The sequence below is a fragment of the Callospermophilus lateralis genome, chromosome 1, assembly GCF_048772815.1.
Source record: "Callospermophilus lateralis isolate mCalLat2 chromosome 1, mCalLat2.hap1, whole genome shotgun sequence".
Taxonomy (NCBI): Eukaryota; Metazoa; Chordata; class Mammalia; order Rodentia; family Sciuridae; genus Callospermophilus; species Callospermophilus lateralis.
Window position 1 is genome coordinate 104,875,586 of NC_135305.1, and position 127,190 is coordinate 105,002,775.

The following is a 127,190-nucleotide window of genomic DNA, read 5'->3' on the forward strand; positions in this document are numbered from 1 at the left end:
TTGTCCCCTGTTTCTTTTGAGATCACAGTAATCTTTACAACAAAATCCATCTTTGAACACTTTAAATAAGGTGAATTCTAACCTATCTTGGAGCCATTTTAAAATGGAGTAAGTTGAGAGGTAGAGCCTTATCTCAAGTAAGGTGGGGCTCTTGACAAATAACACAATATAACATTATAGCTGAAATATGAATCCAAAAAAGGCTAAGGGACTTTTTAACTTTCTTTATGTGGAAAAATCAGCAAAATGCTTCCATGTTTTATAATGTCATCTTTAAAAAGATTCGACCATTTATTTCTACAGTCCAGACAGCTTTTCTGGGATATTTTATCCCAGCTTAGGGCTAGTATCCATGACCCACAGTGACATGGTCTGTGGCTGGGTGGGGCCAGGCTGAGAAACAGTGCTGGGAGTGCCAGTACTGGGTTAAAAGGATTGAAATCTTTTAAAACCCTTTCTTTTGGTATCCTGCTATCCATGCACACCAGAAGCAATGTCTTTTAGCACCTTCAACTTAGTTCCTTATTGTTCAGACCCCTTATCATGTAACCACATAATGCCTCTATAAAAAGAATCTCTTTCATACATTTTACCACCGACAGACCAACTTTAACATCAAGACTGAATAATAATCCAGAAAAACCATCCAAAGGCCAATTTGCATTACAGTAAACCATCTTTCTCTAGACAGGCTTCTGCCTACAGGTGGCCCATTCAGCCAAGATCTCTCTGCTCAAGAGACTACTCTCGGCTCAAGATCAACTCAGCATGGCCCATGTCTTAAAGGGTTAGTTAACAGACACAAGAAACACAGACAAGAGAGTATCACCCAAAACCAGGGCTGACAGACAGGAACCTTTAAAACAGACAGACCTTCTGCATTCTCAACAAGTTCTCCAGCCACCTTGCATCCTCAGCATGCAGGCCTCAGCATGTCTTCCACTTACTTTACCTTTGACAGATCAACTCCAACTGCAAGATTACATAATAATCCAGAACGCTATTCAAAAACCAGTTACACTAAAACATTATCTTAAACAGGCTTATACCTCTAGGTGGCCCTTTCTTCAACTTGCCTTACCTCTGACAGAACAACTCCAATTGTAAGATTATACAAAAAAAGAAATGCAGACAGACAACCAGAGAGGAGTCCCAAAACCATGACCATCAGATGAGAACCTTTAAATTGACTAGCCAAGATCTTTCCCAAGAGACTACCTATAGTATTAATGCAGTGCTGGCCATGTCTTAAAAGGGGCAATAACAGATATAAACAAAAGTACAGACAGACAACCAGAGGGAATCCCCAAACCCAAGGCCAACAAAGAGATGACAACCTAGAACAGACTGGAAGGAAGTAAATATCTCTAGGTTCTTGATTCCTGCTTAACCACAACTCCTACACCAGTGGTGCCACAGATGTCCCCACAAAGAGGGACCAGATGTTCCCATGAAGAGGAACCAGATGTGTGGAATCAAGGGTCTTGGCATGCACACCAGGGGACTTACCAAATGGCCAAGGGTTTTGAGACTTTACAAAGTTCAGTTTCCTTTTACTCAAAGTGGACTATGATGGAGCAACTTGTACCATTCAAGGAAAGAAGATAGGAGTTCCCCAAAGCAAAAGGAGCTTCAGCAGCCGCTAAGACCGTCCCTCGGTGCCTCCCTTTACTGGACGAACTAGCTCCTCCAGTTCAACACAAGGCAAATTCACCCATCTCCTAACTCTCCTGCAGTTGTCTCTCAACAACTTCATTAGTCACCTTCCATCCTTAGCATGGAAGTGAAGTTCCTTGGAGAAACAAGCCTGTTCAAGAAATCTGGAGTGGGGTCTGTTCTCGGGTTCCACCTGGGGTACCAAATTTGTTACTCAAAGCTTGGTTCTTGTCCCTGATGCCAAACCAATAATGAGGACACTGTTTTGAGAAAAAGGAAAAGGAAGTTTTATTGCTTTGCTTACAAAGGAGAAACACAGAGAACTCCTGTCCCAGAAGTTGTGATTTTCTCTTTATTTGGTTTTTGGTATGGGGCTTGAAACCCAGGAATAATTTACCACTGAGCTATATCCCCCAGCCCTTTTTATTTTTTATTTAGCGACATGGCCTCAGCTAAGTTACTTAGAGCCTTGTTAAATTTCTGAGACTGACCTTGAACTTGCAATCCTCCTGACTCAGCCTCCCCAGTCACTAGGATTCTAGTTGTGCACCATCACACCTTTCTTTGCACTGCTTTTGAAATTTCTTATGTGTATAAAGTTTTTTTTTTTTTAAAAAAAGCATTTTTAAATGAGTAGGGTAGGATATATTTTAAGTATACTTAGGATTGTGGCTCAGTGGAAGCATGCTTGCCTAGCATGCGTGAGTCACTGGGTTTGATCCTCAGCACCATATAAAAAATAAACAAAATAAAAGGTATTGTGTTCACTTAAAGAATGTTTTAAAAATGTGAATAAGTGAGCAACCTTTTAATAAGCTCTAGAATCTCTTAAGTTTTTTTAGCAAATAGTCGCTATTGGAAAGTAAATGTGGAATTTATGAAGGCTAACTGTCTTTTACTACAAAAATATGCTTAGATGTGAACTGATGAATAGTGCAATGTGTTTGAATTTGGGGGCACCAACTTAAGTATGGAAGGGTTTACATTTTACCAGCTTTACTAGGTATCTAATAAGTTGATACATATAATTTTTTCCCAAATTTAGGAGCTTAAATTTGAAAACATTTATTATCTAACAGTTTCTGGAATTTAGGAACTCAGATATGGTTTAGCTGAGTTTTCAGGCTCAGGATGGTTGAGAAGGCTACAGAAGAGTTGAAAGTGCTGAGATCTTGTGTGAGTCACAACTAGAAGAAGATTCACTTTCAAACTCATTTAATGACTATCAGGTTCAGTTCCTCTCAAGCTGTTGGACCAAGAACCTCAATTCTTTCCTGGCTTTTGGCCAGAGTCTTCCTGCTGTTCTCTGCCATGTGGGCCTCTCCAAAGGACACTTTATAGTATGGCAGCTGGCTCTCATTTGGATGAGCATGAGCAGGTAAACAATCTAGAAGCCACAATATTTTGTAAACTAATCATGGAAGTAAGATTCTATCACTTTCTCTGTGTCCTGTTCATTAGAAGAAAGCCAACTCCCCCACACTCCCCAGATGAGGAGATTCCATAAAAAATGTGGATAGCAGAAGACAGGGTTCTTGTAAGCCACCTTATTCAATGGGGCTGAGTCCACCCTCTGGCCCCTCATGATTCATATCCCTGACATATGCAAAATAATTCACCTCTGAGGTACCCAGATGTCCCATTCCACTTAAAGTTCAACAAAAAGATCAAAGTCCTTTAATCCAAATCAATCCAAGTTCAGAAAGGACTCCCAGGGTGTAGTGCATTAAGTCAAGTCCCTGGGGTATGAAATGAAAAAACTGAGCTATCTGCCCCCATTACAGTTTGTACAATGGTAAGACAAGCAGAGAAGAGTATCCATACACATTCTCACTCAAAAAGGGGACATGGAAGGAGAAATAAGAAGTCAGTGGTCCACGTTCTGAAATCCAAGTAGGCAAATGCTGGGAGTTTCTTAAGTTTTGAGGCCTGAGAATAGCTTGTCTTCTGAATTTTTAATTCAACTCTCTGAATCATCTTTCAGTTTTCATAAAAAGAATTTGAAGGTGAGTAGTTTTATCCATCTGTTTCCTGCCAGTATAATTTGGGAGTGTGACAGCTACCTTTCATTTTTTTCTCTCTTGGTTCCCATTAGTCTGTGCTGTATATTTTGCAGAAAATGTTTTCTCAGAAATTCTACAGGCCTCCTGTGCATTTCAGTGGGTATACACGATTGGACACAAGTCACACCTAGACACCTTTATCCGGTAACTTCTTTTCCAGCTTAGTCCCCTTGTCATAGCTAAGAAACAGCAGCCATAACCTCCCCAAAGATCCTCTAGTTTGAGAAGGCCTGTGAAGCACAAGAGGGTCTTTTATATGATCATATATTCTGAACTTTCCATTCTTCTGAGATTTTGGCAAACGTTGTATAGTTACTCCTTTGCTTTTCCTCTAGAGCACATTTTCCTGACAATATATCCCTTAATTGCCACCTAGAGATGGCGGTTAAAGTATTCAATATCATCAAGTCCTGATTCTATCCTATGTAACAATTCTTCTTAAGCAAAAATCATAAGTCAGACAGCATCTTCAATACTTTGTGTGGAAACCCCTTTAAACTAGATGCCAAGTTAATCACCTAAAGCTCTGCTTTTTTCCCACTATTCTATCGTATAGTGGCTTTCGGCCACCATACGATAGAATTCCTCTTCTTCTGGTTTCTACTAACCATGTTCCTCCCTCCTTTAGAGGACTCTATGGCAATGCCAAAATCCACATAGCTAATAACAGTCTGTTGAAGTCTGTGTAAGCTTTATTTATTTTACTCCCAAATCTTTCTAGCCTCCCACTGTGGCCTGCTTCCAAAACCACTCCCACATTTGAAGGTCTTTGTGATGGCCACCATCTGCCTCCAGATACCAAAATCTGTGTTAGGTATCTAGTGTTGCAGAATAAATTACTACAATTTAAGCAGCTTAAAATAACAGAATGGCTATGCAGCCAGAGTCGAGACCTAACTGAGCTGTGTCCTCGGTTTCAGGATCTCACAAGACTGCAATCAAGGTGTCAGCTGAATTCTCCTCTGGAAGATCAACAGAAAAAGTGTCTACTTCAAGCTCAGTCAGGCAGTGGCAGAATTGATTTCCTTGTAGTTATATGACTGACACTTTAGATTTTTCTTGCCAATAGGCCAAATGCAGCCATCAGCTTCCAGAAGCCCCCTAAGCAGTTCACAACTTGGCTGCATGCTTCTTCAAGGTCAGCAAGAGACTGAGAACAAATCTTCCAGCAAGACTGAGTCTCAGATAATATAATCATGGCAATGATATCCCATCACTTTTGCCACATTCTACTGGCCAGAAGCAATCCACAAAGTACCACTCATATTCAAAGACAGGCATGGACACCATGAAGCAAGAGTCATGAAGGTCACATGAAAGTGTCCACTACTGATCTCATCAGAAAAGTTTTTAAATTGTTAGTGAGCTGCTCTGAATGACAAATGAAAGTTCCCTAAAACTCATATTTTTCTTTAAAAAGTTGAATTTGATTATCTGCAATAAATATTGTGAGTTATTTTCCTTGAAGTAACAGACTTGCTCCATTCACTTATAAAAAAAAAACATTTCCTGATTGTTAACACAGACAAGAGCAGTGGGAACATGAGGTTAAGGGGATAATTTTATAAACTGTGCCCATTGTGCTGAACCCCAAACAAACTTTCTTTTTAGAAGCAGTTTACCAGCAGCCCTGCCAGGCTTAATTTAATAAGATATGTTACATTCCTCAGCAAACAACCTGTTATCTGTAGAAGAAATGCAAGCCCCAAAGGCTCCTCTCTGCCAATAAGAAGAACACAAGTTACCCTGAAGGGGGGGACTTTGGTAACCTTTATGCAGACCTGGTTTCAGAACTCAGGGACATAAGGCAAAACCGCCTAACAATAAAATCTGTAAGAATAAGTACCAATTAGAACCAGGCAGTATGGACCAAAGTGAACCAGAGTTGCCTTGGATATTTAGAAAATCTCCCTTCCATGGTATAAGACCACGTGCAGTAGGGACTTGAAAGTCTGATATAATCCTGCTGTCAGTCAAAAGTAAAGAGGTGGACCTAGGCAAGACTCTCTAGGAACTTCCCTGGGACCCCTCCAATAAAACAGGAGGGCAGGAGGAGTACACCATTCCTTTCCTCTCCACTCTCTCCCTTGAGAGTACTTCTCTTTTCCTATCCCTTCTAATGAACATATGTCTGCTGCTCCAAACATGTCTGAAATCTTTCCAGCATGATCTCAAGAACCAGTAACTGAGGACCACCATGGCTGCTGGTCTCTGCAGTGGGCCACTGCTCTGTAACACAGTGCCAAATGCCCAAATCTGAATTACCATATTTCTCCTTTCAGTATCTCTGCCGCAGTCCGACTGGGCAAAATAACCAGGAGGTGACAAGCAACTTGTGAAGGTTGAAGCGGAAACTACTTTATTGCGGGACAGCAGAGGTATATATTCCTAACTGATTACACACAGCTTGACTCAATTAGCATCATCCAGATACAGCAGTCAGCCAATAAGGAATCCCCACCATCTTAATGGCTCCGTGGCGTTGCCTCACAAGCCACTCCTCCTGGCAAACTGCCAGGCGCCACCTTGACTTGATTGTGGCCCCCAACATATCTCCTGTAAAAAGGTGTTCCACAGAGAAAAGTGATTAGGTTAGCCCTCAGCTCAACAATTGGACAAGTGCTTTTCTTCCAGAAAACCAGTCCTTCAGTGACTGTAGGATCACTCTATGTGTACTTCCCATTTTGCCTCAACTACAACAAAAAAGAGGTACACTCAAGGGATGAGATATAATAAAACTAATAAATTTTACAGCTTCATCAGGGTGGTATTTTAAAAATGTGTATGAATGACAATTAGAATACAAGGGATATGAGAGCAATGTGAAACCACTGCCATGATTCAGCCTAGGTGCTCACACTTTACCCACCATCACACAGGGAGACAGCAAGTAATGTCTGAATCATGCCTGAGCCTTGACTTTGCACCTCCCCTGAAAGGAGATAGGGAATCAAAGAGGTCTGTAAACCCCACTCTGAAAACTACTGATATCAAAGAACACACAGATTGAAAACACACTGAAAACTAAACAGGAAAAAATTATTTAATACTTCTATAAAATTATTAAGCTACTATAAAAAATCAATCTACTGCCTCATATCATATTGAACACTAAGAATATCTAGACAAAAAGGTACATGAGAATTTAAATCTAACAGCTAATCAGAATAGTCCATCTCTAGCTAGAAAAAATACTTTCTAAACCAAATGCAATAGAAGTTATAAAACACAGATTTGAAGGTTTGACTTTTATTTAAAAAATCCATTTCCAAGATGATTACCTCTTCCATTTCAATCCAACTTTCCACTGAGATGTTCTGAACTTCAGTCCCATTTCTAATCTAGCCTGATATATTTGTGAACAATATTATGACATGAAATATTTTTAAAATGTTTCTCAAAGGTTGATGTTTACACCATTTAAAAATATTGGAATTTTCTGGATGGCATCATTTCCTCAGTTGCATTAATCAGAGCTTTTCAAAGTAACATGCATGCAAATTACTACCTGTTAAAATGCAGATTATTGATTCAGTGGGTCTGGGGTGGCTCCAGGTGATGAAGGTGCTGCTGAATCATGGAAAACATTCCCTAGTAATTAAGGTGCTGAAGAAATAAAACTGACAGCATTGTTAAGGTTATCGGCCTCTTACTTCTCTTCAACCTTTATAGTTCCCTGCTGTTCTTAAAAAATTTCTCAGAACAATCTAACATCTAACAAACTTGTTCTCTATACTAGTCAGACATTAGGGGATTGAATAAAGTATGGTAGAACTATTTAATGAGATACAGTTATCCCTGTATCTGCAAGAGATTGCTTCCTGGGCACCTGTGGATACCAAAATCTATGGATGCTTAATTACCTCATATAAAGTGGGATAGTATTTGCATGTAATCTACATGCATCCTCTTGTATACTTTAAATCATCTCTAGATTGCTTATAATACCTGATAGAATGTAAAAAACTAAGTACGTAGTTATTACACTATATTGTCTAGGGAGTGACAGGAACAATCTGTAAATGTTTGCACATATGCAAAATTTTTTTGTTTGAACATAGGTTCAATCTATGGTATATTAAATCCTGGGATACCAAGAACTAACTGACCTACACAACCCTAAACAGTTTTTAGAAAGGTGAGATTGTATATATAGTACATTATGTTTTAATGATGCCTATAATTACAGTATAATTTTAGCTATATAAAAATGTATCATACTGTGTTTGTGTATATACAGAGAGAATGACCCTTGAGAGAAATATACCAAAATATTGTGAGTTGTGAATTTTATTTTTTCCATTATACATTTTGTACTTTTCAAATTTTAGTCAATGAAAATGTTTTACAATAAATTCACTATATACATTAAAACATTTTTTACATCTAGGATTTCACCAGTTGTTAGGAGTGGGAAAATCTGTAGTGGAAATTTATTGCATGAATCATAAAGAGACATTTAACTGTAACTTCAAGGTGAGATTTTTATAAAGGTAAGTTTTCTGAATTTTAATTGTTCCTATTTAAAAAAAAAAAACATTAAACTACCTTATTTGACCAAATACTAATCAGGAAGCTTCAAACAATCTTGAACAAAACTACAGAGAAGAACGAAAGCAGAGTAGAAGGAATAAAAGTATTTTAATATATATTAAGCCTTTACCTGATATTTTCAAATTCATATTTCTTATTTACTTCTTATAGTAACCTTTAAAGTAGAGACCATTACCCTCACAAAAATTAAACCATAAGAAAAATCAAGAAGAGACAAGGAATAAAAAAGATTGTTAAATTCTAGTATCTTTTAGAGCTAGGTTGTTTTATTTTTTGACCTGTGTTCTATACATACTTTTTATGGTTACCTAAGAAATGCTGAGGTTTTTTTTTTTTTTCCTCATGCAGAATTAAGCCTTGCCTTACTTAAAACTGTTAACTAATCTTAGAAGACTTCAATTATCTTAAGCTGATAACATCATAGATCAAGTTTTCAGGAAGCTTGTTTCTATATATTTTTTGAATGTCATATTTTCTCTACAATCTTATAAAGTATTATGCTTTACAAAAAATGGCACATTTCATTCAATCAAAGAAATACTTTAATGAATTCTCCCATTTCTCAGAATCAATACCTGCGACTGATTTCTAAATAGTTAGTTAATAGATAGTTTTATGGGGTCCTTAAATAATAAAGGTTAACTCCCACCCCTTCTTAATCTATTGTATAGGCTGCAAGAAATATAAGTCTTTCTTAGTATTACTAATTAATAAATCAAAACTTACCAAGTTGGAAGGTATCAAGTCTTTTAAGGGTATCTGGATTGGACATCACTAATTGTTCTTTTGACTGGCAACAATGCCAAGCAGATCTCTTTGTTAGTTTTAGGCTTAGTGTTAGACTTAATACTGGATCTCTAGTGTTAGTCTCACTAACTTATTTTTTGCTAAATGAAATTACTGACTCTAGTATAAAGAGACTCACTTCATCAAAAGGAAATTGCGAACTCCATCCAGTGGTCAGCAACTTGATTGTCTAGGCAATTCTGAGACACAAATAACACACAATAGATCATGCCATGGAATTGAAAGTACAGCAAAGTCTTTGAAATTAATTATATACTAGGATTAAGTTTTTCCAAAGTACTAAAATGACTTAGGAAAAGCACCTTTTTTTCCATTTCTATGTGTACAATTTTACAGTAGATATTATGTGCATTTCTACTCTAATTTAGACCAGCTGAAAGGAATAAATAATGAAGTACTGACATATTTATTTTGCATCTACTAAGCTTATCCATTAAAATAGATTTATCTGCACCATTTCCCTCAAATTGCAATCATGCCCTCGTTTTAAAGCAATTTTCTATGTTTTGTGAAATTATGTCTCCAGAAGCTTATCATGCATTGGAGGTTGCATTGTTCCACTGGGTCGGAAGCATGTATATAGCTAGGCCATTTCTTCCAGATTTGAGAGCTCAACATTATCTCTATACCAAATGTTGATGAAATAGAATTTATCCACTTCTATAGTCACAGATGTAATGTTATGCATATATGTTGCTTGCTCAAAGATTCCTTTGTAAAATGGCTTTCTGAACATTCAGTTTCTTAAAATGCAGATGAAATCTGTATTTGCCTCACAGCTACTTTTTAAAGCAATTTTGATAGCTTTGCTCAATTTGGAGTTGGATGAATTATTATTTGCTATGGATTCTGATTCTGTTTACTTTAAAATACAATCTTATATATGTGCAAAACATGGAGGCATTCAGTCAGTATTTTAACGTTACATTTTTGTTTGGTTATCTTTTCAGTTGCATTTCCTATAAGTAATGCATAATGTTTTCTAAGAGGAATTTACAATAGGAGCTTTCAATTCTTACATCCTGCCTCTCTGTTACCTACTAACAAATCTAATGGCTCCGATTTTTAAATAATATTAATTATTTTTAAAAACCATGTTCAATCTTTTAAAAATACTGTTTTGTTGAGCTTTTACAATTTCAAAAAGTACATTAATGTTGTAAATTATCAAAACAACCATACTGTATATGTAAATTCAAATATGGAAATTCCCTTCCCTTTACCCAACTCCTGCCCACAGAGAGGTAAACCATCTTGTATATCCTTTTGAAGCTTTTTTTGCATTTTAACACTTATGTAAGTAAAATCATGCACTTAGTGATATATATGAATTATTGTGTAACTTGTTTTTTCATTGAACAATAGAACTTGGAGCTCTTCTCATATCAGTGCATGTACATCTACTTGACTTACTAAAACCATTATATAGAACCCCAAAGAATGAATTTTTTCATTCTCCATTAATGGATATTTAGGTTGCTTATTTTTATAAACTATTTCAATGAGTTAATTTATGAAGTATCAATTCCTAGAAGTGGAATCATTTTTGGTAGCTTTTACTAAACTGCCTTCCAAAAAGTCTAGACTTACATAGATTCTCTCCAACAATGCATGCCAGCACCTTACTCACCAAACCTTTACCAACACTAAATATTTTAATATTTTCATTTTTTGCTAGTATTTTTAAGAATTTTAAGTTTTACATTTTCACACTTCTAGCTGAATGTGCAATGGTTTGTGACTGTTATAAAAGGCAATCACACTTATCCAGCTAAAATATTCTTTTTCCAACTAACTAAATGCTTTTTGTCTTGATTTCTCTTTTATCCTTTTGTTATACTTTCCTATTATTTTCAGCGTTTGTTAAATTCTACAAATACATACATATATAATTAAGCCAGGTATAGTGACACATGCCTGTAATCCCAGCTGGCTGAGACAGGAGAATTCCAAGTTCAAAACCAGCCTTAGCAACTAGTTGAAGACTTAAGTAACTTAGCGAGATCCTGTCTCAAAATAAAGTGGCTCAATCAGTGGTTAAGTATCCCTGGGTTTAATTTCTCATATGCCTCCCCCCAAATCGTAATTGAACTTTGCTTTTTTACCTAATTTATGAGATTTTATTTATTAATCAACGAGTTCCTTGCACTTATTGTGAACTTTGGAATGTGTGATCTTTTTCCTGACATTTTATTTAAAATTTTATCTTCATTAAAATTTTATTAGTTTTTCTTCATATTTTAAAAATATTTTTCACTGAATTGTTTCATTTTTCCTTTTATGACTTAGGTTTCATTTTCTATTTCTGATATATGTTCTAATTTCATTTAACATTTTTACACCTACATTTTAGATAGATATATTTAAATATGCACATGCATGCACATGTGCACACACAAGTTTTGTTTTGCTCTTAGATACATATATTTACATATACATTTATTTACAAATTACATATATAATATCTAGTTATACATTTATTCAAGACTATTTGAATCATATTGTTTCAATTTAAAGGAAGGATTTCATGTGAAAACAGTTGACAATTCATTAATCAGTCACCTCACCCCAATATTAACTTACTGCTTTACAACAAATAACTTATCATAACTTACTTACAATATAAGTTAAAATGCAATGTTAGATACAAACTACTTTAAGAGTTCTAAATTCTAATCCAATAATTTTAGAGACATTTTTCAATAAAAATTTACATCATAGCATTATTTTTATCATTTTTATTTTTATATTTTATAGTCTTCTACTTTTCTCCAATGCATAGTACTTCTAAATTATTTATAAAATATTATTTTTTAAAGTTTTTCCACTGAAAATAATTTCTGTAGTACAATTCAAAAACCACATGATTTTGGATGACAGAATGAGCACAGATTACAACAAAATGCCTAACAATGAAGGCTGAGGGTTTTTAAAGACCAGCATTCAAATTTATAGCAACACTGAGGTAACAACAAGTCTGTTTCTGTGAGGCACACTAATTCTCAAAAACAGGTTCTCAATTTGTACGTTAAAGGTATAGAAATTATTTTCCAGTGCAAGAGGCTTTCTGCAAATATACAGCAGAGTTAAGAGAAACTGCCTCACTTAATTACATAGTTACTGCTGCTCAATATTCTAGACCAGCCCCATCCAATAAGGTGGCTCTGCTGGTTTCTCTGCTCTGGGTCAAGTAAAACTGAAATCAGTGTCAACCAGCTTGGGTTCTTGTCTGCAGTCCCCAAAGGGAGGCATCCAGGCTCATTGAAATTGTTGGCAAAATTTAATTTTATGTGTTGTAGCACTGAGGCCTCTCTTTCTTTGCTGGCTGTGTCCTAGATCCATGGTTAGTTCCTCAAGTCCTCTCTCCAGTCCTTGCACATAGGTTCCTACATCTCATAGTTGCAAAGATAGGTCAAATTTTTCTCACACTTGGAATCTCTAACTTCCATTTCTCCCTTCCCTTTCTTTACAGATAAAGAACATTCTTTTCTTGTAAGGGCTTACATAATTAGATTAGGTCTACATAAATAATCTAAGATAACCTCCCTATTTTAAGGTCTATAACTGTATTTTATCTGCCAAGTTCTTTCCTCAAAATATCTAAATTAATGTTTGATTAAATAACCAGGATACAGGAGTCTTGGAAGAACACCTAAGATTCAGCCTACCATAGTTCTGGTAATTAAACAAGAGTAAATCAGCTAGGATTTAGGCAGCCAGGATTTTAGGGAGAAGAGAAGGCCCCTGAAGTGAGATTGATACCCTGAGCCACCTTACTCCTTGAAGCTTTTGCTGAATTTTAAGCGGAAGAAATCAAGATTCTGAAAAACTGAGCAGAAAGCAGGAGCCATCCAAGAGGGCTATATGATAAAGACAGGTACATCTGGGTCTATCTATAAGAACTATTTTAATAAGTAAAAATTCCAGGTGACATTAAAACATGGATAAAAGACCATAGCAATAAAGCAAAAAAAAAAAAAAAAAAAAAAAAAAGGAAAATGAGATGTTCAGCTTTAAGTAGTGATTTTGGTTTTATTTTTATTTCAACAGAAATCTACTGGAGGATTTTTTCCTCCCACAGGGAAAGGAAACAAACTAATTTATACTTTAAATTGGTCAGTACAGTGAATGGGAAAACTTTCTTTCACAATTGTCTGTTATTTTTTTCAGCAAGGCCTTGGATGAGAAGGGGTGTGTTAACCAGGAAGTTGGCATGATCTTCTTTGTGTGCCCAAGTGTCTGCATGTATGTTAGTGGGAGGAACATAAAGAGGGGACCTCTCTTCAGAGGCTAACAGGAAAGGTGGTTGGTCCTAAAAAATGACTAAGTAGGTAACCATTTATACAATGAGATAGGGGTATGAAGGAAACTTTCAGTTTCATCAAATTCTTACACTTCTGTGTAATGCGACAATCTGAAGTTAACTGACATCTTGACACATTTCTTGGGCCACAGGGCCCATAAAAATAAGGATACTATAAATCATGCCTGACTTATGGAAGTCTGCTTCCCATTGGTTCCAATGTGAACAGAATAGGACATGAGTCCCCAGGATAGTCTCCACAATCCTTTCAAATACAGTCTGTTGGCTCACAGCCTGCTCTGCTGCCTGAATCAGGGAAGCCTGGGCACTGTGCTGAAGATCAATCAGCAGGCCTTCCCACAATGCTTTTAGACTGTAGGTTTCTTAGCTCTGAGATTCCAACAACCTACTCATCATTTGCCTTGTAACTCAGAAATACTTAAAATATCACATTTGAAAAGGCCATTCTTTCCTTCTTCTACTCTACTTTTGTCTTTTCGTTTCAATGAGAATTTTGCACACAAGGGTAGGAAAAGCGAATCTGTGGCTTAGTTTGTATCTTAAATAGTAATCTCCATACAACATCTTAATAAACTAGTATTTTATTTTTGAAAAAGGTGGGGTTTGTTGGGGAGCTGGCGTAGTTATAAATAAAAGCATTTTAAGGAAAGGCTAAGATGCACTTCTGCATATCTTGAATACAAAGGAACAAGTCTGACACCAAAAACTGGGACCACCCAAAAGGAAGGCTCTCTCTGGCACTACAAGTCTGAGTGACACCTGGAGATGGGAACTTGGGTCTGACAGTCCAGAGCATTTGGTAGGCATGAGAAAGCGGGAAGTGGGGATAAGGTTTTGCTCTGCATTGATTCTGCACCTGTTGTGCTATCAGGGAGCTGGCCCTGGCCATAAGAACCTGGGACCTGCCTGTTTTTCCCTAAATCATTTGTAAATTTCTGGGTATAAATATATAATGTATAAACCTGGGCTTCTCTAACCTGGGTAGACTCCATTTGTCAGAAGGCACTTTGCTGATAACAGACTCCTGGCTCAGCTACTGTCAAGCACCAATGTTTGTGGCATCCTTCAACCACAGCAGGCTACCTAAAATTCACCTTAAATGGACTTCATTTCTTTTCTCCCTTTGCTTAAATGGTTTATCTATTCAATAGCATGTTATATATGCTTGATTCATGTTTTCCCATTCCGTTTCTCTAATGAGCCAAAGTATTCCCCCCAAAAAAATCTTTGCACAGTAAAATAACCATTAGAATGAAGAAAAGACCTATGAAATGGGAGAAAATATTTGCAAACAAGAGGTCAACATCCAATAATACATGGAACAAAAACAACAGAAAAAAACAATAGGAAAAAAGACATTTTTCAAATACAAATGAGACATACAAATGAGTCACAGGTATATGTAAAACTGTTCAACACTAGTCTTTAGGAAAATGCAAATCAAAACAATGAGCTATCACCCCACTCCAGAAAGAAGGGCAAAAAACCAAGAAGACCATTTTCCTACTCCTTGATATTTATCCAAAAGAAATAAAATCAGCATACTATAGTGATATAGCCACATCAGTGTTCATAGCAGCATAATTCACAATAGCCAAATTATGGAACCATCCCAAATGCTATCAATAGATGAGTGGATGTGATATATACATATATGTGTGTATGTGTATATGTGTACATGTATGTATGTGTGTGTGTGTGTGTGTGTGTATATACACACACACATGCATACAATGGCATTTTATCCAGCCATAGAGAATGAAATTATAACATTGGTTGGTAAAGGGATGGAATTGAAAACATCATGCTAAGTGAAATAAGCCTAACTCAGAAAATCAAGGTTCGAATACTTGTTGTCATATGCAAAAGCTAGAGTAAAATGAGAAAAGGGGTGGTGGTGAGATATCATAAAAATGTAGTGAAGACAGTGAAGTAGGAGATGGAAAGGGAGGAAATGTGGAATAAACTTAACAAAATCACACTATGCGCATGTAAAAATATACCACAGTGAATTCCTTTATATGTATCTATAAAGTACCAATCAAAAATAAATAAATGAATGAAAGGAGACCAATAAGAGTAAGGAGAATAGAAGGGAGGAGGGAAGGGATGATGAGGGGCATTGGGGACTGAAATGGAGTAAATCAAATTACATTCATGTATGATTTTGTCCAAATGAACACAATTATTATGCACGAATAAAAAAATTATTCTCTGGAACTTCAGAGTAGAACAGAGGATATTAGAGGTGGCGGGGAAAGTGATGGATAAGGAGAGATGGATGGGGAAAGGTTTTCAATGGATACCAAGTTACCACTAAACATGAGTGAGACTCTCTGGTGCAGCATAGCATGGTAGAGTAACTATTGGATAACAATTATGTACAGTATATCTCAAAAAGCAAGAAAGAAATTGAATGTTTCCACCATGAAAACAATGAAAAATGTTTAGGGAGACAGACATGTTTAACCTGAATTAAACATTATATAATGTATGCATAAATGAAAAATCACATCAACATGTAATTATTTTTATCAGTTAAAAAATAGAAATTTAATGTGGGCTCAAATTAAGAAAAAAATTAGAATATAGAATGAACGATTATCTAAGCATAAAATAAAACCCAGAAATTAGCAAATAAATGGCTGATATTATAAAAATGGATAAACAACTATATTCCTACCAAAATTCTGAAGAATTAGTACCACCACCAGGGGACATGTTGGTAAAATGTGCATCTTTTTTTCAAAAATATTAACTTTCAAGGACATTTAGTCAGGTTAGCATTCATTTTTCTCAAACAATGGCTTAGAGATATAATGCCGACACTTGAGAGAAAATAATCCAAGACTACCATATCTTCACAATCTTGAGTGAAAGTTTCAGAAAAGTCCTTACTCAACTAACTGCCTCAGAAACAAAGTCAGAATTACAAAGGGATGAGAGAAAGAATGCTTCGATGTGACATTAGGTAGACAACCGTCACTATCCTAGCTCAAATTTTCTTTCCAGTTTTAAATTATCCTACTTGACCACTCATTTCAGGTTTAGATTCTTACTCAGTATACTTATTTTGGAAGGATCCATTTCACATGCTAAGGAGAGACATGATCTCTGCCTAATCCAAGATGAGGTGAAATTCTCTCTTGTACATAATCTAATCTCTGAATAGAGAAAGTAGCCCCATGGTTGGAGATCATAGGAACAGAAAGTCAGGATTGACATAAATTGTAGTTGAAAAAAACTATTAACACCAAGACTAAGTTGCAGAGTTAAATGAAATGCTAATACCTAGTGAGCAATTGTTGATAAATCCAAATAACTAGGGTGATTGAAAGACCCCAGAGGATGGAAGTCTTAATTATTTATTAAAGAGAATTAATAAATAACAGGAAAGAAAAACTACAGAGAATTTCTTCACTAAGAATATGCAAGAATCCAAGATTATATTATTTTTATATAAAAATGGGACAAAGTATTAAAATTTTTAAATGTTAGAAAATATAACTAAAAACTAAATATACAAAATTTAACATCCACATTCTGATAAAAGACAATCATATAGCAAAGGGGAAAACTAAAAGTTGCAACTATAAAGTTTTTAAAACAGTATAAAAAGGCAAACCCAGAGTAAATTTTTTTTAATGTTAATGGATCTTGATTTTATTTCTTTATATGCAGTGCTGAGAATCAAACCCAGCACCTTCCACATGCTAGGCAAGCACTTTACCACTGAGCCACGACCCCAGCCCCCAAATTTATTTATATTCTATAAAAATCCACAAACACACAAGGTCTAAATTCACCTATTAAAAATATTTCAAATTCCACCTCAAGTTTCAGCGTTTATTCGACATTAGAACTTGAATGTAAAACAAGCATACATGTCTGTATGGTTTAGTGATCTGTGTTCAGCACCTAGAACACTCCGGAATTCAATTTTTGAAGGAATGAACAGGAAAAGAATGCTAACAAAAAATTAAAACTGCCTTCTGCCCAGTGCTGCCACAGTGCAGATAAACAGTCCCTTTCACTTACTACATACGAAAATTCTAAACAGGCACTATTTTCCTATATGACAATTTAGACATGCCAAAAGATTTTAAAATATGCATATTCTTATTCCAAGAATTCTACTAAAAATTTATATATATAAATTTGTATATATATATATATATGTGTGTGTGTGTGTGTGTGTGTATACACACACACAAGATCACTAAATGTCAACATATTTTTGTTTATAATAAACAAAAGATACCCTAATATTTACCCTAAATGAACTCTAACAGAAGATCAAATCAATTATCCAGTCCATCCAATCAATGGACTCCCATGCAATCTTATAGACTATTGTAGACATTTGTTAACATGGAAAGTGATAATATACTTGAAAGAGCAGACTAGACTAATATAATCCGCACTTCTATATTTAAAAAATACCTAAAATAATTTCTGCTGAAATAATGTGTACCTCACACTTGTACATTGCTGGTGGGACTGTAAATTGGTGCGGCCATTTGGAAAGCAGTATGGAGATTCCTTGGAAAGCTGGGAATGGAACCACCATTTGACTCAGCTATTCCCCTTCTGGGACTATTCCCTAAAGACCTTAAAAGAGCATACTATAGGGATACTGCTACATCGATGTTCATAGCAGCACAATTCACAATAGCTAGTCTGTGGAACCAACCTAGATGCCCTTCAATAGATGAATGGATAAAAAAAAAAAAATGTGGCATTTATACACAATGGAGTATTACTCAGCACTAAAAAATGACAAAATCATGGCATTTGCAGGGAAATAGATGGCACTAGAACAGATTATGCTAAGTGAAGCTAGCCAATCCCTAAAATACAAATGTCAAATGTCTTCTTTGATATAAGGAGAGCAACTAAGAACAGAGTAGGGAGGAAGAGCATGAGAAGAAGATTAACATTAAACAGGGCTGAGAGGTGGGAGGGAAAAGGAGAGAAAAGGGAAATTGCATGGAAATGGAAGGAGACCCTCATTGTTATACAAAATTACATATAAGAGGAAGTGAGGGAAAAGGGAAAAAAAAGGGAGAGAAATGAATTACAGTAGATGGGATAGAGAGAGAAGATGGGAGGGGAGGGGATGAGGGATAGTAGAGGATAGGAAAGGCAGCAGAATACAACAGACACTAGTATGGCAGTATGTAAAAACGTAGATGTGTAACCGATGTGATTCTGCAATCTGTATACAGGGTGAAAATGGGAGTTCATAACCCACTTGAATCAAATGTATGAAATATGATATATCAAGAGCTATGTAATGTTTTAAACAACTAATTAAAAAAAAGAAATAATATGTATCCCAAAGTGGTAATATAAAAGTGATCAGTTTTATTTGTACATGAACATGTATTTATAAAAAATGGTCCATTTTAGAAATCTGAAAACATTTATTTTTTAAATAGAGCAATGCTACAGGCTGTGAAGTAATATCAGATAAAGTATTAATGATAAACATCCCCTGAAAAAATATATTATTATTCACTTTTTGGTTATGTGGATATGTCTCTGATACTAGATTATACCTTGCAATTTCTGAACATGTCTTTATTAGTTTGTTTTGGTAAGGAAAGAAAATCACAAAATAGGTTACAGACCAGCAGAAGAAAGTAAAAACTGGTACTTTCACTTTAATTTTTGGTGAGATTTTAAATCTATCTAAACAGTAAGCAATGTTGCTTTGAATGTAAACCTTTATACTAGCCAACATTAAAAATTATGGAGCTTTCAGACAGAACTTTCTTCAATAAAAAGTGAATAAAATCTGACATATCCTAAATGCAATCTTCATATTATTTGAGCTTACTATTCATATTATACATCTTCAATGACTTCACAGAAACTGAACAAAAATTTCATTCTCATTTTATTTATATAGGCTTACACATTCTTATTTGAGGTACAATTCAGATTTTTTTTAAAAAGCAATTAGTATACTCCCAGCATTCTATGCTAAAATCCAAAAAAGACTGTACTACAAAGAAGCCACCTTTTAATTTCAAGTGTCCCATTTACTTTCCACAACCAAATGTTTTGTTCCAATTTTCATAAAGCTCTAAATCTTTTGGAGACACACTAGGTCGCACAGTTCTAAAAGCATTTTCAAAATCAATATAAGCAATGGGTCGAACTTGATCTGGTGTTATGGTAGCAATGTCAGCAGTTTGTAAACTGCGAATAGGGCCAAGAGAAGCCTCTCTACAAAGCTGTGTCATGTCTGCTCCAGAGAATCCATCAGACTGCTGGACAACCCATTCAATTTCTTCTTCACTGAGGTGACACTGCTCCTTGGACATAAGATTAATTACTATCTGCTTCCTGCCTGAAGCTTCTGGGAGAGGAATATAAAGCCTTTTCACCAATCTTCTCCGGGCAGCCTCATCAATCTCTTGTGGCCGATTTGTTGCTCCCACCACTAGAATGCGGTCTTCAGAAGATGTCGTTGCTCCATCTAACTGAACTAAAAACTCAGTTTTTATTCTTCTAGAAGATTCATGTTCACCATCTCCTCGTTGAGATAATAGGGAATCAATTTCATCAATAAATATCACAGCTGGTTGCTGACACCTTGCAACAGCAAACAAAGCCCGTACCATTTTCTCCCCGTCACCTACCCATTTAGAAGTCAAGGATGAAGCAGAAATGCTAAAGAATGTTGCCCCAGACTGACTAGCAATGCACTTTCCAATTAGAGTTTTACCAGTCCCAGGAGGACCAAAGAGCAAAATTCCTTTCGGAGGTCCCCGTAACCCAGTGAAGATGTCTGGCCTCATCATGGGCCACACAACTATTTCCTTTATTGTGGCTTTTGCAAATTCCACTCCTGCAATATCTTCCCAATGTACTGGAGGCCCATGATCCATGATCTCATTCATAATAAGTTCAATCATCTTTGGCTCTAAGTTCTTCAGACGCTCATCAATGGGATGTACTGGTTCTGCAGTTCCTGCCCCATAAGGCTTACACTGCATTCCTCCATTATGTTCTCCCCCATCTTGCTTAGGTATAGGAGGAACAAATTTTCCAAATATCCCTCGAGATCTACCAGCTCCCAGAGACTTTTTAACACTACCATAGGAAGACCCTGATGCACGCTGGAGTTGGTGGCCCTTTTTTTGTTGATCTACCCATAATTGTTCTTTTGCAGTTTTAAAGGTGGGCAGATTGCTATCCTCCCTTTGGCCATTATCTTCCATTTTACTAAAACCCTTATTCAGTACTGGATTGGAAAGGGTATCAATGATGCCAGAATCATAAAAACCCTTCCTTTCCTGTGGATTTTCAGAGCCAGAAGGAAAACAAGACTGATTAGATGAGAACATATTTAGTCCTATGTTGGCTTTGGGAAAGCTGTGATTTTCCTTTTTGACATTTCCAAATAATGGTGCAGCATGTACTTTTGCAGTGGATGACTCACCTAAAGGCACTGAAGACATGCAACAAGTCTTAGTGGTGGTGTTAGTCACTACAGGTGGCTGGACAACCTGAGGGCACCTCAAAGGGTTGTTCCCTGGGTTGTCTTGGGCCCTATCTGTGTCATGAATTAAATTAGGTAATAGGTCACCCTCTCCAGGAGCTCCACGAACATTAAATTTAGGAAGATCAAAGGCAGCAACCTCCTTGTGGATTATTACTGATGCATCACCAGGTTCCAAAATAGAATCTTTAAATTTTTTGCCAGCTTGCATCATCTTCTGTACATTATCCATTTTGAAAACATTATTTATTGACAACCCAGACTGCCACTTTTCACTGTTAGTTTGAGATCTTGCCAAAGCTAAAATGTTTTCTGCATAGTTATTCAAGCCAGTTTCAACATTGTCAGAATCAACAATTGCAGAATATTTCTCTGCGTATCTTTTGAACAATTTGGTAGCACAGACCTGGGAGATCTCAGAGTTTGCCCATGCATACTGAATGCGTAGTATCTGTGCACGATATGCATCAGCCCTCTGTCCTGATGTACATATGTCAGATGTAATTGCAAAGTAATTCTTCTGCCATTCACTCAGATGTATAGACCTAGAGCTGGAGGTCTGCATGATCGAGTTTCTATAACAAATGGCAAAAATGAAAACAAATCAGTAGCAAGAAGAAAACAAACACAATGCAGCTTTAAAAAATCTCTGGTAAGAAAGGCCCACTGGAATATATATATATATATATATATATATATATATATATATATATATATAATAAATTTTTGATATAAAGATATATTAATATAATCTCAAAATTAAAGACTTTATAGTAATTTTTATGAGTAAAACTATTTTAATTATATAACAATTTCCCCCAAAAACAGAGAAAAGCATTTGTAAGGGTTAAATGGAAAAGATTTAAAACTAATCACCAAAAGAAAGGCAATAGGAAAGAACAAAGGAATGGCAGATACAGACAACAAACCAGAGTTTACATGTAGCCTCTTTAAAAATAAATAAATAAATAAATAAATAAAATAAGTGATAGACTGAGCAAGGCTTTTACTATCTCTGGGTTTCCTTATCTGTCAAGTGAAAGGAACCATTTTGACAACCAAGTCAGTAATGAATATGAAAATAGTCTGAAAACTACTAATGCTATTTCTATTGTAAAAATGTAGAAACTAAAGCTGAGAGGGTTAAGAAACTTACTGGAAATCACAGAGACAGTTATGAATCAAGCCACAATCAAATATACAGTTTCATTCTGGGTGCTTGTGCACTTTCCCACGTACTTAGTGTTCCTTGATGCTTCCAAATGTCACAGATTAAGCTGCACAGATCATAAATATGGAATAATTAATGTTTTAATGACTTATTAATAAATAAATCACATAAAAAAGTTGCAGAATCACAATTTCCCAATTTCACATAAAGTATTAACAATTGAAAGTGTTATGACACATGAATTATGAGAACAAGCCAAATCACCTACTACTAAAATGCTTTTACTTTAGATTTTTTTTCTCAGGTTATTTTCATAAACCTCTTCACATTTATACCTGAACAGAATCATAAATGAAAGTATCATGTTGTTGGACCTAAGAATTTACCTACAAAAACAAATTATGAGAAATCTTTTCAGTTTCCTAAGAGTACTTCAATAAATTAAAAATTAAGAATTTAAGTATTTTAAATTTCCCTCCTAAATTACCTGGAGGTATAGCTTAATTATCAATAAATTCTTTTTGTGCAAGAGCCATGTTCAATACAATTTTGCACATCCAACAATGTCTTGCAAACCATTTGTCACATTATAGATAGGTGTTCATAAATCTTTGTTTAAAAAAAAAGAGGAAACTTAACATCCATTGAGACTAATCTATTTAAAGCTTTAAAGCTTAATAAATTAGAATCAACACTATGCAAGCATTCCTCCTGAAAAGCAGCTCACCCTGCTTTCACCATACCATTCTGCTCTTATTTTAATCTCCTTTATACAATACTGGAGTCAAGAAATTGAAAGAAATAATTTGGAAAATATTTATCACAATTACTATAATAAATATTTCCACAACTTTTATAATAATCCTCTTCCTCTGCATGACTTCATTCCAGTTTATCATGTGCAATCCTGGAATAATTCCAACCTCTCAGAGTTCTAGTCACTATTCTCAGGAAACTCTCCTTTCTCCTTTCCGTTATCAACTTTTCTTCAATATCTCCCAAGTCTTACTTCTTCCTTTTAATTCAACTATCTATCCAACAATTATAAAGACAGTTAACCCAAAACTAGCCATCACTACTAAATGGCAGTTTTATCCTATTTACCATTTCTAAGTCAATTTAACTTTTATGGCCTTTCCTAGACTTAAAAATTATGGTTAATTAGCATTGACATAAGAACTGTTTCAAAATTCCTTTTATTTATAATTTTCTAATTATCTATTGAATATATTTGCCTTCCAAACTGGATAGTTAGCTTCTGCTAATAGGAACTAATTTTCTATCACATTTACATTCTCTCAAAACCTAGACTAAAATAATAGCAATAGAATACTGGTACAGCTCCTACCATATGGCAGACACTGTACAGGTCTTTTATAGAAAAGAACTATTTCCCAAAGGCAAAAATAGCACAGGAAATAAGAGCACAGGATCTGAATACTGGCTGACTATGTTCAGATACTGGCTCCATTATCATCCAGCACTGACCCTGGGTAGGTCTCTTAATGTGTGTGTCTGTCTTCACATATTAAAAAAAAAAAAAAAAATGCAACTAACTAGCTGACATGGTCTTTTAGTTCTGCAAAACACTTCTCAGCAATAGATAAAATGTGTCTTATTATTCTTCACAATGAGATATTAGCATTTCTTTCTCACCACAGAAGTTAACAGACTGTCTCAATCTATAGGAAATACATATGGTCAGGGACCAGCAGAAAGCAGCTCTGACTTACTGCAGGTTGCACATCCCTTATCCAAAATGCTTAAGACCAGAAGTGTTTATGATTTCTGAAAATAAAAAAAAATCGTGGCGTGGGTGTATATATAAGATGAACTATGTTAGGGAGAGACCTACGTATGTACCTTATAAGCACAGCCTGAAGGTTAACTTTATACAATATTAACAATTTTGTTAAGGAAAGTTTCATGGTGCAACGTTTTCCACGTGCAATGTCGTGTAAGGGCTCAAAAAGTTTCAGACTCTGCAGCAATACGGGTTTTCTGATGAAGGATGTTCTACCTGTACTACGAGTATTGCCGATAATGGTAGAAGATACTGAGACTCAGTACATTTACACAGTAAAGGCTCCAGCCCTCCCAGTCTTTGCTGAAGTTAGCGGTGGCAGATACAGCCCAAAAGCTGTCCTCAACCGCACCCAACCGCTCTCAGCCCGCCGCCAAGCCCACTCCGGTTTACCAATCGTCACCTCATCCTAACTTCCCAAGACCACCGTCCCGTACAACAAACGTGAAAGAATGGGGCACGGAAGATACAGCCCCAAAAGAAAATCCGCAGCCACCTGCTGGACTCTGACCTGTCACTGGCCTCCCACGGAGCCCCTGCTCGCGCCCCACAGGCCCACAGAGATTTTTCTGCAGACTACCTGCCAGGCGCCGAGTCTCCAACCCCGCGGGACTCACCACAGCCTACCTGCAGCTGGCCGAGTCGCTCTCAGCCTCCGAAAAGCGCGGGGTCCGACGTGCGCCTGCGTAGCGTGACGTGCTCGTGCCCGCGCCGTGCGTGCATGCGTGCGAGCGGGGGCGCGTGCGCGGGGGAGGCGGGGGCGCGCGCCAGGCCGCGGCTCTATAGGGGGCCGCGAGCGGGTTTTTTTTTTCTTCTTCTTCTTTTTCCTTTTCATTCATTCATCATGCATTCTTTCTTTCACTTTCTTTTTCTTGTCTTTTTGTTTATTTATTTATTTTTGCGGTGCTGGATGGTGACATTCTGATAAAGGAGACTTGTTGCAGATATTCTGCGAACGGAGACTTGCGATCTGTCCAGCCGGGGAGGATTTACCTTAAGTGATGTGGATGGATTTACCTTAAGTGTCTTCGTTTCAATGAGTCTAAGCATAAATTTTTAAAGTGCTCCAAAATAAAGAGAAGTAGTGATGAGAGCTGAATGAAATTTCGAAGGATTCCGATAGATAGAGATTTTCAGGACTCACCTGGGTGAGCAAACCGCCCGCCTTCTGCGCTAGAAGCAAAGAGGGGTTGGGGGCGTGGGGGGAGGAGTGACTGCGTTTAAGTTAGGAATTATTCAAGACGTCCTTAGGCTGAGTCCTGGGGCCTGCCAACCCCTTGCCTTCACTGTAGCCTGGGGATCTCGCTCCTCGCGGACCATTAATTAGCAGGTTCCCTATCTCCTCCTCTTTCAGACAGAAATAATCTGTGACTCAGAATGCTATTGTAAAGTCCACAATCAATTGGAGATATCAAAGCAGTAACTGGCACGTGGCAGACATTTAACAGAAGATGTGATCTTTTTTTTCTTTAATTTTTATTGTTACTAAAAATGCCATTACTGGGATTCAAAACCTTATGCTATACAAGACTTTTCCATCTTTTTAGAACCTGACATGTTGTAATAGCATCCTAATAATTTAACATAATATGAAAGCACTAGCTTGAGCTTTATAAATATTAGTCTTTCCTTCCAAGAACCCAGTGTAATAGACTCTTTTTTTCCCCCTCCTGGTTAGTAGTTAACCTTCAGGGAAGACGTTTCCACCTACTGCAGACAGAGTGCCAGTCCTTTTGGTGTGAGGGATTCTGGGAGCTATTTATTCATTTCCATATTCATGAATGCTGTAAACATGGTCTCTGGATAATGTGCCAGTGTTTGTTCAGTGAGCTCATTTGTTTTTGAACAGAGGGATAGTATGGCCCCAAATAATGTGCATCCTTTTCTGCCAGGAGATTTACTTTGTGAAAGTTTAGTGAGATGTGTTTGTAGGTGGGTTTGGGAGATAGGAAAGCAGATAAGACAAACAAATTTAAATCTAGTTCCTTTTCTGTGGGATTCCCTGAATGTAGCTAGATTCACAATGATAACCCAAACCTTTCAGCTTCCTAATTCTGTGGTGAGGAAGAAGGCAGAATGACGATTAAGAGACAGTATTTAGCCCTCCATTAAAGAAGACATGCTGCCCTGGAGTAGAGGAAATGCACAATTCTAGTGAGAGATTTTCATCAGCAGCACAGAAAATCATAAAGGGATATGAAGAGGCTATACCTGGCATCACCATCTTAAACAGAACCCGTGAGTTGGGAGGTGGTACCTTTCCCTATGTCAGAAGACAGAATGTCCACAAATTTAACGGAAGTTCTAACTAGCTTTTATTTGCAGTTCGTGAATTAGAGGCACGTTGAGTCTGAAAAATAGAATGAGTGCTTCCATTGGGCAAAAGCAGAAGGGTGGATTTTGTAAGGTCAGAATAGGGAAGCAGGATGATAGAAAAAGAACTGATGGGTTAACATCAGGTTATGTCAAGTTACTTTTCAAGTAAGGGTTATAGTAGAGGGACTTGCTTATTCTGCTGACTCGGGTAAACTGAGTTCTCTCCAGTTAGTTTCGGTAAATATCCTGTTTCCAGGAAGAACTGGTCTGTTTGGGGATCCTCTGCTTCTTTAAAGTTTCAGTTTGATTACAGGGCACTTGGCATGAGTGACTCCATTTTAGTTTGGTCTGGTCTGTTGGGGCTTAGTGAAGGAGCTCAGCCCAAAATAATGGTCTCCCATAATTTTTACTTAACACCTGATATGGGGCAGGGCGGAGTGGGAAGGAACAATCTGCTTTGGTTATTTTCCTCCAGAACCATGCTACCAACCTGAGTCTGTCCTCTTAGGTGCTTCTAGTTTGATGTGTTATGGGTTGAATTGTGTCCCCCACACAGTTATGTTGAAATCTTAACCCCTAATATCTGTATATCTGACCTTATTAGCAAATAGTGTCTTTAAAGAGTCTTAATCAAGTTAAAATGAGGTCATACTGGATTAGGGAAGGCAGTCATCCAATTGGTGTTCTTATAAACACAAGGAAGAGATACACAGAGGGAAGATGGCAGGCACAAGCAGATTGGAGTGATTCCTCAGAAGCCAGTGAATGTCTGGGGTTACCAGAAGTTGGACCTGGAGGTGACATGGCCTGGTGACACCTTGATTTGGGGCTTCTAGTCTCCAGAACTGTAAGAGAATAATTTTTTCTTGTTTAAAGACTCCAAGATTGTGGTACTTTGTTATTAGCTCCAGGAAACGAATACCTCTTCTTATAGCACCAGAGGAGTTGTAAAGGGACAGGATCATAGGGCCTGTGGGGTTGATTTTCCAGGGTTCAAGTGCCTACTCTGCAGCTCACCAGTCACTACCAAGTGTTGTTGGGAATAAACATAGTCAGTGCCTAAATAGCAGTTAGACCATTACCTGGGCCCCAGTTAGCACTGCCTATGTGTTGGGGTTGTTATTATATCGAAGCCATCCCTTTGTAACATGGAGATTGCCCTGATTAGAGGTTGGTACTGAAAACTAACCCACCTTGTTGTAGTTTTTCCACATTTTAAGCTCCTTAATCTTTCTATTTAATAATGTAGCCAAATTCTCTTTTATTTTCACAGAATATCAGAATTCAGCCATAAGAGAGGGCTTACATAGAAGGGCTTACTTTCTAGTCCAACTTCTGTCTCATGCAAGAATATTCTTTACCACTTCCCAAACCTTGATTTTCCCCATCTCAACTTGAGTCTCCACAATGGTGGAGAATTCTCTCCCCTATAAGAAAACATATTCCATTTGCTGATGGGTTGACTTTTAAGTTTTTCTTCATGTTTAATAGACCTGTCTTTTTATCGTCACTCTTTGAAGCTACAGAGAAGGCTTTCCAAATTAAAGTTTGAAGACAGCTAATCTCCTGCCTTCCATCTGTGCAATATCTCTAGTGCTACTTCTGCCTAGGCCCCTGTCTTGAATTTAGTTCTCAGCCATCTTCCCAAAGTACATTTATGATCCAGGCTGGATGGAGCTGCTGCAAAAATCTGAAGGCTAATAACAGGGACTAGTGGCTCATCTTAGAGTCTTATAGCCTTACAACTGAGCCATGTTCCCAGCTCTTTTTATTTTTTTATTTTGAGACAGGATCTTGCTAATATGTTTAGAGCCTTGCTAAATTGCTGGGACTGGTCTTGAACTTGTGATTCTCCTGCCTCAGCCTCCAGAGCCACTGGAATTATAGGTGTGTATCACTGTGCCAGGCTACAGCAATCTTGCCAGGCTACAATTATCTTAACACAAGGGCACACTCAGGTGCAAAAACATCTCATTGTAAAATTTAGGTGCTCCAGCCTCAACTCAATGATCTGAGGTCTCCACACCCACTGGTCCTACCACATATAACCCCAGTGGAGCCTAATGGACCATCCCATGTCCCCACCCCATGACAGAACTCAGATCTGATTCGCTGATGAACAAATATCCTCCCCAAATCAGATGGAGAACTACATAGCATCTGGTGAATTTCCAGATTTAGGAATAACAGATCATATCATTCAATCACATTTACATAGTTATCAGTTATTGTCTAGAGGATAATAACTAACCTTAGAATAACAACACATGTTTCTAAAAGAAAAATGGTTCCAAATAAAGATAGGAACTTATTTCAATAAATACTACATCCTTATTAGAATTTATGTTTCAATGGGTGCTCTTCCATTGCTTATTAGTCATGATACAATATAGCAGATGGATTCATCAGACAAGAAAGCCATGGCCCAGAAAGTCATATAACTCTTGAGCTCATTGTTTGAATCCAGGTTGTCTAGTGTTCTGAATTTATTTCCCTAGAAGTTGAAGTCATCTCCAAGTAAGATGTGCATTTGAATGCATCTAGAATAGTTTTTTTTTAAATGCATACAAGGCTCTCAATAACATATGTTTGAAAAAAATGAATGAATTTGACAATATCCAAGAATGCTGTTTTGGGCTAGTTGAAAGAGTAAGTTTATATCAAAAGATTCCATTGATATAATGTAGAACAAGATGATTACCCACCACAATTAGCATTTTACATCAACTGTTTATTAAGCATTTAGTCACATGACAGGATAATTTAGGAGCACAGGTATAATCTCTAGTTATGATCATAGACTGCCCTGGGAAATATTTCAATAAGCCTCTTTTGCCACACTGATTGATTCAAAAGCATGAAAACTTATGATTTTTAATCATGAAAAACCATAGTTAAATCATAAATGAAAACTGTAGTCACTGAGATAAACTTTCCATATAGTAAATATTTCTTCACTGATGAGACACTATGACAGGTCTTATTAACTTTGATTAATGTTAAAAGACATAATGACAGGTGTCTGGTTAACTTTGGAGCAGACATGGGAGGTCACATACAGACTCAGTTCCACAGAATCAGGATGATATTTATTTTCTTCTTATTTCAGTTTTCAGATATATGTCCTTTCAACTTTTCATCTCTATAGAAAAAAAAATACAATGAGCATATGGCTACATTAAGAAAATAAAGAATAAAAATTTGCATACTATTTCTCCAGTGAAGGAGGTCAATTGTAAATGTAAAATAGTTTGAATTGAAAGAAAGGAACTTTTATTAACAAACTGACAAATTTTATCAACATCAAATAGACTCTCTAATTTCCCACCCTCTGTAAAATATAAACAACTCCTACTTTCTCTTAGAACTGTGATTACCTAAAAATGATATGACAACATCAAGTAGTTACAAGTAAATCCAAGGTATTAAGATTTTCATTATTCCAATTAATCTGGTCAAAACAATATACATGCATTGTAATTTACTAAGGTATCCTCTATATATTTGTTAGAAAATTGAAGCTTATTTTTACCTTTTGAATCTGCAGCAAATAATGACACCACAGGAATTATGATTTCTATTGAAAATATGCCTGTGAGCTACAGTCTCCCCACATGTTATTTTCCAGAGCTATAGTCTCTCTGTGTATCATTTTGAGCATATGGGAATAAGATTCTGACATAATAGATACTTGTTAGATATCTGCAAATATAGGTTTGCAGAAAGGCTAATCAGTAGTACTTGCTTGTAGGGTTGCTTGTTTTGTGTATACTAACATATGCTTAGAGCAATGGAATACTATCAAGGTATGAGCTTCTCCCTGATACCTTCCAGAGATATTGGATGTATGATCAAGTTGTTCTAGGGAGGGAGGTCTCTTAATTTAGGTGTGGAGGAAGGCCCTTACCACACCAGGAAAAGGGCCTTGTATTACTGGGCATATTTCCAATGAGAAGGTGGTTTCTTTGGCCTCACCTTACTGAAATTGACCATCCATAGGCCATTCACTCATGTAATAAAATACAATTTTAAACTATTGGATTTTTTAAGCACTATATTTCAGGAATTCTCAATTAAAATTAGGAGCAAGGAAGATAAAGTTGCATGCAATTGGTCAAATAAATTACACTATACCCCTATGTTCTGCATCTCTGATGGGTTATGAATGAGGTCAATGGAGAAATGAAGAGGAGAGAGACAAAGACAAGCAGAGGTTAGGAGGGTCTACTACCCTTCCCCCAAATGGGGCAAAAAGAAAGAAATGACAGACACAGAAAAAAGTAGGAAATTCCAATTGAATGACATTCTTGGTGGGGAGGGCTGCTGTTGGGTGTGTTCTTGTTTTTTAAATTGGTGCATTAAAATCATATATAATAGTGGAATTCATTATGCCATATTTGTACATGCACATAACATAATTTGGTGGATTTCATTCTCCAGTACCTTCCCTTTCTGAATGATATTCTTAAAATAATCTAATGAAGTCGTTTAAGATTGTTTTAACTCCCACACATATAATTTTAAATAGTCTTCCTGTTGCCAGTGCTGCGTTTGCTTAAAACATTGTCCTTATGAGTTACCTGTGTGCTCTTTGCTGGGCTTAATTGATGTAGTTAAAACCCCTCATTATTACCAAGAAGCCCAGTCGTCTAAATAGGCTCTTTCTCTAAACCATCAAGACCTGGGTCCTTCCTGACAGTAAATTATCACTCACATGAAATTCCTGTTTTATTGTTTTCATTTATCTAAAGCTTGCCAGTTTGATATATAAGCTCATTATGATAGCAAGTTAGCTTAATAAACTGGGGAAATCTGAAGGGAAAGAATGATAGAAAACGATGTTCTCATTTAAAATAAATAACCAAAAATCTGTAGAGAATCATTACAGATAGCGCTCTTTCCACTCCTCTGGACCAAGCATGATAGAATTTTCTCTGACTTTACCAAAGAGAAAATTCGGTCCACAGCAGCGCTGAGGGGCAGAGCCAGAACTGAGCCAGTCGGGGATCCCCACTCTGACCCTGACTCCAGGAGGACAGGATGTTCCTGGCACAAGCGGCTTACCTGCAGCCGGCTCCACTTTCACTTCTTCTCTGCTCTCAGCACGTCTTCCCCCAGCTCTCTGATGTGCTCCCAGGCGAATTGCACGTGGGCAGATTCCACCATGCGAGAGCAGATGGCAAAACGCAGCACGAACTTGTCTCGGAGGTGACACGGAACCAAGTGGATTTTTTTGGCATTGTTGATTCTTTGCAGAAGAGCTTCGTTCAGTTGGTTGGAACCCTGGAGGGTGGGATTCAAAGGGAAAAAACTACGTTCACTCCTCTGAGGTCCCCAAAATTCAACTCATCTCATCGTTGGGTAACACCAAGTCTAGGATGCCTGGTGAAAAAGGACCTTCCCAATCCACCTTTCATTTACAGTGTTTAAAAGTTCCATAAAATAATAGTAACACAGGCTAAAAGACCATCTCCTCTCCTCACAAAATCATTCCTCCAAGTTCTAATGTACTGTCTAAAGATGACCCCACCCCCCCCCACCGGGCGGGGTGGCACATACCTGTAATCCCAGTGACTCAGGAGGCTGAGGCAGGAAGGTGTTGAGTTCAAAGCCAGCCTCAGCAAAAGGGAGGAGCTAAGCAACTCAGTGAGACCCTATCTCTAAATAATATATATATATAAATAGGGCTGGGGATGTGGTTCAGTGGCCCCTGAGTTAAATCCCCCGGTACCTCCCACCCCCCCAAAAAAGATGACCCTCATATGGTCCAAGTTTGTTTAAGAAAATTGAAGATCCCTAGAGATGTCATCTACAAATGAATGAGTTTTGCTTTTTTTAATCTGCATATATAATATAAAATTTTATTAAAATTAGTAAGCCCTATTCATTTTATAATTATTGTTTTTGACCTATATCTTTATTTTTTTTAAATTGATTTCAAATGAATGAGTTTAAACAACATGCCTGAGGATTCTGAATAGCACCAGAGTGGGAGTCTAAATTCGTACCGAAACACAGAGAAAATCTCAACAACAGAGAAAATGAAGCACAATAGTCAAGCTATTGTTCGAATCTGGGAAGATGTCCATGAACCACAGGATCGAGGGCTCATTGGTGGCCTCCACACAGCCCCTTAGGAAGAGAACAGCCAACCAGCTTGGGGGCCAGGGGCCACGTGCAGAGCTCCTGCTGACTAATCAGGGCTGAGAGGTCTGTATCAAACAGTATATGGGAAGTCAGTGCTTCCCCTACTAACCGCTGGTGCAGTCAGCCAGCCAGGCTTACGGCTCTTCTTTGCCCTTTCTAGTTTCTGCCTCTGTCTAGTTTTCACGTAGTGGCTTCCCTTCCTCTAAGTGGAAAATAGAAAGGGCTGGATGTAGAGCATTGCATCCTAGTCATATGACCCTTTTAGACTTGTGCTACTTCTTCTGGCCCTTTCTTCAAAGTCCAGAGAAAGAAGAAGAGGGAGGAGGGAAGTGCCCAGTCTACTTGGCAGTCCACTCTAGCTGAACACCTGCTCAATACTGGAAAATGGCTTTGGCCTTGGACAAATCCACCACGACTCTGGCTATGAGCTAGAATGTGGCTGCCTTCAGTGCCCAAGTGCACAGTGAAGGGGCCACAGACAGTAGAGAAATTGCTGCCTTGTATGCCAGGTAGACAAATTCAAGGTGGAGAACAAAAAGAAGGCAAGAAGGGAGGGAGGAAAGAAAGAAAAAAATTGGTACCAAGGGAATGGAATTTTATTAAAGAGACTAAGTATGAGTCTGAAATTTATATAGTGCAGAAAATGAAGGCAAATGATTTAGGGAAAAAAGTGCTTGCAATTTTCAAATGAATTGGACTAGATATGTGTAAGTAAAGGCAAGAAAGCAAACAGGAAAAATGGTCAGAGGTAAAAGAAAGACAAAAATAGCTGAATGAGACAGAGGAGGAGACTGACCAGGTAAAGATGAAGGGAAAGAGAATCAGTTACACAACATCACATGCTTCAGCTTAAATAAAGAGCCACAGTGTATGTTAAGGTAGTAAGTGATGTGGAGGACTTGAAACTCCTACTGGAGATGAATAGGATGAGGAGAAAATAATGAGAATATAATAGTTACAGTGGCAGAAAAATGAACCATAACGTTTAACTAACGTGCTTCTTCAAGAAGAAACCAGATTCATGGGATGGAAGCAGCTTGTTAACTGAAAACTTCCCTGGGTTTCCTGCATGTAAGAGCCACACACATTACAGTTCACTTGAGAAGAAAGGACTAAGGCACAGATAGGTTTGGCATAATTAGTAAATTATGCCACTAGAATGAAAGTCTTAACCTTGACAACATTATGCTAACTGAAAGAAGTCAGTGGCAAAGCCAACGTATATTTAAAAGTCCATTTATAGGAATGTCTGGAATAGGCAAATGTCTAGAGACAGAGATCAGATTAATCAACCTAAGCTGGGGAATGGAGGATGAGTGCTCATGGGTGAGAGGTTTGTTTTTTAGGGTGAAGATGCTCTAAAATTAGTGATGTCTGCACAGCCCTGTGAATACAGTAGAAATCACACAAATGGGCAATTTAAGTGAATTACATCTCAATAAATCATAAAAAGTTCCTGCAAGAATCCTGGCAATAAAACAATGCAACCACTTGGGGGCAGACAAGTCTGAGCAAAATGCCAGTCCCCAACTTTGATAGAACTGCCACATCATGTCATCTGCATAACCATGTTCTGACACCATCACCCAAGGCTTCTCTCTTGTTATAAGGCCCCTCTAGTCCTGCTGCCTCCCGACTTTTCCATACCTGGATCTCATCCTCACTGCAAAGCTCCAAGAATCAGGTGAGGGGAAGGAGACAATACATGGAGGGGCAGTGCCACACTTTGAGTGACAGTACCATGACAATGACACAACCCAGTCTGTTCCTGTTCCTGATTTCTGTCTGTGATTGGAAATAGGAGGCCTTATGGGAAGACCTCAAACCGATTCAGAAACTATAAGCCAGTAAAATGCGGTAGCATGTACCTCCCAATTACTTAGGAAGATTTCAAATTCCCCACCAGCTGGGAATCACAGCAAGACCCAAAGGGTAAGGGAGCTAGGGGTTTAGCTCAGTAATAGAGCATTTGTGTGTGTGTGTGTGTGTGTGTGTGTGTGTGTGCGCACGCGCGCGCCTGGGTTGGATCCCCAGCACTGAAACAGTGACAATAAAATCCTCTCATTGTATTAAAAGCCATCTCTGTAGATGTCCGAGAGTTGGTTGTTAATTCTCATCTGACTTCATTTACACCACAAAGATTAATGGGGTATGCATGCAGTACACCATAGGTCCTTTTGAGAAATATCATCAAGAATCTCAACAAGATGACTTTCATCTTGACTCCCCAGGGCCATTCACCTAATGAATGCACATGGAACACACAGCCTGGAATACCTCACCCTCCTGTGTGGGGTCTTGTTGAGATATGGAGTCAGGGTGGCTAGGTTGGGGAGATTTACTTTTCTAACCAGCTCCCAGATGGGGCCCATGCTATAGGTCCACAGAGAAGCTCAAGTTAGTGAGGCCACAGATGGGCGTCCCATAGAGAATTTCAGTGGTGGGAACAGAGTCTTGGGGATGGAAAAGATAGGGAGAAATCTAGGACTAAGGAGCAAGAAGTCTACAAGTACGTCTCCAAGAAAGCTGAACATCAACGGTCCGTGCAGGACAATCTGGGCAGGGCCTCCCAGGAAGCCAGATTTCCTCTGGGCTGTGGGCTAAATACCATGGTTTTCGTTCAGTGTTCCTGGGACGCTGATGAAGGCATCTGAGTGTGGAGGTCAGAATGGGACTTGCCTCTCGGTCCCATTCAAAGAAAATGATGAGGACGATGATAGACATAAACAAACCTTTAGCCGGAAGCAGACTAGTCCCAGAGTGACTTCTGCACAGATCTCAAAGCGGGAATCCTGGCGCACCAAAGACTCAAACTTATGAGCCAGCTGGACGTGCTTGAGAGAGAGAGAGGGGGAAAGGTGCTTGAGTTTCTCATCATCACTGAATTCAAAACTTAACCATCTAGAAAACCCTATTAAACTGCACATCCATAATTCATTTACATACTCTCTGCAATTTTCTTCAAGTGTTTGTGTTGTCCCCTCACCAGCTGTTCCCAAAGAAACTCATTCATTACTATGAAAAAAGGCTTAATGTCCTCAGAAAAAAATAACATCATTTTTTTTTCTGTTCATGGGGCTATTTCTACACCCTTGCCCCTGAAAAATCTGTCTTTTATAACAAAATTGCAAAGAGGTGCTGGAACACTGTAGAAGATATAAAGGCTAACGTTCATCTACCACTTCTTCCTCATGACAACTCACAACATAGTGATGGATACTGGTTTATATCCATTTTCCAGTTCAGGAAACAGGGTCAGAGAGTTAACATGCCCAATATCCTATTGCCATGCCTTCTGAGCTAGGATTCGAATGCAGCTAATATGAGACTTTCGGTTCTGCGGTTGGTGTGGCTCTAGTTCCATGGTGCTTGTCCCTGAGACACAGAAACCACACATACACCATCACATTCAAGAGCTGCCTTCCTGTCACTGAATAAGGTTGATGTCAACCTTATTTAACTCCTAGATGTTAAGAACTCAAAAACTGACTAGAATCATCTGTGATCCATGGAGAAAAACTCTCGCGGATTAGGAGTTCTGGTTCATTCAGAACCTTGAGCATCCAGCGCGCTTCTGGTCACCATCACGTGGTAAATGCACCAGAGGAGCTCTGCGAAAATTCTGGACCAAAGCTTGTTGGGAAATAAGCAATCCCTCTTATGACCACCAGAGGGCGCCAAAGACTTTGGACTCAGGTATCCCCAAAGCAGGCTCCTGCCTAGGGAGGAAGTTTTGGTCCAGTCCTTTCCCACATTCCTGCTAAGGTAGGACTGGGAATCCTTTCAAAAAGAGGCAGCATAATCACAGCTCATTGTCCTTAAGCTTATGGATGAAATCATTGTGGACCGATAAGCCACTTATGTTTTAGCCTTCTTTCTCCAAATAATTTGAATTCAATTCTCCTGCTACTTTTCTCAATTAAGAACATAAGATACATTATTTATAAATTCATACACATGTTCCTTTTCTAGTTTTTTTTTTAACCATATAGACTCTCATAGTGCTTGATGCCCCATAATTTTTCTTAGAATGAGCTTGAAGCAGACAGGTACCAGTTTGTGGCTTCAAGCATTTAGCAAATGCTTGAAAATAGATGCATGTCTGTATCTCTGTCACAGGGAGGAACCTAACATATCTGACCCCTGCCCTTAGCTGCACAGTTGGTGATGCAGCAGCAACAGGACTTAAAGTTAAGCATTGTCATATCATTAGGGTTAGAAACTACAGGCATGCCTTTCCTGTGAAGCCTGGGGACTTTTGACCATCAGGATGAGGCCTTGGCTTAGAAAGGATCAGAAGAAGGAAGGACCCAGCTTGAAGTCAGCATGCCTCCTGCATCTGGCAAACTGGGTGGGCCTTAGGCAAGTCCTGGTTCATATTCAGGCCTCGGTTTCCCCAGCTTGATGAACAAAAATGGTAGAGTAGTGGGACTTGAAGTAGATCAGTGGTTGTCAAATTTAAGTGCATATTATGTGACTAGACTGCTTGTTAAAGCAGGTTGCTGGGACCTGCCATAGGCCACTGGCACTGTAGGTCAGGCACTGTGTTTGAGAACAATTGGTGTAGATGGTATCTATTCCACACCAACTCTAAAATTCTCCTATTTTGGCAATCTTCTGAAGAAAAACACATTATATTCTCACTTTTGCTTCTTTGCTCACTGAAACTCACTGTGCCAAAAGTACAACCTACATAATGTTTTTACTTTGACCATTGTTATGTTTTGAATGTGAGATGTCCCCCAAAAGCTGATGTGTGAGACACGGCAAGAAGGTTTGGAGGAGAAATGATTGGGTTGTGAGAGCCTTAACCCAGTCAGTGAATTCATCACCTGATGGGATTAACTGAGTGTTCACTGAAGGCAGGTAGGGTATGGTTGGAGGAGGTGGGGCAATGGGCGTATGGTTTTAGGGTATATATTGTTTGTGTCTGATAAGATAGCTCTCTTTCTCTCTCCCCCTCCCTTTCTGATCATCATGTGAGCCGCTTCCCTCCATACTCTTTTACCATGATGTTCAGCATCACTTTGAGTCCTGAAGGAATAGAACTGGCTGTCTATGTTCTGAGCCCTCTGAAACCAACCATCAGCTCTCAAATAAACGTTTCCTCCTCTACAATTGTTCTGGTCAGGTCTTTTAGTCACAGCGGTATAAAGGCTAACTAAAACAATCATCATCCTGGAGTTGATAACCTGTAATCCTAATAGAGGTGTCCTCAAAGATCCATAATTGTGCATTCGACAACCCAAAGTACAGTTTGCATCCTTTACCATATACAGTCCCAATCTGTGTAGTGACATTTCAGTCAACAATGGACCACATGTGCCATGGTGGTCCCCATGGACTGTATCTTCCAACACGATTATAGTTATCCTAGTTTGTGCAAGTACATTCTATGATGTTGGCACAGTGACAAAACCACCTAATGATGCATTTCTCACAACCTATCCACGTTGTTAAGTGATGCGTGCTTGTATTTACTTACTAAGACATCTGAATTCATTTCTAAGTCCCCTAAGCCCTCCATAGTATTACTGAGATAAAGAATGAAGACAGTACCTTGCGGATATGAGCCTGCAGTCCTTTGACTCCATACATTCTAAAGACAAACCACAATTTCAAAGAGCGGAATCTTCGACCCAGTGGGATCTGCCAGTGCTGAAATAAAATATAATATGGGGCATCAGTGCTTCCTTTCTAACCCACTGGTTGGCTTGTTTCTCTTAAAGGCAACTAGTTCCCTGTGTCTACCCGACTCTGGCTGCACATTTTCCATCCTGGGGTATGAGCAGGGCCACAGAGGGAGGCTGCCTTTGCAAAGCTCCTCTGAGGGAAATGAGGACAGGGATTATTGACTTGGGAGGCATTGATGATTATTGTTTTCACTCAACAAATGTTTGCTGAGTTCACACCTGTTCTGGGAAAGAGGCTCCACAGCGAGCTAACAGGAAAGATGTGGCCCTGTTTCTAGGAAGCTTACCACCATTGGGGGCAAGCAGAGTTTTGCACTGGTGTCTCTGTCTGCAGGGATGGAGAGAGCTGAAACCCACATTTGTCTGCCATATGCTTCCCATGATGTCCTGGCACTGTTTTCCAGACCAATACTGATTCCTTTCTTATCTCAGTGACTGCAGGGGAGTGACCCCCAAGACCCCTCTACTGAAAGACATAGCATGTGTCCATGTGTTGGTCCTCAAAGAAGTGTTCCCTCTGCTTTCCCTTGAATTTCCAGACTTTCCTGGCTGACTGCACTTTGCATCCGGTGTGACTCTTGGAAGGTTGAAAATGTAACGAAGTAAGTTGGAAAAGGACAGGGAAGAGAAGGATGGGCCAATTCGTGAAGACCGTCTGGTAGCATATCATGGCTTTTTTTTTTTTTAAATGATAATATTCTATGAGAACTTAGCAAGATGCTGATGGCAACTCTTTTGTATCTTCTCTTCCTTGAGGAATGAGAGAGGGCCCCCTGCTGGGCGCAGGGTGTCATGGTAAGGTGAGGAAGGACCCCCAGACTCACTGGGACTGCCTGTCACCTGGGGCTCCAGAGACGCTCAGCCAAGCCCAGCACTGCTGCTGAGTGGAAGGGCATAGGTGTGTTTTAAATACAGTCACCCTCCACGCACTGGGGACACGTTCCAAAACCCCCAGTGGAGGTGTGAAACCACAGATAGTACTGAGCCCTACATATTCTGTTCTTTCCTGTACATGCGCACCTGTGATAGTTGAATTTAGAAATTAGCCTCAGAGAGAGACAGATTAACACAATGACTAAGAATAAAAACAGAACAATTGTAACAGTATACTGTAATAAAAAGTTATTTCAAACTTACGAATTGTTATTTCTGGAATTTTGTACTTAACAGTTTCAGATTGTCCTTTATCATGAGTAACTGAAACCATAGAAAGTGAAACTGTGGTTGAGGGGGAATGACTACAGAGTGTGTAAAATGAATGAAGAGCAGCCATGTCCAAACTGGGAGAGCTTCTCAAGTTGCAAAGAGAAACATGGACCCCATAGGTAGGCTCAGAAGTGATTACAGTGGTTTCCCTCTGATTTTATGCGGGACACTGTGCTAAGTGTATTCACACTTCATCACATTTCATCTTCCTAACAGTGCTCTGGAATAGGGGTTCAGATCTTCCCTTTATGGGATGGAAAGCAGGCACGGAGGATGACATGTCTAATGTCACCAACCTAGAATGTGGCAGAGCTGGAATCGTACCTGCGTACACACAGCTGTTTGTGATTTAACAATGTGTCTGCAAGCTGTTGGGAGGTTCAGGAAGAATTAGGCTAACTTACCTTTTTGGAAAATCTAAAAGAGGAACCTCTCACCACACAACTAACTAACAGCCAGTGAAGCAATGGCTCCCTGCCATTGTTCAGCATGGAGGTGGCGTTCCAAAACCATCCCTTGCCAAGTCAACCTCCTGACAATCGAAATGTGATTTAAGTCCAACGTTTGGAGGAAAAACAAGGCAAACGTAATTTTTATGACACTTGAGTGAAAATGCGCACAGTTTTATTGTTTGCTCATTCAAACGTGACTCCCTCATGCCTGTACTGCCTCTCTGAGCCTGACACAGGCCTGGATGAGATGCCCCCGCCCACCACTCCTTTTCTCCTGCATGAAACCAGAGTATAACTCATCAGGAGGGCTGTGATTTCCTGTGCAATCAGCCTCACCTCCTGCTAACAATGTAAGTTCTGGAGAAAAAGACTCTGTCTAGTTTGCTACTTTATTCCTGGCCCCAAGCCCAGCACCTGGTCTGACTCAGAGCAGCCCATCCTCACCTTAGGGAATATTGTTGACTTACATGCTGAAGCAATCAGCAAGAAAACCCCTTCTACCTTCCCACATGGGTCACCCAAAATGACTCCTGCATGTGGAAGTCAGTTTGTATTGTCTTTTAGGAGGTGGTGGGGATGGAACCCAGAGCCTTGTGCACAGTGGGCAAGTGCTCTACCACTGAGCTACACCTCTGGTGCTTCTATGTGAGTCTCCAGATATTAATCATCTATTTCTTGGGACATTCTTCCTCTGTGATCAAAAATTTAAAAACTAGTACACTGACCCACTCTTGGTAAGCTACCAACATGTACCAGCAGTTGCAGTTTCCTCATCCAAATAGTTTGGGGAAGGGTACAGCTCAATGGGATGAGCTGGTGACCTGGGTCCTACGTTTTTTCTTTCAATTCTCTAACTTTTTCGAACCTCTATCTCCTCACCTATGCAATGAGCATAAGGATACCCACTTTGCCCATAATCATGTAGATTTTGGGCAAATGATGCTATCCTTACCTTTTTGGTCTTCAGTTCATAACCAGAAAGAATGCAAAATGACTTTGCCAAACCATATGTCCTGAACAGCCACCTCTTAGATCTAACACTCTCTCCTCATGCCCTCATTCAGTGGTGGGTCCACAGACCTGCCTCACCCTGTTCACTTCTGTCATCCCTCACTTCCCTGACTAGCCCAGTGGGCAACATTCTGTCCTGGGAGTCCTCTCCCCTGCCTGGTGGCTCTGATGGTCTTCAGTTTGAATGATATCATCGTCTCTGAAAGAAACGAAACGACGATATCATTCATGTCCACATCTCCCTGTCATGCCCCTATTCTCATACACCCTGGTCTTTCTCCCTGGCATACACCTGGATGGTTCCTGGAAAACTTCACCAAAACTCTGTCCTAGGATAAACCATGATGGCTTGGGAAGGCTTCCTGGTCCCCTGCACTCCCAGCTTGTAGCTGCTACAGGAAAAGGAAGGAAAAGGTATGCCTTTGAGGCACAGCCCCTGCTAGCTTATCAGCTGGAGACATGCTGGCCCTGACAGTTCAGCCACATAACCTCTGTCAGGGCAGCTCAGCCCTTGCTTTGATGACATGTTAAGCCCACCACAAAAAGAATCAGCACAGATCACCTCTGTGTTGACACAAAAAGAATTTTGGGTACAAGTCATGAGGGGGAAGCAGCCAATACCTCTTTTCTCCTGAGTGTCCCCAGCTCCTACTTATGTGATAAGTCTTCGAGCTCTATTTATTGTTTCAAATACCTTTCCAGAGTAAGGCTAGGATAACCCGGTATTTTCAAAATATACTTTATGGAACACTGTGTCAAATAAAAAGAAGAGAGAAGCAAAGCAATTTGAGGCAAGGCTTTGAGATAACTGTCCTTCTGTCTGAGCACCTTTGCTGGTATCTGTATATTCTCTCACTCCTCAGGATGCCACCTCAGCAACATAACTGCAACAAAGAAAGGAGGGGCTGCATTGTCCCAGGAGAGAGAGCCTTCCTTCCAGAGGAATAGGGGTGCAGAAGTTCCTTCCCCCTGTCTAAGGGTGCATTCAAGGTTATTCTACCTAACCTAGAACCCCTGAGTAGTGAGCTCAGCAGATCCGCCCAGTGCCTGACAGAGCCCACCTGATTGGTCAGTTGAGACCCAATTAGAAGGTGCTCTGCAGAGGAATTCTGCTCAGGAGAGTGAGGGACAGCACACCATTCACATTTTGGATTATAATGGACCTAGTTTGATGAGACAAGTTGTCCACTTACCCTGTAGTCAGTGATAAGCCCTGAAGAAAAGAGAAAGAAAAAGAAACCATTAGACAAAAAAATGTTAACATACATAATCATTTTCATCTTCAAGGTGGATTTCTGTATCACAAACACAATCTTTTGAGGCAGATGAAAAACTGCCCGAGGGTTGACTGGGCCTGGGAGTTCCCTGTGGCACATCTCAAGGTAACACATTCCAAGGGAGTCCTCTGAAAGCACTATGTCCGGGATGCACATTGAAAATGCTGAATTATTAATGAAGCACCATTAGTTCTGTCTTCCGCAGTTGCATAAGAATGGAAAGCTGAGATTTCATCTAGTGCCCAGTAGTAAGTTACATTCAAATCATGTAAATCATTCATCATCCATTCATTCATGCCTGGGAAGGTGAATTGGTGATTCAAAGAGTGATAAAAATAATAAAGAAAAAAATGGAACCTGATGGGAGTATTCATCTCGGTATTCACAGATCTAGTTCAGCATCTGACGCACAGCAGATGCTCCATGAATATGTATCTATCGAGTCAGTTTCCTCATTCTGGATTCAGTGGCTCCACATTGGTTATAAAAAAAATGGATGTTTTGAACTTTAGTCTTCCCTCACACCTAAAGCAATACCTCCCAGGGAAAAGTACCCTGGGTGAGGACTCAGATGAGTTTCTACAAGTAACCCTGTCAAAGGATCAGGTAAGAGTTATAAGGATCTGCAGTAGTAGTTACACCGCTTGGTAGAGGAGTTACGAGCTATGGAAATCTTTTCCACCGACGCAGGCCAGGCAAGGCACATTGTAGGCATCCCCTATTTCCTGGGCAATATCGACTGCAGAGTGGTTGTAGCAGACCTTCACCATGTTCAGCCAGGACAAACAACCTAATAGAACCCACATCCACTACAAAGGAATGTCCACGCTGTATTTACAAGAAATCTGAAGTCCTTCCCTGACTGCATCTGGCTCCCTGGAAAGACCAGGTATTTTCTCAGCTAGGATAAGAATGGCAGTGTTGGAGAAAAATGTAGGACCATCAGTCTCAGTCCCTTATTTAATGATTTGGAAGACCCTGATATGGAAGCCCACAGTCACACAGCCTGTCTCAACTCCTGCCCAATTCTTTCATTCCTTTATACCCTGTGGTCCCTCATTAGTAACAGAGTTGTTAAATAAATATAACATCAATAGCAGAGTGGTCAGAAGGAAACTGACAGTTATTCACAGAGGCCACGGTACTTGGCATGTTGTAGGTACTCAGAGAACTTGTTAAATACCCAGATGACTTTCATAAATGAAAAATGAATAAATGAGTTTATATGACTATTCTATCTAATATGGTAGCCAATAGCCCACATGTGGCTATTGAAACTTTAGGTAGTTAAAACTATAGAAAAATTTAAAAAGTAGTTTTTCAGTGTGATGAACCACATTTCAAGGTTTCTCCTTCCACCCTTGTCTACCCTATTGGACAGTGCAAAATTATAGAATGTTTCCTTTACTGTAGAAAATTTTATTGGACAGTGCAACTCGTAGTTTCAAAGATAAGAATTCAGACACAGCAGCTAGTATAGCCAAACACCATTGATGAAAGATGGAATTGGCTTCTCAGTGAAATCTGCTTTCTTCTTTAAGGACTCCTTGAAGAACTGGCTCAACTTTGGAGCTTCCTTGAACAATCATTTACTGTAAACAATAATGAATTCCTCTAAACCATTAATTTCCCATGACAATGATCTTACTTACACTTACACTGTCTTAAGAGCTTAATGTGTCTTAATAGGTCTTATGTGCCTACTGTCATTTATTTATTTATTATCTTATTGGTTCTTTTTTAGCTAGACATGACAATAGAATTTATTTTTACATAATTATAAAAGCATGGAATATAATTGGTTCTAATTTGGTCCCCAGTACTTCCCCTTCCTTCCTCCCATTCCCTTTTTTCCTTCTCTCTACTCTACTGATCTTTCTGCTATTTACTTATAGTTATTTTTTGTTAAATTAGTGATTTGTGAATGTACATGATGGTGAGATTAAAACTTCATAAGATATATGTGGTGTGAGCAGCTTATAAATTTTAAATGATGTATAGATAAAACAGTAAAACTAAACAAGGCATAAAAGAAGACTTGTTGAGAAATACAACAATATATCAATAATGTTGGCATTTGAGTGGCTGGATTGTGAAATCTTCTGGCTTAGCATTGACTGTTTTCTGATTTCCAAATATAAACCTTTAATAATTAAGACTATCTGAAAAGCCTGTGTAACAGGAGTGACCACTTTCCCTTCTCACTAGAATTCTGACAGAACTTTCTGTTATAAAGAAAACTCTCATTTATTTTGACTCTAGCTCAATGTCTTCCACTAAGCATCTGTGGACACTGATTTGTTATCCAAGGGAAATTGTTCCCAGGACCTACCGTGGGAGTCAAAATCTAAGGATGCTTAAGTTTCTTACATAAAATGGCATAGTACTTGCATATAACCTGCATACATCACCTTGTAGACTTTAAATCATTTATAGATTACTTATATCAAATACAGTGTAAATGCATGTTAATATTTATACTGTATTTCATAGGGAATAATGTCAAGAAATAAGTCTGTAATTGCTTTGTTCAGGTGCAATTGTTTTTGTTTTTGAGTGTTTTTTTATTCACAGTTGGTTGGATTAGTGGAGCAAGACCTATGGCTATGTAAGGCCAACTCTACTGGCCAGGGTGAGCTGAGACCACGTGTGTGAAGTGCAGCCTTAACACAGGGGTTGAACATCATCCTGGTAACACCTGCTGCTGGGTGTGCTCCATTCACTCAGCTCCTGTTGGAGATGTGAACAGGATGGCAGGGCTCTTGCTTGCAGATGTAGTGTTCTGGTGGGCAAGATGAACAACAGACAAGAAACCAGGGAGCAATATGATTGCAGCTGGAGACAAGATCCAGGAAGAGCAGAGTGACCTGAGGCTGCTGAGATGAGGGCCCTGTGGACATGGGAAGGCCCAGAAAGACCTCATCAAGGAGAACACATCCATCCTGAGGACTCTGGAGAATACCCATGCAGGGACCCATTGAGGGTGTGGGTACAGAACAGGGACAGGCTTCCAGGGTCATGCAGAAACCCAGAGTGTGTTTTTTCCACAGAGCCTTGCAACGGAAGGAAGACCAGGCAATACATTATCATCTTTTCCTAAGGGCCAACCTGTTTGCTGGGAGGCAAAAGTCTTAGTTTGCTGCCATTTTGGCTGGCAGACATTGGCGCCTCTGCCTTCACTTCTGTTATACTGCTCAGTGCTCTACCCAGGGACCAAAATTACATCCTTTTCCAGTCCAGAGTTTATTTCCTCCCCCATAAATTGAAGTGGTGGGATCAAGTGTTCTGTAAGGTTTCTTCTCTCACGAATATTTTATGGACCTATATTCTGTGGACCCAAGAACGCTTGAAGATAATAGAAGTTCCCCAAGATGCGGCCTGTCATTCACTCACTAATTCACACTCTGTGCTGCATCAGGCCCCAAGATAGCCCACACACAGGCACCAAGCTGGCAGCAATGAGAGATTTCAAAAGGAATGAGAAAATTGATCTGCCATCAGGAGGTGCTGTGTCTCAGGGAGAGATACATATGCAACTACCCTCATAGGTCGATTAAAAGTAGCATAATAATTCGCTGGAGGGTGTTGGCTTAGGTTGCTCTTACACATTTTACTTGAACAGGATCTCAAATGATCCCCCCCCCAAAAAATAAAACTTACACTAAAAGATGTATTCCTTTAATGTGGTATAACAATGGCTGGATCCTTTTGAAAGTGCCCAGATAATAGAAGTGGTGATAATAAACACCCTTATTTCTGACCTCAAAAGAATGTTTTCATGGTAGTACAGCACTCAATGTGATGATGATATATGTATTACATTTCTTTAATTGGGGAAAGTATTATTTTTATTCCTCTTTGGGTAAGAAAATGCTTTGTTCAACAGTTAAGATAATAAATGTAGCAATTTTATATTTTTAATAAAGTTGTGTTCTTTTAGAAATCCTTAAAATTTCAATAGTTAGGCAACACAGGCATCAGGAAGGGTATTTCTGGCTGAAAGGAAGTTACAGAGAAAGGAAAAAAAGACAGTTTGGAGTGGTTGAAGACAATTGAGAAGAAATGTTAAAGGAGACCAGATGGGAATAATAGAAGGGGCATATGAGCCCTGGTGCACACGGAGCTGTACCAGGCAGGCTCAGTTAGGATGCATGGTTAAGGAAGGATGAACAAGAGCCACAACCAGCCAAGACCCAGGGATCCTGTTTCTGAGTGAGGGAGAGGAAACCAAAAGGAGGAGAAGACTGAAAATGACTAATGGTGAGCTGAGTCTCCTTGCTGTCAGGGGTCCACTGTGCATAGTGCCCTGAATTTAGGGATCATGCAGGTGGCTTTCTGTGCTGCATGCATGAGCCTTGACATTTAAGGATAATATTGCTAATGATTCTGTTTTTGAAAGCATAGAGAAAATTGAGAGCATTTACAAATAATTGCAGTATTTCGATGTGAGCACTGTGAACATTTTGAAATTTTCCCCTCCACACATTTTGGTGTTGCTGAGGTCATTCTCATCATTATCAGACTTTATCTTTGAACGGCACAGCCTTTCAGGGAAATTTGGATTTCCACACCCTGGGTGCCCCCTCAGAGCCCTGCTGTGCTAACTCGTGATTTGGCATTTGATTGTGGCCTATGAACAAGGGTAGTAATTGTATAGAACATGATGTTTTATGTTTTGTGGGAATTCTGCTGCCTTGTAGAAATGCTTTTTATGAGAAGGCATGGAGGCATCTCTGTTGTAGGAAAAGTTCTAACCCTAAACCACTGTAAAGGTCTCATAGGAATAATAATTCTCAAAGGTATGTAAAGCCTTTGTCCTCAGGTTAACACTGTAAGAAGGTGCTGTGGGCCTTTTAGAGGTGGAGACTCAAGGGAGTCCCTTAGGTTATTGGGGGTGTGCCCTCAAAGGGGAGTGTGGCATTCTGCCAGTCCTCTCTCTCTCTTTCCCTCTCTCTCTCTCTGCTTCCTGGCTTATGATGTGGGCACTCACTATACTGTGTGCTCATCACCTTCCTTGCTGGGTTATGCAGGCACTGGGTCTTGGTCACCACTTCTGTCACCAGTGTCTGGCACAGAGGGCCTACCATTAAACAAATGCCATGCATATTGGTGTACTGAACCTTCCCAGGGCTTTGTCATATTTTCTCTTTACTCTCCTCCCCTGCAGAATCTTCTTCATTTACTTTCTTCCCTCCTCTTGGTATTAGTGGAAGGTATGAAAATTATTTTTTGGAGAGCCATTAGAGCAGACATTTTTGTAAAGGTGTTTCCTTATTAACAGGAAGTATCTGTACCTATACTGAGGTCCCCTGGCTGCACCACTGGCTCCAGATGCTGCTTCTGCCCCAGTCCTGATCAGTGTTGGCTCCATGGATGGGTTAAGGGCTCTTGGGATTTCCCAGCACAAGAAAGAGCTGTAGGGGCAAGTACAGGTACACACAACACCCAACCACTCTGGGGTCTCCCCAGCCTTGAACGACCGACTCCTGGCTCTTAGATCCTTCGAATGCAGCTTTGATGAAAACATATGTGGGAACAGATTGTAGGAGCAAGCACCCAACTTACCTGAATCCTGATGGCTGTGCTTCAAGTAAACAGGGTCCAGTTTAAAGGCTCCTGTTAAGTCTGTTCTCTTTTTCACCCTGGGTTTAGAAAAAAGAAATGATAGGGCTCAAGATGTAGGATTTTGGATTGGTCCATGCTGTCTGCTCTCCCCTTTGTGGCTCTGCTTAGGCATCTGCCTCCAGGGCCCTGTCTGGACATACTTCTGTATACATGGCCTCCTCTGTCCCCAGTTCCCTGATCTCACTCCAGCACAGCATGCACCGCTCCCAGAAATAGGGAGAAGGGGATAGAAAAACAAATAAATAGTAGGTTTCGTTCCTGGTTCTTGGCACACAGCTCCTAAAAGTTTGGTGGTGATAAGAGTTTGGTGAGATGACTAATGGCTGGGGATCCTAGATAGTTTCAGATGGGGACTTCTGGCCAAAAAACTCACAGCATAAACTGACTCAGGTTGGAACTTTCAGGCCCCCTCTTCAGTCTCTGGGGAAGGAAGATGGACTGAAGACTGAGTTGGTCGTTTTAATCAATCATGCTAAGTAAGAAAAGCTCTGTGAAAAAGTCCTGAAAATCAGAGGCTTAAAAGTTTCTGGGTGGATTGGCATTTTGAGGTGCTCTCTTTTCAGAGACAATGTAGAAGTTCCAAACCCAGCCCTCTTCCCTGCCTGGCTCTACACTTTGTCCTGGGTCCTGTGCATTTCTTCATTGCCTGTTCATTTGTAACCTTTATAATAAACCTGTCAACATAAATAGAACATTTTGTTGAGTTCTGAGTTGTTCTAGCAATTTATCCAACTCAGAGTGGGGGATTATGAGAACCCCCAGCATCAAAGCTATGTTGGACAAAAGGGTACTACTCAGGGGGTCTGGTTTTTGAGACTGGTACTTGAAATTGTAGCCATCTTGTGGGGCTGAATTCCAAAACCTGTGGGGTCTGTTGCAAACAGAATAAGATTGATTTGTGAAACACCCCACTGATGTCTGCAGTGTTGGACAACTGGTGTCAGGACCAAAGAAAGCACTGCAGTTGTATTTATTCCTCTGTGGCTCCTGGGCCCAGTGCAACACTTGACTGTGCACTGGATGAACACTGAGAGATGCCTAGTGCTGTGCACATGGATCCCTGTCCACCTCTCTGCCTGTGGAGCGCTCACAGCAATCGCCATTCTGGATAACCTGGGTCCAACTCTCACCGGGACTTGGATTTGAAGGGCGATTATGCTAATTGCTGCTCCGCTTCATTTGGCAGTGGGGACATCATCTCAAAGCCATTTTATGGCAAATAAAGTATCCTAGGCACCAACTGGAGAAGAAATGTCAATCTGATTGTAGTTTGGGCTTGAAAACAAATACAGTGTGAGAGTCCCTGAGAGATCCAATCCAGTGAGCATGAAATAGGATGCCCAGATGAGGCTTAACAATGAGGGGATGGGAGAAAAAGAGGTGAGACTTATTTATGGAAGATAATGGAGGCTTTGTTTCTTTAAAGGGTTAAAAGACAGACCATGTCAGTGGGCAATCATAAGCTGTCTAGTGTATATTCTTTCTTTGGCCCACGGAAGAAAATCTATTGTACCAAACATTGTGTGTGTGCACATAGGCATTTTGCTACATCATGAGCCTTTTCTAAGCAGTCCCTGGAGGATTTTTCTTTGGGTCCCTCTGTATTAGGGGAAGCTCTGAGCCTAGTGTTAAAGAGCAGGGACAAAGAAAGAGAAGAAGGGGTATGAATACCTACAGCTCTCAGTAGAATTCCTTTTCCATGAAGACCAGAATTCTCCCTTAATGATTCCAGAAATGATGTTTGAACTCATTATTTTTTTTTTAGTTATTCATGGACCTTTATTTTATTTATTTATTTTTATGTGGTGCTAAGAATCGAACGCAGTGCCTCACACATGCTAGGCAAGCCCTCTAACACCGAGCCACAACTCCAGCCCTGAACTCATTATTTTTTAATTAAAAATATTATGCAGTCATATAAAAGGTAGAAAGAACAATTTCTCTGTCCCCTGATTACAAAATAAAACTTGCCTTTTAAGTAAAAGAAATTCTTCCTGTGTGTCCTTCCCCTCAGCCCCTTCCTCTCTGGAGTCCATGACAGAGGCCACAAACTTGAATTTAGGTTTACCATGCCTACGTCATTCTACAAAATCTTTTGCATAAATCCCCAAGTAATCTATAGTATGGTTTTGTTTCTAAATAGACTGTAACAACAACTTAAGGTGTTTAAATATGAATGTCATCCTTCTCTGTGTATTTTTGTACAACTTACTTTTCCTCATAAAAACAGACTGAATTTCACACTCATTCATACAAGTCACTTGCACTCATTCACTTTGGTTCTTTTTTTTTTTTTTCTTGGTACTGGGGATTGAACTCAGCCACTGAGCCACATCCCCAGCCCTATTTTGTATTTTATTTAGAGACAGGGTCTCACTGACTTGCTTAGCACCTCGCTTTTGCTGAGGCTGGCTTTGAACTCAACATCTTCCTGCCTCAGCCTCCCAAGCCATTGGGATTACAGGCATGTGTCACCGTACCCACCACATTCATTGACTTCTTTTTCCCTTTCTGTACTGGGGAATCAAACCCAGGGCCTCTCCTAGTCTCCTATGCTAGATAAGTTCTCTACCACTGAGCCTCAGCTTCTTTTTTTTTTTTTATTGTTGTTTTTTGAGACATGATCTCATTAAATTTCTCAGGCTGTCTTCAAACTTGTGATCCTCCTGCTTCAGCTTCCTAAGTAGCTGAGATTACAGGTGTGTATCTCCACACCTGTTGGTTCATTCTCTCTTATTACCTAATTGGAATTTCATTGTACAAACATATTACAACCCATTCATCCTTGTGTTGTTTCCCATTTGTTAGTAGACAAGATCTGCTTCTGTGGGCATTCCAGCACATCTCGACTGTGTTTGTAGAATATTCATCTCTTCACGGAAATGGCACAGGGTACTCTTAAGGTTGTACGAATATGTCTACAACCTTACTGGACAAATAGCACTAAAATAGTCTCCACAATGGTTGTGCAGTGTATAAGTTCCTCTGGTTCCATATCATGACCAAATATCATTTGGAGAGATTTCATTTCCAAAAACTCATAGTGCTTAATGGTGCTTAATTTGCATTGCTGATAATGAATGAGGTTGAGTAACTTTGCATTGACTAAGAAGCCATATCTAGAGTTTCCTATTTGGTGAGGAAAAGTTTGTTTACATTTCTGTGTGATTGCTTGTCTCTGTCATAATGGAATGTAATTAATAGGAATACTAATTTGCATATTTGGTTGGGCTGCTCCAGGTTCTCCTGTGGTCTAATCTCTCTGTCACACCTGTCCTATACAAGATCAGCTCAATCAGTTGCTTTACACGCACTGACACTTGATTAGGCAAAATCTCTACCATATTTTTCTTAATAATTCTCTTCATTATTCTTGGCCCATAAAAATATTATGGCAGTTGGGATATTTATTAAAATAAATATTAAGGCTTCCTACCCATGCATATAACACATCACTCTATGTAGTCAGAACTTCTTTAATGAATTAAAAAAAAATACAGAATTTTTTAAATAAAAGTTTGAATAGATTTTGATATATTTATACACAATAACCTCATATCTTTTCTTAGTATTATAAAAAGGATTTTTAAATTTCATGTGTTGTTAATTGTAGACACAAAAAAATGAACCTTAAAAGTTATTTTACTTAGAAATTTTTCTGTGTTCTCTTATTAACAACAAAGCCTTGAAGATTCTCTTTATTTCAGTCATTTCATTTGAGAATAATGAGAGTTTTGTATCTTCCATTCCAATTCCTATATTTGCACTTCTCTATCTTTTACTATGCATGTTAGGAATGCACAATGTTGAATAGAAGTGATGATGATAGGAACAATTTTTTTCCTGATCTTAAAAGAATGCTTCTAATATTTCACCATAAAGAATAGGTTTTACTATAGTTCTTCAGTAGATACATTTTATCAGTTTAAATTCTCTTCTGTTCCTGCTTTACTAAGACTTTTTGTCCTGCCTGGGTACTGAATTTTATGTATTTTTTGGGGGGGTGTCTGATGTGTTGATAACTTTGTTTCTCCTTCAGCATGACATTTACTAACCTAATATTAAACCACCCTGGCATATTTGGAATAAACACAATTTGGTCATGTAATACTATTTTTTAATCATTGGATTTTATTGCTGACATTTGACTTTGAATTTTAACTTTTGAGTTTGTTCTACAGTTTTTCTTTCTCTGCTTCTCACCTGATTTTAGAATCGATGCAAAACCCACTCTATGACATAAGTGACACTTGCTGTTCTCTGTGAATCAAATTTGAGATTGGATAGAAATCTCCCCTGACAGTTGAGTAGGATACTCACTGTTAAAAGAATATGGATATTTCTGCTGTAGGAAAATTTTATTGGAACTTTGTAAGATTGTTCAGGTTTTTGTTATTCTTGAGTCAGTTTTGATAAAAGTGTTTTTTGTAATTATGTGTATTTTGTGGGGAAATTTTTGGCAAGATGTTATTCATAAGTTCTCCCTTATGATTTTTTGAAATCTCTAAAGTACATACAGGTAAGGATGTATAGCTACATACTACAGTGAAGACCTTTTTTTTTTTTTCCTACAGCAGTTTATCAGTGATTTCTCCTTTTATTTTATTTTATTTCAAAGGGATTGAACCCAGGGCCTTGCACATGCTAGGCCACTGAGATCCATCCCCAGTCCTCTTTTTATTTCTGTTTGGTGTTTCCAGAGATCATTTATTTAATTGCCAGGTCAGGGAGCAATATTTGGCATTGTTGGCTCTCCCTACTGTGTCAATTTTACTACCTCTGTTAACTTTAACTGTTTTCCTCCATTTACTGTTTGAGGGTGTGATTATACACTGTCTCCTGGCTTCATTGTATCCTGAGCTCATGATTTTCTGGCTTTCTTCTTTTCTAGTTAATCTATTCTCTAAGTTGTGCAGCAGTTGCATGACACAAGTTTTGTTGCATCTTTAGTTTTTTCTTGGTTCTTGGTACTTCCAATTTCCCATTATATTTCATTCATTGACCCATTTCTAATGGGCCTATAGTGATCTCCTCTTCAATATTTAGGTGACAACTTTGCATTTCCTTGTAGCATTTAATGAATACCATAAAGAGAATAAATTTTATTTTAATAAATAAGTGTGTGGGGAGGCTCATATACCTCTACCTAAGAGATATACACACAGAGAAAGATTGCTTTGTGGCATCAGAGTCATCTCACATTGCATGGGCCCTTCTCTATCACCAGAAAATTCTTAAGGGCTGAAGAAATGGCCTTTGTTTTGGTTTGGAAGTCTAGCTTCTTTTCTTCTGACAATGGTGCACATCTGTAATCCCAGCAGGAGAATTGCAAGTTCAAGGTCATCCTCTGAGATTTAGCAAGGCACTAAGCAATTTAGTGAGACCCTGTCTCAAAAGAGCTGGGGATATAGCTCCATGGTAAAGTATCTTTGGGCTCAATCCCCAATTAACTCTCTCCCCCCTGCCCAAAAGTCTACAAAATTAGGCAAGGCAATCAAAAAAACATATAGAAAACCTTCCATTAGTGAAACAAGTTCAAGAATAAAGTCTTACCATAACTGAAGTGATTAAAACTGTAACTAGATTAGAAGGAGAAGGAGGAAGAGAAGATGAGGAGGAATCTCCTGTGTAATGTAGGTGTACAAAAACTATAAAACAATTTGTGATAAAATTTAATTTAGGGACTCATGCCTTTTAAAAACATAGGGATAATATATACCTTTGGGGTATGTGGATGTTGAGACTTTCTTTGAAAGATATTTGATACTAAAGGGATATTAAGCTCTGAGCAGAGCTGTTCACATTTACATATAAAAGATTCGAAATATCAAATGAACAGTAAAACACTTATGAACAGGATAATGAATTCATTAGGAAATGTATTTACTATGCTTATAATGATTGCCAATTTTAGAACTTCAATTATCTTGTCCATTTCAATATTTAAAGAATAGGACCAAAGTGTTTATGTTAAATTATGGACTAACCATTGGTAAAATTTCATTAAACAAAAGAAAGACACTCTTTATTTTTTAAAGAATACAAAAAAAAAAGCCAATGAAAGCAATAAAAAAGTCCATTTAAATTTGAGTTTGCTGTATTAGTGAAATCTTAAAAAAAAATCTGTAAAAAAATTGCCCTTCTCTGAATTCTGATTTTTACAAGCATCTTTATAATCTGTACTCTATTGTGTTATAGTAGTTCACATTACTGCAATAATTTCTGAAACTAGCAAAATATTTAGCTTTTATTCCATGTGTACTCAGTTCAGTGCAAGGGGCCTCTGAATAAATTCTCAGACTTCATTCTCCCCATTCCCTGTTGCCACCTTGCAAAAATGCCATCTGCCTTCATACCTTCTGCAGACAGGCAGTGGGGACCATCCTTGACTGAGCATGCTCAGTGGATCTGACTTCTCAGCTAGGTGGATGAAGAAAAAGGGATGATGTACATCTTTTGCCATTAGGCTGTACCTCCTGGGCTAAAATTGAGGGCTATTTTCAGAAAAATCAAAATCAATTAACAAATTGAGTAAAAGTGTAAATAGAAGGGGAACATGGTTTTGGTTCATTCACATAAGACAGCCCTTTTTCTTCAACTTATTTTGTATCCACAAGGAATGATCTCAACATCATCTGTGTGTTTGTAAAATAGGAATCCCTTTTCAGGCATGTACTTTTAGTTTAGTGGCTTACAAGAAATGACTAAAGCTTTAAGATAAATATCTATAGATTTATATCTAGAGATTTAAACCTGATTAATATCTAGAAATTTAAACCTCATGAGTTTAGCCTTGAGATACAGAATTCTATCTACTCTTCTTTCTAAAAATTAGATTATACAATGTTTTTCACTCCTGTTGCCATTAAACATTGCATCTGTGACTCCAGCTCTGACATGGGTAACCGCGTGCCCTTTGAGGATGGATTAAATTTTTTTGTTGTTGTTTTTTCTTTTTTGAAAAATGGTTCACTGTTGCCCAGGCTAATCTCAAACTCCTTGGCTCAAGTGAACCTCTGGCCTCAGACCCCAGCCCCACCCCAGTAGTTTGGACTGCAAGTATCATTATTTTCTGCTAGATTAAACATCTTGAATTCCAGTTTCTTCATCTATAAAGTAGGAATAATTATAATTGCTACCCCAAGGAAGCTGCTGAGAGGATTAGATGAGCTGATGCACCGGAAAAGGAAGTGCTACATAAAGAGCAGGTACTGTTCAGAAGGCACTATTGTTGCAATAAATGTCAGAATCAGGTTCCCTTCCTGGAGGGTTTAGGTGCATCACTTTGCCAAATGACAGGAAGGACCTGGAGGAGAGTAGGGGGATTCTCTCCAGAGAGCCTGAGAACTTAGGCTTGTATTCTGCTTCTTTGTAGAATCCTGATGCTGTAATTTAACTTGGCATAGCACTTCTTCAAAACAGAAGTATTTTGTGAGGAGCTGTCAATCTTCCAAGTGTGTTCTCCAGGAGCCTCACACTCAAATGTGTACAGGGAAAGGTTTTCAGCCTGTGTGTGGCAGGCCAGACAGGCTGTGCCAAATTAGAAAGCGGGTGCCCTGCCTAGGGCTGCTTTGCTCCAGATCACTGTAACTATGGAAATGACACTTTAAAGAGCCCTCTTTATTTATAGGGCTATTAAAAAGTTGTTTATTTAAAAAAATCAATTTTTTACATATGTGTAGCTTATTCAAAATAAATTTAAACCCATGTGGACCAAACAAAATGACCCATAAGTCTTTTAGCTGATATGAATTGAGTGTCATGTTCTCTGTGCCTCAGTGCCTTCGCACATTATGCACTCACTCCCTTTTGCTCTTTCCCCATGCAGCTCTCTGGTCAAATGCCCCTTCACCAAAGAAGCTTCTCCAGACTTCCCTATCACAAACAATCACTCAATGAATAATAGAGTTAACTCACTGTCTGTCCTATGGGTCCTTCCCTTATTTTCTACCTAAATCTCTCTCTTATCTTTCCAAGCCCCTCCCTTCCTGTCTTTCTAATCACCTGGCTCACCACCTGCATTGTCCTGTAATTTATTTTATTAGTTTCTTCATTTATTTCAGTTGTGTTTTATATTCTGGAAACTCCATCCCGTGGGTCAGGCTCCCAAAGTATAAAAATAATTGCTCCAGTTTTAATTCCATAATGATCAAAAATCAAATGCCCTTTCCACTAATTGGTGACTTTTCCCTCTAGCTATGCTTTGTGTCTGCCCAGAATTATATGTTGAAACCATCTCCCATAAGGTGATGATCTTAGGAGGGAGGGCCTTGGGAGGTGATTACCTCATGAGGATGGAGCCTTCATGAATGGGATTAGTGCCTGTTAAGGGTTAGATGGGAGGTGTTCCCCAAAACCTCGTGGGTGAGATAGGTGTGAGAATGTTCAGAGGTGAAATGATTAGATTAGGGGAGTTGTGAACTAATCTGTGGATCGATCCACTGATACAGATTAGCTGGGGGGTAACAAGAGGCAGGTAGGATATGATTGCTTTAGGGTTGACGTTTTGTCCTGGGTGAGTGGAGTGCTCTCTTTGCTTCCCGGAGGCCATGCCCTAAGCTGCTTTCCTCCTCCACTCCCTTCTGCCATGATGTTCTGCCTCACCTTAGGACTATGGAGTCCACCAAGCCCGGACTGAACCTCTGAAACATGAGCCAAAATAAACTTCCTCCTCTAAGATTTTTTTTTAAATATTTAGTTTTTAGTTGTAGTTGGACACAAGACCTTTATTTCACTTATTTATTTTTCTGTGGTGCTGAGGATCGAACCCAGGGTCTCACATGTGCAAGGCAAGCGCTCTACCGCTGAGTCACAATCCCAGCCCCTCTAAGATTTTTCTTGTCAAATATTTTAGTCACAGTCATGCTAAGCTGATCCCAAAATAGCGCCCTTAAAAAAGAGAACCCAGAAAACTTCCTCAACCCTTTCCCTAGGTGAGGAGACATCAAAAAAGGTTGTCATCTGTGAAGAAGTGGGCCCTCAACCAACACAAAATCTGCCAGAGCCTTGATCAAAGTCAAGCCTTTCTAGCTTCCAGAACTGTGAGAAATAAGTTTCTTTGTTTGTGAGTCAACTATCTATGGTATTTTATTATAGCGACCCAAATGGAATAAGATGCCTAGTATAGTTGAGATGTGTTTCCCAGATGCCCATTAACTCAGGTCCCCAGTCCTGGCAGTATTGGGAACTGATGAAACCTTTAAGAGATCGGGCCTAGTTGGAAATCTTCTGGTCACAAGAGAGTATGCCCTTAAAGGGGATGTGCATAGTCAGCCCCTTGTTATCGCTCATGTCCTAGCCATAAGATGAGTGGTTTACTCTACCACATGTTGCTTCACCACAGGCCCCAAAGCAACTGGACCAATCCATCTTGGACTGAAACTTGTGATACCATGAGCCAAAATAAACCTTTCTTCTTTTTAAATGGGTTATCTCATTTATTTGATTATAGTATTAGAAATCAGACTAAAACCACACACTGGGCTACTCCTAATTCAGATACTGCTTGTCCAGCTTCACCTGCAGTGTAATTCCTGGAGCAGGGTCTAGGCAGATGTTTGAAGGGCTACAGCACAAGCAACAATGCCATAGTAGTAATGGCAGCATGAAAAGTATTCACCATGAAAAGGAAAACACAATTTCTTTGGTGAAAAGAACAACGAGGAAAAAAATAAGAAATTGTATGTTTAGGTGTAAGTGAGACGAAAAGAAACATAAGTTTAGTAAGAATCAAATAAACAAAGCAGGGAGTAGTTGGCATAATTCAGATTATGGGATTTAAACTAAGCTAATCAGGTTTAAATCTCTAGATATTAATCTTAAAGCTTTAGTCATTTCTTCTAAGCACTGTTAAGGTCTGAATTGTGTACTCCCCAAATTCACCTGTTGAAACCCCAAGACCCAGGACTTCAAATTGTAATTGTATTTGGAAATAGGGCCTTTGGGAGTTAATTAAGCTAAAATGAGGCTATAGGGATGGGCAGTAATCCAATATGACAGGCGTCTTTACAAGGAAAAAAGATTAGGACCCAGACGCTCAGAGGGGCAACAATGTGGACACATAGGAAAAGGCATCATCTGCAAGCCCAGGAGAGAGGCCTCAGAGAAACCAGCCCTATGGACACCTTGATGTTGGAATTCCAGCCTCCAGGTCCCCAGAAGGAATCTCAGCCATGTAAACTGTATAGTCTGTGGGACTTTGTTATGACAGGTCTGGCAAACCAACCAAAACAAGCACAGTGTCCCAAATAGTAAATATTTAGCAATATTTATATTAACACACTATTCAAACTCAGATTCCATCAGTCAACATTCATGCGATTTTTGGTGTCATGAACAATATCGTGGGTTTGGGAGAGGCTGTTTTTTTGTTTTTGTTTTTGTTTTTTCCTAAGACTCTCACAAAAATTCTTGACAACCATTTTATCCAGAACCCGCCAGCTCAGAAAGAGCACATTTCCTATTATAATTTAAATACTACATTTTAGCCTTTAAAAATCCATGGGGAAGTAGGAAATTCATCACGTATTGAAACCACACCCCTCCCTGCAACCCCTCCCTTGGCTTTCCTCACCCCAAGGAGTGAGAGCCCACTCCATCAGCTTCTCTGAGGCAAGCTCTCGGACACCAGAGGCCACTTCTGTGTCTTGGGACTCCTGTTTGTTTGTTTCTACAAGTGATCCTACTCTCTTCCTTTCCTTCTCCAAATGACCTGGGCTCAGGATAACACATTTCCTGGGTCTCCTCCCTATGTCATCTCTACTTTATCCAATTTCTCTTTACAGATTGGTGTCTGAATGCTAGGTAGGGTCGGTCTGAGACATATGAAAACCCAGTTTCAGTTCTCCTAGCATCTGCTGCATAAAGACTGACATCCTGGGTCACATCAGCTCTGGGGACAAGCACACAGTGGCCTGGGGAAGGCTGAAATGTTTCTCACCACATCACTGATGCAGAGTGTTTTCCCAGCCTTATTGCATGTACTGCTTGTCCAGAACAAGAAGCAAGATACCCCATTTATTATAATCCTCCTTAGCAGATTCAGTAGGCCAAATATTTTTTGGTCCCCAATATTTTTGCTGCATGATAGCTTTAGTTTCCTCATCTGTAAAGGTGGGGCATGGTAATTTCCTGTCCTCCAAGGGCTGCTCAGGAGGTTCTATTGAGTTACCTAAGTACAGGATTTAGAATGAAGCCCACACCTGTTTGGTTCTTGCTGTACAACTACTGTGAAGTTTATTGGTTTATACAGGTTGTGATAAAACTCTTGTCACACCAAGAGTCCTTCCTCTGACCAACACTGCCAGGCAGATCTCCATCCCTTCCCCAACAGCCCTCACGCAGCAACTCCTGGCAGGATTTGTTTTTCTTCAGTGCTGGGAATTGAATCCTGGTCTCACACATGCTAAGCAAGTGCTCTATCTCTAAGCTGCATCCCTATCCTTTAAAAAGTTATTATTATTTTGTTTTGCTAAGTTGCCCATGCTGGCTTTGATCTTATAATCCTCCTGCCTCAACCTCCCAAGTAAGTGGGATTACAGGTGTGCTCCATGACACCCAGCTCAGAATGGTTTTGGGTCTTATTCTTCTGGAAGCCTCCCTCTCATCTAAGGATGCTCCCTGTACCTGTTCTAGTGAGTGAGCCCCTGTTGGCTCTCTGATAGAGTTCTCAAAACTCTAGTTCCTTACCAGCTTTCTAATGGACCAAATATCTCAGCGCCCCCCCCAAAAAATTAATTTCTACTAAAATTAAACTTGACAAAAGAGATTTTTGACACACTGTATGAGGGATCACCGCTGTGCTCTACTTTCAATAAAATGGAAGAACACATCCACACGAGTACAAAAGAGCACTCACATTCAAAAGAGCTGAAGATTTTACAAATCCTGATTAGTGTTTCAGACAAAACTAAATCTGAAATGCCCATGTGCCAATTAGTTTTTAAAAATCACATATCAAAAGTTTGGGGGGAAAGACTGTGACACAAAGAATTTGATGTGAACAAAAGAATTGTAAATGAGGTTTGCTTTTAGATAAACCAGTAAAAGAATAAACTATTCATTTGTTTAAATGAGAGACCTGACATGAGTTTGATTGTGTGAGAGCTATATTCCTCATCTTTTTAAGGTTAAAAAAATCATTCATTTGATTACATACTGAACAATTTTCCAAAGCAAAGCATAACTGGAAGTGCTGAAAATTTGCCATCTTGCATACTGTACAAAATTCATGCAAGACCCCTTGGTCCTATGATTGATAAATCAATTTTTTACTCTAAAAAAAATTGTAAGAACAAGTTTCTGTGTTTTATCTAGTGCCACTTCTAGTCATCATTATTTCTTTAAACACTATCTATTGTAGGACAATATCACTCACTTTAATTTTTGAGTTCTTTTTCTACTTCTAAATAAAACCAAAGTGATGTGGCACTGTTATTAAGAATTTCCAGGGAAATTTATTTCAGAGCACAGAATTGCTCTTGTTTTCTCTTAGCAAATGCTTCCAAGCATTTAGACTTGGATTGCTTAAACTTAGCATCAGACCAAGAATGATGATGAATCCAAGATTTAAAATGCAGAAGCAATCTAATTAAATGTATGCAATGAAATTTCCTTGGATTTGTTTTCTCTTCTGCTACATCAACCATATTTCAGACTGTCTCTCTTTGCCTTCTCTTTTCTCATGCCAATATGTTGCAACATGTTCTAGATGAAAGTTTACAGCCAGGGTTAGATTTAGTAAGAACTCCATCAATGGTTCAGAAACGAAAGCAGCAGTGAACTGAGCGACTAGGTGCGCCCCCTCAGCTGTCTCATCCTTCTCTGCCAGATTTCCCTCAGGTGGGCTATCATCTCTGCAGAGCAGGGGGTGCCTGTAACTGGTGTCCAGTGAAAGGGAACTTACCACATGGCGGAGCAGTCAAAATTCACCAAAAGCCACTTGTGGGGATTAAAATTAAATGAATCTGCAAACTGTCAAAGAATAAGAACAATAAAAAGTAAACTAGTTATAGATGTTTCAGTATAAAACAAGACCTTTAAAAGTTTACATTTTTTAAAAGTTTACATTTTTCAAAGGATAAAAAAAGTACAGTTAAAATATACTACAGGGAATCAAAATAAATAGAGTTTATATTCCAAATGAAAGCACTTTCAGATTTTACATAGTCTAAAGTCACATCAAAATTTTCCATATTTTGGGCTGGAATTGTAGCTCAGTGGTAGAACACTTATCCTGTACATGGGAGGCACTGGGTTCAATCTTCAGAACCACATAAAGATAAATAAATAGAATAAAGGCATTGTATCCATCTACAACTAAAAATACATTTTTAAAAAATGTATCTTTATTGTATTTCAAGGTACTAGGATATTTGGAATATTCAATTCACAAGTACTATGTCTAGAAATTGTACTTACTGTGCTCATGAAATATTTTTATGTCCACAGTTATTTCAACTCCATGATGTAGCAAGCAGAGTTCTTAGATTATATGTATCATCATGAACCAGGAGAAAGTGAAAATTTCATAACTAATTTATAGTAATTAGAAACTCATTTTTTTTCATGAAACTGATTAGTTCCTTTGCCAACATGCCGTAAGATTACAACTCTTCCCCTTTACTTAAGTATTTTTCTCTATTCTTAAAAACAATATCCAAGTTTATTGTATTCCTAAAAGTTATAGGTTCCATGGCTGGAAGATCATGTGTAGCAGCTACAAACAACCAAGCAGCAGCTTCATCCACCATATTTCCAAGGAGAAAATGAGAGATTTCAACTACCTCGAGTGGCTGCGGAGGGCACTGTTCATCCTCACTGAGCTGCCATACATGAGACTTTCTTCAATTTTTCAAAATACACCCTCTGGTTTACCATCTGATTGATAAATAGGAACTAAGTTCATCAGAAATGCAGGGGATTTGGACACATGTCTAAAGACAGTGAAGCAGAAATAGAGGGAGGTGCCATTGCGCAGCCAGTCTGGTCCCATCTTCTAACGGGAAAAAATTCTCAATCTGTCCAAGCCTTGACCCCTCTTCTCTATTTGGTTCCTGGGATGGGCACTGAGGAGGCAGCTAAGATTGAAGAGGCCAGGTCAGCATCAGCAGGGAGACATTTGGTCAGCAGATGGCAACCTTCCACATCGACCTACTCTGGAGGTACATATTCATTTCCTTCCAGGTTTCAAAAAAAGTAATTTTGAGAAAGAGACAGGAAATTACAGCAAGTTTCATTTGTTGATAAAAGGAAACAAAAGGTTAAAGAGGAGCTTTGTTTGCTAGGAATTTTATTAGTTCCCTCCTCTGAGGCTGATCTGTTTAAACTTCTTTCATTACCCAACAGTGATATTTTCCTCCCGCTGACAGAGAGAAAGGCTCTTATCTCCAAGGGTAGGGCCACCACAGGATATTGCAGCTCGCTTATCTGACCCACTGAGCAGCAAAGCCCTCAGCCAGGCGAGGAGAGAGTCCAGAACAATAATGGAGGAAAAATTGAAATGACTCCTTGTTGGGCACGAAACACTGTCTGCTGTCGATAGGATCTGGCGGGAGTGCTCATCTCGGAGGTGGTCTGACTGCTAGGCACCCTTCTATGAAAGGAAAAAACCTCAAGTTGTCAATCCATGGGCAAAAGAAAAGCAGGGATAGGAAAAGATCATGAAACTCCCAAACCTGACACCTGGAGTTAGATGGGAGCTTCTGGCCCAGGCCCTGCTCTGGAGAGAAGCACATAAATTCAAGAAGAACTTCCCTGAAGCTGTCCAGGGACAGTCTTTTCAAGCAATGAGTATTATCTCCATAATTAAAGGTATTTGCATGGCACAGGTTGAGTATCCTTTATCCAAAATGCTTGGGACCACGAGTGTTTCTGATTTCGGATTTCTTGCATTTCTGAATATTTGCATATACATAATGAGAGAGCTTGGTGAAGGGACCCAAGTCCAAATATGAAATTCAAATATGTTTCAAGATACGCTTTATACACATAGCCTGAAGGTAATTTTATACAATATTTTAAAAGTTTTGTGTGTGAAGCAAAGTTTCACAGTGTGAAAATTTCCATTTGTGATGTCGTGTCAGAGATCAAAAAGCTTCAGATCTTGGAGTCTGGATTTTTAGATTAGGAGTGCTCAATCTATACAGAAATTTATTCTTCATTGTCTGGCACTAAGCATCCACAAAACTAGCTATCAGCAATGAACTATAGAGGGGCTGGTATTCCCATCACATTATGAGAACATCTTGCAAGCTAACTCCCACTCCAGGACTTACATATGTTTCTGGAAGCTTCATTTATCCTCAGGGATCCCTCTAAGCCCTAGCATGTATGAAGCACTTGATAAGCAATTGGTGAATGAATAAATATGATGAGATATAAACAAGAATGACACTTTATTCATTAGTAATAAGGGGATTATTCTCTTCAAAGATGGGGCTTTTATATTCTATACCTCAGACATTCACTTTTCTGGTTTTACAGCACGATGAGAATTCAAACAGTAATTAGAAAATTGATTGGTAGGCCTGACCCCGACATGCAAGCAGAGAGAGGTTTTAAGGAAAATTCTACAAGCAATGGTGAAAAATAATAAAACCATCTAATGCATGCTCAGTACTTCCTGTGTGCCAGACTGTTCTTAAGCCTTTTAAATGTGATTGACTCATCTACTCGTTATGACAACCCCATAAAAGAAGCATCATTATGAAATACATTTTATGAGACATAGGGAGAATACCTAACTTGCCCAAGGGTGCACAGCTAGTTCTAAATGATCAAAACTGTAACAGAGTCCCAGTCTCCCCAGTATCCTGATTAATTTTTTTTTTTTTTTGGTGGCTGAAATTCCTTAAACTGAGGATGGAAACTGAGGAACTGGCCCCCAAATCTTGGTGGGTACCATCAAAGGTTGAAACACTGGAATCAGAGAGGCACTGTGGTATACGTCTATAATCCCAGAGGCTTGGGGAGCTGTAGCAGGAGAATTTTGAGTTCAAAGCCGGCTTCAGTAACGTAGCAAGGCCCTAAGCAACTTAGCAAGAACCTGCCTCTAAATAAAATAATATTTTAAAGGGTGGGGGCTGGCCATGTGGCTCAGTGGCTGAGTGCCCCTGGGTTTAATTCCTGAAATAAAAATTAAAAAAAAAAAGGAAAAGAAAAGCTGGAATCCTAACTCTAACTCCTAGAATCATAAATCCTAACATATTATTTGGCTAGCTGCTCAATTAAATCTACATATGCATACTTCCTATCTTGTCCACTGTATCCCATTCCTCTCATAAAAGCTGTTCATGCCTTTGAGCCCTCGAAAAATGGAGATTCGAAACAGAAGAGGTTTCTTCTATCTTCCCCAGCGCCAGTTTTGAATAAACTTGTTTTCCTTCATCAACCTCTGCCCTCTCAACTTTGGTTGAGCTACAAGAAGCAGAACCTGCAATTCTGGAAACAAAACCAGGGATTCTAATGGAAAAACCTGCACCATTCATCCTGATCACATGCAGGGGGAGAGCTCACCAAGCCTTCCACCCATAAGCAGAAAGCAATTATTTCCTGGTCAATACTACGACTCCCCTGATTCAGTATCTCCTTCCCTGGACACATTTCCAACAGCAGCTTCTTAGAACCCTTCATTGCTTTCTGGGGAGGAAGGCTTTGTACCCTGTGAGCTGTTTCAAGGACGAGTCTAAAATAACACGTCAGCACATCCACAGGTGCAAGTCTGTACCACTTCATGTTCCATAGTTCTCTGGAAAAGCAGAGAACTGATCAATAATTTTGATTGCTATTTCTCAAGTGAAGCAGGTATTTTACTTGGCTTTATGAGCCACATTTTATAATTTCCGGAAGGGTGCATGGGTACTTTAAAAGGTTTGGTAGCTGCTGATGTTGGTTAAAGTAACCATCATGCTCAGATGTAGGAGTAGAATGTGAATAACAAACTGAGCCAGATTGTAGATGATTCCAGGTTGGGACTTTAAATTATCTTGTGAATAAAATGCATTAAATTTTTATTTTGTTCCTAAATATTCTCCCATAATTTTGTAAGTTAAATGTAACCTATTAAGCATAACTCTGCCCAGGATGTCGTAGACTGAAAAATAGCTGTCAAAATCCAGAGGAGCTCAAAAAGACAGGCTGTATGACTTGTAGGACTGGAGAAAGTTCTCAGCCCTTAGCCTGAGGAAGCATAATTTCCAATAATCAGTGGAATTGATTGGAAAATGACTTGCTGAAACAAACCACAACAGTGAGAAATTGAGCGTCAGATCTTCATAAAGGATAAACATTGTGCTTAAAAAAAACAAAACAAAACAAAAAAAACTTGGTCTGGGAGGCATAGCTCAGTGGTATAGTGTTATCCAGCATGTGTAAGGCTCTGGGTTTGATTGCCAGCACCTCACACACATGTAAAACAAATAAACAAAAAGAAAATTCACCTTATTACACAGCAAAAATCTCACCCACCTCCACTCCGTTCAGAAGATGCCGGAACTCAGGGCAGATGAAGGCACTGCCTGCGTATGCAGCATCAATGTGCAGCCACATGTCCTCCTTCTTGCCTGAAGCCAGAAACAATTGTTGAGTTCTTACATGGTCACCCTGTCCACGTGTAGTCGGATAGATGACCTTGTCCTGCCCAGGATCCCTCTTGTAAATATAGCTCATCCATAGTATTTGTGGAATTAATGAATGGATCCACAAAGGGCCCCTGTCCTTAGAAGTAGTGAAGCTGAGAGCAGAGGTGTGTGCCGTTGGCCCTGGACACACGCCAGCTGCTCAGTGAGTGATTGGAAAGTAAGGGAGACAGAATCCATTGCCAAACCCTCACTGCTCAGTACAGTGCTTAGGAGCCAGGAAGCGCGACCTCTGCCTCCCTTTCTCACCCTTTCACTGTCTTCCAGGGACACCACCCTTTAGAGACCTCCCTCATCTCATCCACCCAGAATTTCCTCCCCTATCCTCTTTGCCAACCTATTCTCAAGTTCTCACGACATCCTCTGAGGAAAGGTCCGACACACGATCCACACGCTCTGCCCCACTCCGTCACCACCATGAAGTTAGTCATCTTACACAATCTTTAATCATGAAGTGGATTTCTGTTTTCCAATCATACCAGAAGAGCCTGGAAGCAGGGGCCATGCTTTTGTGGGGAGTGAGAGAGCCTCATGCACAGGGATGCTCCCCAAATTTGGACATATCTGGGTTCAGCTCCTGCTCCAATTGCTCAGGAGCTTTATGATTTTGTCTGCTTCCTCCAAGGTCCATTCTCCTCAAAGGCAAAATGGACATCCAAGTTGTACCTATAACTCTGAGCGATAAATTAAGTAATCTTCACAGCATGTCTATCACAACCCTCAGCACAAGGCTGGTGAGAAATAAATGCATTTTTCCATGACTAGTCTTTCCTTCATCCCAGGCACCAGTTAATCACAAGATAGGTGAGAATTGTGGAGCGGGTGGGAGGAAGCTGTGCCCTGTACAGATGAGGGTGCCAGATGTCAGAGTCTCTGCTGATCGGCAGAGCCACCCTTCACTTTTCCATATATGATGCTCATAAACCAGTGTACTTTGAGGAGAGATAAGTCACTCTGAACTCTGCTGATAAAAGATACAAAAGACATCTTAAATCTTTGACTCGGTTTGATCTTCAGGATTAAAACTCTCAGTTGGATCAAGATCAAATGTGTTGTAAGGGCACACGTCAGGGCACCATAGCCAAAGACGGTTGTGCAGAGGGTGACCTGAATGGCCTGAAGGAAGGCTTATTGGCCAAGATGTCTGGGTTCATCACCTCTCCAACAATCAGACCCAACTGGTGGTCACATGACCCCATGTGCATGAGGCAGGAGACAAAGCCCTAGCATAATATGGGGCTTCTTCCTGAAGAGTCATTCAGGAGATGACGTCAGGATGACCAGGACAGATATAGCTCAGATTGTGTGGGGTCAACAGAAACTTCACATTGCTTTATAAGAGAGGGCACAGAATTTCAAAGCATGCTATGGTCTGAATGCTTGTGTTCCTCCCAAACTCTATGTTGAAATCCTAACCCCAGAGGAGACGGTGTTAGGAGTGGGGCCCTTGGGAGGTAGTTAGCTCATCAGAGTGAACCTCTAAATATGGGATTAGCATTCTCATTAAAGAGACCCCAGAGAGCCCCATGCCTGCCATCATGTAAAGACACACAGATGGCACCATTTGTGAACCAGGAAATGGGTTCTCAGCAGACACAGAATCTGCCAGAGCATTGATCTTGAAATTTTAGCCACCAGGAATATGAGTAACAAGTTTCTGTTGTTTATAAGCCACCTGGTCTAAGGTATTTTGTTAAGCAGTCCAGATGGACTACAGGCAATTTTGATCTTCCCATGGGAGCTGCTCGGCCCACACACAGACTTTTAGTGATGGAATCTCCTTTACTCTCTGAGGCCCTCTGGTAGAATTTGATAGATGTCAATGTTTGTGTTCAGTTCAGGACTGTTGGATGAAGGCAGGAGGCAGAGCGAGACTCTGAGACTGAACAGGAAGATGGATGAACACACCAGACACAGGATGGGAGGAGAAAGGGACAGGATCCAGATGGAGTCAAGGAGCTTCTCTTTCTTTCTCACTCCTTGTTCTTCCTCCCATAGCCACCATCCGTAGGCATAGGTGGGTAACACAGAAGAATAGTGAAGAGAAAGAAAGGCACTCAGTCCCACAACCCCTCAGTTCACAGCATCTCCTCCAGAATGTCCAGAGGGGAGATAAGGTCCCGAACCCCAGGATGGGACCAAGAAGGATGTCAGCACCCAAGCCACTCCAGAATGAATCAGACACCTGGGGAGGGGGTGATGGGTAAGAAAAGACCAAGAGAACTGGTGAGAGAAGGGAAGGGGGCACCAGATAAAAGATATGCAATAAAGATGTAACTTACCACCCAAACACCTAGCCTTTGCCCTTGGCTCCTGGGAGATGGACCACTGCTTAATACAAGAATGTCCTGCTTGATACAAGTTCCTTTTTTGGCCTGGGCCTTTGGCCTCAGACAATCGCAATATGATTTATGATGGGGGCATTGGACTATGCCATATCAGTTCTGACCTTTTGAGAAATTGATTACTAAAGGTATTAGCTGGGCTTCCAAGAGGAACGGGAGACCAAAGGTCAGCCAAGCAGGCAGAGTATGCTCAAGGCCCTATGAGAACTGACAAGAGACCTAGGAACATGGCTCAGTGGTAGAACTCTTGCCTGGCATGAATGAGGCCGGGGGTTCAATCTCTAGCACCACAAAAATATATTTAAAAAAGAATAAAAGTAAATCCAACAGAAAGGAGTCTGATGAATTTGCATGCTAGAAAAACCTCCCTTCTCTATGCATATGGTTAGACACTGTGACCGAGAGAGTCCATGCCCTCATGACTCCATGGAAGAGGATCACCAGAAGCTCCATGTTCGCATACTCCTGGTCTCCGACCTGTGTGTCTCCTCCTTGGCTGATTTTAATCCCTGCCATAAACCATAACCAGGAGCATAGCTTTTACTGAATACTGTTAGTCTTTTAGCAGATGATCAAACCTGAAGGAATTGGTGGGGAAGCTTTGAACTCGGAATCGGTGAGGGCAGTCAGAGCAAGGTGGTCTTAGGGACCACCCTTTAAGATTGTGTTGACCCAAAATTCCAACAGAAGGGAACTCATAGACACGCCTTGTAAGTTCTTCCCATGTGGGCTTCTCTTGTGCCTGGGGAAGAAAAGCCTGGTTGATGCCACCTCTGTCATGTGCACCTTGTACGTGATTGGTTGACACACACAGTTCCTTCCCACATATGTGTGCCCATCTAGGAGCTGGGTGGACACAGGGTGGACACAGAGGATCCACAGCCAGAGCTAGGGGAGTTGCATGGGTCATACACCTAGCCCTGGAGCAAGGCCACCTGGGTAGAGAGGACAGGGGCTACCTCCACAGCCTCCTGCTACAGGCACCTGTTTTCTTACAAGGCCAGGCTGCCCCTCCAGCTTCATGCTCTCCTCCCAGCCATCCTGACCCTCAGGACAGAGTTTTGGCTGCCTCCCCTATACTGTTCTCCCTCCTCATTCTCTGAGACCACCTCACCTGTTCAGCCACGTCTCAGTCTCAGCTTCCACACTTGCACACCTGGCTTCTAACGGTCATCATCTATCTTCTTGTTGTATCTCATCATTTTTTTTTTCACTAGAACCTTCCTGGGCAACTACCTCGTCCAAGGGAACTAGTAGCGACCACTTTTTTTGGGAAATCATTTTCCAAGTGACTAAAAAGAAACTGTCTTTCCTAAGACAGAAATTTGAGGACAATCATCTTCTGCTTTGTTTCTTTGTCAAATGATGGTGGTTGAGAAACTTCCTTGAATTGTTTTAATAGATTATTTTAATCATACTCTAAGGTGAGGTCAGCTCAGGGTCTCAGAAAAGGCAGCTTGGGTTTGAAGAATGCTAACTCTTTGAGGATAGTCAAATGAGAGGTATTAGATGAGGAAAATTAGGTTAAAAAGGTACTGTCTGAATTGCTAAGGCAATACCAACCCAAAGTTAGTAATTTCATCTTCAAGTACAAAACTAAAGGTATTAGCTGGGCTTCCAAGAGGAACTGGAGACCAAAGGTCAGCCAAGCAGGCAGAGTATGCTCAAGGCCCTATGAGAACTGACAAGAGACCTAGGAACATGGCTCAGTGGTAGAACTCTTGCCTGGCATGAATGAGGCGGGGGGTTCAATCTCTAGCACCACAAAAATATATGTCTAACCAGCTCCCCAAGCATAACCCAGAAGAAACCTCTGGGCTTCAACTAAACACAAACAAAGGCCAAGCTCTACCCATAGCCTCTAGACCCTGCAAAGCAGAGGCAGCTCCAGGACAGCAGAACCGTGGAGATGCAATCACTGGGTCATCACAAATGGCAGATGTCACCTGCTGGTTATCATCACCTGCTTCCACTGGTGGACAGCACTCGGCTCAGGGGGCAGCAGCCACAGAAGACCTTGGCCCTTTAAATTTGATAGCCCTAGGGAATTACATCAGCCAGCTTTTGGCCAGGACATTCAGTTCTTAACCTGACATCTGAGTCAGAGGACTTCGAGTTGCTTGGCTGAGCCGGTGAAGGTTTGCAGTTAAGGAGGCCAATGCTACACGGAAACCCTGTGCCGGCCAGTTAGTTCTGTCTCTTCTTCTCCACCTGGTTGTGTTTGGCTGCCTTCAGCCATAGCTGATAACAGGGTGGAGCAAAATCCTGGATGAACCGGAAAGTGTGTACCCACCCCACTTCCCAGAGTACGTAACTAGCATTGCATTCCCTATAGCACAAGCAATACTGTCCACCTTTAACACATTGTCCCCCTGCATCAGCTCGTCCTCGGAACAATCCTGTGAAGGAAATTTTTTTTTCCAATGACAACTGATGATTTTCCCTCCAATTTTGAAATATGGAAAATGAAATTCAGAGTTTAAGGCACACAGCTGTAAGGGGCAGGCCTGGGCTGGATGGACCACAGCTTCTCTGTGGCCAGGGCCATGGTCTCCCACCATCACTGCAGAGTACCTAAAGCACCCACTTTCCCCAGACAGTAGCCCTGGGGAGGAGGATCCACTCCTGAGAACAGACCACAGGAGCAACCTGGGTTAGGAGATATGAGAAACGTACTTGATGTATGCAGACCGAGAATTGGGCCTAGTGCCAAGCAAGTGGCATGTTGCTTGGCACAAGCCATAGGCTTGATAGTCTGAGAGTCTGACATTTTTTGTTCTTTTATTTATTTATTTATTTATTTAATTTTGGTACCAGGGATTGAACCCAGAGGTTCAATAACCACTGAGCCACATCCCCCAGCCTTTTTTATTTTCTTATTTTGAGACAGAGTCTCACTGGGTTACTTAGGGGCGTGTTAAGTTGATGAGGCTGAGTTTGAATTTGCAGTCCTCCTGCTTCAGCCTCCTGAGCCCCAGGATTATAGGTGTACGACACCATGCTCAGCCTGAGAGCCTGACTTTGAGGCAGCTCTACCTGGAATGTTTATATCCGAGGGACAAAGAAAGGGAGAGTTTCATGGACCAGTGTCTCCTTGGTGCCCACAGAGAGTTTTCCCATCCTTAGAAAGAGCTCCAAGGCCTGTGGAGTTTCCAGAGTCTCCCATTGAAGTTGAAACTTTACAAACACAGCCACTTATTCATGTTGTGCCTTGGGAAGCAGAATCATAGTCTCCATGAGAAATCCAAAGTGCTTGAAGGGAGGAAGAGGTAGGCGTGAGTCAGCACATCATGTGAATCACAGAGTATTCTTTGGAGAAATCCAGTTTCAACCTATTGATTTGCTAAATTACTTTAAGCAATCTGCTTAAGTACATTCAGCACAGCCATGTGTTGTTGAATGATGGGCTAGGCCCTGAGAAATAAGTTGGTCATTAGGTGATTTTGTCACTGTGAGAATATCAAGGAGTCCTTACACAAACATAGATGGTCCAGGCTGCTGCACACCAAGGCTATGTGGCATATACCATCCTATACGTGGTCTGTTCCCAATAGAAATGTTATATAGTACATGATTGTAATGTTAAAATGGCGGGGGGTGGGGGTAATGCTAAAAAATATGTCACAAAACTCAAAAATGTAAGCGTGAGCAATATAGATGTCACATATATATAATGAACGCTCATATAATGATAGTTGCTTTAAGATGTTGAAGAATTTATTCTCCTCAACAGGGCCAGCATAGCCTGCAATTTTGTAACATTATGATATTGCTTGGAGCATTTTTTTTTCCATACAGATAGTATGTTGGTGTACTTAAGCTCAGCTCTTGTCCAACTATACCAAATTCTGAGTTTTTAGAATTCTAGTCAATGAGGTTGTAGTATTGGAAATGCAAGAAGAGTTCGAAAAATCATCACAATATGAAGTGAATGATAAGGAATAAAATCCAAAAAGAAAGGTTGGCTAAGGACAGTTTTCAAAAAGAATATGGAATTAGATACTTACAGATAGGGCCCACTTCTAAGAGATTGTCAAAAGAGCAGCAAGACGTGGTCCCCAGTGTAGCAACCACCTGGAGAGTAGAGAGACAACCTTTGAAACTCTCTTGTGTTAGTCATTCCTATAACTTCCACATGCACAACCATTGCCAGGGGCTAGCCCAGGATCCTAACTTGGTGCTCAGTGAATGGAAATCCAAAAATGCATGCTTAATGAGAGTATCCTTGCAGGTTAAGAGAAACAAACTTGCAGACAGAAACCTGAGAAGTAAAATTAGATAATAGGGAGCTTGGAAAAGATTTCCCATGTATGATGCCTTAGGATATGGATAGATAATCCTATATTCTATTTTTTAAACATATCTATTTAATATAAGAACATAGTTTCTACTATGATGAAAGTTTTTTCCTCAGGTGGGGTTAGGCAGGAGTGTGTGGGCAGAGCAGAGAACTACACATCAGAAATAATCCTTGTTCCAGCAAGGCTGGAATTGCCCAAGGCATCACTGAAATGATTCTTTTAGAAGAGCCTTTGGGATCAGTTAAGAACCACATCAGGGCATTGACCAAGAGTATCTGACACTAGCTTTTATCTGCCCCACTTCCCATCCTGATACTGTTCCCAAAAGATTAACTTCGACTGTCAGAAGATTCATGAGGTAACACGCTGATGTTGAAAATAATTATAAAAGCAGTGTTCTGAAAATGCACTGAGTGCTGTAGATCACATAACTAGAAAATGTGGTCCAGCATTCACTGGGCTCTGTCCTGTCCCCTGACCACCTTGAGCTGCTGTGACTACACCAGCACTACCTATGCTGTTCTCCTATGCCTCACTGTCTCTCTAGACCCATGATGCTCCTGAAACCACGGTCTGTGTCTTATTTCTTTGTAATGCTGGAAATTTGCTCTATGCATAACACAGAATAGATGCTTAAATATGTTTGCTGAGTTGAAATTCTCTCCAAATGAAAAAAAAAAAAATAACATTTCCAAAAGCAAAAAGTCTAATTGATTTATGGATGTCCTACACTGTCTGGACAATGAAGCTGTTCCTTATATATAACAATAGTGTAAAACTTAACACAATGTATGCAACCTTTATTAAGCCCCCACTAAGGTCTCAGCAACACCACGGGCCATAAGGATAAAGTTGGAAAGGTCAGGAATTCACATGTAAGAACCCCAAGCATAGATCTTCCTGGTTCCATCTCACCTATGACTACCTTCGATTGATCTGAGAGACAAATTCACTTCAGTGAATGGCATGGCATCTGCCTTTGGGTAGCTCATCCAGCTGGTCCTGTCTGGGCAAAATATGTCCGGGCACCAGAGTTCCCCTGCTGCCCAGTCATTCATAGGATGTTCAGGTGCTGTTTGGGCACAGTTCCCTTATCATTGAACTGTGCCCAAGCAGAGTCAACTCCACAAGAGGCTACCCACAGGCCCAGAAGAGGCAGGCTGTTGCAAAATGTGGGTTTTATAATTATTCAAGTTTGGTGAGCCCAGTAGATCAGGAGATGACTGCCAGTGAAGTTAGCTTGTCTTTCATGGTACCCAAGAGGGGGACCATGCCATGCCATGGGGGGCCACATAGGGACACATCAGGATTGGTCAAGAGATGGAAGAGTGAGGAGAAAATGTGAGCAAAAGCCTTTATTGTGGTTTTTGTGGAGAATTACAGATGAGGCAGGTTTAGCATTGGCTGCTTTGAACAATGTCACTGGGCTCTGGGGCACAGGGGGTGCCACCTGTTCTGTGGTACCTAGTTTGAGGCGATTAGAGTAGGTAGACAATGGCCCAGAGTTAGAGCTTCATAAATGCAGTGGGGGTGGAGGGAAGCAAGTCCTGAGCTCTGGATAGCTTAGTCTGCATATGAAAGGTCTAGCAAATCTTTGAATATCAATGGGAATTGGCCAGCCCAGGAGAGGCAGTCCCTCCTCAGTAAGTCCCAAAGATGTTAAAGCATCAGAAACACAGAAAATTAAAAAAGTAAGATTGATTCAAAATTAAGCCATGTATTTGGAACAAAAAGATCTGGGTTGGTGACTCAGCTCTGTGTTATATTGGCAGGCACCTTGCTGGGCTCCAGTCTTCCTAGCATACAGCACACGTGGGACCCACCCTTGAAAAAGGTGCCCATGGACTTAAAGTCCCATAGCTCCACTTTTCCTGGCAACCTCAAACCCCTTTGTCCGTCTTTCTATGTGCGCCTGTCTCATTGCAAGCATCCAACATTCTCCACACTTGTTCCACTTAGACAAGTTGGGGCATTTAGTGGGAATCAACTGAGTGTGTTATTTTTCTCTGATATTTGCAATTTCATCCTGATATTTAATTGAATGTTAAAATGCTTTAAGGCACCTGGTTAGCTCAGTTGGTAGAGATGATACTGTTAGAATGCTTTGTCTGTGTCATTAAAAGTGAAAATTATGTACTTGATAAAACCACAGAATGACTCAAGACATTAATATTGCTTGTTATTGTGTTTTCTCCATTTTACCAGTCTTTTGGAAATGATCTAACTGTAGTGTAGCAATTCTTTCAGTTTCAGCTAATGATTCTCTGCTAAATGCTAATTGGACTAAATGCAATAACTTCTGCTATTAAAATTGCATACATATTAAATATTCCCTTGTTAAAATTATTTTTATCTATTACTGTATGCATAGAAGAGTCTCTAGAATGATGTTCACTAATTATTATGACTGCTCATCTCCTGAGATGAGATTCAGGTTAACACACACCTTTTTTCTTACACTTTTATGTAATTATTGATTTATTTGTAATAAGCATGAAACATTTTTGTAGAAACCATAAAATTATGCCTCGTCCTTTGCTGTGGGTGACTGCGGGGGGGGGGGGGGCGCCCTGTGCATGAGCTAAGCATCCCCTCTCAATCTTGAGTAAAGGGATCGCATGCCAAGCGCTATGCGGGAAGCAAGTGGCTTTTACCTTCACTCAACAAAGAAGTGCTTCAGCTCTGGACTTCAGCATTACCCAACAGGATTGGGCAACCCCTTTGAAAACTTATCCTCTGCCTTATTTTGGGTAGAATATTCTACCAAATGTCTTTTCCCTATAAATAAAGGGGTTCCAGGTGCACTCGCTTTCTTGCCTTCCAGAATGGAAGAGGATCCTTGAGGTCGCAGAGCCAGCTGCAAAGCCCTCTTTGTGAAAAAACTACTTCCATGTCCCTGTGGTCTTTTTGCTGCCAGTGGGTACCAAGCAGAGTGATCCCGATTCCACACATCGCGTGTGGGCGATACTTTGCACTGGTCTCGTGCTTTTGAAGAATATATCTCATTTGACTCTTTAGGAAAGGCATGGTAAGTATTATGATTGTCCCTTGAGACCAGTAGAGACTGAAGTTCAAAAGATAAGTGATAGGCCCAAGGTCACGCAAGTAATATACAATACAACATGTTATGTAATTTTACAATTTTTCTTTCAGCAAATTAAAATATTTAAGATATGATTTGGCATCTTGGATTTTTTATTTCATTGTGATGATTTAGCCATATCATGAACTAATTTTTAAGAAAACATGATCTATTTTATGAATACACCTTACATTTTAAACCCCTTGCCTGTTGTTGAGCTCAGCCTCAGTTGAGATTAGAAATGGGTGACATTTTTTGAGTGCTTACTTGATGGCAGGCTGGGTGTCAGGAGCTTTTTCTAAATTATATTTCATCACCCCAGCAGCCTTAATGAATTAGATAGGATCAAAATTCCTACTTTACAGTCAATTTAAGTAGAGTCCCAGAGGTAGGTAATTGTCCAAGAAAACACATAAGCAGGAACAGACCAAAAGTGACATCAGGTTTAGTTAACCTTGTTGTCCCGTCACACCTAAAGACAGGATCCCTGGAGCATTGTCCCTGAGCTGCCAGTTAAAGAACTCAGTGTTTGGGGCAGCGCCAGATGCACTTCCAACAAGCCCCAGCATGTTGTAGCTGGAGAGGGAGGACAATGGGCAGGTGTTAGGGATCCAGGCTGCAGAAGCAGCAGGGGGCCGCATGGACAGTGTTCGAAATGACTCCTCCAATGTCCACGTGGCAAGGAGCTACAGGTCAGCTTGTCCTAATTCTCCGAAGCCACATTACAGCTAGCACCTGCTCTGCTGCGGGCTCTTATTACCTCAGTTCAGCCTTGCTCAGTGACACTAACCTGATTTCCGTCTGCTCTGGGAGACATAATCACATTTGAACAGGGGAGGGAGGGGCAAGAGATGGCACAAGTCTCCATCTCTGAGAGCCTGGGGCTTTCCTGCTGGTGGCAGACACTAGCGTGACCTCCCCCCCGCCCCCCGCCCCCCCCCCCCCACGCTGCTGTCCTGGCCCCATCCTCCAGCCTGGTCTCCTCACGTACTTGCCTCGCAGGCACTGCCTTTTGTCCGGGCCTGATGTTATTAAGTCAACTCGTGAGAGAAGCAAAACATCCTGAGTTAAATAGGAAAACTTTACCACATGACCCAAGTGAGTTCATGAAGGGGCAAAGATTTAGTTTGCCTGATTCAGACTCTGCCAAATAGACCCCTTGCTCTCAGTGGCAGGTCTTGAACTTGGAGAGGACTGTGACCCCTTTGAGAGTATTCTGAAGGCTATGCCTCTGCATTTCAAGAGGGTGCATGTGTTCATTATGCACACACACAGAGCTACAACCACCCCAGGACAAGTGGGCACCAAGACAAAGCCCAAGCTACCACCCCTTCCTTACCTGGGCCTGATAATATATATGAATTTCCACAGATGTTCACATCCATCATATAAAGTGTATAGTATTGGCAGATAACCCCTGTATATCTTCTGGTATATTTTAAATCACGCTTGATTACTTATAATACCTAATACAATGTAATTACTGTTAATAGTTGTTAGACTGTATTGTTTAAAAAATAACCACAAGAAAAAATTCTGTAAATGCTCAATACAAAAACAGTTTTGTTTTATTTATTTATTTATTTATTTTTTTTTAAAAGAATGCTTTCAATTCATGGTTTGCTAAATCTATGGCTGCAGAACCTACAGACACACAGGGTCAACTGTACAAATCTTACGTGTTGCTTCCTGTCTTAAAAGCCCTTCATTGACTGCCCATTGTACTTAGGTTAATGTTCACTTTGGTCCCTCCACAGTGTCCTCTACAGTATCACATATCCCTCCATTCACATTGTGCTCCAGGTGTGAAAACGTTAGCAGCTTCTCCAAATCTGTCTATCTGTATAACTCTCTTTTAACCTTATATTTCTCAGTCCATACATTTGAATTCCTTTCAAAGGATCACAAGAAACACTAAAAGCAAAGAAAGCTGTATAGCCTTTAGAGAAGAAAGATCATGAGTGAAGAGGGTGGTACTGTTCAGTGGACCCTGTGTTTTGGTTTGGTATTGTAAGATGCACAGAACAAATTGAAGATGGGTTCACATATGACTTTGATTAAAATATAAATTTTAATGTAAGTGAAAAATTAAGATTCTAATAAAAGAACACAAAATGGGCAAAAGGGAGCATGGGAAATTGGGAAGTCACTATTTCACAACTGTTTTAATAGCTTTTAATAAAGCATTTGGTGTGAATTGATACAATTTTTCTGAAAGTGCATACAGTTATGCATATCAAAAATCTTGGGGAAAAAACATCTCTCTGGTCAAGTAATTCCAGGGCTAGAAACAGTTCCCAAGGAAATGCTGACAGATGTAAGATGAGGAAACAAGTAAGTAAGTAAGTACAATATTTTGCACACACTAATTATTACAAGAAGCAATGTAAGATAAATGGTCTAAATGTTTAACAGAGGATGTTGCTATCCTGGGAATTCCTATGAAAAGAATAATATTTTATTTAAATATGCTATCCATATGTGAATGTGTGTGTGTGCACACATGGAGAAAGAGAAAATAGAAATATAATGGATTGCTGTAAAACTTTTAAACAGAATATCATTTTATATAATGTATAACAACCCGGGGAAATATTTAAAATGTATGAAATGAAGAAAGAAAATCACAAATTAGGGATGAGACAGATATATATTAGTATATCTTACAGAGAAAGGGGCCTAAAGATGTAAATCAAAATGTTAACGTGTTTTTCCTTTAGGTTTTATTTGACTTCTTATGCTTTCCTATGACTACAAAATTAAAAAAAAAATAAAACAAGATTTATAAATTGATTAACATTTAAAATCAGGAAAAATGTATAATGAAAATGGAAGATTTTTTCTTCATTAAGAATACACTTTTTAGGGCTGGGGTTGTGGCTCAGTGGTGGAGCGTTCACCTTGCATGTGTGAGGCCCTGGGTTTGATTCTCAGCACCACATAAAAATAAATAAATAAAATAAAGGTATTGTATACAACTACAACTAAAAAATAAATATATTTTTTAAATAATACACTTTTAGGCAGAATTAATATTATCAAAATGGCCATACTATCAAAAACATTATATAGATTTAATGCAATTCCTATTAAAATCCCAATGACATTCTTCATAGAATTAAAAAAAAGCAATCATGAAATTTATTTGAAAAAATAAGAAACAAAGAATAGCCAAAGCAATCCTTAGCAAGAAAAGTGAAGCAGTAGGCATTACAATACTAGACCTTAAACCATACTAACAGAGCTATAGTAGCAAAACAGCATGGTATTGGCACCAAAACAGACTTGTAGACAAATGGTACAGAATAGAGGACACAGAGACAAACCCACATAAATATGGTTATGTCATACTAGACAAAGGTGCCAAAAACATTCACTGGAGAAAAGATAGCCTATTCAATAAATGGTGCTGGCAAAACTGGAAATCCATGCGTAGCAAAATGAAATTAAACCTCTATTTCTCACCCTGCACAAAAATCAACTCAAAGTGAATCAAAGACTTAGGCCCTAGAACAGAGACACTGCACCTAATAGAAGAAACGGTAGGCCCAAATCTTCACATCAGCCTAGGATCTGACTTCCTTAACAAGACTCCTAAAGCTCAAGAAGTAAAATCAGGAATTAATAAATGGGAAGAGTTCAAATTAAAAAGGTTTTCTCAGCAAAGGAAAAAATAAAGTGAGCAGATAGCCTACAGATTGGGAGAAAATCTTTACCACATCCACTTCCAATAAATCATTGATCTCTAGAATACATAAAAAACTCAAAATACTTAACACCAAAAAAAAAAAAAAAAAAAAAAAAACCACACATACACACACACACACACACACACAAGTAACCCAATCAATAAATGGGATAAGGAACTGAACAGACACGTCACAGAAGAAGAAATTCAATTGATCAATAAATATATGAAAAGTGTTGAACATCTCTAATTAGAGAAATGCAAATCAAAACTACTCTAAGATTTCATCTCATTCCTGTCAGAATGGCAATCATCAAGAATACAGGCAACAATAAATGTTGGTGAGGATGTGGTGAAAAAGGTGCACTTATACATTGCTGGTGGGACTGAAATTGATGCAACCACTATGGAAAGCAGTATGGAAATTCCTCAGAAAATTGGGAATGGAACCACCATCTGACCAAGCTATCCCACTCCTTGATTATACCCAAAGGACTTAAAATCAGTATACTATAGTGACACAGCCACATCAATGTTTACAGCAGCTCAATTCACAATAGCTAAACTATGGACCCAACCTGGGTGTCCCTCAATAAATGAATGGATAAAGAAAATGTGGTATATATACTCAAGGGAATATTACTCAGCTTTAAAGAATAGTAAAGTTATGGAATTTGCCAGTAAATGATTAGAGTTGGAGAATATCATGCTAAGTGAAAGAAGCCAATCCCACAAAACCAGAGGCCAAATATTTTCTCTAATATGCAGATACTAATTCACAATAAGGCCTGGGGGGAACTAGGGAAGGATGGCGTTACCTTAGATTAGGTAGAGGGAAGTGCTAAGAGGGGAGGGGAGAGGATGTGGGGATAGGAAAGACATAGAATGAAACAGACATTATTACTGTATGTATATATGTGACTGCATGATCCATATGATTCTGCAACATGTACACTCAGAAAAATGAGAAATTGTATCCCATCTATGTATGAGATATCAAAGTGCATAAATGCATTCTACTGTCAGGTATAACTAACTAAAACAAATTAAAAAAAAAAAAAAATATATATATATATATATATATATATATATATATATATATATATATATAATTTAAAAAAGAAATACACTTTTGCTGAGGATATAGCTCAGTGGTGAAGGGCATGCCTAGCATGCATGAGTCGTTGGCTTGGATTCTTAGCACCAGAAGAGGAAGGATGGAGAGAAAAAAAGAGGAGGAGAGGAAGAGGAAAAGGAGGAAAGAAAAAGAAGGAGGAGAAAAAGAAGAAAGAAAGAATGGAGTGTTATGAGACTGGTTTATTTGCATTTCCAGATTAGCTTCTAGCTATGACATACTAGCTTGTAGCAAACTAGTAATTCTAGACAAGCTACTGAAGGGATGAGAATACAAGAGAAAGAAATACCTTATCTGCAGAGGAGCAAAGACGAGAATTGTGTCAGGTTCCTGTTTAGAAATGATGAAAGAAAGAAGGGAATGGAGTGGAACATTTAAAGTGTTAAAAGTGAAGAACCAACAACCTAGAATTCTGTGTTTAATAAAATTACCCTCCAAGGTGAAAAAGAAATACTTTTTCAGACAAACAAAAATTAAGGGAATTGGTAACTGGTAGGCCTGCCTTGCAATAAATATTAAAAGAAATTCTTCAGAAGGAAGAAAAATTATTTCTGTTAGACACGTGGACCTACATAAAGAAAGCAAGAGCATTCCAGGAGGATGTGAAGATAAAATAGAATCTCTATTTTTCTGGTTTCAGAGATAAGGAGGTTTTTTTTTTCAAAATAATAAGAGTGACAATGTATTCATTTATCCCAGCTTAGAGATACCTAAAATGATTGTTAACAATGTTTATGAGAAAATGGTGGGAGGGATGAATGGCAATACTCTTTTCCAAGGTATTTGTATTACCCATGAAGTAGAACAGGGTTATTAGATAGAGGACATAGATGAGTTGTAAATGTGTACTGCAAACTCAAGGGCAACTACTAAAAACATGTGAAAAGGAATTAAATTAGAAATCAATAATTAAAAATGTGGCTGGAATACCACCAAACTCAATATGGTTCTGAAGGTCCTACAAGAATTCTCAAGAGAAATTAAAATATACTTTGCCCTCAATGAAAATGACAATATAATTCATCAATATTGTGGATACAGTTGTTTAAAGAGAAATTTTTAGCATTAAACACATATGTTAGAAAAATAGGAAAAATCTAAAATCTATAAACTAAGCTTCCACTTTATAAATAATAAAGGAAATTTGTGCAAGAAGCAAATTAAATATAAAGTAAGCATAAGAAAAAATTAAAATATTCATCATTAAGGTAGAAATCCAAGAAATGGGAAACAGGAAATCAATAGAGAAAAAGTTGGTTCTCTGAAAAGATTAAATTTGATAAATCTCTAACTAGGTTAACTAAGAAAAAATAGAAAACACAATTACTAATATCAGAAATGAAAATGGAGCCATCTCTACTGATTTCCTAAACATTAAAAGGATAAGAAAGGAATATTATGGACTCTGCTCACAAATTTGAAAATGCAAATGAAAAGAACAAATTCCTTTGAAGATTTAATCTACCAAAACTCACAGAAAGAGAAAGATCGTCTCAATAGGGCTATATCTGTCAATCATTAATAACTTTCTAAAACAGAAAGCACCATGCCCAATTAGGTTCACTGGTAAGCACAGGAAGAAATCTCATCAATTCTCTACAATCTGTTATAGAAATAGAAGCAAAAAAGAATACTTTCTAACTCAACAAGGCTAGCATTACTCTAATACCAACACTAGACAAAGACATTGCAAAAAGAAATTATAGACCCGTAGTCTCAAGAAGACTATCAAATTGAGTCCAATACTTAAGAATATTATATGCCATTAAGTGGAATTTGATTGATTAAAGACCAATTCAATAGTTGAAAATAAATTAACATAGCTTATCATATCTACAGGCTAAATATTAAATATTAAATAAATAGAGGCACAAAAACCATTTGACAAAATCCAGCATCCATTCATGATTTACAACAAACAAATACACCAAAAAAAAAAAAAAATCTCTTAGCAAACTAGGATTATAGTGGAACTTACTTGATAACTGACATCAGAAAACAAAAGCAAAAACAACCACTGCTAACATACTTTAAAGATGAGAAACTACATGTTTTTTGTCTAAGATTAGAAATCAGGGAAGGATATTTGTTCTCAACACCTTTTTTAACATTATATATCTAGCTAGTGTGATATGACTAGACAATAAAAGATAGATCATTATGACACGGCTGTCAATGTAGAAATACCAAAGAATAAACCAAAGGCAAGTCCTCTGGGAACTAATGAGTAATTATAGGAAGATAAACATGCAATAGATAAAAATTAATTTATTTCTTATGTTTTAGCAAAAAAAAAAATGGAATTTGAGGGCTGAGTTATAGTTCAGTGGTAGAGTACGTGCCTAGCAAATGTAAGGAACTAGATTAGATCCTCAGCATCACATAAAAACAAACAAACAAACAAACAAACAAATAAAAGCAGTTTGTCCATCTACAACTAAAAAAATATTTTTAAAAACAGAATTTGAAGTTAAAAAATCATAATTCCCTTTACATTTAGCACAGAAAGGGGAAAAAGGAATACATATAAATCTACCAAAATATGTATACAATATTCATGAAGAACACTACAAACTCTGATGCAACTACTTTTTAAAAGAGATAAATAAATTCAGAAAGATTCTATGTACATGGACAAGAAGTCTCAATATCATGAAGATGTCAGCTCTTACAACTAGATCTATAGATTCATTGCAATCACATTTAATAATACAGTGAGTTATGTAGTACACATTGGCAAATTGATTCTAAATTTTCTATAAAAATTCAAAAGACTAAAAAAAACATAATATTGAACATAATATTGACTAATGACTGAGGTCATATCTGACTTTACCCAGCTTTAATATAAACCTTAAATAATCAAAACAGTGTGATCTTGGCATAGGAGATAAACTTATTAATGGAACAGAATTAGATCCACACATGAGGTCAACTAACATTTGACAAAGGAGCAAAAGCAATTTAGTGGAGGAAGAGTAGTCTTTCAACAGATTCTGGAACAGCTAGACATCCCAATGCAGAAAAAAGAGAAAAGAATTTAGACACAGACTTTACACCTTTCACAAAAATTAACTGAAAATACATAGTAGACTTAAATTATAGAATGCAAAATGTCTAGAAGATAGCACAGGAGAAAATCTAGATGATCTTTGGTTCAGCAGTTAAGTTTTTAGATATAACAATATAGGCATAATCCATGAAAGGATTTGATAAACTGAACATCAGTGAAATTGAAAATTTTTGACTGGCAAAAGACCATTGCTCGGAAAATGAAACCAAAAGCCACAGATTGAGAGGAAGTATTTGTAAAACATTTAAGTAAGTGCTGGAACTCTCTTTAATTATGCTTACTGTTCTAAAACTGTTCTAACATAAATCTGTTAATTTAAAAAAAATCAATCCATCATCCAATTGGAATGTGGACAAAGATATAGATTTATGTTTTACTAAAAAAGGATGTGTTAATGGTTAATAAGCAGATGAAAAAAATGTTCAACTTCATTAGTCTTTAGGAAAATGAAAATTATGAGTGTGATGAGATATTACTATACACCTATTAATTCAGGTAAGATGAAAAAATATAATGATAATACCAAACACGAGTGAAAATGAAAAAAAAATACGCTTGATTGTTTTAGGCACTGCTAGAAGAAATGTGAAATAGTACAGCCATTCCAGTAAAGATTTTATCAGTTTCTTTAAAACACATAACTACAAAATGATCCTTAATTGCACAATCTTGGGCATTCATCCCAGAGAAATGAACATGTATATCCATCCAGATAGCTAGATGTTAGTCTCTCCTAAGAATAGATAGTCATTTCTCAGGAGAAGATGACGATTCTAAATGTGCATATACCCCATCACTGACCTTCAGAATTTGTGTAAAGTTTAGAGATATAAAAGAAACTGACACCTCTGTAATCACAGTGTGGGATTGTCACATACCTCTCTCACTAATTAATTTGCATTTCTTTGATTATTGCATGATCAGAATTGGTTTTGTGTCTATATTTGTGTGTGTGTGTGTGTGTGTGTGTGTGTGTGTGTGTTTGAATGTGGAACTGATTTCTTATATATATTTTGCATGCTTATCATTGAAATGTTGCTTCCTTACTTATTGATATGTAAGCCTTCTTTTTATTTTAAGATTTACTTTATAATATGTCCTATCAGTAGTTCCTACCAACATTTGTCTTTTACTATAGTTATGAGCTTTGTAATTTTCATAAAATATTTTCATCATTTATGTGATGTATTCTCCATTGCTTTCATTCTTCAAATATGAAGGAGTATGTTTCAATATATATATTTTCCCTAGATATAAAATTTCAGTGACTTAAAATTGACACTACAGGTTTAAAAATATTTTACTTCATTTAAATAAAATCCTTCAAAAGTGCACTAAACTTGTAATTGGGATTTATTTATTTATTTATTTATTTGGGGTATCAGGTGTTGAATTCAGGGGCACTCAACCACTGAGCCACATCCCCAGCCCCCCCTTTTTTTTTTGTATTTTATTTAGTGACAGGGTCTCACTGAGTCACTTAGTGCCTCGCTGTTGCTAAGGCTGGCTTTGAACTTGGGATTCTCCTGTCTCAGCCTCCCAAGCTACTGGGATTACAGGTATGTGTCACCACACTCAGCTATAATTGGGATTTTTGGGGAGTGGAGTATGAGGGATTGAACTCAGGGCACTTGACCACTAAGCCACATCCCCAGTCCTGTTTTGTATTTTATTTCGAGGCAGGGTCTCACTGAGTTGCTTAGCCCCTTGCTTATTGCTGAGGCTGGCTTTGAACTTGAAATCCTCCTCCTTCAGTCTCCTGAGTGGCTGGGATTACAGGCATGCACCACTGTGCCCGGTTTATAATTGGGATTTTTAAAGATAATCTTTTCAAATCTTTCTATATTTGACAACTAGAGTTGACCCCCCATATCCATGGATTCCACAATCATGGATTCAACCAAACATGGTTCTAAAATGTGTTTTTGTTGTTGTTGTTTTTTGTTTTTTTAATGTACTGAATACACACTTTCTTTTCCTGTCATAGTTCCCTAAAAAACGATTTACATCATTTCCATTAGGTAGGACAAGTAATCTACTGATGATTTAAAGTATGTGGAAGGATGGGGCTGGGGTTGTGGCTCAGAGGGAGAGCCTAGCATGCATGGGCTGCTGGGTTCCATACTCAGCACCATATAAAAATGGAATAAAGGTATTGTGTCTACCTGCAACTAAAAAATAAATTTTTTTTTTTAAATAGTATGTGGGAGGATGTATATGGGTTATATGCAAATACTATGTCATTTTATATAAGGGACTTGAGCATCCAAGAGTTTGGGTATCTGTGATGGGTCCTAGAGCAGATGTCCTGTGTATACCAAGGAACAACTGTATTAATTGAATTTCTCCTGGTGTCAGTTCTGTACTATTCCTGCAGTGGAGATAAAGCAGTGATCAAAATGAACCCTCCCTTCGTGTACATTCTGTTGGGAAGAAGGCAGTAAATAAATGGGTATTGCAGGGAGTGATACATACAATGGGGAAAAATCAAGCAGGGTTAAGGGGACTGAGAAAGATGTCTGGGGCAAGGTGGAAGTTGAATCTGTACCCACAGTTTGATTTCTGTCTCCTTCAACTCACTTGATTGTCATTTCATTCTCTGGGCTACCTTTGAAACTTGCCAATTCTTCTACTATAAATATGTGTTTATGCTCCCGATTCTCCTGTGAGCTCCTTAGATTAGGACAGACTTATATTAAAATCATACCTTCTGTGACTTCCTCAGTACAGACGTGTGTTAGATATTCACCAAATGATTATTGATTTTAATTGGCAAAAAACGTTTCAGAGAATGGAAAGCATTTAAAAAGATTAATTCTCAAAAGAAAAGTGGTGGATGTTATTAATGTGTGGCCCATAAAACATCTATCCAACGTAGATTGCTCTAATGATTAAGAAATGAGGAGTATCCCGACACTGAGGAGTATCCCCATGAGCATGTTTCTAAAACCTATATGCTCATCAGAATCTCAATGTTGTAAAATTTTTTCCAATGCCTGCTTCCATCCCTAGAGATTCTGGCAAGATCAGTCAGGGGGAATTCCTGGGCATCAGATTTTTTAGTAACTTACCAGGTGACTCTAATGTGTGGCCAGGTTGAATGCCCAAGTATGGCCATACTCACGACATTTTGATTGCATCACACAAGATGTATCAGTCCCGTGTATGACATATTGCTGGGACCATGCCAGGAATGTGACAATTCCCACAATTCAGTTTCAATACTAAGTAACTCTTCCCCATTGGAAAATGCATATCTGGGAGCAAGAGAACCAGCCTGTCATTTGGTTAATTAGATATTTTATCTGGGATTAGTCACTGCCTGCTTGCAACAAACCTTTTACAGATGACACATCTTATTAACTACTCTGAACCACTAATGTACGAAGCAAAGCCTGTTTTTTTATTTTCAGTTTGGTTCACTCATCATACTGCTTAGAGCATCTACCATGGCACAAAGGGCTGTTAAAGGATAGCTGTCCCTTTGGACAACAAACAGAAACTATACTCCTTGGCTTAGTACAATCCTCCAAATTGGGATGTTGTAGTAACTTGTTTTGAGATTAAAGCATGTGGAAAGAAAAAAAAAAAAAAACAAGTGGAGTTTCTAGCTTTCCTCAAGGAGATAACAAAATTCATGCCTGGCCTGTGACTATCACAGCAGCCTAGAAAATGACCCTGGCATACACACTACATACACACACCGCACCCCCCACCCCACCACCACACACACACACACACACACACACACACGCCCTAGGCAGCGGGGAGAGGTTCCCATGGTACTATCTGCAACATGTACTGATAGACTTACTAAGAATGGAATCAGGCCAGCTGCCTTGTCTCGTTCCAGGGCCTCCTGCAGGGCAGAAGCACGCATGGCAAATTTGCCATCAGAAGGGATTGCTTTCATTTGCACTCCACCAATTAATCCAGCTCTTTCCACAGAGGAGTGTGCCTAGAAAGAAAGATTAGAGTTAGATCGGTGCAGGTTTGCTCACACAGGCAAAGTTCCTGGTTCTGCAGTGGGTACCTGACACCTGACACCACAGTGGCACCTCTTTTTCCTGGAGTTGTTATTCTATTTATGTGGAACCTTGCTCTTTAAGTTTTGTTTTAGTTACTTTTTTTCTTTGCTGTGACCAAAATACCTCACAAGAACAAATGAAAGTAGAAGAAGTTTATTTTGGTTCATGGTTTCAGAGGTTCAGTCCATGGTTGGCTGACTCCATAGCTCTGAAACTAAAGTGAGGCAGAACATCATGGAGCAAAAGCATGCCAGAGGGAAACAGCTCAGGATGTGGTGATAAAGAAGAAGAGAGAGAGCTCCACTCACAAGGACAAAAGATAAACTCCAAAGTCACACCCCAGTGACCTACTTCCTTCTAGTCACAACTTACCTGCCTATAGTTACCACCCAGTTGATTCTTATCAGTAGATTAATTCACCAATTAGGTTATACCTCTTATAATCTAATCATTTCACATCTGAATGTTCTTGCATTGTCTCTCATGTGAGGTTTCAGAGGACACCTCAGATCTAAACCACAAATATAATGAATTAAGCACTTAGAACCATAAAGTGATGAGTTCATTCATTTGTTTGAACTCAAGAGTTAGCAGTGAGATCCTGGAAAGCACGCTCATGGGTGGACTTAGAAATCCCGGGTTCAGATTCAAACCCTGCCTTTCCCTGTGGAGACTTTCGCAGCTTGGTGGCTAAGCTCAGTCAATAGATGCTACAGTCATTCATTGGCATCCATGAGAAACTGGCTCCAGGGCTTCTGTGGATACAAAAATCCACAGAAGCCCAAGTCCTTATATAAAATGGCAATGGTGTAGTATCTACATATGATCAATTTATATCTTCCCATATATTTTAAATCATCTCTGGATTACTTATAATACCTAATTCAATACAAATGCTATGCTATATAAATAGTTGTCATACTGTATCATTTAGGGAGTAATAACAAGAAAAAAGTCCATAAATGTTCAATATAGAGACAATTTTTTAAAAATATTTTTGATCTGTGGTTGTTGAATCCATGGACATGGAATCTTCTGAGATGAATGGCAAATGATGTGGCACTGTCACTGGATGGTGGGTCCACCCTTCTCAGAGACTCCCAGGAAAGTGGAATCTTACTGAAGCTGCCTCCTTCTGCCCTGAAGCCCCCATTGTCTCTAACTTTGATCCTCTGTGGGGCCTGCTGCTCCCCGGCTGTTCTTTGAACATCTCTTCTAGCAGAGGAGCTCCAGAAGATAATGTTCAGCTTCTGAGCCCCTGGGGCTCCCAGCTCCAGACCTTTCTGGTGGGACCCTTGCCAGGTTACTCTGCACAGTGACCCTCTGTGATCTTGTGGAAACAATGAGAAACAGAAAATACCCACTTCAAAGTATAGTTGTGAACAACAACAACAAGGTGTGTCAGGCAGGTTTCTTGCATAGAAAAATTAAACTAAGATTCTTCTTCTTTTACTAGGCGTGAAAAATCACCTGAGAAACTTGTGACACATTAGGAAGTGGTACTTTTCATAATCTTTGTGCATCATTCTACCCTTTAGAGGATGAGGGAGGTGATGAATTTATTAACTTATGACAAAACCTTGACCCCAAGCTTTCTGGAGTGTGTGCTGGCCTGCAATGCAGACTAAACTCAGGAGGAGACAATGGGAGGCAGGCAGTCCCAGAAGGATGTGTGGGCAGTGGAGAGGAGTATGACAACAGGAGTTTAAGTTGTCCCTAAGAGAGAGTTCTTTGCATGTGCTCCTGTCTCCTGTGTGATGCTCCAGGATCCCCTTGACAAAGCTGTGCATGCCAAGCTGCAGTGGATGTTGGCTGATCAGCTGTCCTCTCTTTGGGAGAGCCACCTCTCCTCACAGGGTGAGCTTGCCACAAACCCACTGCAGGACAAGTTGTACAATGCACAAAAAGTCGGTACTTGACCAGGGAGGGAACAGTTCTGTGCCCCAAAAGGGAACAGTTCACATTCTACGGCATTTCCTATGCACAAGGCTGATCTAGAGTTTCCCAGAGACCATGTCCTTGTTTTCTCCTCTCCCTACTTGACTTCGTTTCTCTAGGTCCTCACTCCAGTGAGTAGTCCCTCAGTAAATGGTGGACATATAAGAAATGGGTATCATAAGATATTATAGAAAAAAGATTCTTAAAAAATAGTGATACAACATATCAAAGTCTCTGGGACAGCGTGAAGACAGTTCTAAGAGGAAAGTTTACAGCACTGAGTTTCTACATTAAAAAAATAGAAAGATACCAAATGAATAATCTAGTTAGACCTCAAGGTCCTGGAAAATAACAAACTATCACCCAAATTGGTAGAAGATAAAAAATAAGTACAATCAGAGCTGAAATCAATAAAATGAAGAATAAAAAAAATTATACAGGATCAATGAAACAGAATGCTGATTATTTTGAAAGGATAAACAAGATTGATAGACTTAACTAACCAAAAGAAAGAGAAGACTCCAATTAACAAAATTATATAAAAAGGGAAATATCACCTGAAATCCAGAGAATCATTAAAAATTATTTTGAAAAATTATACTCCAATAAGCTAGAAAAATCTGGAAGTATTGACAAATTCCTAGAGACACAGACACATGACCTACCCAAATTGTACCATGAGAATATAGAAAACTTAAGCAGACCAATATTATGTATTGAAATTGAGACCGCTCTTAAAAGTTTTCCAACAAAGTAAAGCCCAGAACCCAACAAATTCTCAGCCAAGTTCTACCTAATCTTTAAAGAAGAACTAATACCAATCCTTCTCAAATTATTCCATGAAACAGAAAAGGAGAGAAAACTGCCAAATTCATTTTATGTAGCCAGTGTCATCCTGATACCAAAACCAAACAAAGATGCATTGAGGAAAGAAAACTACAGGCTAATATACTTTGAACATAGATGCAAAAATTCTTATTAATATTTGCAAACCACATACAAAAACACATTGAAAAGACAGTGCACCATTATCAAGTGGGTTTCATCACAGGGATTTTCATGGTTGGTTCAACATGAGAAAATCAATAAATGAAGTTAAGGACACCACATAAATGAAGTTAAGGACAATAATCACATGGTTATTTCAAAGATTCAGAAAAAGCATTTGACAAAGTCTAGCATCCATTTATATTTAAAACACTAGAGAAACTAGGGATAAAATGAATTTACCTCAACATTGTAAAGGCTATATATGACAAACCCAAGGCCAACTTCATACCAGATGGAGAAAAACCAGAAAATATTTCCTCTAAATATAGGAACAAGACAAGGGTACACACTCTCACATCTCCTACTTAACAGAGTCCTTGAAACTCTAGCCAGAGCCATCATGCAAAAGAAGGAAATTAAATGAACACACATAGGAAAAGATGAGGTCAAATTTTCTTCTTGCTGATGACATAATCTTATATTTAGAATATTTTAAAAACTCCAGCAGAAAATTTCTAGAGCTGATAAAAAATTTAGTAAAGTAGCAGGATACAAGATCAACATACAAAAATCAATTGTTTTCCTATATTCCAGTGAATCTGGTGAAAAACAAATTAGGAAAACTGTACCTCAAAAAATAAAGTACTTGGGAATTAATCTAACAAAGAAGTGAAAGACCTCTACAATGAAAACTAGAATACTGAAGACATAAACCGAAGAACACCTTAGAATATGAAAACATCATCTATGTTCTTGGATAGACAAAATTAATTTTGTCAAAGTGGACATATTACCAAGATTGAGTGCAACCTCCATCAAAATGCCAATGACATTCTTTGCAGAACTAGAAAAAACAGTTCTAAAATTCAGTTGAAAGAATAAAAGAGTATAACCAAAGCAATCCTGAGCAAGAAGAGTAATGCTGGAGGCATCATAATATACCATACCTTAAATTACACTACAGGGCTATAGTAACAAAAACAACATGCTATTGGCACCCAAACAGACAGGAAGACTAATGGAAAATAATAGAAGACACAGTGAAAAACCCATATAAATATGGTTATCTCATACTACACTAAAATGCCAAAAATATACTCTGAGAAAAGATAGCCTTTAAAAAAATTGTACTAGGAAAACAGTATATCCATATGTAGAAGAATAAAACTGGATCCATATCTCTCACCCTGCACAAAAGCCAACTCAAAAGTGGATCAAAGACCTAGAAATTAGACAAGAAATTCTGCAATTGATAGAAGAAAATGTAGGTCAACGCTCCAACATATTGGCACAGGCATCAACTTCCTTAATAAAACTTCTAAAGCATAAGAAATAAAATAAAAATTCAGTGGCATTAAACTAAAAAGCTTCTGCACAACAAAGAGTGTGAAGAGGAGGCCCACAGAATGAGACAACTTTGCCACTTGCTCTTCAAATAGGATATTCATATCCAGAAAATATAAAGAACTCAAAAAACTTAGAACCAAAAAACCAAATAGCCCAGTGAATAAATTTCAAAAGAAGAAATACAAATGGCCAGTAAATATATTAAAAAAAATGTTCAACATCTCTGGCAATCAGGGAAATGCAAATTAAAAGTATATTGAGAGGGGTGGGGATGTGGCTCAAGCGGTAGTGTGCTCGCCTGGCATGCGTGCAGCCTGGGTTCGATCCTCAGCACCACATACAAATAAAGATATTGTGTCCGCCGAAAACTAAAAAAATAAATATTAAAATTCTCTCTCTCTCTCTTTAAAAATTAAAAAAAATTATATTGAGATTTCATCTCACTCCAGTCAGAATGGCAATTATCAAGAATACAAATAATATAAATGTTGGGGAGGACATGGAGAAAGAGTGCACTCATACATTGTTGGTGGGACTAAAAATTAGTGCAACCTCTCTGGAAAGCAGTATGGAGACTCTTCAAAAAACTAGGACTGAAACCACCATATGACCTAGCTAGCTACTCCACTCCTGAGATCTCAAATCAGCATACTATAGGGACACAGACACATCAATGCATATAGCAGCACAGTTCACATTAGCCAAGCTATGGAACCAAACTAGGAATCCATCAACAGATGAATGGAGAAAGAAAATGTGTTGTATATACATAATGAAATATGACTCAGACATAAATAAGAACACAATTATGCCATTTGCTGGTAAATGGGTGGAACTGGAGAGACCATAATGCTGAGTGAAATAAACCAGACCCAGAAGGTCAAAGGTTGAATGCAGAAGCTAGGTGGGGAGAGGGAGTGTCAGTCAAATAGAATAGAGATCAGTGGAGTAGAGAAAGGGGTTGGGGGTAGGGAGAAGGAATGAATAAGGGAAGAACTGTGAATCTGACCTAAGTTTCCTATGTACATATATGAATACACCACAATGAATCTCACCTTATGTATATCTACAAGGCACTAGTTTAAAACAAAACTATAAATAAATAGCAGAAAGATCAGTAGCATAGAGAAAGGGAAGGCAGGGGGAGAGAGGTGGGATGAGGAAGGGGAATTACTGCATACTGAATTAGAGCAAATTATATTTCATGCTTGTATAATTATATCAAAATAAACCCTAATATTATGTAAAACTAAAGTGAATTTTAAAAAAAGGGGGGAAGACAAGGCCACAGATGACTATATGCCTGCTTCACGTGCAGCCCAGTTTTTGCAGAAGATGTACACCAGCTTGGTCCAAGCAGTACCTCCACACAAGCAGGAACTTTCTGCTGAGGGCATTGATACAACAACATATGCTGCTACAGAGTGCATTCCTACAGCTGACTTGTGATCATTGGGTCCCCCAAACTCATAATAATCCTGATTCGTATTCTTTCTTTTTCTCGGGGAACAAAGTAGATCTCAGCCCACAGCTTTCCATTTATTTGAACTAAAGTTTAGGTCTCTCATTTGTTTTATTACTTTCATTCCTAATTTAGATCTTAATGATGAATGTACCCATGAGATACTGCAGCACAGAATAGAGAAGGGAATTCTCCATGAACCACCATGTTTGCATTGTGTTCTAACTCCCCTTTCAGCTACTCAATTAAAGTTAGCTTTTATGGATATGAATACTGCCATTTCCTTCTAAAAATCATTGTCATTCTGGCTTCTTTGTTCTGTTTTCTTAATTCAGCTGGCCTCGTACTTAAAATGTGATGGTGACTTAATTTACACAGAATTACAAAATGTCAAAATGGAAAATGAGAATAAAAACAGTGAAAAGAAAAAAAAATTGACACAAGCCCTGTATAGTTCCTGGGGAACCTAACAGAGATCCATAGAAAGATGCCATAGCGTCCTTGGCATCCTGAGCTGCTGGGCATCTGGAATGATGCTAGTTCTGTCTCGCCCAGCCACTTCCTGGTGAGATAAGCTCCTTCACAGAAGCCCCGCTGGACAGGCTAAACCCTAACATCATAGCACTGGATATCAGTATATACTTATTGAGTGCCTATGTGTTAATTTTTTTTAAGTCTTCTGGGAAACAAGGGAGTCCTAAGTACAAATGAACAATTTTCTTCATATGTAAGTAGAATCTTAATGGATGGAATTAGGATACAAAGATATAATCCTCCTAATTAGGTCTGAAATATGGGTATTGTATTTATTTCAGGTTAAGTACTTCCTAGAAAAAAATGGTTATAGTTCAAATGTGTGGCTTAAGGAATTCACCGAAAATAAAAATATTGACAAACCTAAGTCGGCAATTCCCTGTGCAATCTAATTTCTTGAAGGTGGCACAGTTTTTATTCTTTTTGTGCCCTCTTGATCATAGTTACTCTAATAGAGTTATTCTCTTCATGCTGATCAATTCTCTTTCCACTTGCTCCTTTCCCCATAATTCTGGGCTTTGTTTTGTTGCTGTTGTTTACCATTTTCAAATGGGTTGACCAATAGAATCAGATTAGATATTTCTATTTGCAGAGTTTTCTAAACCTTACAAAATTCTTTAAATCTTTCCCCTTATGCTCAGCCACAAGCTGAGCTGAGCAGCTATACCAAGGATGGATGCTTTGATCCCTGTTTGATAGGAGAAAAAGAGAGGCTCTCAGAATTTACGTGATTTGCCTGAGATCACAAAGCTTAAAAAAGCAGAACTGGGATTTGTGATTAGGTTGTTGAGTCTAACACCCAATTACTACACAATGCTGCTCTGAAGGTGGGCCAGATGAGTGTAATCTAGTCCATGCTGCTACATATGGTAACAAGTCAGCCATGGGGAGTTCTCAGTACATATATTTTCTTTTCAACTTGATCTCTCAAGTTCCCACCTGAGAATTAGTATAAGTCTGTCCTAATGATCTGTGAGGAACTGTTCTTGGATTTGAAACGTTAGTGAAGTTTGTTTGGATTCAGACCTTGAATGTCTGTGGGGCTATAGCCCAATAACTCCCAACACTCGCACTTACTCACCTGATCAGAGAAGTAGGCTACCAGCTTTTCCATGATGGCGGCCTGCGTCAACTCTGGAGATGCTGCCTGGAGCCGCCGGGTCACTTTTGTCCGAGCAGCCAGCAGGGCAACCAGAGTGGCTTCACTGGCACTCCCCTAAATCCAGGAGAAAGGTCCAAATGAAATTCAAAATGCAGTCAAAGAATCAGTGTCTGAACAAGACACAGCAAGACATACTTTTTATCCATTGTTTTCTTAAAAGATAAACCTGAAATTGCAAAGCTCACTCTTTTTTTTTTTTTTTTGGAAAGGAACAATCTAACACAATCTAACACCTGTGGAGGCCTCTTTAGTTCGTATAGTGAGTTTATCATTGCTTTGTCTATCCCCCGTATCAGCAGTAGCCAACAGTTGCAAACACTAAGCTTGTGCCACACATTGCATTGTTAAACTGGCTGTGCAGGCATTCTCCTGTGGGCACCTCAAGCCTGGCCAGGGATGTACTGTTCATATCTCCAGCAAAAGAGACTGGTCCAAGGCACCTATGTATTCATATACCCTCAGACAGAGCAATTTGTATATGAAATACAGGTACATTTTTCTTGATATGCTGAGATGGCCTTATAGTACTTATTTTAATCCTGAATGTTACATGCTGAATTTGTGCCCTGCCCCCAAATTCATATGTTGAAGCCCTAAACCTCAATATCTCAAAATGTAACTATTTAGAAATAGGATCTTTAATAGGATCTAGGTTAAAAGGCGGTCTTTAGTGTGGACCCTAGTCTAAATTGACTGGTATCTCAATAAGAGGAAGAAATTAGCCACCAGATTCATGCACACATATACAGGAAAAACCATGTGAACACTGCGAGGAGGCAGCCAGGTGCAAGCCAAGGAGAGGCCTCAGCAGAAATAGAACCTGTTAATGCCTTGATCTTGGACTTTCAGCCTCCAGAACTCTGAGACAATGAATTTCTGTGTTTTTTTTTTTTTTTAAGGCAGTCCTGACAAACTAATACAACTAATTTCAACAACTTATTTTAGCAAAAAGTAGTAAAGAACTATTCAAAATTCCTCCTTTGAAGTTAACAGTGGTGCATGATATGGATTCAGTGTCTATGACGTTATCCCATTTAATTTGCAAAAGCTCATTTTTACACGTTGGTATGTACAGACGGAGAAACTGATGCTCAGAGACATTACACAACTTCCCTCAAATCGGTAGCTAGGGAGTGGCATGGTCAACAGTGAACACACATCTGGCCTTTCAGGGATGGCTCCAGCCTCCCTGCATTTGTGTGCACTTTCCTCTTCAGCCAGTCCCACAAGACACCCACCCACTGGCCAGTACTAACATTAGAAATGACAAATAAAAGAAGGTAGTTTTTTTTTTTTTTTTTTTTTTTCTGACTATGAAGGAGGTTTACAAAGTTACAGCGTTATACAGAGAAAAATACAATGGAATAATTAGATAGATCTCCACATCTCTTATTAACACTTTATCCTCCTTTCATGGAGCCTGGTTTTCCATTTTGGTTTTCCCATTCCACTGCTTTTACTTATTCTTTGAACCAAGTTATATCCCTTAGAGAGATGGATAAGATTTGAAGATAAATTCATTTATTCATGTTTCTGTAGCTCCAATGCTTGAGCTCAAATATACAGAAGAGAATCCTCTTAATTCAACATCTAAAATGGGTCTTCAAGCTGTATTTTGATGAGAAATTATTTTAAACATGGTTTTAGAACATATGAAAGAAATGCACCTGAGGAAGATGAAACGGCTGGCCCAGGAAATCCAGTTTCCCTTAAACTGAGCTATGATTGCAACTTTCTTATCTAAATTCTACCATGCTTGAAGCTTTGGATTCCAAATGTTCATTCTCTGATCTAATGAAAGGCTTTGAGTCACCATGCCGATTCATCATGGGCTGGGAGGGGGGTACTTTCCATGTCCTGAGAAAAAATTCTCCTCCTTTAGGTAACAAAAAACAACAACAACACTCAATGAAACCAATTGTTGGTATGGCATCCAGACCACAACAGGTCCAGTGCAACCAGCAGGTTTTGGCAAATTTGAGCAGGAAGGCAAGTGGATCTCTGTCTTTTGCTGGAAGCAGAGCTTTGCTGAGTTAAGAGTAGGGAGGGCGACTGTTCTTTGGTAAGAGAGCAGTGAGGGTGCCTGATGGCTTTGCTTCCGGTAGACCACGGTTGCCATGGTGAGCCTGCTCAGGATACAGGAGGGAATGGTGGCGAGAGCTGATGCTAGGGCTGCTGATGTCATGAGCAGAACTGCCTTTTCATCTTCTGCTTTTTTTCAAGTGTCGCCCCATACGGGGCAAGAAATTGGGAGCTTTTCTTCCATGAGAGCTTTTAAGCTAATTTGGAGACCATTCTTCCAGGTGACATTTGTTCAGCTTCACAATGATGATTTGCCACTTGGCTCAGAAGCCCATCACTGTGCAGATGCCCAGTAGCTGTGATTATAGCTCTTAGGGAATCGATGCGGCAGGCTGGCTCACCGGCTGTTACCCAAAGCCTCGGTGCTCTTTGGGGTCTTGCAAATTACAGTCAATCAGCCTTGTCATCTGGGAAAGGCAAGCTTCCTGCCACAAACACGGGTCTGGCAGTCTGCTTTTTTCCAGCAAAACTGAGTGGGATGGGCACAAGGGGATTGTGTTGAAGCCTGAGCTGAGATACCAGGACTATTCCTACCACATGTTAGGATCTCTCCCCCTTTTTTGGCTTCAAAAAGGGGATCATCTTTAATAAAAAGATATTTTAACCCATGTTAGCATGTACACCTCTGGTTACTAACCCTAACAAATGATAATAGCTTTGTCTTTAAATAGCTTTTGCTCTTGGAACATGCATACTACACTACCACTGTGGGCCTCAATTTCCTCAATTATGCAAAAGATTCTTGATAATGCAATCAATCCACTAATTATTTTGAGGATAAAAAGTGATAACATAAAGTATAAGAAATAGGCTAAAACATAGCCAAGTTTGTAGCTGGTGTTCAATAAATGTAGCTATTATTATAGTAGACACACTTCAGATTATGGGGTATTTTTAACTTCTTTGAGATGTATCAGATCATAAGACTTATCTTGGGGCACTGGAAAAGATATAAACATAAAAGTGTTTTTTATTATAAGATCCATTGAGAAGCTGGGGATGTAGCTCAGTGGTAAAGCACTTATCTAGTATATGCAAGGCCCTGGGTTCAATTGCCAACACCACAAAAAAATTAAAAATAAACAACAACAAGAACAGGATACAATGGCCCAGAAAAGTTCTCTTGTTGTTGGAGTAGTGCTCTTTTAAGTTTGGGAACAGCATGAATGTTTCACATGGACCACAACTAGGAGCCTCCAAGAGGAAACCAATAAGACTATCATTCCTCACCCTATAGGATATCATTTGAAATGTTATTTTTAAGAATAAAAATTAAAATAAATATATATATAAGGTATTAGTTATATAAATTTTGTCACATCATAGGAAATCATGCATAAAAACATTCTTAGAGAATATTTAAAAAATGGAAAACGCTCACAATTAATATAAAATGGAACACCATACAGAAAGCATATTTGTATTGTATTACCTCAATTTTGTTGCAAATGTATGTTTGTGTGTGTGTGTGTGTGTGTGTGTAGCTATGTAGGTATTAAAAAAACACTAATAACTCTGAGGGGAATCATGCCCCAAAATGGTTACCATATTCATTTATTTTTACAATGAATGTCTAATTTCCCCCTTTTTAAGTAGAAAGGGGACAATAATTTTTTAAAATGAAATAATAGATCCAAGATAGGCAAAATCTTGGTGGTGTGGAAAACTGAATGATGTAGAGAAAACCATCAGAAATTCTCCCTAAAATATACAGAAGAAAATGACAAAAACAAAGGAAATTATTTAAAGACAGAAATTATGGAAGAGGCATTTTCCCCTATGTAGAAATTGAAGCATGTGAAAAACAGAGTAGAAGTGACTTAAAACATTAACTAAGATACATTAGAAGAAAAATCTTCTAATGTAAGTTGAGTCTTGGATTAGTAGGAGTTACCAAATGCTAAGGGGCCCAAGTGAATGAACTAATGGAAAAGTAGATCTTGGCAAAATGTATGGGAATACAATAAAAAGTGAGTCTGCCTCCAGCATCAGGCCTGTTGTGAAGGGTGAGACCAGCTTGGGATTGAGTCAACTAGAGCCAAACCCAGGGCCCCTGTGGGCAGTTCCTCTGCACCACTCCCATCCTGATCGTAGCTGCCTTTTTTTCTGCCTCTGAACACTCAGGTTTGCTCTTTATTGACAAAGAGGACAACAGCATCCTCTGGAGAATCAGGACTCAAATACCAGAAATGAGAAACCTGTCTGCACTTCACCCCGGAGAAATGAAACTGACCAGCCATTGTGGGGGACAGGAGCAGCAGCCTGCCCACAAGACCAAAGGGTACCTGTGACATGATGTCTTTTATTATCATTTTTTAAATATTTTTTTAGTTGTCAATGGACCTTTATTTTATCAATATATATGCAGGGCTGAGAATTGAACCCAGTGCCTCACATATGCTAGGCAAGCGCTGTACTGAATCACTGAGCCACATCCCCAGCCCATACATAGTGTCTTTTCTTTGACCTTGACCAGAGAGTATGGGAGTGGCCTCATTATCTCTGATAAGAAGAAACCTGTCTTGGGGAGCTGAGGTATTTTGAATTTGCAAGCATGTTGTCACTGTTGTATTTAAAAGTGGGGTTCACACCATCCTATCAAAGCTTACAATATAGCTAATATTTCATTTTCATCAGCTTCCCATTCAGAATGACTTATATATGCTAGAGTGAGATAACCAGAGAATGCGTGGGGTGAGATGAGCTCACAGAGGGAACAGTTTTGAGCGTGTCCATGGTCAGGCGGTCACAGAGAAGTTAGCCATCCATCACTGGTGTGACCTGCTCATTTTGCATCAGAAGGAATTAGAATTCACAGGGCTGCACCCATCAAAGACCTGTTGAATAGTCCAGAAAACTGCTATGTACACACGTTCTCCCATAGCTCATGCTGGCTACTGAGATAATGTATCTCCCATCCCCAAAGATTTCAGGTGTCAGTCCCCCAAACCTGTGACTATTTGCCTCACAGGAAAAAGTGACTTTGCTGATGTGATTAAGTTAAGAACCTTGACTTGGGGAGATTATCTTAGATTACTGAGTGGACCCAATCCAATCACATGGGTGTTTTGACCCACTTTCTCATTTGTGGTGAGAAAAAGTGACCATGAAAGAAAGGTTAGAGAGCAGTAGCGTAGTGGCTTTGCAGATGGAGGTGTGGGCATGGGACAAGGATTTCCAGAAGTCTCTCAAAGATGGGAAAGGTGAGAAAATGGATTCTTCCCTTGGACCTCCGAAGTGTCAACCTTGATTTTAACCTATAAGACCCAGGTCAGACTTCTGAGTAGCAGAACTGTAAGATAATAATAAATTTGTTTGAATTCACTAACATGTGTTATGGGGGTGGTAATGTGTTAGGCAGCAATAGAAACCTAATAGATGTGGGTTTGAAACCCCTAGTCCTGTTGAGTAGTCTCAGTACTGGAGATTGCCTCCTAGTTTAGTTAGGATACATATTAAGTGAAGAGAATGAATTAAATGTATGCATAGAAACAGCAGCATCTTTAGGTGAAAAATTGGTTCATAGATAAGTGACATTTATCTTCATTGAAATGCAGCCACAGCTATCACTTAAGGTGGGAACAGGGTCCTGTGGTGGTGGTGGTGAGATTACAGTCTCTGTGTCACAAAGATATGGCCTATAAATTACCACCTGGAGCGAAAGGGAAGTTAACTGATGTTCTGTGCCTCAGTTTCGTCTTCTGTAAAATAGGGCTCCCTAATTCATTGTGCTGTTATGAAAATTAAAGGATTATTAACACTGAACATATATCTGTTGGGAATGACTATGTGATAGAGCTTACATTGCCGGGATCTAGGCAATGGAAAAACCAACATAAATTTGGTTGTTTCTATTTCTGTGCACCTGCTCTGCTATGCTATGTATCAGCCACTATGCTACCAACCATGACTGGGAGCCTGGGGAAGTCAGTGTCCTGCCTAAAGCTAGTGACAGACAGCTTGGGATCCAAATCCAGATCCTGCCTTCTCCAAGACCTGGATTTTCCTCAGAGCTCAGCTTTGTTTATTCTCTGGAAGAAATAAAGAGGACACAGCAGAAAGCTGCGCACGCGCCCCCTTTTCCACCCACATTTGTGGCCATTGTGGAACCCATGAATCCCATCAAGCTGTCCTCCCCACCTTACCCTGTCTTACCTGGATCACTCCTCCCCCTTCTCCATCTTTTCCAGCCAAAAACTCCTCTGGCAGCTGCAGCATCTTTCCAAGCCAGTCCATCATCACTGTCTCCAGTTCTGTGCATGCTGGACTCGCTGCCTGTGGGTGAGAGAGAAGGGATAAACCAAGGGCAGCTGCCCTCTGCTTCTTGTCTGCTTGGAATACAAGGGAAAGACAAAGGATAACTTATTTCTATCTATTTTCTTTTTCTTTCTTTCTTTCTTTTCTTTTTTTTTTTTTTTTTTTTTTTTGTGATGCTGGGGATTGAACCCAGGGCCTTGTGCATGCAAGGCAAACACTCTACCAACTGAGCTATATCCCCAGCCCTATTTTTAAAAAAAGTTTTAAAATTATTTAAAACATCCACTCCTGGGTAGGAATTAATCATAATGCTCGCTATGATCTGAATATGTTTCCCCAAATTGCATAAAATGGAACTCCCTATGTGAGAATATCAAGAGTTGGGGCCTTTAAGAGTGATGAGGTCATGGGGCATAACCCTCATGAATGAGTTAGGCTGCTATTACAGGAGTGCATTAGTTACAAAAGGGAGGAGTGTAGCCGGATGTCCTGTCTGTCTCAGGCATGCTCATTTGCTCCTCCACCATGTTATGATGCAGCAACAAGGCCAGATACCACACCAAGTTCTTGGACTTCCCAGCCTACAGAACTCTAAGCCAAATGAATTTCAGTTGTCTACAAATTACCCAGTCTCTGACATTCTGCTATAGTATCAGAAAATGGACAAAGACAAGGGTATGCTCTCCCTTCTTAGTTTCAGAGAACCAGCAGCATACTTACAGTACCCTACTCCATGGGAGGGCTGGCAGTAGGGTTCCACGATTCTCCCAGACTAATACATAACTAAAGGACTATTCTGAGCAACCGTGCTGAGACCTTCATAAAGGGGAGTTTGCCTCCCTGTCCTTCACTTGGAAAAATTCCTAGATCTGCCACTAGAAGTTATGTGCTTCCTATGTGCAAGTCTCTGCATGTCTCAGGGGCCCTTCCTGACATGGTGAACTCACCATCCTTATCATTTCTCCATCACAGACTTGGGTCACATGAGGTGATCCCTGAACTGTGCCTAGAGATGTCACCTCGAACACACCCCCCCGCACACACACACACACACACACACACACACACACAGTCATGGATTGTCTAGGGGCCAGTGCCAGAGCAAGGAGGCCAGATGCCACATAATTTTGGGAGGAGCAGAAGGAATTAAACACCTGCTGAACCCTAGATAAAAATCACCCAATCTCAGATATCATTAAATAGCTGAAACAAGTCTCAAATATGTGCTACTTAACTAAGAACCATGCAAGGCTGGGAAAAAGTGCATGGGTACCACCGTGAACCTTACTCCAGTGTGCTTCACTCCATGGGCACTGCACACTTGCTCAGTATTCACTACTTATAGAAGGATCTAGAAAGACCCACTGGTGGGCCGTCCTCCAGGGTCACAAGAGAATGGAAAGAGTTTAGGATGGAGTTAAGGAAGTGGGTGCTGGGCTGCTTTTATCCACTGGACATCCCTGGATAAGCCATTGATCTTGTATTTTAAGCTCCCGATGACCTGGGCCTATGGACTCTCCCTTATTGGGAGAGGAGGTGGCAGGTGGGCCTTGTTCCCACCCAAAGATGGATTAAGCCTCCATCTTCATCTAAGGCTCCACGTAAAGGACCCAAACGTGGCGCTAAGGGTGTTCTCACGTCTCCCTGTGTACATCAGCATGATGATGCGTTGCAGAAAAAGAAGTGAGGTCCTTCTCCCTGCTGGTCAGGTCAGCTCCATCCTGGTAGGTTGTACCCCATCCTGACTTAATTTAGATTCAGGCACAGGAAGATGTACTCCCTGCTAGGAACCATAGCTTTCAGGCAACACAGCCTCCAAGACAGGGATGTACCCCTTCCAAGGCCCAAGAGAATCAGACTATCCTAGAAAGAACAGATATAATTGGAGATTGATGTGCCAAGTCGCCCTGGAGGAACAGAAAGCTTGGGACTAGCAGAAGCACACAAAACTTGCTACACTATCTAATGAAAAGAAAATGTTCTTTCAAAGAGGCTGTGCCAGGCCTGGTTACACTGCTAGTGCCCGGGGCCAGCTATGACTCACAAGGAAGGCAGCCCGGGTTCTCAACAGAGGAGCAAGCAGTCAGCTGTGGTAGGAACTGGATGAACCTCATCAGCCCTTCCTGTTGGCCCAGCACCTGCTGACCCAGCACCAGCACCTGCTGACCCAGCACCAGCACCTGCTGACCTCCAGTCGAAAGAACAATTGGTGCTGAGTAGATAAAGCCACCAGCTGGGCTGAGCCCTGCTTCTTGGTGCTATGAATTGAAGAAAAAAAAAATCAGCCTCTCCTTTCAGTATCTCAGGCCCTCAACGTGAGTTAATATTCAGAAGGCCATCCACTCCCAGGTACAGATCAGGAGAACACTCTAGACTTAGAAGGTCCGAGATAGACTCCAAGTTTGGTAGAACTCCTCACAGCATGGGCATCCCCGGGCCCAGTGATGGTCAGCAGGAATTTTCGCTTCTGACCTCTCTGAATTTTGAAAGGAATCTTCCCTGAAGCTCTGTGCTGGTGCAGAGAAGCACAGGAAGAGCCAGGCTTACTGCTTTCTGAGCAAGGAACTTTCTAAGCATCTTATGCCAGATAGGATGAGACTAGTGGCCATCATGCAGGCAATGGGCCCATTTCCAGACACCCGCACACTGCACGCTGGGCCCATCTGCTGGGCTGGGGCCTTTCCTGGGGCAGTAGCCCTGGGAAGAGGCAGATGGAATGAGACAGGGGCAGTATCGGTCTCAAACGTTGGAATGTATAGCAATCCTCTTGTCTGTTTTAGGGAAATGCAGATTCCCAGCCTTGGGCTGTGGTTTTAATTTAAACTAAATGCTTACAAAAAACATCAGTGTGTAGGATTGACCTCAGATTGTGGAGACCTTTCCATAAAGCACTCTTGCTTCTCTGTCAACTTCTCCCCACTGGAAATCTCCCTCCTTTAAAGGCACCCTCTTGGAGCTAATTCTTTCCTCCTCCCTGCAAAATGACCTGCAGCCCACAGGCAGCACAGCCATCTGCTCATGTCCTGTGTATACAGAGGCCATCTCCCTACACAGGGACTGCCCCCCAAGGATCACCAGGACACTCACCCAAGAGAAGCCTATGCAGCCGACGGCTCCACACAGCATGTCTGCGAGCAAGGATGGGTACGAGCTGGCCGTGGGGAAGTAGGCGAAGAAATAGGGGCTGTGCCAGTGGGTCACCTGTGGAAAGGCGGAGCAGTTACTCAGCGGAGAGGGGAAGCAGGCCGCACCAGGAGCAGGGACTCAGGTGCCCTCTGTGCTCCTGGCTGGTGGAGCATCTGACCTTGGCTTGGATGCATGTCTTCAATTTCAGTCATCCTAAGACCTTCCTCCAAACATTTTGTAGCATCTACATTTCACCTGATACTATAGTAAAGGAACTATTTTTATTTTATATTTGTATATATTTGCTAGGTAAGAAGGAAATTCTATATCCTTAAAGTAAAAATGGAACATCATTATCACTGGTTAAAATGAACCAGCCATAACAAGTGAAGTCTCTAGAAATGGCATTGTGTTTTAAGTTCTTAGCAGGGTGTCTGGTCAGAGAAGGCACTGTCCTCTTGAGGGCTCTGAAAAATCAAATCTAAATCTCTCTCTCTCTCTTTTTTTTTTTTTTTAATTCCTGATTTTTCAGGTTTCTTCGGTCAGATCCCAAACACACATCTTGTCTCACGGCCGCCTCCTAACTCTCCTGTACAAACCAGTCCCTCCTGCCAAGCATCCCTCTGGCATACTCCCTGCCCGCTCTGTCCCTCAGACTGGCCACGATCCCCCAGCCCCCTGGCCCTGACTGTGAGCTGCCTGCCTTCCTCCATCCCAGTCCAAGGAAACACCTGCTCTGTGCCACACCTGAATTAGGCACAGAGGAAAAGCTCAATCTGGACAAGAGGAGGAGGTCCATAAATGGACAGTCACCGTTCTGTGACCTAGCTAGTACCCTTAGGGGCCCAGGGGTGCTGGGAGCCAGAGTAGCAGGGAAGCCACCTCAAGCTAACATTGGTGGCCATGGATTGAATGTTTGTGCCCCCTCCCCCTCCCACCAAATTCACAGGTTGAAACTCCAACCCATCAAAAGATGGCAGTGGAGTCCTCCTGACAGGATTAGGGCTTTTCTGAGAAGAGACCAGAGAGCTAGCTCTCTTCCTCCATGTGAGAATATCTGAAGTCTGCTGTTCCCCAGGAAGAGGGTCTCCCAGAAACTAACACCTTGATCTCAGGCTTCCAGCCTCTAGAGCTGTGACAAATTAATGTCGTTGAAGCCACCTAAGTAGGCACAGCCTTTGTTCTGACCCCCTGCTAGAGTTTGGTTCTTAAGTTTTCCCCAAAGGCTCCTGTGTTAGCAGCTCACTCCCACGGTGGTGCTATTGGGAGGTGGTGGAGCCCTTAGGAGGAAGGGCCTAGAGGGAAGTCTTTAGGTCATTGAAGTTATGCCCATGAAGGGGAGTGTGGGACCTTGGTCCCTTCCTGTTTTTCTCTGTCAGCCATGAGATGAGTGGTTTTTTGCTCCACCATGTGCTCCCCCACATGATGTGCTACTTCACCACAGACCTAAAGCAATAGGACCGACTGACCGTGAATTGAAACATATGAGGCTGTGATGTAAAACAAACCTTTTCTCTTTATAAAAATGATTATCTCAGGCGTTTGTTATAGTGACAGAAACCTGACTGAGACATCATTTCATACCGTCTGGACAAAGATGCAGGTATTAATTTTCTCCATGAAACTAGTTATTAAGTATATAATGTCCAAGATGTGGCATGAGAAGTCTTGATTGGGAAGGTAGTTGACTAAGAAAGCTCACCAAGAGCTGAGAGTGTTCCGTAGGTCCCACTGAAACTATGGACGCTTCCAAGTCAGCCAGGACTAGGGATCCATGAAGGGAGAGAGGGAGAGGAAGATGCTTAGTGCATTTGGGCTGAGGTTCTAATGTGGAAGGTGACAGTGACTCTCAGAGCCATGAGGAGCTGCACAGGTGAAATGCTGCATTCATTGCAGTGACTGGGGGTCCACAAAAGATTTAGGGGCCAGGACATGCTTTCTTTTAAGATCAGAAAAAAAAATGTGAACTTGCTAGTCAAAGGGGGAAAAAAAGTACCTATAACACTAATATATTCAGCTTAATTTTGCATATTTCTATGAAGAAAGGAGCCTAAAAAGGTACAAGTGCCCAGGGCCCATGACAGTAAGACTGTGGCCTGGGGTCTTAGCCTCCCTTCAGGGAACCAGAAGCCCCACACTGCTTCCAGCTCTGTTCTCCCCCTACCTGCTTCTGGAAACCTGGGGAAGGCAAGAGTCGTTCCTGAATGGGACATATACGTTTTTGCTTCACTCTCTGCTAAGAATCACAACCACATTGGGCTGATGGTCCCAATCTCACTCTCTACTTAGAGCAGGGCACTCACCTACTTTCCCTGCAACCACAGACCTGCAACAGGTAGGCCTGGACTACCCCCAGGGACCCAGCCCCACAGCCATGTGTTTCCCAGCTTTGCTCTGAGCAGTAAATACTCCTGTCTTGTCCAGCAGGAGGACTTTAATGTCCCCCTCCCGTACTCCTCTGTATGGGTTTTATGTATTATGAAAGGAGGGTGCCATAAGAAGTGCCCTGGAATCGAGGAACTGTCTCTGAAGTTGAGGACCTAAGTCTCAGCCCCCAGACCCTGGACCTGGGTCCACCGAAGGGCCTCTGCATTCTGTCTGAAAATGAGGGACTGAATCTCAATGATCCTAGACTTCTCCTGCTCGGTGTCTAATACATTTGCTTTTTATTGATCTTACAACCACAGAAGTGCAGAGGGTGGGGATCAATCTGCCAACGCCACCAATGCCAGGCTGGGACTTTGCATATTGTTTGTGGAAATTAAAGTAGCCACACAGGATGACAGGTTTGACAATCCTCATCCATGTGCCAGGGGGAGGCCGGCCTGTTCAGAGAGCCACAGTAATTCAAGGGCTTTGAGATGAATTCCTTGATGGGGAAAATCATACTGTAGGAACACAGATCTGAAATGCGGTCTCATGCCAACCCTCTGCTCCTCTCACTGGGTATCAGGGATGGCAACGGGTCCTGCTTCTTTGGGGCTGGGCTGATCTACACTCTCTGGGGTGAAGCAGTGTCATGTTGCCCACTCAAACAAAATGAACAAAATTTTTTCTCTATACATATGATCTATCATTTGGTGAGCACAACAATGATAGGAGTATGCTTTGTTTGGGGCAATTATTTAGTTGCAATCAGTAATCAGGGACTTGTTTCCTCTTACCAGCACATGATAACACACTGCAGGTACCAAGTGTCTTGCGGCAGGGACTGAGCCTCAAAAGACAGCCCACTTGTTACACTTGGAGTCTGCATGATCTGCATTGGCACCCAAGCTCCATCATTTACTAGATGTGTGAACTTAAGTGGAGCACCTAATCTCTTGAGATTCAGTTGCCTCTGACATAAGATAAAAATGATAGAAATTTCTCTCTAACCTGTTCTGAGAATTCTTGGAAATAATATATGTGAATTGCACGGTGTCCAGTAGGTGCTACATTAGCACTAGCTTTCCTCTTCTCTGACTTTGGATATACACTTACCCCTGGCATGATTATCTTTTCAAGGTCATTGATAACGTCCTCAAATGCTTCTGGCTCCTGGGGAGCCTCAGTAGGGATCAGGGGCCGCAGGTAGCCAGGCTCCACATTAGGGTAGACGGGGCGCCCCTCGATGCCTTCCAAGTAGTCAGCCACATAATCCACCATCTCTTTCCCTCTCCTCCGGAATTCACTTGCATCCATGGTGACTGAGCTCTGTCAGAGGTGGAACTGCAAAGAGAGAGAAGAAATCAGCTGACAAAACATAACAGCCTCTGGGCTGGAGGAGGGCAATTCCAAGTCAGCTGTTAGAAGTACACGGGCAGTGACCCGATACTCTGGAGGCCACCCAAGTACAGAGTCAGTCCTCCTTTCCTTTTGTGAGTGGATGAGGCGGACAGGACATAGGCTTTGGGTCCTGTAGCTCATTCTATTCTTTGCCAGCTACTCAACAGAAGACAGCACAACATCTCTTTATTTAATTTTCTACACTGATAAAATGCACTAGAAGCACGCATTTATACTCATGGTCCATTCCAACGTCAATGACAAACACTGGTCCAAGTTCTGCCTGGTCACTTGACAGAGACAAGTTCCACCCCTGAGCCTCACTTCCCAGCTGAGGGATGACTGTAACAGCTCCGACCTCTGAGGAAGGCTGAGATTGAACAGTCTACCTAGGCTCAGTCCACAACCATCTTCTTTCCTCTGGATTCCATCTTCAGGTGGACCTGTGCCGCTACATGTTACGGTTCAGATGTGAGATGTCCCCCAAAAGGTCACATGTGAGACAATGCAAGAAGGTTCAGAGGAGAAATGATTGGATTGTGAGAGTCTTAACCCAATCAGTGAATTAATCCTTGATGGGATTAACTGGGTGGGGCTGGAGGCAGGTGGGGTGTGGCTGGAGGAAGTGGTTCAAGGCAGGCATGGCTATGGGGTATATATTTTGTATCTGGAGAGTGGAGTCTGTCTCTTTCTGCTTCCCTCAGCCACACTCCCACAATGATGTTCAGCCTCATCTCAAGCCCAGAGAAATGCAGCCAGACTTCTATGGGCTAAGACTTCCCAAAACAAGAGCCCTTAAATAAACTTTTCCTCCTTCCACAATTGTTCTGGTTGGGTCCTTAAATCACAGCAGCCAAAAAGCTGACTAAAACAACATACAACCTGATTTTCAGAAATAATGCACTTTTATTACATAAGTAGTATACAGGCAATTCTAATGATTAATTATGTCCTAAAAAAATTGCCATGAATTCTGAATTAGTGAACACTATACCAGACCTCATAGGGAAAACACAGGGCTAGGTTCCTGGAGAGTAATCAAGAGTATATATTTTTTTCAATACATGACCATTTTGTGTGTTGTTTTAAAAGACACCTTATGTAATATGTATTGAGTGATTAATATGTATTTAATGTTAATCATTAAATCTACAGCCACTCACACTATAATTCATGCCCAAAGGAAGCTTGCGTAACACATATTTCTACATGAGGCACATCACAGTCTGCTTGTGCTTAGGAACCCTAAACAGCACTTCTGCACTACATTTTTGGAGATCATTTTAAATGGAAAAACACCAAGAAAAAGCACAGAATTGTAACGAATGTCACACTAAATATATGGAAAACAGGATACTTGCTATTAGTATGAGAGCTGAAACCAGAGGGCAGATTATCGCCTTGTTCAACCTCAGCTGTGAACTTGCACATCTGATGACTCAAATTTTTTTCCCTTGCTGCATATGTGGTCACAAAGCATTGATTACAAGGATCAATACATTTTAGCTAGTAGGAGAATTTGCATGTATGGAATCTTCAGATAGCAAGAACAGATTGCATTGTCAAAACAGGTATCTAGAAAGGCACCGCCAAAAATTCTGGCACATCTTCTTTCAGATTATTTCCTATATTTGTGTTAGAAAATCATATGGTAAGCAAGGGATGCAGTTCTGATTCCTTCCATAGTCCAAAACCTCATAATTCAAGGCGAATTTCCCTGTGAAGAGTTCAGGGGTGAATCAACACCTACTGTAATTAGCAATAGGGATGACCTTGACATTAAATTCTCAGCATTTTTCCATGTTCTCCATTGTCCATTCTGGGATTTTTGACATTCTTTTTTTGTGATGTTAAGGTGTTGAAAATCTATTTACCAAGAACTTGTTAAAAGTACTAAGACAGATTTTATTGAAGATTATTGCAATAGGGGAGAGACTATTGAACTTAACTTTCAATACAACAGCCAAGGGGCAGATGAGAGAGTTAGTGGATAGAAAATTAGCAGGAGTAATGTGGTTAGTCTCAAGGGTGAAGAGGAAGCAGAGCTTGATTAGACGCCAGGGGTGAAAGTAGATGAACTTGATTGGATATACAGGATGGGGCCTTGTTACCAAACTGGCTTATCAGGATTTCCTGCTAAAATTAGTGTCAGCAGTCTAGAGAAAACCAAACAAGAAGAGGAATCAGGGAGACTGGCTGAAGGACTGAGCCTTTGTCCAAGGTGAACCTGCTGGAAGATGGTTTTTCTTCTCTCAGCAATCTTTATAAGCATCCTTCTTCAGAATGATCTCTGATAAATGAACAATGTATAGCATTTTGTAGGTTACTTCAAGGTCTGCCATTAGATCCAATCCCATTTTAAAGTTATTATTTGGGTGCACATTTTTCAGTGAGTGAGAAGCAGTGATTGGGACTTAAGATAAGACTCTAAATTATAGCAACAGCTAATACCAAACTAACAGCATGAGAAAAACCACATTGACAGTTTGAATTTGCATTGCATCTTTGCACTTCATAAACTAAGGGCTGTGTATGGTTCCACTCCTCAGCTAAAATATCATAGCCATGTGGTAAAACTTCTGGTTCACAATTCTTAGTGTCTTATAGCTTTCAAAATTAATTTTTTTTATTTGAAGTGACTCAGCTTATTTCAAAGTTTGCAAACAGAGTGAAACTGTTTTCACCTTAAGTGAAAGGGACTTGAAAGTGAGATTCTTAGAATTCAACCAAAATGTCTCACACCAAAACTCTTTTGGCAAGTTCAGGTTCTCATTATATAATTACTGAGTCCCTTTTCAACCGTAATACACTTTTTTCTGTCACGTGATTTCTAATGATGTTCACAATGTGTGCCTCTATTGCTGAACATTTGGATGATTTTCAGTTTCCACTTATATTAGTGGGAAAAGTACATAGATCTTAGGGGCCAACTCTTCAGGATCGAGAGCTGAAGGACTCAGAGTCACATCCTGACTCTTGTATTTATTAGATGTGAGAAGGCCAGACAGGGTGATATGTGTGTAATTCTAGCTACTGGGGAGGCTGTTGAAGGGGGATCACAAGTTGGAGGCCAGCAAGAGTAACTTAGGGAGAAACTGTCTCAAAAAATAAAAAGGACTGGAGATGTAGTTCAGTTGCAAAAACACCTCTGGATTCAATCCCCAAAAGAAAAGACATGGGACAAGTGAATAAGTGGGGTCCTAGGGGCTGACTTGCTAGGATCTAGAGCTGACAGACTCAAGAATGAGACCCTGACTCATATTTATCCTGGATAAATTGCCAACATGTTAAATCTTATTTTCCTAAACTGACAACATAAATCACGATAACAGTAGTAGTATCTTGAGGAATTTTTGTGATCATTAAGGAAGTGCTTAGAAAAAGTTTAGAACATTGGTATAAAGTAACCTCTCAATAAATATCAGTAGTCCCCACTTTTCTGCAATTTCAATTTCTAAAGTTTCAGTTACTCCCAGTCAACTCTGGTCCAAAAATATTGAATGGAAAATTATAGAAATAAGTAGTTAATTGGTTTCAAACTGTGTACCATTTTGAGTAGCATGATGAAAGCTTTGTTCCATCTCCTTCAGGACAGGAAACATTGTCCCTTTGTCCAGCATGCTCACACTGTATAGGATACCTGCCCGTTAGTTACTTGGTGGCTGCCTTAGTTTTTAGATCAATTGTCATGATATTCTAGTGCTTGATTTTTAAGTAACCTTTATTTTATTTAATGCAGGAATTGTTTTATTTTACTCATTCATTATTATTAATATCTTACTGTGTCTAATTAATAAGTTAAACCTTATCATAGAGACAGGTATGCATGTATAGGGAAAACACATTTATGTATTTCAGTACTACTCTTGGTTTCAAGCATCCACTGAGTGTCTTGGAATATATCACCTTGAGAATAAGGAGGGGTTACTGCATTTGTATTTCTTTATAAAATTAAAAACATCGCTAGCAATTGGAGAGATGAAAATCAAAACTATTCTATTAAGATTTCATCTAACTCCAGTCAGAATGGCAATTATCAAGAATACAAGCAACAATAAATGTTGCCAAGGATGTGCAGGAAAAGGCACACTCTTAAATTGTTGGTGGGACTGCAAATTGGTGCAACCAAATGGAAAGCAGTATGGAGATTCCTCAGAAAACTTGGAATGGAACTACCATTTGACCCAGTTATCGCACTCCTCATTTTTATCCAAAGTACTTAAAAATCAGCATACTACAGTGAATGTTGCCACATCAATGTTGATAGCAGCTCAATTCATAATAGCCAAACTACGGGACCAACCTAGGTGGACTTTAACAGATGAATGGATAAAGAAAATGTAGTATATCTACACAATGCAATATTACTCAACCTTAAAAAAGAATGAAATTTTGATATTTGAAGGTACATGGGTGGAGCGGGCAATCCCCAAAACAAAGGACTAATTTTTTCTCTGATATATGGACGCCAATTCATAATGGTGGTGTGGTGCTAGGGAAAAATAGAGGTACTTTGGAGTAGACAGTGGGGAGTGAAAGGAGAGGAGGGGCTATGGAGGTAGGAAGGAGAGTGGAATAAATCAGACATTATTACCCTATGTGCATATATGACTACATAACCATTGTCATTCCACATCATGTACAACCAAAAGAAAAGTTATACTCCTTTGATGTACAATGTGCCAAAATGTATTCTGATATCATGTACAACTAATTAAAATGATTTTTTAAAAAATACCCCCTCTTATTTCCATCTTTACACACTTGTTTTGCATAAAAAATTCCTAAAAAGGAGAACATTTATCTTACAATTCCTTTAGGATAGATTTTTTTCTAAATATAAATATTTTTAGTGTTTTAAAATTACATTGCAAAATTTCTCCCTGGAACATTGTTTCACCAAATTTTATTCTTAATAGGGAGACTGTAAGAATGCTCATTTTGCTATATAATCACTGGATTTGCGTGTTAATTTTAATCTATTCCAATGACATTGAACAGTTGTCTCATGTTTCTTTGCTATTTTTATGTATACTTTTATGACTTACTTGCTCAGTGTGTACTCTTCTACTAGGGTACTAGCTATTTCTTATTTAATTGCAAGAGTCCTAATACATTAACACTGCCACCCACTATTACATCTCTAGCATATTTTACATTTTCTTCATTTTTTGACTTAATTTTGATTATGATTTTTCTCCCAACCTAAAAGAATTTTAATTTCAATGTAGCAAAATCTTATAATCTTTTCTTTATGGTTTGGACTGTGTGTATGGCTATGAGAAATGCCTTTTAAAATGTGTATCCTAATAGTCTCTATTTACCCAACTGAGAAGAATCACATACAATTCAATAAACTGAAGACTCGGAAGGAGATGTGTGAAATTAAGAAAGATGCTTGGCTTCTCAGAGATCAATTGCCTCTTTCTAACAGTAATAGACTATAACATAGCCCAAAATGAAAGGCTTTAGGAAATAAACAAACAAACACATACGAATTTTCCACCAAAAGAAATATTACCAGTCAAATTGTAGGATAGGACCTGGTTATTCTTTTTTAAATCATCCTCTGTCATTTATTCACAGATTATTTTTCACCAAGACCTTTTCAGAAGGCTGTTAGTGCAAAGCCACAGAGAATCTTATGCTCATTCTGAAGCTGTTTGATATTTCATGCCCCCAAGCTTGGCAAATATTAGCTGGAAGATGTAGACTATGATAACAGCGATGGCTTATGCCTCTCCAGGCCCTTGAAAGAGCTTCTGTTGACATAATCTGATGTGTGTCTGCAGCAGCTGCACTCCACACTATTTTACATGCAGCCCCTGTTGTGTGCTGTGCATGCATAGTGAGTCAGTTACTTCCCTAGATTTCTGGCTCAGTACTTTATTTCAGTGATAGAGTCCAACTCTAACCCCATGTGCTTCAGGAAGATATGAACTCCCTCAGATCTCCTGATCAACCTTCAATCATGAGATTTTTATATGTACATATATATATTTTTTTTCCCCAAAGATATTGTTTGCTAACCATAGGATTCTCCAAGCAGGGTCCTCAGCTCATGTATTTTTTTATTCTCAGGGTCAATCACAGGCTACGGGACATAGGAAGCACTGTGGAGGTCTGCTGAATGATGAATGAATGAATGAATGAATGAATGAATGAATGAAAGTTGGTCCTCTATTTTATTTCTGGTTATATGCTATATTTGACCCTACTTTCTAAATTTTAGACACCCCACACCAGCAGCCTATCACATCTCTGGCACAAGAGTCCCGGAGACATTAATGACTTGGGAACGGCAGTCCTCTTCCACTATGGAATCCTGACCCATTTCTACCACCCAACACCTCTGACTCAACTCTCGGGCACTGGAATTTCACTCCTTAGACTCCTCTGCCGCAGCCACTTGCCCAGAACATGACCCAGCCCTCTGGATGATGTTTGTACAGACCACGGATGTGAAGTGGGAATTCTGCCTCCATGGGACGTACCGTTGCCGGGGATTACAAACCTGAATCTCACAGGACCAACCAAGCCCCACTGCTGTGTCTATGAGCCAGTCACTTTCTTGCATGCTGAGGGATAGGACAGCCACAAAGTGCTTTGTATCTGTCCATGGTCCTGCCTATTATTTCACACAGGACAGTTTACTTCAAACCGTGTGACCCTGGAGACTGCATTTAACCCCTCTAGATTTTCATTTCCTATCTTGGTGAAAAGAATATTGTTAACATTTTTATACTATTTTCCAGGAAACAATTTGAACCATAATTTATATTTCAAAAACACTGATCCCTTTGGAACTGGGAGAGTCTCTCTCTCTCTCTCTCTTTCCACCCCGCCCTCCGCTTGAGCATATATGTATAAATCTAATTTGGGGCCTGTACCACTATGGCCATTGCTGCTGCCTCTGATTCCACTGCTGCCAGCCTGAGATCTCCTGGAGGTCTTCTTTCTGGGTGCTGCTGCCACAGAAGAAACTGTTGCCCCAGCTGCAACTGAAGCTGACACTGCTATTGACCCCTGGAGATTGCCTGGTCAAGCTGCTCCCATAGCTGCAGTTTCAGATGCCCCTGAAGCTGCTGCTGCTGCTGACCCTCTGCCTGCTGCCAACAACCATCGCTACTTCCTCTGTTGCCATGGCCTAGAGGACTGCTTTGGGGGAGACTCCAGGTTTCGTTGTACATGGCTGCACCCATTTTGGGATACCAGCCAGGGCCTGGAGCCTGGGTGCCAACAGGTTTACCACCACAAGGGCCTCTGTCTGGGGACTCCAGCTGGGACCTGCAGGTCCAGTGTGGGGGTGCCTGTGGGTTTGGAGGAGCCTGGAGTCTTCCTGCTGAGAGTGCTGGTGGCCCTTCTTGCTGCTGCATCTCAGAGTTGCTCCTTTGTATGAGTATATCCCTGGTGGTCTCTCTGCAACCAGGAGCAGCATTGACATCTTGGGACTGCAGTGTGGCCAAGCCTGAGGTATCTGAAGCCCAGATGGGTGGGATAGAGACTGGGTTTGTGAGGGCTGATCTGGGTTTGGTGATCCCAGGAGATGTCAGAGACAGGGCTGAGAAACTGTCGAACATTGACAGACAGTTTGACTTTGCAGCAAGATTTATTTTGTTTTATTTTATTTTTTGATTCACTAATCTTCCTACCATATTTGGAACAGAATGTTTTTTATGCATCAGTGTGTGGAGGACAATGATATATGAAAGGTGGTTTGCATTTTTGTTGTATTCTATGTCTTTAGTTTTTTCTCTTTGCTTGTATTCTTCCTGTCTCATCTATTTTCTTTCCAGTTTTTCTCCAACCAATAGCCAATCTCTGTCAGCTCCTCTTCCACTCTTCCTGTGAATTTTACTTATAGTTTCTTTCTTCCTCCCTCGTGAATATTGCATACTATATTACCACCATTCTCTCATCCACTATTTAAAATTCTAAATCATTTTAACAAATATTCTATTTGTACTATAGATAGTTGTTGAACTCATCATTTTGGTTTAATGTGAGAAAGCAGTAGATGCCTTAGTGGGAGCTATTAGGCTTAAGGCTATAAATGTGTATGCTGGGTGTGGTTGATATTGGTCTCACAAGTAAAGGTGAAGTGCTGGAAAAGGGACACTAAAATTAATCTACAGCATAGAATTTATCCTGCCTTCGATCCATACTTTTAGATGTAAAAACACACTAACAACTACAAGGGAATAAAGTGCCCCAAACAAACCAAGATGCTTCAAAAACAGAAGCTACTGATAACTCAGTAGAAGAAATGTCCAAGAAGGAGTTCAGATTGTACATCGTTAACATTAATATGTAAACTAAAGGATAGTATGAGGAGTGAAATCAAATAAAAACTACAAGAAGTGAAAGACCACTCTAATAAAGAGTTAGAGATCGTGAAAAAAAAAAAAACACAAGCAGAAATCCTCAAAATGAATGAATCAGTAAACCAAACTATAAATTCAATAAAAACATCACCAACAGACTAGACCACTTGGAAGACAGAACCTCAGAAAGAACCTCTAATCTTGAGAGTAGAGTTGAGCATTTGGAGAAGATGGTAAGAAAGCATGAACAGAACATCCAAGAATTATGGGATAACATGAAAAGACAAAATTTAAGAGTTATTGGAATAGATGAAGGAGCAGAGACACAAATCAAAGGAATGCACAATCTTTTCAGTTATATAATAGCAAAAAATTTCCCAAATCAAAAGAAAAATCAAATACAAGAGGCTTACAGGATCCCCAATGTACAAAATTACAGCAGACCCATGCCAAAACATTTATAATGAGAATGACTAACACAGAGAATAAATATAAAATCTTAGGCTGTGAGAGGAAAAAAAATCAAATTACTTGTAGGGGGAAACCAATTTGGATCTCAGCTGATTTCTCAACCCAGACTCTCAAGCTAGGAGGTTCTGGAATAATATCTTTCAAGCTCTAAAAGAAAACTGATGCCAACCAAGAATTTTATATCCAGCAAAATTAAGTTTCAGATTTAAAGATGAAATTAAAACTTTCCATGATAAGCAAAAATTAAAGAATTCACAACTAGAAAGTCTACACTACAGAGCATTCTCAACAAAATATTCCATGAGGATGAGGTGAAAAAAAAAGGGATATTCAACCAAATGGGAAATTAAGACAAATCAAAAGTCAGAAATAAATCAAAATGACAGGGAATACAAATCATATCTCAATAGTAACCTTGAATGTTGATGGCCTAAACTCATCAATAAAAAGACATAGACTGGAAAATTGGATTCAAAGGCAAGAGCCAACAATGTTCTGTCTTCAAGAGACTCACCTCATGGGCAAAGACATCCATAGGCTGAAGGTGAAAGTATGGGAAAAAGCTTATCACTCATATGAATTGCTTAAACAAGCAGGAATTTCCATTCTCATTTCAGATAAAGTAGACTTCAAACCAAGTTAATCAGAAGAGACAAAGAAAAACATTTTATACTTCTTAAGGGAAGTATATATAAGCAGGACATAACAATTATAAATATTTATGCCCCAAGCAATAGAGCATCTATGTACATCAAACAAACCTTTCTCAATTTCAAGAGTCAAATAGACAACAATACAATAAAACTGGGTGACTTTAACACACCTCTCTCATTACTGGACAGATCTCCCAAACAAAAACTAAATAAGGAAATTATGGAACTAAAAAACAAAATCAATAATTAATACTTTATATATATATATATATATATATACAAATATATATATATATATATATATATATATATATATACAAATATATATATACATACAAACATACAGACAGAATATTTCATCCATTTCTTCTCAGCAGCACATGGCTCCTTCTCTAAAGTAGACCATATCTTATGCCATATCTTATGCAACTCTTAGTAAATAAATTTAGAATCTCTCATGGCTAGAAACTTCTTCATGGTCTTGGTTGGAAACATTTCTCCCATGAAGAAGTTTCTAGCCATGAGAGACTGTGAATTGGAAGAATGACTCTGATACCTTGCATTTAAAAAAAATCCTCCAATCCTCTAATTACTTTTGAACTCTTAATACACTTATTAAATATGTTATTAAGCAGCTTTAGGTGAACATTTTTGCCAGGAACCACAAAGGGCATGAATAATCCAATCAGTTCACAAGAGTGAAATGGGGTACTCCATGAAGTGTCAGGCAGACCTGAGGTCAAGGGGCACCTCAAGTTCCGTTACTGTTTGTCCTTCAATCTCCAACCTTTCCAGGGCTTTCTGAAAACCTCTGCAAAGATGGGCAGGCATGAAAATACCTTCCATGGAGCACTGCTGGGACATGTGCACAAAGTGGTGCGTTAGGTACCCAGGCACAGCCCATGCTCAGTAAAAACTTTTCCTAGCAACAGAGGAAGTGCTGTGTAGGGGAAGAGATGATATAGGGAAATACTCTGTACTTCTGCTCAATTTTCCTGCAAACCAGAAACAGCTCTAAACATCTTTTTTTTTTTTTTCTTAAGTGAAAACCCAAACCTGTGGGAAGCCATCGGTGAAATGCATGAGGACATTTTCTCGGCATCACAGCCAGGGAGGGAATAGGTCTGGCATTTGGAATTTTCTGTGGCTCTCCCACAGACAAAAATCACCCAATGCATGTGACCCCACCCCCACCCAACCACTCGCTGTGCTAGAAAGGTCCCACACAGCACTGGAGATGGGGTGACCTGCTGTAGTCACACAGCCTCTCTGAGATGGGTATGACCTGCCTAGATGCCAATCAACCTGTGACTGCAAGACACCCCCAAGCAAGCCTCCACCCTTGAAACCCTACCTCTGCCTTTCATGGACCCCCTTAAATAAACCACAGGAGCCATTTTCCAATTGTCCCGGCTCCAGCTCCTGTGTGGACTGGACCTGTCAGGGGCTCCCAACTTTGAAACTATTCTTTCTAACTCTTTGTCTTTTGTTCTTTACTAATTATTCTAGACTTTAATTCCTCAAGAGGTTTATTCCTCCTAGCAGGCAAGAATTCCCAGGCGAGGTGCTGGCCACCCCATGATATTTTGGAGCCCAGAACATGCACTACTCAAGAGGAATTTCAAGACAAGGAAAAATTTTCTTGCAAACCAGAAACAGCTCTGAATATCTTGATTTTTTTTTAAAAGTAAAACCCCAAAGCAAACAGATATTAACGGAGGAAGAGAACCCCACTTTCTGACTTTAGATGATTTGGGAGCTCCTTTCTTTTTCCTCTAGGAATCATGATTTCATGTGCAATTCTCTTCCCTGTCTCACAAATCCATCTGTTTACAATGTGGAAATCACTATTCTGAAACTATTCTGAAATCACTATTCTGGTTTTTTAGTTTTCTTTCTTTTTCTGGAGACTCAATGCTGTTTAGTCAGATTATTTAATAAGTGTGAGGGTGGGAGCGGAGTACAGCTCAGGGGTACAGATCTTGTCTAGATGTGCCAGGCCCTTGGTTCCATCCACAGCACCAAATAGCACCCCAAAACAAGGTCGGGGAACCGGGGCAAGAGCTTAGCTCTCAGGTCTTGTCCCACATCTAAACGTAATCTCACTCAGGTCCTCAGCATAGTGATCTTTAACGACTGCAGAGGGACGGCCACCGGGCGGAGAGTGGACTCCGGGGATCCAGAGTTCTCAGTTTGGGTCTTATCTTATCACGGCTTATCAACTAGTTACCTCTGGTAACCTGTGAAACTTATTAACCTCTTGGAGCTTCGGTGCCTCACCGCACCCCCCAACCCCACCCCGGCTCCAGACTAGAGGGCACTGCTCCTGGAGCCAGGGCTCAGACCTTAAAAGGCAATAGCAAAATGGTCCCAGATATCAGGGGTGCTGGAACCTGAGAGACGATCTTTGAGGGTCAGGAGGGCAGAGACAGGACTATATCTGTAAGCAGAGACCTGAGAGGAGAAGATAGTTTTAATTTGTCGATGCGGTGTTCCGCAGGCACAATCACTTTCCTCATTTTACAGGGGAGGAATCTGAAATCCAGAGACGTGATGCTGGTTGGTAGCAAAGATAAGGCAGAACTCAAGGTTTCCTTTGTCCTTTATGCCGAATTTCCTCTATTAGAATTCAAAAAATTAAGCCAGTGTGCATCATACCAAATACACACATGCACTCACGCACACTTGTCACTTTCTTGTACTCATACAATTGCTTTTATATGAATCACAGAGTTCTTTAAGCCCTCTCACTGATCTAGAAATTAGTTAATGTTTATATGAACAAGATGTGCCAACCACTAATTGCAGGACGTCCCAAAGCAAGACTCCACCCTTGAAACCTTACCCAGGCCTTTGATAAACCACAGGAGCCATTTTCTAGTTGTCCAGCTCCAGCTCCTGTGTGGACTGGAACTCCTCTAGAGGGGACTGGGAAATTAACGTCCTTGAGGGACAGATTCGGTGGGTGTCCCCTGCATCACGGTGCTGTGATGCACAACCCTCTTAACACAGGCGGTGCTGTTCATCACAGTAAGTGCCTGCAGACACACCGGAGGGTGTGGACAACCACTATGTTAAGGTCTTTGCTTATAATCTTCACAATGGAACGACTCTTCCAGATTCTTATCCTCTCTAACAGATGGTAAGTTTGAGGCACAGAATGGCTAAGCAACTAGACCAAGACCCCAGAGCTGGCAAAGTCAGGTCACAGCTGAACTGGGGCAGTTTCTGTAGGCACTTGCTCAAGTGAAGACTCTGGACTCAGAGAGCATGCCTAACAGATTTGGCAAACACCTGTGTGTTGATAAACCCTGCAGAAAGACAACTTCAGGATGAGAGGTTTAAAAACCCAGCTTCTCCCAGAGCCCAATTGCTAATGAGTTCCTAGAGGACACAGCAGGGGGGCTCTATGGTTGAGGGATTGGCAAAAGGATCATGTTTATTGCAAAAGGAAAAGCAAAGCATAAAGGGTTGGGTTTGGACAGCTCTTTGCTGGAGGTGTGACCATAACCAAGCCCATTGAGCTCTCTGGTCTGCTCCTTTAGTCCATCAGGCTGCTATACAAAGTACCACAGACCGGGTGGCTTAGAAACCACAAATATTCATTTTGCAACGTCCCGGGGGGAGGGGGGCATTGGGGTCTAAGATCATGAACAGGTTCTTGTGATGTCTCCTCCTAGACAGTGAACTGCTGACTCCTCCCCATGCCTTCATATAAAATGAGGGATAAGGACTCACTTCAGTGTCTCCTCTACAGGGGGACCTGCACTTTACAGTATTGTACTTTTCAATATCACAGTTCTCTATGACAGCATTCTTTCTCTCCATGGCCACAGGGAATAGAAACAGCAGTAGATTTGCGTTAAGAGGAAACCTTCCTCGAGTCCAGCTCTGGTGTAGGAGTCTGTGCTGCTGTTGGCCAATGTCTTGCCCTCTCTGAGTCTCAGTTTCCTCATTTGTAAAGCAAAACAGGACAGAGAAATGATCTAGGCAGAAAGCACTTTGGATTTCAAATACGTGTCTAGTGTGTGTTATTGTGGATGTTATGAAAGCAAGGTGGGAGCCTGTACCCCTGAGCTGGTCAGATGATTTCACTGTGATAGGAACAGCCATGGAAACAGGAGACCAAAGGGAGAAAATCACCACTAAGATCAAAATCCATGGGAATGCCTTTCTCTTCTGGGGATTTGACCACTATTCCTCATTCATTCCCGGTTTAACCAATAATGCCCCATTTGGGTATTTTCTTGGTTGGCAATTCACTATGGCATAGAGCCACACAGAAAGTGATGATGTTCACCTTCACTCTTGTGGGAAAATGCCACTATTTCTAATCACATCTCTGGAAACATGTGGCAGCCTGCATTGAAGAGACGGCTGAAAAAATCTATAACTTAAGCAAAACAAAGAATCTCTGGGATATTGACATTATTTCAATTGAGTCCTGACCAAAGACAATTCAAATAGTTGTAGTGAGAATATTTGTGGGGTTGGGGAGCCTTCTTGCACTTGTCATTGTCCCTGTGTGCCTGATTACAATATACATAATTACATGGACATAGTATGCCAATTTGCCCTGCTTAGGACTGCTGGGCAGGGATTTCTCAGTGTCACCAGGATCCCCGTCCGCACCCTTCAGTGTGTCTGCAGGCACTTACTGTGATGAACAGCATTGCCGGTGTAAAGAGGGTTGTGCACCACAGCACCGTGATGCAGGTGACACCCACTGAATCTGTCCCTCAAGGATATTAATTCCCCAGTGCCCTCAAGAGGAGGGAGTTGTGCAGTTCTTTCTGTGAGTTGCCACATTTCTTTCAGGAAAAAACAGGAGAGCACAGAAATGTCACCACCATGGAGGGATTATAAGCATGAACGCCAGTCTCTGTTTTTCTCAACCATTCAAATTTTAAATTTAAAACTGTAAAACATTTAAATTCAAAATCGTTGGAATCTTATCACTTTCATTCATGTTTGCTATTTTTAAAAGTTTAGATAAGAACTACTATGCCATTTTAATTTTAACATTTCTCCCTCGTTCTCATTTTATTTCGGTGTTATGCCAGGAAAGATTTTCCTTAGATAGAAAGCATTCTCTCATCTTCTTAAACATGTTTGTTTTATTCCTTATTCACCCCCTCAATTCTTTCCCCCTTTCTCTTATGCTTTTGAAGTCACATTAATAGTCTACAAGAGATCATAGCCATCTGCTTTTCTTATAGGCTTGACATGATTTGAAGTATGTTCTAGCTAGTTGCTTCTTTTCATAACATTAATAACATCCTGTGACCATATCATATTGGTTTATCATCTATTATAAATATTGGACACCTGGCATTGTGAATCTATTTGGTATGCCTTGGCACTCTCGTTGGGGAGTCTCATTTTTTTTCATGAGCCAGATCAGTAGTAAATATTGACTTCCCAGTTCACTGTGACCCTTCATTATTCCTCATATTGCACAGTTGCCGGCTTATTACCCGAAGTTGCTAAGAAGCCTAGATTTGAGGCTCTTCCAAGTCAAATCCCAAGAACACATTTACATTTGCTTGCCAGCTTCTATTGTCAAAAAAAAAAAAAAATCAGTTTTGCCTAACCTCCCACTAAGCACTTGGTATGTATTTTCTCATTTAACACTCAACAAAACAGCAAGCTTAGTATTATTATTATTATTATTACTATTAGGCCATCAAGTGCACAAGAAAGTGTCATATTCCCACAAGCCAGTGTTATGATAGCTTGAGAGTCTATCACATAGATCCCAGACCCCAACAGGGCCTTCCACACAGGCTGGGAAGGCAGGATCTGCAACTGAAATGCAGTTCTAGGGATCCTGCCCATTCACCCCACACAGGAGAATAGGAGAACGTGGCTTCCAGTAAGAAGGATGAGCCTCCTCATCTGCCTCTTCACATGGGTTAATCTCAGTGGAAACAGAGACTGAACAAACTCTGGTCTCCTATGTGGCCCAAGAGAGGTGCTTGTCCTCATCTTCTCCAAAATAAAGTGGGTTGAATGGGTGCCGTACAGAGCACCATGCAAGCACTCTGCCTGTTTTCTCTATTTGAACATCAGCTCTGCAAAGCAGCAACATCGCCCCCCACTCCACCCTTAGAAAAGAGGAAATCAACTTGGGCAAGCACATGCTTATCTCAGCCCATGCAGCTCCAGAGTGGTTTTTTACATATGGCTTTGTCCAAACTGGAAGACAAGCCCATTTCCCTCTTGCCTAGGATCCCTCAGCCACCACTCAGAATGCAGTGGGATTTCAATATTTCCTAGAAGCCCATGTGCCAATGGATGCTCCCTATCCTGGCAAGGTGTATTTGTGTCCCTGAGTGTCTCCCTTCAGAAATGTTTATAAGCGCTGAGAAAAACATCAAGACCATTCTTCTAAAATGCTTAGGGTTCTAATTTCCTCAGACTTCCCAAAGATGCAAGTTGAGGTTCCAAGAGCATAGGGTAAAGCCTACAGAATAACTGACATTTCCAAGAAGGGAAAACAAATATCACCAGATCCCCCGCCATTTCTTCCAACGCACGGAGGATTGAAAGGAGAATTTTATTTTAATTATTTTATTCACACTGACTGTGCACAGAAGCTTACCCACCCTGTGCCCAGGAGAGAGAAAAAGAGGAGGAGGTAGACAGAATTTTGTCTCCTTAAAAAACATCCAGACACCTCTATATGCTACTGCATCGTTGTTCCGGGATGTCTGCTGTCCTTGCTTAGGGCTCATAAGACCACTAGCTGGAGCATGGGGTGGCCCTCAACAAAAAAAGTCTGTTTCTCTCTGACACCCTTGACAACTGCAAAGAGGGTCAGTGGTTACACAGCAGGGGCACCTTTATTTTGATTCTGTTTCAGATGGGGTGACACTGCTTATGTGAATGAGAAATTATCTGTAGGGAGCAGAACCCTGCAAGCCTCTGAGAGAGAAAGATGATTAAGGGGAAAATCCAGGTCACCTGCTGAATTTCAGTGGACCACTCAGCAGCATCTTGTCATTTACTTGCTCCCAATTATTGAGCACCTACTGCATGCCTGACCCTTTATAAAATCAGACCTCCTATTTTATTTATATTTTACTCCAGTCCCGTGGGAAGATGCTAGTAGCTCTCCTTCACCTGCAGAGCCTACCCAGTCCCTGAGCCCCACAGCCTCCTCCTTCCCCACCTCACTCCACAGCCTCTAGGGCTCTACGTGCACAGGAACCAGCCTGGAAATCAATTTCCACTCACTTGGTAATGCTGCTATCATGGCTCAAAGAACTTGTGCTAAAAAAAAAAAAAAAAAAAAAAAAAAAATTCAAAGTTCCAGATTCTTTGTTGTACTTGTTGCTCAGAGAAGACTCAAAAGAATTAGGCTGACCTAGGTTGGTACCTAATTTCGTAAAAAGTTCCCATAGCACTCCCACCACCTGCACACACTAGATGTTCAGCTGTCTCCTCTGGCAGTCTTAGCCTTCCTTCTGAAGGAGAGGGAGTCAGACAGGTAGAGCCAACTGCAAAGCACCCACCCCGACCCCCAGGTTTGCAGCCTTCCAGGATGTGGACACTAAGGTCTGGCCCTGAGCCATGAGGACAAAGAATCGTACTCACAGGCAGCCGGGAGTTGCTTCTCTCTGTCCGCTCTCTCTCTCCCTTCTCCTTGGTGACAGTTAAAAGACACAGAGGATGCGATTGCCATTTATGTGGACAAAGTGTCCGCCTCCCTGAAGCCAATCAGCGCAGCTTGCTCTGCATTATTTACCCAGAGCGTCTCCCACTCTCCCAGCACCTCCTGCCCCCCACAGGATGTGAGAGTCATCCAGGAGCCCGGCAGGACGAAGTGGAACAGTGCAGTCTGTGGGGGCCGTGGAAGTGGCCAGGGAAATATGAGCCCCGAGTTCCTGGTCCCTGTATGGGATTCAGGGCCAGCACTCCCGGGCACTCTTCTGGCTACTCAGAAACCACAGGCTCCATTCCATGGGTAAATAAATGGTCAGCCCTGCGTAAGAGGAGCCCTTCTCGGGGTCTGCTCCTTTTGTGGGAGACTACTGTGACTCTCCTTATGCAGAAGGGGGAGAGATGCAGGGTGCCAAGCTGCTTCATGGATCAGAAAGTGAAGCCAGGAGCAGATTAGGATTTGAACCCAGGATCATCTCACTCCAAGCCCTGTTCTGTGACCCTTCAGCCTGCTGATGTTCAAAGCAGCACTTATCTCTCCTCTGCCCATGGGCTATAATGGGAAGAAGCATCCAGGCTGACAGTGCAATTCAAGGGGCTGAATTTAGTTTCTCTTTAATGTGCACACAATCATGTGAGCCTAGCAAAGGGTCTGGGTTGTGCAGCTGAGGAAGGGTGGAGAATAGGAGTCAAGTCAGATAAGCAGCAGCATGCAGGTTCCTCTGTCCCATTCTCACACATGCATGCACACACATGTGTACGTATGCACACATTTGCCACACATGCACTAAAGCACATCTGAGTACACTTTAACACATGCATGCACACACACATACAGGCACAACACATATACATGTTCAGGGCCATGGCACAGTCCTGAGTCACAGTTCCACGAGGAGAATTGTCCAACTCCAGCTTTAAGCAGCATCTCTGCACAGGAGCAGGAGCCAGGAGGCAGGCAGAGCCCTCCAGGGCATCAGGACTCACAAGGCGGCAGGGCTGCAGTGCAAGGAGCAGGGAATGGCTGAGGATAGCTGAGAGGACCTGGTCCTACGGGTGGGGTGGGCAGCAGCCACGTGGAGCAGAAAGGCATAAGGGGATTAGGCTGGTCTGCACAGATGGGAGCTCCTGAGCGCCCCAGGCGCCACCATCAGGGGGAGCTGGGAACAGAAAGGAGGATGGCTCCCGCTCCCATATGGAGCTCAGCCCTGACCACAGAGGAGAGGCAGGACTGGAGCTCTGCAGGAAGAGCCAGTATCAAGCTGAACAAATACTCTCCTAAGCTAACACCTCCCTGTCCTGAGGTGCAAAGGCAGCCCAGGCTTGACCTTGCTCAGGTACCTGTGATCAAGTGGGGAACTTGGAGTGCAGGATTGACCAGGAGCTTGGGGGACCCCATCAAGCTAAATGTGTGCACACAGGACTCCAGTGGGTTGTTGAAGAGCACATAGCTCTATCCAGAACAGGAAACCAAAAAATACTGGCTACACACAAAAGCCCAGGTTATGGTGAGGAGTTGGATACAAATGCCTAGACCCGGGGAGTGGTGCTGTGAGTGGAAACTTCCATTTCATAAAGAGTCACCATAATAATGCCTTGCATTTTAATTAGCATAAGATATATTCCATGCTTGTATAATTATGTCAAAGTAGATTCGACTGTTATGTGTTAGGTGCAGGACAGGCTGAGTAAGCTGTCTGTGGGGCATGCCAAACAAAGTTAGCTGCAGGATGACCTGGCCGCTCAAACCCTCTTGTCTGATTCTTTATCACCTGTTTGCTTCAAGCCCAAACGCCCAAGCCCCCGTTCAAGGCTGTACACTTTGCCCTCCCTGCTCAAGGCTGAACACGTAGCCCGCCCCTCAAGGCCAGGCACTTAACCCCCTTGTGGGCCAACAAGGCAGCTTGCGAACCCAGAGACCCTGTTAGATTTAGGCAGCACAGCAGAAGGGCTGTAAAAGCCTCCCCCAGCTGCCCCCTCCCACTTCTTTCCTTCTTTCTTTTCTCTTTGTTGCACTGCTACAATAAAGATCTCTTGGTTGCTCCAAGTATGGTGGTCACTTTCCTTTCATTGGTGCCAAAAACCAGGGAGAGGGTTAAAACCCACTTTTGGGTCCCTCTTCCTTCGGAAGTGCCACTCACCAGACGACCTGAACCCATTTTCTCGATTGCCAGAACTCCATCCACCACCGGCCTTTGATTGGTGAGTTTCCCCTTCCTGTAGCCCTAAACCCAATGGTGGTGTCAGGAGGATTTGACCTTTGATTGTCCAGCAAACCTCTTTGCCCACCTGCGGGGAGGAAAACACCCCAGCACAGCCTTCAAGGCTACGGTGGCCCTCAGGGACTCCTTCCTAGGGCAGATTAGACTCCTGGGTTCAAAATTATTCCCCTTCCCCTTCCCAGCTGGTAGTTTACCAGCATAGGCTTTGTAGGTCTCCCTCAAAGGATTATGTAACCTCCAGGGACACATAACAGAGAACTGAACGTCACATCCCACCCAGAC

General features: G+C 40.2%; 2 protein-coding genes and 1 non-coding gene across 10 annotated transcripts; all 3 read right to left on the bottom strand.

Moving 5' to 3' along the window:
- Positions 1–19,451: 19,451 nt before the first annotated feature.
- Fignl1 (fidgetin like 1) lies at positions 19,452–21,482 on the bottom strand. Of its 4 annotated transcripts, none has more exons than XM_076864602.2 (2): positions 21,300–21,385; positions 19,452–19,902 (listed from the first exon to the last, which is right to left on the bottom strand). In XM_076864602.2, exons 1-2 carry the CDS (start codon positions 21,383–21,385, stop codon positions 19,452–19,454), a joined length of 537 nt encoding a protein of 178 aa, XP_076720717.1. The 4 variants fall into 4 exon arrangements, with proteins under 4 accessions (XP_076720717.1, XP_076720709.2, XP_076720702.2 ...); XM_076864594.2 differs by having other exon boundaries at positions 19,452–20,147; positions 21,299–21,385; XM_076864587.2 differs by having other exon boundaries at positions 19,452–21,207; positions 21,294–21,385.
- Positions 21,483–31,288: 9,806 nt separating this feature from the next.
- Positions 31,289–107,489, bottom strand: Ddc (dopa decarboxylase). Of its 5 annotated transcripts, XM_076864612.1 has the most exons (13): positions 107,289–107,489; positions 103,767–103,880; positions 100,578–100,697; positions 94,260–94,394; positions 86,694–86,837; positions 71,608–71,674; positions 65,086–65,180; positions 60,524–60,591; positions 47,560–47,636; positions 41,911–41,930; positions 37,915–38,013; positions 35,088–35,189; positions 31,289–31,491 (listed from the first exon to the last, which is right to left on the bottom strand). In XM_076864612.1, the coding sequence occupies exons 1-13, from the start codon at positions 107,487–107,489 to the stop codon at positions 31,291–31,293; spliced, it is 1,443 nt and encodes a 480-aa protein (XP_076720727.1). In that variant the 3' UTR covers positions 31,289–31,290. The 5 variants fall into 5 exon arrangements, with proteins under 5 accessions (XP_076720727.1, XP_076720737.1, XP_076720748.1 ...); XM_076864622.1 differs by lacking the exon at positions 103,767–103,880; XM_076864633.1 differs by lacking the exon at positions 86,694–86,837.
- On the bottom strand, positions 100,848–100,921 carry Trnaa-ugc (transfer RNA alanine (anticodon UGC)). The gene has a single exon. It is a non-coding gene; the product is annotated as a tRNA-Ala (tRNA).
- Positions 107,490–127,190: the final 19,701 nt, after the last annotated feature.

What these genes read in the sequence shown, in the direction of transcription:
- Fignl1 (XM_076864578.2), bottom strand. Translation starts at nt 21,482, where the DNA reads ATGCAGACCTCCAGCTCTAGGTCTATACATCTGAGTGAATGGCAGAAG.
- Ddc (XM_076864612.1), bottom strand. Translation starts at nt 107,489, where the DNA reads ATGGATGCAAGTGAATTCCGGAGGAGAGGGAAAGAGATGGTGGATTAT. An exon ending in CTTAGAAGTGGGCCCTATCT is followed by an intron (nt 65,181 to 71,607) that starts GTAAGTATCTAA and finishes TTCTGGCTTCAG; the next exon opens with GCAAGAAGGAGGACATGTGG. An exon ending in ATCTTCTGAACGGAGTGGAG is followed by an intron (nt 60,592 to 65,085) that starts GTGGGTGAGATT and finishes ATTCTTTGACAG; the next exon opens with TTTGCAGATTCATTTAATTT.